This window comes from Melitaea cinxia, chromosome 15, assembly GCF_905220565.1.
Source record: "Melitaea cinxia chromosome 15, ilMelCinx1.1, whole genome shotgun sequence".
NCBI classification, from domain to species: domain Eukaryota; kingdom Metazoa; phylum Arthropoda; class Insecta; order Lepidoptera; family Nymphalidae; genus Melitaea; species Melitaea cinxia.
Window position 1 is genome coordinate 1,503,537 of NC_059408.1, and position 144,179 is coordinate 1,647,715.

The following is a 144,179-nucleotide window of genomic DNA, read 5'->3' on the forward strand; positions in this document are numbered from 1 at the left end:
TGTTGCAAAGCAACTTAAACGCAAATAATTACATTCAAGTAAGATTGATGATCCACACTCTACTACAGAGTTTAGTGAGTTAGCTAATCGACAATCGATGACCTTTATTATGTTTTTAGGGGTATGAGGAATAGAGGTAAATTTCCTTATCCCCCATAGAAAAGGGAGGATCCTCCAACCAGACGGGTGTTAAGTCTGGGGAGCTACTGCCCCAACGGTTGCTGACGGGTTCAATTGCTCTGATAACTTTGATATCGCGATGTAGGATACGTCAGTTCTTAGTTCGTAGTTCGTATGTTACGCGATAGATGTCGTCACATGTTAATCCATTTCTAAAATATTTTCCTGTACGTACTCTCATTGATAAATTTAACATAATGTCACTATTAGAAAGAAGACTATGAACGAGATGTACGTAGGTATTATTCATAGCTGTAAGAATAATCTATATTAGTTTTTCATTCACTCAACACATCTTTGACTCAACAATACTTCTAAGTATCACATTGCTTTGCTTGTTATTTTTTTTTATTAATATTTTTTTTAAACTGCGTAAAAATAACAAGAGAACACAATAACTTATCCAGTTATCACTAATAACTAACATAAATTAAGAGCAGAAGGCAAATATATAAAGGCAAAAATAGTTTCAACAAAGTAACTAACATTACTCATAAAGAAAATAAAAATTGATGTGACACAATTTTGCATATTACTCCAGCCCCCAAACTATAAATTAAGAAAGTCTAAAATACAAATGCATTTAATTGCAATCGCTTAATAATAACGTTCACACGGTTAATATTTCTACGAAAGTTTTTAAGTACTATCGCCTAACCCCACGTCCGTACCACGTAGGACGCGAATAGATTACAAATCATTTTTCATCCTACGCCCTGAAACGCAACTAATGAGGTCTTATATAACCGATCTGTGGAAACTTTATCATTTCCTAAACGAGTTAATATCTAACTTCGACAATGGCGATTCGTTAACGATATCTTCTTTGTTGGACTGATAATATTAGATTGATGAATGAAGAGAAAATAGATGCACTCTATGATTATATAAAGGTTACAATATCAATTTGAGATCTTCAAAAGCAGTTGTAAATCGCGACTGTTGATTATATTTAATTATCAAATTATTATAAACACTTAAGTTTATATTAAGTTCATATATAAGTAGACTTTTGGGTCGGCTAAGCAACCGTTTCTTATTTCCCTTTAAATTATTTTTCTTACAAATCATGTGATCGACTTTTAGTTTCATTTAAAAAAAAAAACCTGCTTAAAACGAACTTCTTAGAAACAACCTTTATCTCATGGAGTAAGCATATTTATTGAAATCACACAAGAAAATATCTTAAGATGATTTTTTTTTCTTTAGTGCAGGACAATTATTCAAAATTTTCTTAATTTCTTAATATGTCAGATAGTGCTATATAACACAAAATACTTTTCAAAATCAAACGAATTCAATTGACCGACTGAGTAAAATAATATTCCAAGAATCTCATAATGCACTAAGTCACTTCATACACTTGAACCAAACACGTTTGGTTGAAACGCTTTTCATACATAGTTCAATAAAAGAGCACCGAGACACATTTGTATATAAAGCATCCCTTAAATGTGATCTTCTTAAGAGGCTATATTGTGGGGAACAATAGCAGCGTCAGCTCGGAGGGCGCCCATTGTCGCGAGGTGTCGGCTCCGCGCTCTAGTGAAAAACGAAAAAAAGCGCAACTCGGGTTAAGGGCTGCCGCATGTCACGAGTTAAATAATAATAAAATTAATTTCAATAATTCTTATACATATCCTTATAACTCAAAACAATGTTAGTTGTTAGCTTTATAATGGTGAGTTGATCAAACAATTACTCACAATCATAATTATGCGAAGCGAAGCGAGCTAAAAAGGGAAACTCATATCAGGCATGTCCATTGCGATCCGTCGATCGAGTAATGTACCTATCTAGGAATTACATAAAATGCGCTTATGAAACATGTTTACAGACGTAAAATGTACTTTGAACGAATTTCTTGACCTTTTGGACGGTCAGTTGGTGGTCACATCAACAAACTATAGCGCTAGGATACATTAGATCCTCTCTTATTTCAGTTTATTCCTATTCACAAATTTTTGTATAGGCGATGCAGATGATCTTAGTCTAGGTTTTAGTATTAGTATTTGTATTTTATTTGTTTCCAGATCCACTATACAGAATCCCACTGGGCCCCCAGTACTGGAGTGAATGTGGGGCGTTTATTTACTAACTATTCCTAAACGTAAACGTATAACAATTCGTAAATAAAGAATTTTATTAGTCACAACACCTACGTTTTAGTTCTTTTATTACTTCACACAATAAAAACTATTTTTAAAACAATTTCAAATCTGTGACACACGACTGAAAACTTTCCAAAGCATCACGACGCCACGCAGATTATAAATATTTACTATTGAAGATAATTTTCAATTGACTTAACATTACGTTTTAGTACGAACTAGGTTTTATAACGGCTCTGTTTGAGAGGAAATTTTAATTATTTCTTTTATTTTATTAAGATACATAAATAAAAGAATATAAATTACGAAGATCAGTAAGATCCCACATAAAATCATTCGAGTTTTGCCGAATGATTTAATGTTATCTAATTTGTTATATTATCTTATAAAAGCCACGCATTTTTCCGGGATACAAAGTACGTGGTTTGGGCTCTGTGTGGGATTCTCTGGTCAGCTTGACCGAAAATCTATATGTACGTAAAATTACAGGCAAAGGCTAAATGAGGAATCCAGATAACCGGAATGTGTTGCGCGAGCTTGTGGACGCTTATTGTGACTGATTATGTGACGCGGACTGGACTGTAAAAGGCTGAAGTGAATGACAAAGAATATTATTCTCCATCACGAATCACCATCACTCAATACGAAAACTTATGACAATCCCTTGCGTACAAAAACCTATTTCAAATCCATTTCACGGGACTGAACGTTTTTATTTTCGACTAAAAAATGTTCTTGCGCTATTCTAGACCAATCAATTTGCAAAAAAATTCAACCAAATGGCGTAATTTTCTAAGAAACATCAAAACTTACAAACTTTTGTATTAATATTAGTAGTAAGATAAATATTAATGATTTTATTATCATTTGTTTATATGTTATTAAAAGGCTGTAAAACTAGCTGACGTTCGATATTAGAAGAACTGAGCAATTTATGAAGGTAAACATGGAAAATAGTTCACCTCGTGACACCACTAAACATTTAATTAACAATATTTTTATCTGAAAGAGATCGCTCTTTAGCGATAACATGGCCTTTGTATATATACATCTTGCTCTGTATCTTTTCTATATGTCTGTATTTCGGTGTACAATAAAGAATAAATAAATAAATAAATAAATTAATAAGTAATCAGCTTTACAATTGTAACAAGCCTACGACTGTACAAACCTTTATACTTATAAATAAAATTATGGGTGTAGGATATTCGTAGCAGTCAAAACTATTATTGATATCTGTCTCCCTTTGTATATTTGTATATTGATTCAAGCATTACCTAAACAATATCTGCTGCGCAAAATTGGTCGCTGTCACCGCAGTTGTGATTCTGAAAGTCTAACTTAAAATTCTGTTATAATTTTTATTTGTTTAAAAGTGGAGTTATTTCTCTATAAAATATAGTTTTTTTTTACAGTACCTAACTGAAGATTTATTTCCCGATTCTTCTCTGCAGAAGCTACATTCCGAATCGGTGGTAGCTTCACTTTTATAATTATATTACATATTATATCATATGTCGTTCAAGTAGCTATACTTATTGTCATTATCTGGGGGATTGGCGCTGCATGCCGGCATCCTAAATACTGTGTTACTGTGAAATTGGTTTGTTTTTTTAACACATTACATTTAAGTACAAATGTAAATCTTCTTTTTTTTTTTGGAAAAATAAACTATTATTATACCTTATAATTCACCTTATAATTAAATTTGTAAAATAATCATTCGAATATGCTTTTGAAGCCTATTTGAATAAAGTTATTTTTGATTTTAACAAATTGTAGTGGAATTATAACCAAGTCGTTTTGTACACACATCTATCAAAGCTGAAGCCGCGGAAAAACACTAGATAAGAATACTTCCACGCGACCGTTCCGAGACGTTATTCTCATAATTGGATTCAAAATTTACAGAATATTATGAATCACAGAATTGTGAATGAAACAATTGTTTACTTTAAGTACGATTTGTCATACTATTGTTTATTAATTATATTTACTGTTATCTGACTAACATGCCTGACCTCGACCTGTTTCGTCTGTATTTTCCGGGAAAAGAGACTTTATATAGCTTGACGTAATATAGCCTATACGTAATGAGGTAAACTGTTTAATAATTGATGCATACGTTGGTACTAAAAGAATAACTGCGGAGTTTATTGCCGATTCTTCTCTGCAGAATCTACATTCCGAATCAGTGGTAGCTTCACATTTACTATAATTAATTTATTAAAAGCAAATATAGTTTTAATTTGTAAAATTACGATTTACGATTTACGAATTACGGATACGATACACGTGGCAGCCCTGACAACCCCGCTATTGTTATTACAAAATGACCCATCTCAATGTCGAACGATTCCCCGAATCGAGTCCTCTCTCGCCTTTGAATAATATCACCATCAAATATTAAATTTTCGGATACGGTATAAAAAAATATATATTTATAAAGTTTGATAAACGATAATAATGCTTAGACGATGGTTTAGCGAAGTGACAATAGCAAATCCCAATTTGCGCTAATAATCCCTTATTAGATTTTAACACAGCTTTTTTATACAACTAGGACGGCATAAAAGCGTACGGATCCCCTGATGGTAAGTGATTACCGTAGCCTATAGACGCCTCCAACGCCGGAAGGATCACAAGCGTGTTGCCGTCCCTACCCCCAATGCTAGGAGCTCCGTTTACTGTCGTCAGGACGTTTGTGGGCGTTAATTTATATAAATCGTAATAAGCAACAACTTATCCTCTAAATCACATCTATCACAACAACAACAAGGTTTTTGCTCTCAATAGTCTCCATAGAAGACATTACTCTTTTAACATAAGGTATGTCAATATTATCAATAATTTAAACACAACATTTAACATCATCTTACATATAAGTTAAAATCGAAACTTTATAAACAGCATACAAAAATTGAAACTCAATCGAAAAAAATATCCTGTATATAAAAGTCCATGGCCACCCTCCCCGTAACATATATCTTAAACGCCTTTGAACATTCTATAAAGGCTTATTTCTGACACCACGAATGAAACATGGCGGGCAAACGCACACGAGCACCGTGTCGGCGGCCGCGAGCATCGAATCAAAATTCCCAATTGGTTACGACCATTAATATAATATAAGCTTTAGATTATAATCTTATTATAGGATACTCGTTACAGCCCGCAATTTCACCTGCATTGTATAAATACCTTCAAATAATCCCATATTCGGCACATTTTTCATAGCACTGCAGCGATGACATTCGGCGTCTACTTATAAAGAATAGGACCTGGATGACCGAGCTTAGCTCGGTATTTTTAGTAAATCGTGTTTTTTGAAAATCATATTTAAATACGAATTACATATTGATAAAATATGAATAATATTTTTCGATTTTATTTTTTTTAGAAAAAAAAAGAAAAAAAAACGATAATCGATCTGGATTACGTGAGGATTCGAACCATGATCTTTTCGGCCGAGCGCGATCGGCCGATTTCCCCTGAGCTATTACAACTTTATTGACAGATGCGAAATTTACCTTCTTATTCTAACGATATTGTAGCCATTTTTTCATTGCCTAAAAACAGGGATAAAACGACATTTTCTAAAAATGAATCCTAGCTAGATTTATTTATCTCCCCCGTAATCCCCTGTATACTAAATTTCATGAAAATCGTTGGAGCCGTTTCCGAGATTCAGATTATATATATATATATATATACAAGAATTGCTCGTTTAATAGTATAAGATATAGGCCATATATATTTGGATTTGTCTAGGGTTTTTTGTTGTATGTTTCTAAATTCCTGACACAGAATTTTTAAACCATATAAGTGATGCATAAAAAAAATATGCATTTTCGATCACAGTTGATCACAGTAATGTCTGCGCGTCGCGGTTTCGGGCGCGTTTTTACCGGTTCCCTCTGTTAATATCGGCATAAAAATTAGCCTACGACGTACTCTAAATCATCAGCTATGTACGTATTAAGATTATAGCAGACAGTTTAGTAGCTTTTTTGCGTAAAAGTAATAATAAATAGTATAATAATTTATCGTCACAAACTTTTGAATTTATAATACTTTATGGTTGTTTTTTCTTGTATTTTTTATGGTATTTTAGTGTACAAATAAGTTCTATTTCAGTTTTCTAATTACTACATTATTTCGAAGTATGAGTAAATATAACTGTATAAAGGATTATAGTCAAAATTTTGTTTCCTATAAAAATAGCCTGGTATTGGCAACATTTTGATACAATGCCACACATTAGTAAATAACATTTCTATTATAATCGACTTTTCTGAACTAGGCTCTACCCTAATGGAACAACTCTAGCCGAACTTTTTTCTAATTTTTTTAATATGAAACATTTCATAGAAAACTAGAAATTTTACAGGATACAAATATTTTTAGATTTAATTCTAATAGAAAAATTATTTTTTCCACCAACATGTAACATAAACGAAAATCATATGCAAAAAAGATCTTTTTACCTTAGCTTAATACATAATTGAAATAAATGTGTGCTATTATAATAGCTGCTGTAAATAACAAAATTTTTCATGTTTAGTTTGCGGTTTCTGTTGGTAAGTTCATCAAACAGTCATCTAAATATAAATGAAAATGTTTGCAACTGTTACATTTGCTCATAGATACAAAGCAAATGTAAATGTTACAAGTAATAAAACTTATAATCCCCATTATTATCACTTGCTCTTATGCAATATAAAGTCAAGAGAAATATTTTTAATTTATGAGAAATCTTTGGAATCTTTTTTAAATCCATTAATGAGTCAAAAAAATTTATTATCCGCATATTTCTGTACAATAGAACTTAGAAAATATGTTTATTGACTTAGTTGTATCAAAAAAAAAAAATATTAAAAAGAAAGATAAAATAGTTTTGTAGTTTCCAAAGTCAGTGTAACCTGCATTTCTCTTAAGACAAAAATAAGTTTTACTCCATATTATGATCCATACAATAAAAATCAATTTATTCCCATTCATTCACATTTATTCACATTGTTGCACAAATGAAACTTTATTGAAGTTAATTTATATGTATTACAAGGTGACCTGGCGAACTTCATACTGCCCATTTTTATTGTGAATAAGAAAAATATATTAAAACAAAATATCTCCTATATTTTACCAATCATGCAAAAAAGGCGCACTAAGACGTCGAGTTGCGGAAAACAGCCCGTGCAAAACAACAAACAACATCCTCTATTTTAAGTAGGAGAAAGTTATATATCTATTCAAAATTTCATTTAAATCAGCCCTGTAGTTTCAGAAATTAGCCTGGACAAACATTGTGGTTTGAGATTCGTATACTATTCTATTCTACTATTCGTATAACTATCTATATAGATTATAGATAATATATGTTGTTTAATTTCATTGAGTAAAATAATATTGCTGAATGAGGATTGTGGAACACCAGGATATTTAGCGCCAACTGGGGGAGGTCTATGTATAGCAGTGGACTGCGATACGCTGAAGTGATGATAAAAGTAATAGTGACTCTATATACTAAACTGACTCTATATACTAACTAAGGGGGTCTTTATCCAGCAGTTGATTGCAATAGGCTAAAGTGACTGATGATAGAACTAAGTATAGAACTAATATAATATGGATATAAGTAGTAGTAGATATTTATGTACTTAAATCCTTATTTTTTAAATTTTATCAAAATATATATTTTCAAAAGTTGCATTAGTTATTTCTAACTAAATAATTTAATAAATATAATTTTTCTTAAACCGCTAAATATTACTTTGTTTATATCATAATTTTTATCATTATACACTGATAACATATGCCATCTGTTGTCAAAAAATTAAACTATTCGGCGATTTATTTAAATGTTGGATGTAATGAAATAAAAAAAAACAATTCCTAACTTTAAAGCACAATAAAAATAAAAAGAAAGTAGTATGGAACAGAAACAAGGATTTCAAAACAAGAAAACAAACTGGATCGTAAGAAAAACTACGTAAACAAATGTAGTAGATAAATATCGCCTTACCTAAAAAAATATAGCATTAAAACGCACAGCAGACCAAACTTGCGCATGTTTCCTATAAATTTCTAGAATAAACAGCTTAAACATTTCATTATTAAACTAGTTAATTTCATGTTTTGATTGATAGACACCCAATCATCTGTTATCTCTTTTGGAATGTCAATGACTAAAAAGATGGCCCTAGGGACATATTATTTTTTAAAGCATAAAACATGTTTAGTGATATAAACTTACCCATTTTTGATGATCCTTTTTGGAAAAACACGATTTTACTCAAATTTCAACACAAACACTAAAAACATCACACAATGTCAGCCATTTTACTAACCTTGTAATCAACATTGCCATACCAATACCTAAATAAATGATTAAAATGCAATAAAGTAAATATTTTTAAATATCTTATTTAATAAATATTTAAATAACTATAATTGAGCTTATTTACCTTATAAAGTTTTTGCGCATATAAAAGAAATAACTATGTTTTGTTTCAAGTGCAAAATGTAATATTTTATCTGAAATAAGTTTAGTTAAAACAGCGTTATTTTAATGTCCATATTTATATAATTGAAATATTATTTTTCATAATTAGATATATATTTTATACAAATTAAAAACTTTCTTAATTCGATGCCTTTTTAAAATTGCAATATCTAAAAAAATAACAGAATTGTTGCCATAGAAAACTTGTTGTTATTCTTTTCTTGTTAACAGCTGTCAAAAAGGTACGGAATTTGTGCGAGTACAAAGAAATCTATTTAAATCGTGCTTTAATAATTTAAAATATCGCCGGTGCTATGGTGATTTGTTAAGCTCAGTGCCTGTTACACATAATTTGTTTTATATTTCAGCTTCAAAATGGTACAGCGCCTTACATTTAGGCGACGTTTGTCGTACAACACCAAGTCTAACCAGAGGAGAATGTGAGTTTATTAGTCAAAACTTATAAATGACTGTGCTCTTATTCATTTTGTCTATATTGTTCAGAAAATCTTTGTACAAAAATTATAAGAATGTGATATGTGCATAAACCTAACCTTAAATTATGGGCTTCATACTCTTCTTTCATCCACTTCTTTTATAAATAAAATGGGGATTTGAAAACGTTTCATGAACTTTTACTATCATCGTTACCCTCTATAAAACTAATCTGCATTGTATAAAATTGTTTTAATCTTGTATGCTGATCTTTAGTCAACAAAGTGAATCTCATGTATTCGTTTGTAAATCATCGTAAATTTTAGTATGATCTTGTTGTTGATAGTAATTTAATGATAAATACAAAAACTGACAGTATCCAATGAAAAAGGTGAAATGGTTATATGATACTGAATTTCACCTCTTAATCATAAAAATTAACATTTATATAATTATACTTAGTTATTATAATAGATTTTATAGATTTACAACCACTTTATAGGATAAGACTACATATTCATGATTTTACTTACTTCTCTAGTAAATTGCACATGATTAATGTTGGATTTATGTTAAAACTATATTTCGGTAAGGTTTTAGATTAAGAACCGTCGAATTAAGCTCAAAATTTGACCGTTTATTGACATAATTTCGACTATTTAACTTCAAAATGATGGTTCCCAAATAATGAAAGAATAACCCAAATAATGTATTCTATTGTACAGACAAATAATAAATTGGAACTGATCACTAATTTTGCTGCAATTAATGACATGCAATGCTTAACTATAAATGAATGTACATGAAGGAAAGTCTGGCTGGTCAAGTGCTTAGTAAATATAGTCGAGCATACATCATTTTGAAAAAAAAAAATTATATGTACTATAAATACTCTTAAATGATTGCAGTGTAAGGACTCCTGGAGGACGTCTGGTCTATCAGTACGTCAAGAAGCCCAAGAAGATTCCGAGATGTGGACAGTGTAAAAGCAAACTCAGAGGCATCCAGCCCGCCAGGCCCGCTGAGCGATCAAGACTTTGCTACCGGAAAAAGACCGTCAAGAGAGTGTACGGTGGAGTTCTCTGCCATAAGTGCGTTAAACAACGCATAGTCAGAGCTTTCTTAATTGAAGAACAGAAGATTGTCAAGGTTCTTAAGGCACAGCAAGCGACTGTCAAGTCTGGCAGGAAGGCCGCAAAATGAACATTAGGATGTAAATAAAAATATTAAAACCAATGGTGTTTGTTTTTAATTTTAATTTTCAATTTTATTTTTGTATATCCTTTTTCCTATTACTTATATCTTAAATAGATTCTTGGACTATCATATTTTAAATTTATTTTTTATATTGTCTTTAGGTGCACTGAACACAAATTTGTCTTTGTACCCATCCTACAGTGACATTTTAGTTTAACGAAAAATAATTTTTTAACAACATTAATTTCTAATAATTACTAACTTAAATTTTATTATTAGTTTTCTAAGATTATAAAGATTTGTCGTGTATACTTCCAACTATTTTTGTAAGAAAGTTATAATCTGTTTCATTACTCGTGTAACCATGGTCTGTATGAAGTCTTATGTAACAGATTTTTGACATTTTTTTTACCATCAAATTCCACTATATTACGAAATATTTCTATTCTCAAACGTGAATCTTAAAGTTGTAATTGAAGAGAAACAGGTTCTCTCCTGCTATTAAACTCTATTTCCAGATTAAACTATCCGCAACTGGTGCAACAGGCCCTTAGTAATATAATATACCAACTGTACCCCGCAGTTTCACACGAGATAATTTGAACTAATTGTGTTTGCTTGCTAACGAAAAAAAAAACCGACTTCAATTACATCAACGAGTAATACAACGTAGATCGACGAAAAAATAGTCAAATAACTACGCGTTATCAAAGATTACTCACAAAGTAGTTATCAGATCTCGATAAAATTTATATGTAACCACATGATAAACATCAGCTTTCGATTTAATTAAAAATTATCAAAATCGGTACACCCAGTAAAAAGTTATTACGGAATTTACAACAAAAAAAGAATTATTAAAATCGGTACATCCAGTAGATAGTTATGCGGTAGGTAGTTATACAACGTAGGTCGACGAAAAAAGCGTCAAGTAAAAACGCATTATTAGATATAACTCGAAAAGTTATTGTTAGATCTCAAATAAATTTAAATGGGACCGATTGACACACACCACCTTTCGATTAAAAAAAATTTGTCGAAATCCGTCCACCCGGTCAAAAGTACTGATTTAACATACATAAAAAAAAAATACAGTCGAATTGAAAACCTCCTCCTTTTTTGGAAGTTGTGTTGGATTTTTTATGTCACTAGGTCGGCAAACAAGCGTACGGCTCACCTGATCGTAAGCGATTACCGTAGCTTATAGACGCCTGCAACACCAGAAGCATCGTAAGCGCGTTGCCGACCCAATCCCCAATCCCCCCAGGAGCTCTGGTCACCTTACTCACCAACAGGAACACAATACTGCTTGAAAACAGTATTATTTAGCTGTGGTCTTCTGTAAGGTCGAGGTACTACCCCAGTCGGGCTGCTCCATATTTTGAGCAGGAAATTCCTGCTGTGCCCTACCTCAGTTGAAAAATAGCCCATAACCTTCCTCGATAAATGGGCTACCTAACACTGAAAGAATTTTTAAATTGGACCAATAGTTCTTGAGATTAGTGCGTTCAAACAAACTTCAGCTTTATAATATTTTAGTATAGATTTTTTTTAATAAATAGTTAATATATTTTGCTAAAGCAATCAAAATTGAAAGTTTAGAAGAACTGTTTAGACCAAAAACAAGACTTCATTAGGCACATCTTTTTCATATTTAAATGTAACTGAAGTTTCAGCCCTAAAATGTAGCCCAAACTTCGGTTTCTAGTCCCAATACTAATAAATATGTACCGGAATTATCGGAATTTATCAACGTAAAATACTCGAATCAAACCTTATCCTCAAGATCAACATCACGCTAATGACGACCACCTGTCACCGAAACAATCTACAATTCACGAAACCTGCCTCGTTTTATAAAAGTTCATAGTAGCATCTTCCATTACTCCGGATGGAAATGCTCATGTGTAAGTCACTCGCTCAACAACCGCTTTGGAGTAGCGAAGCGTGTGCCATGTACGCGCTTAAACTTTTTGCGAATTCGATTCCCGCTCGCGATGGATATTTGTATTTGTTCCCCACTATGGCTCGAAGCATATTAAGGCCATCGGTCCCGGTTGTTATCATAGACACCTGATAGCCATCGTTACTCATAAGTCATAATAGAGAAAGTATCCGCCATCCCGCAGTGCATTAGCATAATGGATTAAGCTCGATCTTTCTCCTACATGAAGCTCGATCTTTCTCCTACACGAAGCTCGATCTTTCTCCTACACGAAGCTCGATCTTTCTCCTACACGAAGCTCGATCTTTCTCCTACACGAAGCTCGATCTTTCTCCTACACGAAGCTCGATCTTTCTCCTACACGAAGCTCGATCTTTCTCCTACACGAAGCTCGATCTTTTCCTACACGAAGCTCGATCTTTCTCCTACACGAAGCTCGATCTTTCTCCTACACGAAGCTCGATCTTTCTCCTACACAAAGCTCGATCTTTCTCCTACACGAAGTTCGATCTTTCTCCTACACGGAGAAGGACGCTTATGCCAGTATACTGGCCCAATACTTAGCAGTAGGATGATACAGTCTGAATAACAATCTATTTAAGTATTAAAAAAAAAATTATAAACTAGGAGCGACAACAAATGAATTTTTATATGTTGTCTTTTGGGCTAGTTTCTCTAGAAAGGATCGAAAAAGTATCTTAAAATAGAACTGGTTTTTCCATTTAACTTTCAGTTTAAAGATATAAGTATTAGTTTGAAATTTAACTAACAAAGTAATATTTTCATACATGGTCTCTAGCTGTATGTCCTTTATAAAATCAAGCATTTGATTATATCACGATCCTCAGCAAACTGTTGTGCAAGAGTCCACAAAAGTTTATGAGTTGGTACGACCAGTTTACATATAAATTTCATTCAAATATTCAATTTCTTTTTATTTATCTGTTGTTGAACTTTTGTAAATTTAAGAAGTAGAAATGTACATGTATATAGGTAAAACCCCTAGATAGTAATTGATTGATTGATTGATTGGTTTAATGGCTTTCAGTTGTGCCAAAGTAGCACGGTTGATTCCGCCAATGTCACGTAGAGTGGAGAACACACGAAGGAGATTAATTGGTCGGTGCAGTAGAGATAGGTAACAGATTCTTATTGGACATAATATTGTCAAATTATGAAGATATCAAGATACCACCATAAATATATTAGGTATTTGATATCACATCATTCATCTTAGCTAGTTTACTGCAAAGAGTATATGTTTAATGTATAATGAAGTGTATTGTATTATCATTTATCATGTATTATCTATGATTCGTCTGTGGCACAGAAAGAGTACATACTACATTGACTATTTGACTTTATGTGGTCTGTGGGTATTATAAATAATATTGTGAAATTATTTTTTTTAATTAGACTTATTAAGATATATTTATTTTAAAAACTATTTAAAAGCTGTGATATAGTTTTAATTTACACAAAATGTCGAATCCATGGAAGAAAGTCTCAGCGTCGACAGATGTACAGAATTTATCAGAAATTATGTCGGAGGAATACGCTAAGGGACTGCAGGTTAAAGAGGAGTTAAAGTTTGCTGAACAAATATCAGTTTCCCATGTCAGCAAAGAGTCTGTGGATCTCCAACCTGAAATTCTTAAGCAGATCGATGAATCGAATGTGAAAGAATATTGCGACTCAGATGCTATTATTGCGAAAGTTTTGCAATGTCAGTTCGACAAAGAATACGATGATGAAATAAAAAGGGTCGAAAAAAAGAAAAATGGAGTTGCAAAGGTATCCGTATCTTTAGACAATTATCGCAATATCCCTGAACACCTGGTGTACGATTCTGAATCTGACGACGAGGACCCTGGCTTCTCGTCTAAAAAAGATTGGGATCGATTCGAAACAAATGAGAAAGAATTCGCAAGTCTACCTAAACGCGGGTACATTATGAAAGATGGTGAAATAGTCACCAAACACGACAGTGTTATAAATGGTAGAAGAAACGCTTGCAAAGTCATGGCATTTCCTCCTGAAGTGTGTACAGGTGACGGCGCTGGATTCGACATGAAACTTTCCAATTCAGTGTTCAATCATTTAAAGGAACATACTAGAGTTAACCAAGCTCGTAAGCACAAGATGTTGGACAGGAAAGCAAGCCAAGAGACTGCCGTGTTGGGGCTTGATGAGCCCACGAGACTTATTCTTTACAAACTTATTAATAAAGGGATGCTAGAAGACATCAATGGAGTCATATCAACTGGAAAGGAATCAGTTGTATTACACGCTAACAGTGACCAGTCCTATCCAGAGATGGTGTTACCAAAAGAATGTGCAATTAAGGTCTTTAAGACCACTCTGAATGAGTTCAAAACTCGTGATAAATATATTGAAGCTGATTACCGATTTAAAGATAGATTTTCTAAACAGAATCCTAGGAAAGTAGTACATATGTGGGCTGAGAAAGAAATGCATAACTTAATGAGATTACAAAAGATTGGATTGAACTGCCCTGAAGTAATTTGCTTGAAGAAGCATATTCTTGTTATGTCATTTATTGGGAAGGACAGTAAACGTGCTCCCAAACTAAAGGATGTCATTCTTAAGCCTGATAAATGGGAGAGTGTGTACGATGAAATTGTAGATGCTATGCACAAGTTATACAATGTGGGGCATTTAGTTCACGCTGATTTGTCCGAATATAATATTCTTTGGTGGGAAAACAAGTGTTGGTTTATTGACGTCTCCCAGTCCGTGCAACCTGATCATCCTAATGGACTAGAATTCTTACTGAAAGATTGTCAGAATATTGTCAATGTGAGTATAAAACTTTTACATATTACAGTATTGTTCGAATTAACGTGAACACATCAACATTTTTCACAATTTAACTTTTTTTCACAGTTGGCAATACTTTTATGTCAAAGGAGCGGCCATTTTGTTTTACTGTTTTGTCAGTCAGTAATTGGTCAGTAAGTAATAGCATATAACAAGGTACAGACGCGTTGCATTTGTTGTTTTTGCGAATTATTGTATTTTGAGTGAACTAAGGCTTTATTTGCTTTTTATTTGTGAAGATGGATATTACTCCCAAAAAGCGTACTAAAATTGTGACTTTGAATGAACACACCTCCATGACTCAAAGAGATATTGCCAAGGAGTGTGGTGTAAGTTTAGGAGCTGTCAACAAAATTTTGCAACAGAAAAGGGACACTGGGACGATTGAAGTAAACAGAAAAGGGAAATGTGGAAGGAAAAGAAAGACAACAGCAAGGGACGAAGTTTTTTTAATTAGAGAAAGTAAATTAAACCCTAGGAAAACCAGCCAAGACCTTCAGCAAGACTTAGCACACGCTGGAGTTATTATTCATGACTCCACCGTACGAAAACGACTCATTGAAGGGGGAAGAAAAACAATTAGACCTCAAAAAAAACAGTTACTGACTGCTGCTATGATGAAAAAACGATATGATTGGGCAAAGAAATATGTGAGCTGGACTGTTGAAGATTGGAGAAAAGTGTTGTTCTCAGATAAGAGCCATTTTTTGGTACAAGGACAGCGATCTCGTTTCGTTAGAAAAAGTGACAACGAAAAGATTACGGCAGCTCATATTGATCAAGCTGTTAAACATCCATTAAAGAAGATGTTTTGGGGCTGCTTTTCTTATAAAGGTACCGGATGCCTTGTGCCAATTGAAGGGATGATGAACTCGCAAAAATACAGAGACTTGCTAGAACAAAGATTGGAAGTTGAACTAAGAAAAGTTGATGCTAACGGTCAAGAAGTTTTTCAACAAGATTCGGCTCCATGCCACGTGTCCAAGATCATGAAGAAATATTTCAAGGACAACAATATATCATGCCTTGAATGGCCAGGGAACTCGCCGGACCTTAATCCCATTGAAAATCTGTGGGCTATTGTAAAAGCTAGACTTCGTAAAATGGATTGCACAACAAAAACAAAACTAATTGAGGCTGTAATCCATACATGGTTTCGAGACCAGCAAATAAAAGAAAACTGTAAAAAACTTGTCGATTCCATGCCAAAACGTGTTGAAGAAGTTATAAAAGCCAAAGGGGGACACATTTTCTATTAAAACAATTTAAATTGTATTCATTTCTCTATTTTTTTTGTCTTATGACTAATAAATGTTGATTTTTTCAAATTATCATTTGTGTTCACATTAATTCGAACAATACTGTACTTACAGTATGTTAGGCATTTTAAGTCTGCCTCTTGTTCAAACAGTTTATTTTTTGTAAACTATTGGTCAATAAAGAGTGAAACTAACAATAATTTAAATATGTACACCAACTTTAGATACTCAAGTTCCTATTATATTAATGAAGTTTTTTTCTATTTAAGTGTTAATTATAAATTTCACTTACAGTTCTTCGAAAAGAAAGGTGTACCAGATGTCAAAAGTGCTGAAGACCTGTTCAAATCTATAACTGGCTTTGCCGAGGTTGATATTAATATGCTTGAAGGTGTTCATACTTTCTACAACTCTTTGTCATCACGTTTCGAAATAGCCCCAGATGACAACAGGAATGTTAAATATCCATTTGAATATGTCTGGCAAAAAACCAGTGACAATAAAAAAATAAATAGTGACAGTAGTGCTGAGGAAGATGAGTTTGATGAAATGTGGACACATTCTAAACAGAATGAAATTGTTGATGTAGCTGCCGACTTTGGCAATGAGCTCAACATTGACAATAAAGTGATTGATAAGGAAGTCAATTTTGGTAACATAATCGCCGTTGCTGTGGCAACACCCACGGCTGACGTAATTAAAAATGATGCAGATATAAGTAGTATTGACATAGATAAAAATCAATCAATAAACTTTTATGTTAAATAATTATTGAACGAGATGTATTTTAATAAAAATACAAGGAAAAAAAGCCTATAAAGCAGAAAAAAAAGGTACTGGAATAAAAGGGCAAAATAAGATCTGTCTTTTATTTGGTTTCGCATTATTAAGTGACAAAAATATTTAATTATTATTTATTTAATGATTTAAAGCATACAGGTGTTATATTGAATTTCAAAATTGTTTGTCTTATTCTAATAACAATAATAATACATTTTATTGTACACCAAAAACAAATTACATATAGCAAAGAAAGAAAAATTTAATAATATATTCATTAGGTACAAAAGGCGGCCATATTGCTAAAAAGCGATCTCTTCTAGGCAACCTTAGGGCAAAGGAAATGGTAATTGAGATGATGGGGGAAATAAAAATATACCTACCTATACATTCAAGATATTTAAAAAATTATTTTGGAAGATATTCTAGTAAATACAGAAGCCAACAATGTATTTTCTTTTTGTCCATCTAAACCGCACATGACAACAAAATTACTTAATGAAAGGCCCAATAATGATAATTAATGATCAGTTTGCATTTATTTAAGTTTAAACAATATGACACTGATCAATCAATATGAACTTTTTATCCTTTTATTTGACCACTTTTCTTGTTAGAAGGGATGAAACTTAAAATGTGTAATTTACAATTAAATTGTAAATTCATTAATGTTTTCCGATAACCATTAGAGACCATCCATTAATTACGTCACGTAATTCACGATTTCGAGACCCCTCCACCGTCCTTGTCACATGGTCACATTTATGATTCCTACCACCTAGTAGAAATGTGATGTCGCAAAATTTTGAACCTTTGCCCACCCTTTTGTCACACATCGACCCCCCCCCTCCCACCTCTTAACAAAAAGTGCATAGAACCCAAACGAAGAATTAATTAATTTAACTAATTATAACTATTAATTTAAACGAAGAATTATTTAATTACTTTAACCAAGAATTTACAAAACATTAGTGTACATATTTTATCTTATAAGTGCGACTGGAAGGGACGACGATTGCAAATGAAGTCTTGGGCACAGCTAGTATAATATACAATACCAAATAATATATGAAATAAGTACAACGCAAAAAGCTTTCTTCATAAAAAAAAAAAATACTGTACTCCATAAATATATCTATAATAAATCAAAATAGAATTATCTTAATCACTCTTTTTCTCAACGATCAGCGTTTCCAGGAGATTTCTTTGTTGCATAGTAAGGAATGGTTTAGTGTCTGCCGCAATGCTAATGAGAGATTGTTGATCCATGCTGCTGCTTGAGATAATTATTGATTGAAGTTTTAATCGCAAATCTATGTTGAATGGAATTGCTGAAAAAACACAATTATATGAGTTCTAAGCATTTTAGTTAAATAAAAAGAGACAACAAACTACTTATACACACAATAGGTTTCTCATTGTGAATACGCCTAAATATAGGCTATAATACTATAGAAAAAAATACAGTTTATAATTTATATTGCAAAGTATGATCTTGTTAATTAATTTATTTTTTTATTATGTTTATTTTTGTACGATTTTTACTGTTGGCAATAGTGCAGAAATCATTGAATTTCTAAAATAAAGTATTTCAATATGAGCTTCGCCTTTAAAAGTACATTTACACTTTGTTACCTTCAGTATCTTCATCATGTAGCAAATGATCTAACAACTGTTTCAGAGATTCTGATTTTGAATCCTCATCTGGTTTAACAAGAAGGACCAATAGGACTCTGCTTACTTGTATTCTAAAAATGAGGAATGAACCAACATATAAACCTTGATAAATGAAAATGATTCTCCTGAATGTACACGCGTATATTACGAACATTTACACCAAATTTGATAATTCTTTTTTTTATCATTGTCAGAAAAAATTTGTTTTAAATAAAGCTAAAAAAAATCGCGAAAAAAATATAGGTTAAAATACTAGGCTGCTTACTTATTGTGATACAAAACTAACAAAAAAAAAAAAACAACTGTCACATTGAATTGTTTTTTAAAAGCAAATCTATAGTATATAACTTACTCGGTCAGTACACCTTCAGGTATATGGAAATTGGAATCACAAATTTTGTTAGCTGTCTCCAAAGCTATATCATATTTGCCTAGAATATAAATATATCTTTATACTGTTTTTATCATGAAAGTTCAACAACTTATTACTACTTTTATTATTATTATTATTATTAAAAATAAAATAGAATTAAAAATTAAGATTGTTTCGAAAATAATGCTGAGAGTTACAAACAAAAATTATAAGATCATAAATTGAAACTTTAAATTGAGAGATAATGAGAAAATAATACCACCTATATTAACCGGCTGCGACTTAAAAGACAGGTGCTCACTTATGTTATATATACGAACAAGACGTTTGTTGAAGATATATACTAATAATTTATTTACCACATTCAATGAGTAAGTTAACCAAGTTCTTCATTAACATCAGTTTCATAGTACTATCTTCAATTATATCCACAGCTTGCTCATAATAAGCTAAGGCTTCAAGTTTTTGATCCAATTCTACTAGTTCTTTAGCCAATTCTAATAATATGGATACACGGATAGGAGACTTCTCAGGATATTTACTAAATGCTTGCATGTAGCAACCTATCGCTGCCTGAAATTAAATTACAATTTTATTATTTTATTTATTTATGAAAATGTCTCAAGTGGTAATTTTTAAAACTAGTTAAGGCCACTTTTCCACAATTTAACATACAAAAATAAAATTACTATGTTGAAATGTAAAATTTTAATATATATATATATAAATTACACGTCATATATAATTATAAGTCTGACACGAACTTGGGGGACCCTATGTCCAGTAGACTGCGATAGGCTGAAGTGATAACAATATATTTGTAGTGTTGGCTTGCAATGGTTCCATTATAATGATTACAACATTAATAGAAAGAATTGTAACTTTTTTAAAAAATATATTTAAAGAAGATAAAAAAAATTAATATATCTTATATTATATTTGACTTTATAGCCATTTAAAAGTTAAGAAAGCAATTGTAATTGGAATGATAACAACAAGCATTAAATAGATTTCAAATTACCTCCAAGTTTTCTCTATCCGGGCTATAAAATTTTAATGCAGCTAACTTTTTTTCAGCTTTCATAAATTGCCTAGCAGCTGCAATATACTGCTCAGCCTCACCCAGAAAGTTTCCGGCTGAAGCTTCGCATTTGGCAGCTCCTATATACGTCTGCCCCGCGAATGCAGGTTGTTCAGAATTCTCGCACTGTATCGCGAGAGCTATGAACTCGTTAGTTGCTTCAGATATATTCGGCTTCCTCATGAACCTCCTGAAAATTATATCGCTATATCATTTTGGCTAAGTATTATTGTCATTATGTTTTGTCATACAAATAAAAAATATATATATATTTATTACTTTTTTAGTTTAGTGTTTATGTTGATATATTGTTCGTTGAAACTAGCACTTAAATCTGTAGCCATTGTATGAGAAAATATTTATAAAAAATACTAAAACGATACACTTAAAGAGTAGATGTCACAATACTTGCAAAGTTATTTTCTTTATTAAGTTAAGTAATTGTAATATTTATTGAATTATCTAATAAAAGTATCGTAAATAAAACAAGTGTAATCTTCTTCGATATTATTTGTTGACAATTTGATATTGAAATGAAAAATGAATCATTGACATTTGACTTGATAATAGATAGGGATGTGTGAAAGTATAATAGGTACGATGGAGCATAGAGAGAATGCTCCATGGTAGGTACTGAAAGTAGTACAACAATTGTAGAAGAATCAATTTCTTCTTGAAATCTACAAAAAAAAATTGGTAGTAGTTAACATTTACGATTTTTTTTACAAAATTAAATAAAACGTAACTTAAAGTTTGACTTTCATAATTTGATTAATGAAAACAGCATTTTCGTATTCAATTAATCGCTTGCTTGCGTATTGCTCGTTAAATGAAATGACAAATTTTCTACTGTGTTTTTTTTTCAACTATAATTATAAATTTAAGTACATTGTCATGTACTAAAATAACTAAACCTATTTGAAATTAAAGCAAATATTGATAAAGAAAGTAGAATTTTTACATACAAACAAAATCGAATATTAACAATTATCGATACATTACTATAGGCTATAGATATGTCGGATCCTACTATGGATTCTGCCATTCTAATGTCAAAAGTAAATGTCAAAGTTAGTGATTACCTGACGTGTCTTCGTATCAAATATTGTTGTAATTTTTTCGATTAAAAGCTATGATTTTCTCACAATAACATTATTGAGTGCTCTGTAAAAGTTATACGAACACTACCAAAATGGATTTCTTGAAAAGCGGACTGAAAACCGTTCTCGGAGCACCGGAACCTGGACAACAGCCGTCGGTCGCTGAAACGGTGACGGTTTCATATATTTTCAGAATAAAGAATTAATTGGCCTATTTATAAACGTACCAGTGCATGGGTTTGAAGATTTTTAGGCGTGGGTGTTGATGGTATTTGTCTGTGACATTCTGTTAATAGTATGCTAATCTAAGATAAAAGTTGTTTTGATGGAGTGATTGAATGTTAATCATATGTAAATGATCTATAGTAAACTTACCAATTTTATTTATAAATATTTACTGTGTTTAAAAGAAACATTTGCTATTTAAAACATGTGCCTTATCACATATGTAAGCTTAACTATGATTGCATTGTACTAGTTTCACTGCATTGATCAATTTGCTTAAATTATTACTCAATTAAATCTTTAATAAATATATATCATTAAGACACAGATTTCATAAAGTAATGTATTACATAACAAAGTAACAAATAATAAAATTGCATTATTTTATTATATTTTTTTAAATGAACATTATCTTGTTCATAACAATAATTTTTGGTATCATGTTTTTTTTGTGCATATTATATAAATCTCTGCATGTTCATGACTTAAAAATAATATATTTTAATATAAAAATGAAAAGTTTATTTGGGCCAAGCTAATAACAAAAATATATATATTTTTTTGTCTTAGCTAAGTTTATGAAAATCAATGATATAAAACTATAATTTACCAAAAAATAAAATAATCATTTCAAATATTTTAAGTAACCACAGCTAAAGCAGCTTAACCCACTGTTGTACTGTCAAAATCTAACCCTGTCTCCGGACTTTAATCCACTTGTCATTGGCAAAATCATCGGCGAAAAGCTGATGGAGCCATAGTCTTTAAAGAAGAAGATTTTTTTAACTAGACAGCTTGTTTTTAATGAAACACCAATTGTTGTTCTGGCCAATATCTCGTACCTTTTCTATTGGAAGAAAAATGTTGCAGCTTAGTCTTAATAATAAGCTTTGATAATATTAAAAAATTGTATGCAAAGATTCTGTTTTAGTTTCATTTATTTTTATATGCAGTAATCAATCGTTTTTAATGATAATTGCAGGAACTTTTATTTTTTAACAACTACCAATATAATTATATTATTGTATTATAATGGTTATATGCTAATTTAGACACTCTGTATAAATATTATTATATACTACGCGGGCGACATTGTAGCCAACTGCTAGTAGTATAATAGATATAGTTTATATTATTTTTATTTTTCTGAACAGGTGGAAAGACTAGTTGAACGTGCAAGTAACTCCACTTTGTTGGAAGATAGAAGAGATGCTTGCAGAGCTTTGAAGGCTATGTCAAGGAAGTACAGGCTGGAAGTTGGTGCTCAGGGTATGGACACATTGAGACAGGTATTGCATAGAATTTGCCAAATTATATGAGTTAAGTAGTTTTAAACAATTTTTTTTTTATATAATATTGATTTTTATAGATACTTTCAATATTTTCCTTAAAGGTTTGGAAGAGATCACTACTTAAAAATAATTGTGTTGTGTGCTTGCAAACGAAAAAAAAAACCGACTTCACACAATTACATCGACGAGTAATACAACGTAAGATCGACGAAAAAAGTCAAATAACTACGCGTTATCAAAGATTACTCAAAAAGTAGTTATCAGATCTCAATAAAATTTATATGTGACCACATGACAAACATCAGCTTTCGATTAAATTAAAAATTATTAAAATCGGTACACCCAGTAAAAAGGTTTTGCGGATTTTCAAGAAGTTCCCTCGATTTCTCTGGGATCCCATCATCAGATCTTGGTTTCCTTATCATGGTACTAAACTAAGGATATCTTCTTTCCAACAAAAAAAGAATTATCAAAATCGGTACACCCAGTAAAAAGTTATTGCGGATTTTCAAGAATTTCCATCAATTTCTCTGGGATCCCATCATCAGATCCTGGTTTCCTTATCATGGTACTAAACTTGGGATATCTCCTTTTCAACAAAAAAAGAATTATCAAAATCGGTACATCCAGTAGAAAGTTATGCGGTATAATACTACGTAGGTCGACGAAAAAAGCGTCAAGTAAAAACGCATTATTAGATATAGCTCGAAAAGTAGTTGTTAGACCTCAAATAAATTTAAATGGGACCAATTGGCACACACCACCTTTCGATTAAAAGAAAATTTGTCGAAATCGCTCCACCCAGTCAAAAGTTCTGATGTAACATACATAAAAAAAAAAAATACAGTCGAATTGAAAACCTCCTCCTTTTTTGGAAGTCGGTTAATAAGACTGCCCTTGTACATTAGGACTACATTACCTATATTAATATAAATATTTGATACAATTCATTTCAAAGCGGTTTGCTAATAAAGTATTTTCTAGTATCTATAATCTTAATAAATTTCGTACAATTGTCTAATAATAAGTAATTATTAATTATGCTTTATCTTGTAGTTTGACTAGGAATGATGCATGCAGTTCTTAATACTAGGGTTAAAAATATTGATAAGTATAAAAATCTATACTAATATTATAAAGCTGAAAAGTTTGTTTGTTTGAACTCGCTAATCTCAGGAACTACTGGTCCGATTGGAAAAATTCTTTCAGTGTTAGATAGCCCATTTATCGAGGAAGGCTATAGGCTATATATCATTACGCTAAGATCAATAGGAGCGGAGCACTAACGAAGAATGTTTCAAAATTGGGATTTTTTCATGTTACTATATAACACGGACGAGGAGTAGCTAGTAGACCTATAACAATAAAACAAGTGTAGCATAGAAATTTAATTATAAGATATTTATTATTAAATTTGACCAATATTTGTTCAATATAAATACTAAATATAATGTTTCTATTTTTAAATTAGATGTTTTTTCGTTTATTTTTTGTATGCATTATTTTCGTGGTCTTGTTCAATCTATATCTATGTCTACCCACTAATATGCCTTTTTAATTTTTCTAGATTTTAGAACTCGACAGAGCTGATAATGAGACAGTAAACTATGCACTCGATACTCTTAACAATATTGTATCACCGTCACAATTTGAAGAAGAAGAAGACAAACCCCACATACCAATGAACATTGGCGATCAATTCACAGAAATGTTCATAAAGGATCCGCACAACATACAGCTACTCTTAGACCTTTTAGACGAATATGACTTCAGAGTCCGGCTCTCGACTGTACAGCTTTTAATATCCCTATTAACAAATAGAACAAAGGATATACAAGAAATTATTCTCGACAAACCAATGGGAGTATCTAAAATGATGGATCTCTTATCTGATAGCAGAGAAGTGATAAGGAACGAAACGTTACTTTTATTAATTAAATTGACGAAGGGAAATGCCAATATACAGAAAATCGTGGCCTTCGAAAACGCATTTGACAGGTTGTTCGAAATAGTAAGCAGCGAGGGTTACTCGGACGGCGGAATCATTGTCGAAGACTGCCTCCTGCTGATGTTGAATCTGCTGAAGAATAACAGTAGCAATATTAACTTTTTCAAAGAAGGTAGCTACATACAGAAGATGCTGCCAATGTTTACAATTCCGGACAACGCCGAGGAGGCCGGCTGGTCGCCGCAAAAGGTTTCCAACGTGCACTGTATGCTCCAACTTGTCAGAACGTTAGTGTCACCGAGTAACTCCGCGCAAATCGTATCGAACTGCCAGAAGATCATGAACAATGTTGGTGTGCTAAACGCGCTATGTAATATTCTAATGGCGAGCGGAGTCCCAGCCGATATTTTGACGGAAACTATAAATACTGTAGGTGAAGTCGTCCGGGGAGACGCGACTAATCAGCAGTTTATTGGGACAGTTATTGCTCCTTCGTATCCGCCGCGTCCGGCTATCATCGTGCTTCTCATGTCTATGGTCAATGAGAAGCAACCTTTTTCTCTTAGGTGAGAATTCAACTCAGTTCATGTAACAAACGGTTCCAATATCAACTTTCTATTGACTCGAACACTCGAAGACTCGACTTTGTCACATCTTGATCGGTTGATTTTGTATTTAATCCTGTACTATCTTCATTATATGTTGTTTTCTTTATAGGTGCGCCGTTCTTTACTGCTTCCAATGCTACCTTTACCGTAATGAAGTTAGTCAAGCAAACCTAGTGCAGACCCTCTTACCGTCGTCCACGGACGTGTCTAGTCTGACGAGTGGCCAGATCCTTTGCGGAGGTCTGTTCTCGCCCGATCTTCTATCAAATTGGTTCTCAGCGGTGGCCCTCATGCACGCCCTCATAGATAATCCGGCACAAAAGGAACAGCTATTACGAGTGTTGCTGGCCACTAACATAGGAAGCACCCCGGTGTCGTTGCTGCATCAGTGCACGCTGCTTTTGCAGCAGACCACCAAGTTACAGTCGAAGGTTAGTCGTTGTGAATGAGTTAAATAGTATAGTTATATTTTAGAATCCTTCTATATGAAGAAAGAGGCTTATGCCTAGCAGTGGGGTGTAACAAGCTGAATTGTATCATTTCGTATTAATTAGAAAACGTATAAAGATAGATTTGACCTGTCCATGTCTATTATCTAAATGAAAATTATAATGATTTTATAAATTTTTAACTTCTTTTTTCACGATTTCATCGTCGCTCATTAGACTTTTACACACGGTTATTGACAGAGGTTCAACGGGAATTTAACGAATTGAAACATAACTAGAGACAAAGCGACAGTAGTAACATTTCAATTGTCAATAACGGGACGTCCATCGACGATTCCAACTTTCTCCTTTATTTTTTATTTTTTTTAGGATTACCAACAGAAATTACAACAATAACACAAAAATAAATATTTTACATAAAAGATTAAACAAGTTTAATTGTATTTCTTTTTAAAGGTAATCATCAAATGCAATAATCAAACGGTAAATATATAAAAAAAATGGGAAAACCTGAATTATATAATTAGATAAATTGATATACATTTTTAAAGGGAAATATAATTATTTGATTTGATAAAAATTAAAAATTAAATTAGGGTATATAGGGTATCGGACAGTAATCAGATTAAAATATATAATGTACTTAAATAAAATAAATATACTGTTTTACGATTATTTATCGAATAATAATTCAATATTTTTAATCTGTACTGAAACACTAACTACAGTGTGTGACGCCATTTGTGGGTTGCATTGGCCACGTTCCACTAAGCGTCCGCAACGCCCGCATCATGTTTTCACCATGCCGCCATATTGCGAGCATACAGGTGACACATGACTCTTGACAGCGCCTAAATATGCGTTCTACTTATAAAATTCGCCCACAACATCCGCGGCATTTTTTACGTTAGTGGAACGGCAATTTCAGCGGTTGTGATCGATGGCGTCTTGGGCCTTAGGTGGAACGCGCCCTTTTTTATTACCACAAATGACGTGATGGGCTCTCAGATGACATAACGTGGCGTTTTGGCGGGATTTTTAAACAAACAATATTAAGAGCCATTTCACAAAAATCGGTAACAATACGCGAAATTGTAATATTTGGACGTCGTTAATCTAGTCGTTAGACTAGCACAGATCATTTCGTCAATGTCACGTAGAATGGAGAAGACACGAAGGAGATTAATCGGTGCGGTTGAGAATGCGGCATCAAAATACTATTGAAGGTCGCAGTAATAGTAGGTATTTAATAGTTAGCCCGTAACCTAAAACGACACAAACATACAAAGTACAACAAACACATCCAAACATTGTTAATAATCTATGTACAGTTAAGGTCGTTAATCTCAGTGTTGGATGCAATAATGTAATTTATATTTTTGAAATATAATAGAGCAACCTTTGTTGTAGTAAGATGATGGATCAGAATTATGATTTATATCGTGTGTACAAAATTATTAACCTTTTCATCAGCCCTCTGTGTAAAAGGTTGAAATGTATAATCATCATTCCAGTCTATTGCAGTTGCTGGACATAGGCCTCCACAAGTTCGCGCCAAAAATGTGTGAACTCATGTGTGTTGCTCATAGTCACCACGCTGAGCAGGCGGGTTGGTGACCGCAGGGCTGGCTTTGTCGCACCGAAGACGCTGCTGCCCGTCTTCGGCCTGTGTGTTTCAAAGCCAGCGGTTAGATGGTTATCCCGCCATCGGTCGGCTTCTTAAGTTCCAAAGTGGTAGTGGAACCTTGTTATCCCTTAGTCGCCTCTTATGACACCCACGGGAAGAGAGGGGGTGGCTATATTCTTTGGTTCTGTAGCCTCACAGCACATTGTATACATAATTTGATGTCCTATTTTTCTATAACCTCTAACGTAAAACTGTATAAAAAATATGGTAATATGTGGAATATGTTTTTGTTGATACATAATGCAGATTTTTTCCAATTAGATCTCCATTAATCCGTAATAAAATTTTAAATTTACAAATATTTTCCAATTAAGTACCATTTAAAAGCGATATTTTTCTTAGGAAACAAAGAAATTTTAAGGAACTGTCTTTACCTAAGTAAACCCACATCATTTAGGAACAAAGCGCTTGTTGTTATAGTGTAATAAACCGCATTTGATACTTAAATAAAAATAAAAAAATATGCGAAAATTACTGTAAAATAATATAATGATAATTTATGTAAACAAATATATAATTTACTTTTTTTTCTCACATTATCAATACAAAATAGGCATTTAAATCTGTTTGTCTTGTTATTTGTTAATTAATATGTTTGTCGGTATCATATTGAGTTTATAAAAAAATTAAAACAAAACTATGCAACTCACATTCACACTCAGATTTTTTGGGCCATAATAAAATGCTATTTTATATATATCGTATATACCTATTAGATTCATTCGTAAACTCAAAAAACAAAATCAATTAAAAAAAATTGTTTCATAAAATTGATTTTTTATTTTTATTTTAAAATTGACTGTTGTTATACAACATTTGTTGAAATTGAAATTTTTAACAAATTAATTATGTAAAAAATATTTTATACCATAGTTATTAATTATTAATTTTTATTATACATTAGAAAAAGATCAATATGGTTTTTTTGATTGTCACACTTTACTAAGTAGCACAAAGATGCGACCAAATTTACCTAAACTTGCAGAGCGAAAAATTGTGGAATGGCTTTTAAAACATGATTTTGAGTGTCTAAAAGGCTATAAATAAAATTCTATTTTTTATCGAAATAAGTGTCCATAAAGATTAATTTGAAACGCTTCCTGAAAATTTGTTCAATCCCCTATTAATACAATATCAATGACTCAATAATCTGTGAAATAATTAGCAATAAAAAAAAAAATAATCTAAAGACATGCACGGTCGGTCACCAACCCGCCTGCCCAGCGTGGTGACTATGGGCAAAACACATGAATTCACGTTATTTTTGGCGTAAACTTGTGGAGGCCTATGTCCAGCAGTGGACGGTATAGGCTGTAATGATGAATCTAAAGACATGCACGATGCAAGCTGTCGAAAACAACGTCGAGGCCAGAAAGTCTAGACGCCGGATGGTTAGAATGGCGGGCCGCAGGTGGCGCTGCTGATGCTGCTGTCGGCGTGGACGGCGCACTGCGGGCCGGCGGTGGGCGCCTTCCTGCGCGCGCCGGGCGCCGTGGCCGGCCTCGTGGGGCTCACCGGCGCCGGCGAGACCGACGACAACGACTGCCTGCTGCAGGGTGCGCTGCCGCTGCTGCATCACTCCTTACTTCCAACTCCTTACTCCCAACTAGCTCGGCGAGCAGGCGAACTGCTCACCTGGTGGCTTACCGTAGCTTATAGACGCCTGCAACACCAGCAGCATCGCAAGCGCGCTGCCGACCCCATCCCCGACTCCCTCCAGGAGCTCTGGTCAGCTTAATCATCAACAGGAACATAACACTGCTTGAAAGCAATATTATTTAGCTGTGATCTTCTGTAAAGTATACCCCAATCAGGGTGCTCCATATTTTGAGCAGGAAATTTCCTGCTGTGCCCTATTTCAGTTAAACTTACTTGAGCCGTATCCTCTAACGCCAGGCACTAATCAGAAACGAAGAAACTTATTAGCAGTTATATTTAAAAATAGTCTCGAGGTATTCGGTCGATTAAAGCAATGATGTTTTTCTTAGTTACCATTTACTCAGTGGCTTTTAAGTAAAACTTCTTTACGGACGCTTGATTTGGAGAGTGAGCTGGTGAATGCGTAACGAGAGCGTTACGAAAAGTGTTATCGGGCGAGAGGAACGAAAAATGAGAGAGAGATATAAGTTAGATGGAGTTAAAGAAGCTTTACTTCAGTCATATGATCTAAAACACGCTCGTTTTTTTTTTTTTTTCTGAAACTAATCTGAATATTATAATTTCCAGGTCTATCGGCCTTCCTACTGGCGATCTGTATACACTTCAACGACGACTCAGTGCAGAACTATTCGAAGGATTCTCTCCGACAGTTGCTCGTAAAGCGGATAGGCATGGAAACGTTCACGGCGAAGCTCAGCGAAGTGTCGAGACACGAACTGTACAATAAGGCGGCCAAACACCCTCAGTTGAGGGTCAACTCGCCGGCCGAAGTGCTCATCGATTACGAGTTCTGCAAGCTATTTAAGAGTTTGGAAGGTATGATCTACTGAATACGTTAATACTTTCTGTGTTAATTTTGTGTATTGTTAGAATCTTGAAACTGTTTTTATAAAATCAGTTTGGCTATGTTGAGCTGATACAACTCCAAAGACAAATATAATTTCAAATGCTGAAATTATCTTCTGTACATTGAAAAAATAAAAAATAATATAACATAAAGTCTCGAGAGAGACTTCCTAGAAGAAGTGGGCTCGTTAATCTTAATTTCATTATATTCTTAGTACCATTATATTCTCCTGATCAGTTCTAATCACAGCTTGAATACATGTAACATTAGAAGAGCCGTAAATTCTTTGCTGGCTATTACAAAAACTCTCCAGTTATTGATTCCTTTTAGAGAGAACTCTCAATGAACACATTGTTTAATTTAGTCCATATATATTTATATATTTATTTCCGTACTTACACAATATATTCAAGTAACAAGTGACAAAAAAGGAACAATCAGTTTCTAGGTGTAATTTGAAAGCAATACTATTATGATCTCTACTTCTCCTAGCTAGCTAGCTGAGCTATCTGTATTAAGGAGAAGCGATTTTCCTCCCAAGAATTCTACAATTTTTACTTTTCATTAGTTTGCCACGAGTTGTTCAGAGTTCAAAGTTACATTATAGATTATAATTTTTACTTTCTTTTACGTGTGTGACCCTGATGTATCGTTCCAGCCGTCCTCGTCCAGAGCCTGGCGGTCCGGCAACAGAACGGCGCGGACGAGCGGCCGGCGGACGACCTGCAGCAGTACAAGCGGGTGATCCGCCTGCAGGACGCGCGCCTCAGCGAGCTGCTGCAGCAGCTGGAGGGGCTCGCCGCGCAGGCCGCCGCGCTGCAGGTGCGTGCGGCGCGGCGCAGCGGCCTGCTGCACGCGCAGCAGGCCGCCGCGCTGCAGGTGCGTGCGGCGCGGCGCAGCGGCCTGCTGCACGCGCAGCAGGCCGCCGCGCTGCAGGTGCGTGCGGCGCGGCGCAGCGGCCTGCTGCACGCGCAGCAGGCCGCCGCGCTGCAGGTGCGTGCGGCGCGGCGCAGCGGCCTGCTGCACGCGCAGCAGGCCGCCGCGCTGCAGGTGCGTGCGGCGCGGCGCAGCGGCCTGCTGCACGCGCAGCAGGCCGCCGCGCTGCAGGTGCGTGCGGCGCGGCGCAGCGGCCTGCTGCACGCGCAGCAGGCCGCCGCGCTGCAGGTGCGTGCGGCGCGGCGCAGCGGCCTGCTGCACGCGCAGCAGGCCGCCGCGCTGCAGGTGCGTGCGGCGCGGCGCAGCGGCCTGCTGCACGCGCAGCAGGCCGCCGCGCTGCAGGTGCGTGCGGCGCGGCGCAGCGGCCTGCTGCACGCGCAGCAGGCCGCCGCGCTGCAGGTGCGTGCGGCGCGGCGCAGCGGCCTGCTGCACGCGCAGCAGGCCGCCGCGCTGCAGGTGCGTGCGGCGCGGCGCAGCGGCCTGCTGCACGCGCAGCAGGCCGCCGCGCTGCAGGTGCGTGCGGCGCGGCGCAGCGGCCTGCTGCACGCGCAGCAGGCCGCCGCGCTGCAGGTGCGTGCGGCGCGGCGCAGCGGCCTGCTGCACGCGCAGCAGGCCGCCGCGCTGCAGGTGCGTGCGGCGCGGCGCAGCGGCCTGCTGCACGCGCAGCAGGCCGCCGCGCTGCAGGTGCGTGCGGCGCGGCGCAGCGGCCTGCTGCACGCGCAGCAGGCCGCCGCGCTGCAGGTGCGTGCGGCGCGGCGCAGCGGCCTGCTGCGCGTGCAGCAGGCGATTGCCCTGAAACCATGCTAACTGGACATCCACACGTGTCTGACGGAATATTCTGTGCCCTCCTGTATACTTTACATGTTTTATAATCTGCTCTAATCCAGAGTTTGGGATAAATAACCCATTATTGGCGGGTATTAGTTTGGTAGCCAATATTTGTTTTGATCTGAACTATTATATGCCGCAAATACAATGACAGTTGAGTCAATCTTCCTGTGTGTTTACAAATTGTTCCATTCTTTATCAGTTACAAAATGAAAAACTTATATAACATGTGAAATACACTTCCAAATCACTTTTCCAGAGTGCATTGAACGATTCGCTCTCAGCCAACTCTCTACTGAAAGACGAGAACACACTCCTAAAGGCCCAGGTTTCAGCCAGTTCAATTCCAACCTCACAACCAAATGTTCAATCAGAAAAAACAGCGGAATATGAGGCTAGGATACAACAATTAGCAGATGAGATTACAAGATTAAGTTCAGAATTAAATATGGCTAAAGAAAGTCAAAGGAAAGCTAATGATGACTTGGAGAAACTTAGAAAGGATCAAGACGATTTGTTGGAGTTGCTGGCTGATCAGGTGAGTGAGCGAATTTTCATTATCTATACATATAATAAAATGGTAGGAAAATCAAAACTGTATTGTATATTTTTTTAAAGAAAACGTGGGTGTGATCTACTATTAATACTGAAGCAAAAATATAGTTTTTAGAATTTTTGTCTGTTTGTCTGTATGTATGTCCGGGATAAACTCAAAAAGTACTGCATGGATTTACTTCAAATTTGGCACGAATATTATTAAGAAGTCGGGTCAACATATAGGCTACAAATTATCACGCTATCACCTACGGGGAACGAGCAGTGAACCTTTATTTCTTCAACGCATTCTATAATAACGTGTAATCTAACGACGCATATTTTAATGTTGTTGTTATTATGTTAATAACCATTTCATAAGCTAGCTTCACACTATAAATAAAGACATTCTGTAGTATATTTAGTATCAGCATTGCATCCGTGCGAAGCCGGGGCGGGTCGCTTGTTATTGATATGAGTAAAAACTGGGGTAGGACACAACAGGGAATATCCTACTCAAAAAATGGAGCAGTCTGTCTGGGGTAATACCTCGACCTTACAGAAGATCACAGCTAAATAATACTGTTTTCAGGCAGTATTGTGTTCCTGGTGGTGAGTAAAGTGACCAGAGCTCCTGGGGAGAATGGGGGAGGGTCGGCAACGCGCTTGCGATGTTTCTAGTGTTGTAGCTGTCTATAAGATACGGTAATCGCTTACCATCAGGTGTGCCGTATGTATGTTGCCGACCTAGATATATATATATTTAAAAAAAAACACCGAACATGGCTGCTGTAACGTGGTAGGGATGATAACTTATCCCAATATTTATTGGTCTTGCCTGTTTACAATCTAGCGACATCCCACTGTTGGACAATAGCCTCTCCTTTTATAAAAGATCCAATTCTTCTGTATAAGTTAAATCTGCATTTTTGCTTCAGTTTGTTTATAGATATCCATTTACCAGAATTTATTCCCAAATTATATTCTATATAATAAATATATATTCCCAAATATATAAATTACCCAAGCACAATCTATACTTAAAAAAAAGTAGTTTCAGCTCGGTTTTAAACCCCTTACAGACTGGTGGACAAATTTATCCGTTCTGTCGTAGTTATTAGAATACGCTTTTGCAAACAGTACAATTACTTGAAACTAACATTGGATAATTTCATAGATTAAATATACAAAAATATCAAAACTATCTATCTCTGACAAAATACTTGTACTTTTACGCTCTCTACTTCTCTTTTAACGTAGAACTTTTTTACGCAAGCTTGACTTGGGAAGTAAGCTGGTGAATGCGTGATGAGAGCGTTACGAAAAGTGTGATCGGGCGAGGCGTACGAAGCAAGAGAGGTGTGAGCACTCATTTTCTTTCTCTCATAGCCAGTTACGTTTCGTATATCTAAAGATTGTGTTGGCCTATTGTGCAGAAGTTTTACTTCAGTCGTGTGGTCTAAAGTATACCCGATTTTTTATTTATTTATTGATAAGTAAAAAAATAATTCTATTTATTTACTCGATAAACCCCATTAGGATGACAAATACAATACAGCAGTGTGTGTACTCTCTAACATAACCAATATATTTTCAACAGGATGTAAAAATAAACGAATATAAAATAAAACTAATGAGATTGGGTGAGAAAGTTGAAGAGGACAACGTCATCGAACCAGAAGAGAACTTGACGTAGTGTTGCCAGCTGTAATTGATTATAAATAAGATTAATGGCGTAAAGAATTAATATAATTCGCTTGGAACTATTCAATTATTCCAATCGATTTTAATTTAATTGATGTACGGAATGTTAGTAAGTTCATAAGATGTTTATTTTCTGTTGTTTTATTTCTAGTCCATATCAAATTTTTTGAATTGATAAACCAAAAATGGCGACTAAAATACAAATTTAATACACATTTACATTAATTCTAGATGATCTGAGTCTGGAATAAAATTAGCTTATTTGAAATCAATAAATTACATTTTTTAAAGGACCTCGGAGCCTAGATTTTTATACAATGTGTTATTCACAATCGTAATTTTTAAGGGACCATACGGTTGCTTAAGTTTACCAAACAACACAAATATTTTATGCAAAAATTTTGTAATTTTATTTTTAAATTATAAAAATAAATTTGTCTTTTTTACTTATTTTGGATTAATTGAGACAAAAGGTAGATAGAAATGATATTCAAGTTTAAAAATAAAATTATATGTACTTACTATGTGTTCATATGTAAAATCTACAGAGCCTCCATCGACACCTGGTATACAGAACATTGTAACTAATGAAACTGTAAGTGTTTTCTAACTATACCATGAAAATACTGAGGGGAAAAAAGATATCTATCAATCTGGGAACCGTATTTATACGACCACTAGAACGATTTTTATATGAACAAAAAATCGTTCTAATTCAAGATAATTCAGATTTTTGCTAAAAAAAAACATTGTAATTTCGGTTACGAAAGCAATAATATATATCCGTAATGAAATAAACTAATAGTAGAAGAATATACTTCATTAGGGGTGCGGCTTTATTTAACATAACTTGGCCTCTTTTTAAATGCAACAAAATTGTAAAACGCTCTCCTGGAAACAACAAAATGAGATACAATATCCTTTATATCAGGTGTCGACATTATCTTGGTTGCTTAATATTTTCAATATTGTTTTCAAATTCTAATGACAATGAGTAGTGTGGTTAAAAATAAATATTGTATATTAATATGTTCATAGTTCGTAAATAAATAAATTATAAGTGTATAATTATGTAATTATTGTAATAAATAAATTTATTATACATTTTTTGTTTTCTCTCAATATAAAATCGCCCCTTATTATGTATGCAAAAACTTTAGGTTCTCTGTGTATTACGTATATAAGAGATATACTCAATTTTGTAATAATAATTGTTGTATAATTCAAGTTGTTGACAGGCATAGTCGAATCACTATAAGCACTACCATCATTTGTTAAAGAAAAAAATTTTTAACTTCATCTACCACGATACTTCATGTTCGACTAAAGTATATTTTCCAGAAAGTTTTCCTAACCTCTGAATACAAAATGAACCTCTAAACAATTTATCACTTGAATGTTAAAGGTTTAAATCCAAGTTTAATCTACCCAGACTCTTAGACTTTTAGACTTTGTTCACTCCACTGGACTTAACTCGTAATCGTAATTTATATTAAGATTTTCTTTTTAATTTTTGAGGAAAAAAATAAAACAATAATTAATATGCTCGACATTTATTACATTATAAATAAAAAGCTTAGCGTGTTTTTATGTATCTATATATATTCTAACTGAAATACCTATATGATAGTCTCACATCAGATTTACAGATATAGCAATAACTTAACTGATTGATAAAAAAAATACAGTATACTAAAACCATTACCACATTTATTACATCTTCTAAGACGAAACTGTGGTGAAACTAAAAGTGGCACAACTATGGGTGGGCTAAGTGAGCCCTCGCCTTCGACCTTAGAGGGGGCAAAATAACGTCAGAAAAAGTGAACGTTTAGGGCCTCGTAAGGGAATTAAGTGCAACAGCGAGGACGTTGTAATCACCGCTACCCTCCGATTGATGAAATTTGAGGATTTCGGGGACTAAGGAAAGAGTGTCCTTGTCAAGGTGCTGATGTAACTTCGCACACGTTTATATCAGTCCACGCTAAACTTTTACTAAATAGTTATACACTACAACTATATTTTAAAACTGTGATGCCTCAAGCAGATACCGATAAATATATGTACCTTTTACCTTTACCTAAAGATAGCAATTTGTTTACCCAACTACAATACAGCTAAATTGCATTTTTACCCTGTTTATATATCAATGAGCCTTAGCCACTGGTCTTTATACAGCGTGCAATTTTTTTTCCATTTAATTTTAAGTATGATGAAAAGATTTACCAATTACAAGTTCTGAAACATTTTCACTGTTATTCGGTACCTGCTCTTCAGTGGCTTAAATATAATTTTTATTATAATGTACGTATAAATAATCTCACTTTACGTCTAGGCTTTTCATGTCATAAATTTGATTATATTTTATTAAATTATTTAATACATCGTTTTTTTTAAAACTAGTTCAAAAACAAGTTTAACATATAACGTCTACATTGATTCTTAGTTCCTAAATAAATAAGTTTTTTAAGAGAAACTTAAATTTTATTTTAAATAAATTAAAAAATTAAACAATCATTTTGCTATTCATAGGCATGTAAAAGTAGAATTTAACCTCGCACTAAATTGCCGATCCAATTTTATTTATTTATAAGTTTTGAGATCACTTACTGTGTATAAAATCACAAAATGCTGACAGATTCAGGTGGACCTTCAAGCACCATATAACTAATATTTAAGGGTAACAAAAGTTATTGTGACCATTATTGCAGAGAAATAAAATTACATCTTTCATTTCCTGTCAAATTTTTTGTGTATTTTGGGTTTTATTATTATTAATCCACAATGAGTGATCGGCCGAGATAGAAAACCCGGTTCATGTGCGAGATTGACCAAAAAAAAATATGACTATTTTTACTGTCCTAACGCTATTAAAGACGGAATTATAGAAGAAAGAAATAAAAGGTATATGCGAGGACGTAGTGAATATTTTAATATTACAATTTTTGAAGTCAAAGAATTTTAACCTCAAAGTTTCACAATGCCCTCTTATATTACACATAGTTATTTACTATAGAGGTTAGACCAACCTATTTAGGATACATTTATTTATCATATTAAAATGCCTAAAAAATCTCTATTAATTTTTTCTTTCTTTTTCATTAATAATAAATGAATGTGGATACTATATAATATTGTGATAAAAATAATATTAATTATTTGTATTATATAAATTGAGAATCTTACATTATTTGACTTTTAAATATTTACCATAAACAACAAGATAGTGTTACAATTTAAATAATCACAGATAAAGAATAAAACACTACAGCTGACATCAACGAACCAAATAACTTACTTATTACTAAAAATAAAAAATAAAATATATTTATAATTATTTTTATACATAATAAGGAGATCGCAAATCATCTCTAAATCTCTGAGCAAGTTATGTGATAGAATGATAATGGCGTAAATGTTATAATGCCCATGAGTTATGGTAGGGCTTTTTAATTTTAAAGAAGTCAATAAATTATGTATGCCAGCCCATGAAGTATGTCTAAATATTTTTGTGCGGGTACACTGAGCAGTTCAAATTCATGTCTGATCTACATAAAATATTCACAAGATTTTCTGGCATATTAAGAAGAAAGTATACATTATTTACAGTCCAGTCAAAATACAATAAGAAGTCACACAGATAAGTCAAATCAGAATTGACCTTAAATACAATGGTCTCAATTCTGATAGTAATAAATATTCTGATGATTCTTTAGTGTTTTAAATAAATCCTCTTTTTATATATGTGAATAGATTTTACAAAGATGTTAATTCATATTATGTCATCAGAATAACCACCAATATGACATTTTATGCTGAAGACCAATTTATGTAATGAACAGCCAACGGAAACACATCCGTTGCTCTCGATTCGGAACAACGTGCATCATTTGCTCAAAACGCCGAATCATATACAGGCAGTAAACTGCAGTCATAGTGGTGACGCAACCGGCAACCACGCAGAACACACAGAACCCGACCGGCCCTATAGTCACACGTTTGCCCTTAAGAAGCGACCTTAACAGAAACGAAACCGGTCCATATCGAAACGGAGTCGGTCCGGACCGTACCGGAACCGGAGCCGGAGCACTGAATGTTTCATGCCCGTCGGCGGATCCGAACCGGTCCGGTGCCGGGACCGGACCGGGCGGTAACCGCTAGGGTGCCAAGGCGTATATGGCGATGGAGCTCAGGACCAACATGGTCAGTAGTACGACGACAAGAACAGCGCGTTCGCGTAAGGCTCGCATTAGCATGCTGTTCATGAGCCGAGACGATCGGTTTAGATTCTCGTCCGTTTCACGCAGCTGGAGGCAAAAATAAATTAATTGATTTCTAGTTATATATCACAATCACAATTTAAGACTGTAACGTCCCACTGACCTTGTGGACAGATTTTTATTTTTTAAATTTAAATTGACAAGCGAAATTAAGCAATATAAACGGAGTCGTGACATTTAGTTCAGACCCACTTAATTTAAAGAATTTTAATAGATTGGACAATCACACCTACGTAAATCTAAATCTAAATTATAAAAATAAAAAACATGGAACAGAAGAATGTCTGCTGGGTCCACTAGTTTACCATACATCATTTAATCAGTATTTTTTTGAGGTAGGTCACGGCAGGAAACATCCTGTTCAAAATCTGCAGCAGCTCGACAGACACACATACAGAAGATGACAGCTTAATAATACTGCTTTCAGGTAATGTTGTGTCCTTGTGGTAAGTAAGATGGTCAGAGCTCGGAGAGGGGAGGGTCTAAGTTACGGTCAGCAACGCGTTTGCGATGCTTCTGGTGTTGAGGCATATATGGGCGACGGTAACCGCTTACTATCAGGTGGGCTGTATTCTTGTTTGTCATGAAAAATGTCTTCCAAGTTATATAAAAAAAAGACAAAATGTAATCCTGACGTAAATTATATAAATTTCACAAACCCGTCCACGAGCGTTCTGAATGGTCTCCCTCTGAGCGTTCAAGTCCTGCAACACCGCAGCTCCAATCTGTTCAGTCTCCAGCAACACCTTGTAACCTTCGTTGAGATTCTTGCCGGTACGTTCCAGACGTTCAGTATTGTCAAGCAGCTTACGACGCTGGTCGTTCACCACCGACCAATCGTCATACTCCTCATCTATATTATCTGAAACATTTCAGTAAAGATGTTTTTTACTTACCAGAATTTTAGTAAAAGGGGTCTCCCCTAAATAATAGACAGGTAAAGGTGGCTTTGACCGTACAGTAACCTATAAAGTGACTTAGATAAGGTGATAAATTAATCACATGCCACAAACCATTGAGAGTAACAGTGTAAACTTCCGGCTATCAATTTATACTGATTAACTCCGTGAAAAAACAACGAACGTAAAAAGTGTAGTAATGTAAGAAATAACTGAAACATATTATAATTTAGACTAGCCTGTTGGCGAAGTTTGTAGCGTGGGTTCGATTCCCGTCTGAGTCTGGATGTTATATTTGTGGAAAAAAATTACTATAGCAGTCGCCTGTTACCTATCACACAAGCACCAAGTTGCTCGCCTTAGGAACAGACGACCGTGTGTGTATGTTATATTTCTTTATATTATATTTATCTTAATAAAAAAATTTAAGAAAAAACTCGCGATTGCGTATTTCAAAACTGTAAATATCAAGAAAAACCTCAAAAATTTTAATGATCATAACCATTTGAGGCTTCTTTCAAATCACTCCCGCGACCATAAACAATTATAGACGCTTAGACAGACGGTCAACGGAAACTGCATGTTGGATTGAGGTATTGACATTCATAGTGTTGTTTGGTTTTACCAAAACAATGTTCACAATGGATAAACAAACTTTGATGCTATTTGAGAAGCTGAAGCAGGAGTTGAAAATACAAACCGAGACAATGAAAGCCATTAAACCACTCAATCAATCAAATAAATAAAAACCTAGCGGAAACATTTGACGCAAAAATAAAACCTTCAAACATTAAATTAAAAACAGAAGTAGCCCAACTAAAATTATGAATCACACAACTAGAAAGAATTTTGAACAAATTAATTTACTCTTACATGGAATATCAGAGATGGGAACCAATCAGGACCAGCTGATAGAATAACAACACATTTTTACAAATAAAGTGTGTCCTAACAAGGACTCAACGAGATACATAATTTCAGACAACAAGGCCCTAAGCCCGAAAATGAGAGAAGCGAGACTTGCAGGCAAATATGCAGTTATTAAAAACGGATCCCTAATTGTATAAGAATTTATCCTAAAAAAAAAAGAAAACTAGTACCATCGTCACCACCTTCGACAGCATAAGAGCGCTTCCGTCGTATCAATGAGTCACCTAAAAAACAACCCACGAAAATCTCGAAAGTCAATTCATATCAAGCTAAGAAAGACAATGGCAAACAGTTAAAAAACTAGATATACATATTACGAAAAAAATTACAACAAGAACCACAGCAACAATAAATAAAACAAAGCTAACAGGAACCAGCCAATCCCAGCTTATCCTCGTGGAGAATTAGACCAAAATCTTCTAAGATCATAAAACATATACATAGCAACTTTTAATACCCACACCCTTAGAAGAGATGAATCTTTGTTAGAAATCCTTGGAAGAAGCCTTGGAAGAAGCCTTGGAGAAAACGTTAATATAAAATCTATTGGGTAAAGAAATTACAGTTGCAAGTTGCGTAATTTTCCACAAAGGAGAAAGTCGGGGAAAAAATAGTCAAGTAAACAAAAAAAAAAAATAAACAAAAAAATAAATAAATAAAATACGCATTATTAGATGTAACTCGAAAAGTACTTCGATTAATTTAAAATGGGACCACATGACACGCACTACATTCCAATAAAAAAAAAAGAATCATTGAATACCTATATTAACAAAGTAGTAGACAAAAGTAAAACCAATAACAAAGATCATTAGAAAAATCATTACATAGGCCTCCACAAGTTTACGTCAAAAATAACGTGAACTCATGTGTTTTGCCCATAGTCACCACGCTGGGCAGGCGGGTTGGTGACCGCAGTACTGGCTTTGTCGCACCAAAGACGCTGCTGCCCGTCTTCGGCCTGTGTATTTCAAAGCCAGCAGTTGGATGGCTATCCCGCCATCGGTCGGCTTCTTAAGTTCCAAGATGGTTGTGGAACCTTGTTATCCCTTAGTCGCCTCTTACGACACCCACGGGAAGAGAGGGGGTGGCTAAATTCTTTAGTGCCGTAGCCACACAGCAGCATTAGAAAAATGAATAAAACTAAATATCAGCGCGTACTCACAAGTTGTATTTTCTAGTGATAAAGGCTATTTTTATCTTTAATAGTCTAAACTTTAAAATAGAAGATCCAACACACAAAAGATATAAAAAAATACAATTTCACGATGCTTGTGTAGTGCATGGGTGGGCTTATTACTAAAAGTAAGTCATACTTTAAGTATAGATTGAAAAAACATTGGCTACTTATTATCAAGTTTAAACAGAAACTGTAAGTTATTAATTTAATTGTTAAGCTTATTAATGTTTCACTTAATTTTCTATTTTTGCTAAACTAGGATAGGTATACTGTGGTAGTATTAAAAATAATTGTTTGCTCGCAAACAAAAAAAAAACCGACTTCAATTACATCGACGAGTAATACAACGAAGATCGACGAAAAAATAGTCAAGTAACTACGCGTCATCAAAGATTACTCAAAAAGGAGTTATCAGATCTTGATAAAATTTATGTGACCACATGACAAAGCTTTCGATTTAATTAAAAATTATTAAAATCGGTACACCCAGTAAAAAGTTATTGCGGATTTTCGAGAGTTTCCCTCGACTTCTCTAGGATCCCATCATCAGATCCTGGTTTTCTTATCATGGTACCAAACTAGGGATATCCTCTTTTCAACAAAAAAAGAATTATCAAAATCGGTACATCCAGTAAAAAGTTATGCGGTATAATGCAACGTAGGTCGACGAAAAAAACGTCAAGTAAAAACACATTATTAGATATAACTCGAAAAGTAGTTGTTAGATCTCAAATAAATTTAAATGGGATCAAATAACACACACCACCTTTCGATTAAAAGAAAATTTGTCGAAATCGCTCCACCCAGTCAAAAGTTCTGAAGTAACATACATAAAAAAAAAAATACAGTTGAATTGAGAATCTCCTCCTTTTTTGGAAGTCGGTTAACAAGTATACTTTAGACCACACGACTGAAATAAAACTTCTTTAGCTCCATCTAACTTATATCTCCCTCGCAACTTCCGTTCGCCTCGCCCGATCACACTTTTCGTAACGCTCTCGTCACGCATTCGCCAGCTTACTTCCCAAGTCAAGCGTGCGTAAAGAAGTATTACTTCAAAAACTGCTTCAAAAATAATAATATAGTAATACACTCAATGATTTATAAATATACTTACAAGAAGCAGAATTGCTCACAACAGAGCGGTACTCCTCTCTGACCCTCTGCAACTCAGCTCTGTACGCTGCCACCCTAGACCCAGCTCCCGCACCTCTGTACTCCAATTCCAACTGCTCTAACTGTAAGAGAAATTTAATTATTTCGTCTATATACTAGTAAAGTTGATCAGACAGACTGCCCAGTTTACTGTAACAAAGACATCTAGTGGCCATCTGTTTGTAAGACATTTCTTAAATCAGCCATGACATTACCTAATAGAAATAGGGTTTCAATTTAATTTTTATTTTCTATACATTTAATCCCCTCAAATGACTAATGATTTGTACATGCTGGAGCCTGAGTGTTTTTCCACCCCAAATACAGGATTTTTATTTTACTGGAAGTCAGTCATTGTAACCAGCTCATTAATAATTTATTGGTCAATTCAATATACAAAAATAAATAAATAAAGTCTTCACACTAATCATTAACAAAAGTCATCACAAATAATAATGAAAAATAATAAAACATAGGTCAAAGCAATTTAAGAAGAAAAAGATATTACATACCAAATCATTTGCTTCTTCAAAATTTGATTGAATTTCTATAGATAAATCTTCCCGATCGTCTGAAAATTTGTAATAATATTGAGTATCTCATTTATTATTTTATAGTTTAACTTGCTGGCATGGCTTCGTATATATAATTATAAGAAATAAAATATAGCTTATCTTTCAAGTTGGATCGAACTGCAAATGTTGTGCAATTTTGATTAAAGTTGGTTAACGTGACGTGTAATTCTGTTATGAATTTATGTGAACAGGACTATGTAAGTCCTTGTTCAATGTACATTTAATTAGGAATAAAAAGATATAATAATAATAATAAGATAAATTACATTAAACTAAAAAATATTATTAAAAGGAGTCCGTTTAGGCAAGGTTCCGAAGATACTGGCAGCGTTACCCCTTTGAATAGCTAAACTAATTCTTTGTTAAATATTATTTTTAATGTTTATATATTTACTTATTTATGCTTTATAATACATTACATTATTTAATTATACAAAATGCTCAAGCATACTCTACCAGCTAAACTCAGGGTGTAAAACAGCTGACACTTGTATGTGAATAAAATTAAACACTGAGCCAAAGGCTAAAGAAGATAATAAAATAAGCAATAAATAATAACATAAATAAATTAACTTATAGATTAGTAATAAAATGTAGGATAATTGTATTAAATATTTCATCATTCAAACTGTACCTAGAAGCAACAGGGTATAAAATATTTAAAAGAAAGAAAGAAACACATTTTTTGGGTTATCAAACAAATCAGAATTTTTAGAAACAGAGGACTAAGATTAACAGCACTTAAATACAATTCAATAAAAAGATTGCAACAATAATATATATAATAAAAAAAATCAATAGCACCAAATATAGATAACAAAAAAATCAATAAAACCAAAACACAAAAAAGTCATGAAAAATTAAAAATCTGTGTCTCACATGACATGAGAAACTGTGGTGGATGTCTAACATACAATGAAGTTACCAAAACCATTACAAAAATAAAAGATTTTCATCTAAAAATTTCTGACTATTCTATAATCTTTGAAAATAAAATTACTACAAAACACGAACCTTTCACTTAATATAAGCTGTCGATAAAAATCTGTTAAATGTTTTTAAGCTACTTGCTAAGTAAATATATATTTTTTACTAAAGGCGTTTACTCTACGCAATTGTAAGTAGTAAATTATATATAAAAGTTATAAGCTTACACGGTTAAAAGTACGATATAACTTACTTTCGTCAGCTGTTTTTAATCTTCCGATTTTTGCTGTTATATCAGCTGTTAGCACTGAGTACTGCTGTTCATATGACTGAATCAAAGTCGACATTATATTTCAATAACATTTATTAACCACATAACACTCACACCGATAATTATTCTTTTATGTTTAATTTTATAAATAGCTCAACACTATTGATAGATATTCAATGAATAATTCACAATTTTAATGTACCGAATTGCAGTGAATTCAGTGATATTGTTGATTGTTCATAAACGTCAAATTCTCGCTACAATCTACTCTTAGAAACTCTTTGCACAATATCAATAAAACCATAGATAATGTGGTTATAGAAACTTTATTCTCATAAAGAATTACAACAAATTCAATTACATGAGAAATTCAACTATATAAACAATTTGTAGTTTATAACATAGTATTACTGCGAGTCCAACACAAAAGAAAAAAAATAAAACTAAAGTGGGTAGAAATTCAACAATCAGTTTACACAGCGATCGAATGCGTGGAATATACATAGATCACACACAGACCAGAAGTGGCATGGCATTTCAGGGCACTTAAGTTATTTGTTATTTTATATATTATTATAAATATTTTATATTTATAATATTTTTATTTTATTCAGCAATTGTTTATTATATAATGTTTTAAACGTTTTTTATATGTTTGTAATGATTGTGAGTTCTTTACATCATTCGGAATTTTATTATATAATTTCACGCCTTGAAACAAGATATTTTTTGCACCGTAGGTCGTTCTTGGTGCTCGACATATAAGGTTATTCGCGCTCCTCAAGAGAATTTTTTGTACTTGCATTTTTTTAGTGAAATTTATTTGTGTATGTATATTTTTCGTTAAGATTTTTCTTATTAATAAACAAGTATTGTACGTGTATATTTGTGTAACATTCAATAATTTAGTTTTCTCGTATAATTTTTTCGTAGGCGTTAAGTAATTATAATTAAATAGTACCTTTAATAATTTATTTTGAGCTCTTTGTATTACATTTAAATTGGATTTTGCTGCTGCGCCCCAGATTTCAACCAAATAATCAATGTGGGGTTTAACAAGTGCGTTATAAATGAGGTAGCGAACTTTTTGTGGAAGACATCTTGTTACACTACGTATGAGTCCAGTTAGGGATATAAGTTAATACACTAATATATGTGTATGGTACTATAATGGTACTATATATATGGGTCACAGAGTATAGTAATACTTACAGATATGGGTGGTGAATAAAACTATGGAGTTATGGACTATGGAGAGTATGGAGTGGTATGGAGGCTAGAGGGGAGGAGAATCATCTTATATGTGAGGAAAGTTGAAAAAGTGCCCAGCTGTAAGCTATAAATAACAGTTAAAAAAAAACCTGCCACACTTGCGCTTGTAGATAAGGAGTATGGTATGAATATAGCAATTGCAGATAAATTGAAGTATCACTTCAGCCTATCGCAATCCACTGCTGGATAGGCCTCCAAAAGGTCGCGCCAAAAATGGGGTGAACTCATGTGTTGCCCATAATCACCACGCTGGGCAGACGGGTTGGTGACCGCAGGGCTAGCTTTGTGGCACCGAGGACACAGCTGCCCTTCTTCGGCCTGTGTATTTCAATGCCAGCAGTTGGATGGTTATCCCCCAATCGGTCGGCTTTATAGGTTTCAAGATGGTAGTGCAACTGTGTTATCCCTTAGTCGCCTCTTACGAGTCCAACGAGAGGAGAGGGGGTGGTTATATTCTTTATTGCCGTAACCACACAGCTTAATCAGCTTAATTGTAAATTGAAGTATACAGAGTTAAAAAATTCAATATAACTGTCGTCTAAAATCAAAGAGCAACATGCAGGAGAATAGCCATAGCGTTTTTTACCGATACAAAACTGTCTGTCATTTTTTGCGGGGAGAAATCACACACACGCACACTTTATCTAATTCCCACACAAAAATTATCCCCTGTCACTACGAAACTCACACATTGTTTAAACGCATAGTATCTAATCCTAGCTATAATTATATATAAGTATACAGTCCACTGCATCTCCAAATTTTTGAACTTCATCAATTACAAATAAATATTCAAAGAGTCCGCAAGTCGTTTTACTGTGCTTAAACTTAACAAGCAATAAACAACCCTTATACACATACTAAATTAAAAACACACAGTTTTCACACACACACATAGATACTATCTGTATCATTACAGTATGCCGCAACTACACTGACAAGTTGCTTACAGCCGTGGTTGTAACAACTGTCGACGCGTATTATCAATAAATTTTAGTACTCGGTTAGGGCAATTAGGTTTTTAAAGTGATACAAAGATAAGGTGTTATTATAAAGATAGACTTTATTTTTTTATTTTATATCACTAGTTCGGCAAACAAGCGTACGGCTCACCTAATGGTAAGAGATTACCGTAGCTTATAGACGCCTGCAACAACAGAAGCATCGCAAGCACGTTGCCGACCCAATCCCCCTGATCACCTTACTCACCACAGGAATACAATACCGCTTGAGAGCATTATTTAGCTGTGATCTTCTGTAAGGTCGAGCTACTACCCTAGTCGGGCTATTTATTATGTATTACAATAATTACCATGTCATAAATAAACTAAATGTTTATATCATTTTAAAAACCAGTGATAGTTGTATCTATTACTGGTTTTTAAAATGGATTAGTTTTCTATAAATATGATGAATACATTTCTGTGTGTTTGCTTGTGCCGGTATATTTTTCCATTATTAATCTTGCCAGTTCCTCACTTGAAAGTCAGAGGTATTGAAATGATTTCAGCAAACGACACTATTTCTAGTGGGGGTCCAGGTTAGTCTGTTATTACAAAATTTTATCCATGTAATGTCCTTAAATTTGAATATTTAGGAAACCTGCAAAAATTAATATAAAACATTATGGTCGAAGTTCACACTTAGTAATTCAAGTAAAATGTGTTAATACTCGTAAGTAGTGTGTTATATTTAATTTAATGCAATTATATTATAAAACTGTGTATATTAAAATTAAGCTTGCAATAATATATCATAAATAAATCAGAATCTCAAAAATGTCTCTCTCTTCTTTTGCCTTTGCCGTTTTTATCGATAACCATCTACAAACAAACCGGTAACAACACTATCGCTCGGCGACAGTGACTTCTCGGAAATAGACTCAGATCAGTCGCTCGACTGATCCGCATATTGTATGAGGGCGAGCGGCCTGTGTTGGTAAACAAATCGAGCCATGTTTTAGTAAATTTCATGTGGCAGATCTTTTTTTTGCAGCAAAAAAACAGAACAATTTGGCATTTTTTGAAGGACGTTGATTCAATCGCGCAACTAGATTTAGCCTAGTGATCAGTGCGATTGCAACTATTTTTATTGTATGCATATGGCTATTTGGCCATATACCTTGACAGAGGGGAACGCCTGTATATGGCTACTTCCCTCCGTGTTGGTCTTTGGCTGATTATGACATTATTGTCCAAAAATGGCAACACTGATGGTTAGAAAGTAATAAAAAAAAAAAAAAAATTTGAGCAACAAGTGAAATAAAACGAGAAAAAGCGCGGGAACTTTGAAGTGAAAAGGCGGTCTTTTTTTTTCAAAAATATTTTATTAATTTTATAATTCATTCACTGGAGTTTTTTATAAATAAATACTTATAAATTAATCAAGAGATGGGGAGAAGTAAGAAAAGGAAAAAGAAGGAGGAAGGTAACGCTGAGGACGACTCGTTGAGCTCCGACTCCGAGTCCATAAAATCTGTTGAGCTAACAGACGCCGAAAGGTATGCCCCGTTTCGGGTAGCCGATTACGTGCGGCACTACCCTGAGAACGGGGGTAATTTTGACTATATTGTATTCCTGGAGAGTACAGAGGCTGACAAGCCAATCGGAACAAGAGACATGATGACACTCGCTAATAGCATAAAAAAATATAATAAAGGCGTGAAACAACTAAAACGCATTAATAAAAGTAAAGTTGGAGTTATCTTTGATAGACCTGCTTTTGCTAACGCGGTCTTAGGCAACAAAAAATATCTTGATGGGTACAAACTTAAAGCTTCCCTTCCGGCTGCCGCTACAGAGGTCACTGGGGTAATTTCTCATGTGCCTATAGAATTATCCAATAAAGAAATATATTCAGCTCTAACTAGCACGAAAAATATTATATCTATACGTAGATTTATGCGACGTGTAAGAGAAAATGGAGAAATAAAATTAATCCCCACAAAAACAATTTCTATAACCTTTTCCTGTCCCAATTTACCAGATAGTGTGGACCTCAACAGCTGGCGGTTCGAAGTACGGCAGTACATCCCGCCAGTAAAGCAGTGTCTAAAGTGTTTAAGATATGGTCATATTGCAAAATTCTGTAAAAATTCACAAAGATGCAGCATTTGTGGCGAAGGTCACAATTTTAAAGATTGTCAGACTCCTTATACTGCAGCCAGTTGCTGTCACTGCTCTGGCAATCACATTGCCATATCCCCTGCATGCCCTGTTAAAAAAGAAAAAATCCAGCTTAACAGAGATAAATTTCAGAAAAAAAGCTTTGTTGATGTTTTAAACAGCTCTCACTTTCCATCATTAAACAAAACTGATCAGTTCTTATCTCTTTTAAATTCCGAAATAATACTCAAATCTATTACAGAAGCTGTAGTAAAACTTATAACACTAAACAAAAATAATGAAATACCTATCTCTTCCCAAAATATTAAAAATGTCCTGCAAGATACATTAAAAAAGGTTACTAATAAATAATTTGTACTTTATGGATACTTTAAATATTGTGCAATGGAATGCTCAGAGTATTCTACACAATCAACATATTTTTAATTATTTCCTTTTGGACAAAAATATTCACATTGCGTTAATTTGTGAGACTTGGTTAAAGCCTTGTCAAAAATTTAAGATACGTCATTACAATGTAATTCGTCTTGATTCAGGAAACACCCACAATGGCGTAGCCATATTAATACATAGCTCTATTTCTTATTCTAAAATTGATACTTTTTATGATGACTCCATTCAAAATGTTGTTCGTATAAAATACTCTAGCAACAAAGAACTTACTATCATAAGCTTTTACAGTCCAACTAATTGCAATCCTGCTTTTTCTAAATCTAAACTAGACAGGTTAATTAAAAGTTTACCAGAACCAATCTTCCTAGCAGGAGATTTTAATGGCCTAAACTCAGCCTGGGGCTGTTCTACTTCTAATTGTCGAGGCAAAGACATTTTAGAGTCTATCAATAACAATAATTTGGTTATACTTAATGACGGAAGTATGACCACTGTTGGTTCGCACATATGGAGACAGAATGCTCTTGACTTAACCATAGTATCACCTTCATTGGCTCTAGAGTGTGACTGGTCAGTACATGACGATCCCTTAGGCAGCTACCACTTTCCTGTAATCACAAAAATTTTACTTAATAACAATCATTACAATGCCACTCCTATTCCCAATAGTAGCTCACTACCCTGCTTCCCTAACCTGAACAACGTTGATTGGAACATTTATAATTTAAATGTCCAACTATTGCTCACTGAATTTTCTCTTGATACACAAGACCCCCTTCATAACTACACAAAATTTACAGATATTTTACACTCAGCACTGTGGAAATCATCTTCTATTTCTAAGCACTCTTTGGTTAATACAGCTTTATCTTCATGCTCTCCTTCTAACTTAAATAAAAAAAAAAAACTTCTTCCTTGGTGGAATTTCAATTGCACCAAAGCCGTATTAAATAGCAAAAACGCTTATTTGACTTTTAAATCTGATCCCACTGAGGCTAATTACATTAATTTTAAAAGACTACAAGCCACCAAAAAATATATTATCAGAAATGAGAGAAGAAACAGTTGGATAAAACTTTGTGAACAATTTAACAGATCGACTCCTATATCAGTCATTTGGACGTATATGCGAAAATTTAACAAAAGCTATTCTCCACCTTCCCATAACAACTCTGACTATTCTTGGATCTTTGATTTTCTCAAAAAATATACTCCAGATACTGTAGAGCCAGCCTTTAATCTTAATTCTTTCTGCCATATTCTTCCTAATCAAAATTTTATTATAAAATCTTTTACCATTGTCGAATTAAATTCTGCTATTTCATCCAGAAAAGACTCTACACCTGGCCTTGACTACATTTCATATAAAATGCTTAAACACCTGTCTTCTCAATCTAAACTAATTTTATTAAATATCCTGAATCTTCTTTGGGAGCATAATCTTATTCCTATGGATTGGAAGGTTGATTGTTTAGTACCTATCTTAAAACCCAACAAGGACAAGTTTAACTTTGATTCATATAGACCTATAGCATTGACTTCTTGCATGGGAAAAATATTTGAACAACTTTTAAAACAAAGATTGGAACATTTCATAGAGTCTAATCATATTTTACCTTCTAATCAGTTTGGTTTTAGAAGAGGCAGGTCTTCAAGGGAGAGCATTGCTCACTTACATCTTGATATTTATAATGCTATACAATCAAAGCAAGCTCTCGCTGGAGTTTTCTTCGATGTAGTTGGAGCCTTTAATAATGTTAACCATCATATTCTATCCACGGAATTAGCTGCGATTGGTTTACCTGTAAAAGTTATACAATGGATTTTTAATTTTTTGCACAGTAGGAAGGTATTTGTTAAGTATAATAATAGACTTATTGGTCCAAGGCTTTCTCATAAAGGTACATGTCAAGGTAGCATTTTGAGTCCATTGATTTTCACACTTTATATACATAGATTAAACTTAATTCTAGGCTCTCATATATACAATTTACAGTTTGCTGATGATTTGGTAGTCTATTGTTCTAGTAATAATATAACTACCCTAAATCTTAAGTTAAACGAAGCTTTAGTTAAATTAAATTCTTATTTTAATTATCTTGCATTGGACATTAGCTTTGAAAAGTCTAAAGTCATAGTTTTTAATAAAGTAGGGTCTGAAAGAATTAAAATAAACTATAATAATATATCTCTTCTTATCACAAATGAAGTTAAATTTTTAGGTGTTATATTCATGAATAACTTATCATGGAACAAATATGTAGACCACATAGTTGATAGAGCTCTTAAGGCTCTTAATATTTTAAAGTCTCTTGCAAAAACATATTGGGGTTCTGATCCAAAAATCCTTCTTACCCTATATAAATCTCTTGTACGCAGTCATTTTGAATATGGATTTCTATGTTTTTCTGCTAATGACAAGTTGGTTAACAAATTAAATATTATTCAAAATCACAGCCTGAGACTTATCACTGGCGCCATGAAAACAACCCCAATTAATTCGTTACAGGTCGAGTGCAACATTTCCCCTTTACACCTTAGATTTAAATATTTGAAATACTGTTTTTTGCTAAAACTGTTTTCCATTAGTAATCATCCTCTAATTAAAAAGCTTAATTACTTACATAGTAAATATCCTGTAAATGCTCCATTAACTTCTAATAACCCATTTATTCTCTTCGAATATTCATTCATGTTAAATCTAAATAACCAACACAAAATACACAGTTCTAGCAATTGGATGTGTTACGAAAAGGAGTTTGACTGTCTTATTAATCAAATCGATATTATTATTGACCATAAGCTAAAAGAGCGCCAGGAAGTTTACAACCTCATAGCACAATACTCTGATAAGTTCAAACAAGTTTACACAGATGGATCAAAAAATGATATAAATGTTTCCATGGCCTATTATGTACCTCATCTGAAGTTTGGCCAAGGCGTCAGATTGAAAAAGGAGATATCAATATTTACAGCTGAAGCTCTAGCAATTACTGCTGCCCTAGAATTCATTAAAAAACAAACTAATCAATATTGGCTGATCATTACTGACAGTATGAGCGTTCTAAAGGCTTTAGATAATTATCAATTCAGTGCTAATACAAACTTCATCATTTTAGAAATAAGACATCTCCTTTATCAACTATCCAGAAGAAACTACAACATCAAATTATTGTGGACACCTTCACATATAGGAGTAAGGGGAAATGAACATGTGGACTTTCTGGCACGTTCAATTGTTGACAGTGACAGCGGCAGCCCTGTTGATGAGAATGTTGCCGTACCATACACTGATCTATTAGTTGCTATTAAATCAAAAATCCTATCTGATTGGCGTGATCTTTGGCGACAAACCTTGTTAAGAAAAGGATCTTGGTATGCTCAGATAAATCAAGATATTGGAAAAAGTCCTTGGTTTACTAAATCGCATCAACATAGAAGCAGAAAATATTATACAATACTATGCCGCTTGAGATTTGGACATTGCAGATTTAATGCACATTTGAATCGTATGCGTATCATCTCATCGCCCGTTTGCCCACATTGCACCAACAACTCTACACAGTCTTTAGATCACATATTTTTTGAATGCTCCGCTTTTAATCTGGAACGCCTCTTATTTATAGCCAACTTGTTATCAACTTCTGGACCAAAAAATGTCCCGCACAATACACAAGATTTATTGACTAATTTGGATAACTATACTAGTATATTTGAATTTATTTGCAATACTATCAATGATATTTGAAACAGGATCAGGACCTTCATTCATCGGATGTGAAATTTTATTTTGATATTTCAGGCTTCGGCCTATTACAGACTTGGTTTCGACCTCGCCTATCACTTATAGACAAAGAAGAGTAGACGAAAATATGAAATTTCAGACTTGGTTTCGGCCTTACTCTACCAGTCATCGAATCAGAAGAACAATAAAGTTACTTCAGACTTGGCTCCGGCCTTTTGATATATCAGAACGAAACTTACAAATTCAGACTAGGCTGTATGGATTATAGTCCTTTGCCTTTCCCTATTGGGGATAAACTTTAAAACAACAACATGAAATAAAACGACAGGTTGAAGTTAGTGTTATTTACAATACTTATTGTATTCAGTTATATGTAAATATGCGTGTATTCTGTAGCATTATAATGTAAGATTTGGAGACGTAACCTATTGTGAGAATACAATTCGTGGAGTATGCGCCCTGTCACAAAGTGAGTTAAATCTACGAAAATTCGTTTTATAATTTATATACCTATTTATTTAGAATTCCTAAATAATTTATGGTGTCTAAAATGCGACTACATATACCAAGGCGAACAACTTTGAAAAGTAACGTATTAGTCATAGAAGTTTTGTTTTATTGAAAAAAAAAAAAAAGATTATATAGATTGTTTAGTTAATTACTTACCAGCTTATTGTATTCTTTTTTAATTTTTTTTTCTTTTCAGTAAAATAAAATGCCTAGAAATTGTGACGAGGACTCCGGGCGCAGTTCGTGTTCAGCGGTGTCGTTAAATATTAGCCCTGTCTTAGACATTCAACAATTTGACCAGAAAAAAATGTCTAAAGCAAAGAATCTAGCAACTGACCTTAAGGTTTCGACTCAACCTAGGAACTTCGCAAGTATACTCAAATCTCCCGATGAAAAGGACCCATTTCCCAGTTGCAGACTGAAACGAAATAACCGAAAAGCAATTTTTAGTGTCTTTGATACACCAAGACTGGGAGGCTTGAGTAATGCCCATTCCTCTATAAACATAGCCTGCAGCACACAAATTGAATCTCAAATACAAGACACGGTATCCATGACTGCTCTTAATAGAGATGAAGAAATAAGACAGAAACCGCTTAATTTAAATTCAAACTTCAGACGAGGGAAGCCTATTCAAAGGGCAGCATCAAGACTATACAAAGCTGAGAGCTTAAAAGGAAAGGAGAGCTGTATAGGGCCAGAGTTCATAGTTAGGGCTTCTCAACCTGTAAAACATTTAGATCTGACAATCTCAGCTTTATGTGAAAAGAAAAAAGTTACAGTGGTACTCCTTAACGGCCAGAGGGTTGAAGTACTCTGTGATGCTAATACAGTAACGGCTGGGCAGATATTTGAATCTCTAGTATCAAGTGAGAAGTATGAACATAATTTTATGCTTGGTATCGCTATATTGATAGGTGGAGATTTTGTGTTTTTACCTGATGATTATAAAATTAAAAAAGCCGTCCCTGATAACTGGCACAAAAGTAGCAATAAGTCTAGTAAATGTGCTGAGGACATTTCCATAATACTGTTTCTCAGAATAAAATTTTTTCTACCAATTAATATATCTAATAATATTCAGGATGGTGAATGGAGGTATAGAGTATATTTACAAATAAGACGGGCCATTGTTGAAGGACAAATGATCTCGACAATACAGAATCTCATTTTACTAGCTGGTTATGCGTTGCATATTGAATTTGGAGAATTTAGTTATAGAGAACACGGGACAGCAGATTATTTTTTATTAGAACACTACTTACCTGAATTTCTTGTAACTAATGATATGGCTGACATTAAATTTCGGATGAAAAGGGCACACGAAACACGACGTGGGTTAGACAGAAGCAAGGCAATTATAAACTATATTACTCTGGCTCAGAGCTTTAGAGATTACGGTGCTCACTTTTACTCAGCTATTTGGGCTACCAGAGATGGTTTTTGTAGAGATGTATGGCTCTCTATTGGTCCAAGGGGTGTGACAATTTATTCGAGAACAAATAATATTTCTGAAGAATCAACTTCTAATCCAAATCGTATTGTGTTACAAAGTTTACCTTGGCATCATATTCACACATTCTATTACAACAAAAAGAGCCTTTACATAATGCCTAATGCATACTCAGGTCTGTCTAAAATAGGAATCAAATATAAACTCAAAATGCAAAACAATAAGAGCTATTTTGCATTTTGGTTAGCCTCATTACATCACAGATTGTATTTAAAATTATATGCTAAAGAGGATTTCATTAATTATTTATCATATGAATTGAGTACTCCCTTGAATGTTGATAACAATCCAAATAAAATGGACTGCAGCAATTATCAAGACAGTTATAACTTGGCTGTTAGAAACCCTGTGAGAGTCAGAAAACCAGTAAGAAGAAGATTTAAAGTTGATATTTTTGGTGATAAAAAATCTCAAAATAAAGAAAATGAAAAGCCTAGCACAGAACAGTTATTACGACAAATATTATCTCCTCAGCCAAGTGATGAAACTATTGTTAACTCACCAATTAGATATGGTCAGAGTTCTTCCAATGAGGGACTATCTTCATCAGAAAGCAGCTTACCAAGAAGGCACGGTGTTAAAATGGGAACTAGAGTATTCAATGGAATGAAATCGACTTTAGACGGTAGATACCCAAGATCACCATCAAAACTCCTATCTGTAAGGTCTGACGGCGACTTGGCAACTGTTCATAGTGACTCTGATGATGTTAGTTCAGAACTAAGACAACACTGTAATATAAATAGTATGCAATTACTGCCAGAGAGATGTTACAGTCAGAACTTGACTCAAGCACCAACTGCTTATGTATTAGAATCTCCAAAAGTATACTCAGATGCTTTTAATTATGACACTGGAAATGAGTCATGTATGAACACATCCATATTTGAAAGACTAGATAACATGGAATGTGTTCAAGGAGAAAGAGTTTTTGTTACAGCTGTTTTAGAAAGAGATAAAATGAATGCTCTTGGCTTGCAAGTAGCTGAAGGATCAGATGGCAATGTGTATATAAAATCAATAACGCCAGGAAGTCCAGCAGATGTATGTGGAAAACTTTTGCCTGGTGACCAAATTATATCTGTTAACGGGCAAACTTTACTTAACTTGAAATATGACAAATCTTTAAATATGTTGCAATCAGCACCACAGAAAGTAGAACTTATTGTATTACAAAATACTACTAAAAATAGCTACATGGGTCAACATTTCGATAATACTCTTCATGCAAAAGAATCTAATATGAGGACTTCAGAAAATAATTTAAGACATAGTATCGCTAGTGCATTAGATGTAGATATAACGGATGACGAACTATTGAACGAGGAAGCGCTGAAAACAATTTACGCGCTCATAAAACTAACTAAAGAAAAAGTAATAAGTAGGATGAAAGATAAATCGACGAAACAAAATAATCTTTCGATGAACAACCTCCAGAAGTGTTACTCGGAGAATAAAATATACGAAGAGTCAGATGTAAGTATTTATTCTTCACAAGAAGACACGCCACAGAAAAAATCAGCACAGAAATTTAACACATGGCGTGGACAGCTTACTAACAGTAGACCAAAGCGACGACCTTTAAGTTTAAGCATTCCGAATAACGTTCACATTCCTGACGACTATTTAAATGAAAAAACCGAAACTGTATTGACGAAGTCTTCGATGAAATCGATTCAGTCGTCTCTGAATAGCCTTGATAATCAGTCTGTAAAAAGTTCTTCGGTAAAGAACGTAGCTTTACCGAGAAATTTTGGTCTAAGCAGGCGATGGCTAGGACCAGTCAGGTATCCGGTAACACCTTGTAAAAATAGCAATATTACTGATACTGAAAGTGCAATCGATGGCAATGTAGTAAGAAGACATTTTATTTACGGCACCGGTGATTCAGATGAAGAGCAAATATTTTTATAAATAGTATTTTTTAACACTTTTATAATACTGTAATATACGTTAAACAATTTGACTAATAATTATTGTAAAGCCTATTCGATTAATATTAACATGTACCTGTTATAAATATACATATTTTTTAAATACAATTATCTTAATATGTTGATTATTTTATTATCCTACCTGTTAGGACACAAAAACTAAGAGGTTTTAGCAATTTACATGTAATTTTAACCCGATTTCGAAAAAAGAGGACGTTATCAATTGACTGTATTTTTTTATATTAACTTTTTACTAAGGTAGACTGATTTCGATAATTCTTTTTTTTAGTCGAAAGGTGGTCTTTGTCTTATGGTCCCATTTAAATTTAGTCGAGACCTTACGAGTACTTTACGAGTTAAGTATATCTAATAATGAATATTTACCTCAATTTTTACTGGGTGTATCGATTTTGATAATTCTTTTTTTTTAGTTGATTATATCGAAATACGTAGGTGACGAAAGAACAGTCAAGTAAATACGCACTATCAAAGATTTGGTACTCAAAAAGAAGTGATCAATTCTCGATCAAATTTAAATGAGACTACAAGTACTGCAGTGAAAAGTTATCCGGTATGCAACGTAGGTCGACGAAAAATTGTAAAGTAAATACCCCGTAAAGTACTGTCAGATCAGAATTAAATTTAAATATGGGACAGCATGACACGCAACACCTTTCGATTAAAAAAAAACATCGAAATCGGTTCACCCAGTCAAATTTCTGAGGTAACATACAAAAAAAAATACAATCGAATTGAGAACCTCCTCCTTTTTTGGAAGTCAGTCAAGAAATGTATGATAAAATAATGGTCTCTTGTTATCAGAAAACTATTTGCGCTGATAAGAAAAGTTTAAATAGTGTGATATTCGCATTTTGTTGCTATGTCCGTAAATGACATAAAATGATCTTGCGACCAATAACGAGTAGTTTTTAAAGTGGGCATTGATCATCGGACTCGGAGATGCCTTTTATGTAGCAATTATTATATAAAACATAGGTATACATGTCAATGTTTCGTCCGAATTTATTAAACTGATCTCGTCTATTGTATTTTATATTAAGGATATAATCGATTTTATGATAGAATTTTTTGGCGTAGGTATTTAAACTTTTTTGCTTTATGCAATCTCAGCCTACACAATATTAGTTAAATTAGACTGAATTTGCACAGTACAAAAAAAAATTGGCAGCGATTATGTAAAAAAACGTCCTTGGTCAAACCTCCACATCTTGAAATTTATTTTGTAATTAATGTTAGTAAATTTTTACTATCTTTTAAATATTAAGACAGCCTATTGTAATGCTTTTTATTGTGTAAACCAAAATTGAATTTATAATTATACTATTTAAGAACACATCTAATTGTTTATGTAATCTAAAAGATTACATTTTTCTCGTAGATTACATAACTTATCCAAATATGCGAAGGTTAAATGCAACCCAGCTTAAAACGGCGTTCCAAATGAAAATGGTTTTTATATTGCATAAAATTTAAACAATTTCATCTTAACATTATAAATAATGTATGAAAGTTTAAACTATAATAGATATCTATACTGGTAAGTGTAAGACAATGTAGTGAGGTTACAGTTTAAATCGTTGTCTACTTATAGTCATTATCTTGGGTTGTTGACCTCACTTTCATTACATTTTCTGGAAATCATACATAAATGTACATTTGTGAATATTTGCAGATTTATCTTTATGACATATATTTAAAAAAAGTTAGTTTAGTATTTAAATTTTGTGAATTCTCTTATCTTTAACACATTTTTTTTTTTCAAGAATTGTATGCAATGAAATAAGTTTATTCTTTTAAGTAAATATTGCATGTCGCCAAGGAGGCTGCGCTTACACTTACAAATTTAAAGGAAGACAATATGTTTATACATAAAATTAAATAAAACAAATAAAATATGAACAATATTTATTTATGTTTAAAAAATAACACCTTGCTCCACTGAAGCAAACATTAAACTAAATATTTCTAAGACAGCTGTCTCTATTCTAAATCAATCAGACTCAATAGTAAAAAGAAAAATTAACATTCACTGCACAATTGTAACACATTCATCTCATTGCATTACCCATAAACAGGTGATGTAACTAATATAGTTCTGTACACCTTAAATGCATATAAGTCCTAGTTAATTTACATCATTCCCCCCATTCCTCCCATGCCGCCCATACCTCCCATACCGGCCATGGGGTTTGGCTCCTTCTCTTGTGGAATATCGCAGATTACTGCCTCCGCTGTCGTAAGAAGTGATGCAACACCGCTGGCATCTGTGAGGGCTGTTCTGACAACCTTTGTTGGGTCAATAATTCCCTTTTCGATCATGTTGACATATTCATTGTTGAGAGCGTCATATCCAAATTCAGGACCAAGGTCTTCAACTTTGGCAACAACCACTGATCCATCAATGCCAGCATTGCGAGCGATTGTCATGCAGGGCATTCTGAGGGCTTTCTTGATGATTTCAACACCTGTAGCTTGGTCAGAGTTAGATGTTTTGAGCTTTTCAAGTTCTGGAATACATCTAAGCAGAGCTGAGCCACCCCCGGGAACAATACCTTCCTCAACGGCAGCCCTTGTTGCATTCAAAGCATCATTGACACGGTCTTTCTTCTCATTGACTTCAACCTCACTGGATCCACCGACATGTAGAACAGCAACTCCTGCTGACAATCTTGCAAGACGCTCTTGTAATTTTTCTTTTTCATATTCAGAGTTTGTCTCCTGAATTTGGTCACGGATCTGCTCAGCTCTCCTGTCAATATCAGACTTTTTGCCCTTACCTTTGAGGATCAAAGTGTCATCCTTAGTGATGACAACTTCACCAACTTGACCAAGGTCAGAGAGCTGTACATCTTCTAACTTGATGAGGTTAGCCTCATCTCCAAACACAACACCACCTGTAGCGATGGCCATGTCACTGAGGGTGGCTTTTCTGTTGTCACCGAAGCCTGGAGCTTTTACTGCAGCAACCTGTAAACCAATCTTCAATCTGTTTACTACGAGAGTAGACAAAGCTTCCCCATCAACATCTTCAGCAATGATTACTAAAGGTTTTCTTTGTTGGTTGGCCAGTTCCAAAGCTGGGATAATTGTCTGTACATTACTGATTTTCTTTTCAGAGAAAAGAATCAAGGCATCCTGGAATTCGACCTTAGCACCCTTGGACGAGTTGATGAAATATGGTGAAATATAACCCCTGTCAAATTTCATACCCTCAATGACTTCTAGTTCGTCGTTAAGTGTTTTACCATCCTTGACTGTGATGACACCGTCGCGGCCGACCCTTTTCATGGCATCAGCGATAAGTTGACCAATGGCTGTGTCGCCGTTTGCAGAGATGGTGGCAACCTGAGCAATCTCCTCGGGGGTTGTGACAGGCTTAGACATATTTTTTAACTTATCTTTTACAGCGTCAACCGCTAACATCACTCCCCGACGGATTTCAATGGGATTTGCACCCTTTGAAATTTTTTCGAAACCTTCTTTCGCGATAGCTCTAGCGAGGACCGTCGCTGTGGTGGTTCCATCGCCGGCTTCTTCGTTTGTGTTGTTCGCAACATTCTGTACAAGTTTTGCGCCAATATTCTGAAACTTGTCTTTGAGTTCCACTCCTTTTGCAACTGTTACGCCGTCTTTGGTTATTTTTGGTGAACCCCAAGATTGTTCTAAAATAACATTCCTACCTTTTGGACCCATTGTGACGGCGACGGCATCGGCGAGAACATCAACGCCCTGGAGCATGAGAGCTCTTACATCAGCCCCGAACCTCACATCTTTGGCATAAAATCTTGAAAATTGGTGAGATTTCTGAAGAGCAACGGTTTGTCTCACAACACGAGGCAAGCGCAACATCTTGAGAGTTTAATGGAATGATATTTTTGATCTTCACAGAATACTCGAAGTACTCTGAGCTCGCACTTCTCGAAGATTCTTATTGGAATAGCAAAACGTGATTCTATGCGCCGGTTGTAGGTTATGTCACAGCCAACCACAGATAATATTTAAAACAAAAAATGGTGATTTTTAAATCAATCAATAACATAATAGTTATTATTATTATTGAGTATCTGGTATAAAGCGTAAAATATTATTTAGAATAGAAATAGTAATTCGAAGCCTAAAGTTAAAGAATCTTGAAATAAAAATCATTCAGTTTTGAGTTGACCAGAGACTAAATTTTTTTGACATTAAACGTCACTTTATACAATATTTTTGTTACCATTTTGTCAACCTATTCCTCGCCGAGATAGGAAAGCGTCTACACGTTTTACTAATTTAACTGAAACATGCGGTGATTTCTTGCGCGATAGTATTAATTTTGTTTGTTTCAAGTAATACAAATACGTATCATTGAAAATATATCCTGGAAAATATTAATAGCTTCCTTTGTGGTATATTTATATTACATAATGGATTCTTGGTAAGCTAGGTTTTTGCATATCAGACTTCCTTCCCCGGTATTTAATTTACATGAAGTACGTAGCGTGTTTGAATTAATCACTACGTAGCCATTTACGTCAAAATCTCAAATATTAATGTGTTCATAAATTCCTATTGTGAGAACTTTAAATATTGCAATAAGCAAGCACACACTTCAACCTTCGTTTATAAAATTTTCTTCGTTTATAAAATTTTCCTTTAATGTTTCAATATAAAATCTTTAATAATAAAATAAATAAAAATAACACATGGTCGTAAATTATTATTTTTTTTAGCTGTACATGCGGTTTGTTGGTGGGTATAGGAAACCCGTTATTAGATATATCAGCAATAGTTGACGAAGATTTGCTCAAGAAATATGATCTTCGTCCTGATGACGCTATCATGGCTGACCCTAAGCACATGCCACTTTACCGTGAACTCGTTGAAAAGTATGTATTATATTTACTAAGTAACATAGCAATTAAAATTAAATATTAGTTGATTACTTTTATTTTAGATATATAAAATTATTTTTTACATATTGCAAATAGTGATGCTGTCATTTTTATTACTATAAGTCACCTGGGAATATGAATAATAATATTATTTTGTCTTACTGGCTCATTGACATAGGCATAGAAATTGTTATTAATTTACTTATCATTTCACTGGCTTTGCACTCCAGGTTTGTTAACATGATTCCTGCCCATGTGTGTGGTCTATATATATTTAAAAATGTATATCAATCGGCTGTTACCAAAAACACAGAAGAGCTGAGGTAGGGCACAGCTGGAAATTTCTTGCTGACCATACAGAAGATCACAGCGAAATAATAATGCTTTCAAGCAGTGTTGTGTTCCTGTTGGTGAGAAAGGTGACCAGAGCTCCTGGGGGGAATTGGGGATAGGGTTGGCAATGCGCTTGCGATGCTTCTGGTGTTACAGACGTCTATAAGCTACAGTAACCGCTTACCATAAAACCAAGACGTCAAGTTGCCCATCTAGAAAAAGATGGCCAAATATATATTTATTTTACAAATACAGTTTGCAATGTAGTAAATTAATAACAATTTCAGGTATAATGCTGAGTTTATAGCTGGAGGCAGCGTTCAGAACTCCTTAAGAGTTGCTCAATGGATACTGAAGAAACCTAATGTATGCACTTACTTTGGTTGTGTCGGAAATGATGATTACGCAACAATATTAAAGGAGAGGGCCATGTAAGTTTAGTATATATTAAACAAATTATTTTTGTGTGTTTGTAATGAATTTTTTGGATATTATTACTATTTTAAATAAATAAGTAGTAACAGCAACATATATGTAAATTATATAGAGTTCAAGAAATCTAGCAAGCTAGGACTATTAAGTGGGATAATTTTTATTTATTTATTTATTGGTTTAGTAGCAGCTATTACACTAAAATATTCATTACAAAACGGAACATACATTATGCTTAATCTAAGTGCACAACTCATGTCGGTAAACACTACATGCATATAGTTAAATATATTAAAGAAAATCTGTAGATTTTTATAATTTATGTTAATTTTAAATTAATATATGTATTTTTTATCCATTATCCAAATCATACAACTACCCACTATATGACTAGCCCGTTGGCGCAGTTTGTAGTGACTGCTTTCTGAACCACAGGTTGCGGTTTCGATTCTTTATGTAGGTGGTCTTTTATTTATATAATCTATGCATGTATTTTTTCTATTTATATTTTTCAAAAAAAAAATAGCTATAATAGTCAGCTGTTACAAATAACAAGCATTAAGCAACTTACTATAGAAACAGACGACCTTGTGTGTATATATATATGAAGCATTATAATATTTCTTGTACACTGAAAATGATTATAAATATGAAAAAGCGTCAAAAAGATTTCACGTACCTTTGATATTGAAATCTCTTATCTTCAATTTCGATCAAACAAGTCTGTACCAAAAAAGATTTTAAAAATATTTGCTCTTTTTAGTGGACATAGGCAACCGAACCATCTCACTGCCATTGCCCCATCCTACCATACACCATCAATCAATCAAAAATTTCTTCATTCAAATAGGCATCAAAAGCACTTTTCATCATCATTATAAAAAAAAATATCTGTAATAAATTAATTATCTATACTATAACTAGCTGACCTGGCAAAACTCGTATCGCCTTATTTTTTTTTTAACTTAAATATAACAATTACATATATTATAAATAAAAATGAATGTTGCTAAGCCCGAATGATGATTGAATGAACGATTTTGATGCGGTAATAATGAGAATACCAGAATGTGAGGAAATATACATTGGGGGGACTTTAATGGACATGTGGGAAGGATGAATGACAGGTATGGGAGAGTGCATGGGGGCCAAGGTCACGGAGTCAGGAACCGAGACGGTGAAGCTCTACTGGAAGCAGCCTTGGCCTTTGACTTAGCAATAGCCAACACATTCTATCAGAAACGGGAACAACATCTTATCACATACCGTAGTGGTCTACACTCTACCCAAATTGACTACATTCTTTTAAGAAGAAAAAGGCTAAAATCGGCCAAGGAGTACAAGGTAATACCGAGTGAGAGCCTTGTTTCCCAGCATAGGCTACTGCTCCCTGACTTAACTCTGAAAGTTCAGCCTTTTAATAAGAGCCCGAAGCCCCCAGCTAGAACGAAATGGTACAGACTGGATGATAGGGAGATGGCTACAGAATTCAGGGAAAGAGTGGATGGCAAAATGATAGAGATGGGAGATACGACGTAGATGGAAGTAAACGAGTGCTGGAGTGAGATGGCAACGGGGGTACGAAGTATAGCAAGGGATGTTTTTGGGGAAACGAAATGGAAACGGAAGATACACAAGGATACATGGTGGTGGAATGAGGAAGTACAGACGATTTTGAAAGAAAATAAGAATGCTTTCAAAGAATGGAAAAGGGTGGAAGATGGAAATGAAAGAGAAAAGAAAATAAAAAGATCAGAATATTAAAATAGTAAAAAGAAGGCTAAGAAAACAGTCGCAATCGCAAGGGCCAAGGTTCAAGATAAGTCGTACGATTTTTAGGAGAGCCCACAAGGTCAAAAAAATCTTTTTAGAATATCAAGAGTGAGAGAGATGAATGCAAGAGATGTAAACCATATGAAATGTATAAAAGACGAAGCGGGGAAGTAATGTACGAAGTAATTTTTTTTTTTTTTTTTTTATGTCACTAGATCGGCAAACAAGCGTACGGCTCACCTGATGGTAAGCGATTACCGTAGCTTATAGACACCTGCAACACCAGAAGCATCGCAAGCGCGTTGCCGACCCGATCCCCAATCCCCCCAGGAGCTCTGGTCACCTTACTCACCAACAGGAACACAATACTGCTTGAAAACAGTATTATTTTGCTGTGATCTTCTGTAAGGTCGAGGTACTACCCCAGTTGGGCTGCTCCATATTTTGAGCAGGAAATTCCTGCTGTGCCCTACCTCAGTTAAAGTAATGTCAAATCAGTAATGAAGGAATGGTAAAAGAGGTAAGTATAGAGGAAGTGAAGATGGCAGTGCATAGTAAAAGAATGGAAAAGTAGTTGGGCCAGATGGTATACCAGCTGAAGTGTGGAAGTTTTTGAATGCGGATAGATGGAAGTGGCTGACTTTATTTTTCAATAAGAAGTTATACCTGAGGAATGGTGCAACAGTTCACTGGTGCCCATTTTTAAGAATAAAGGTGACATACAGGATTGCAGCAGCTAGCGGGGAATAAATCTCGTGTCACATAGTATGAAGATACGGGAGACAGTGATAGCGCGACGAATGAGAGAAGAATGTACTACGGACGCCATATTTGTACTCCGCCAACTCTGTGAAAAATACCGACTCGCACAAAAAGACTTGCATATGGTGTTCATAGATCTGGAAAAGGCATAGGATAGTGTCCCCCGTAAGGTTCTGTGGTGGGCTATGAAAGGGAAAAAAGTGCCACAGAAGTATGTACGACTTATTCAGGCGATGTATGATAGAGCTAGCACCCATGTCCGGTCCGAAGTCGGAGTAACGGGCAAGTTCAATGTGGCTGTAGGTTTGCACCAAGGATCGGCTTTAAGCCCGTATTTGTTCCTCTTAGTTATGGATGTTCTAACATCAGACATACAGGAGGAAGCACCCTGGTTTATGTTGTTTGCCGACGACGTTGTTCTTGTCAGAGATAATGCTCTTGAGGTAGGAGGTTTCAGCGGCTTGTCCAGTTTTTCCCATATTGCCTTAGATGGTGTATCCAGTTTGATTCCGGTACCTTGGGTCATTAATATAAAATGACGACAATGTAGCCTATCGTATAATTGCTGGATGAATGAAAAGGCGACAGGTCTCTGGAACAGCTTGTGATCCACGAATGTCCCTTAAACTTAGAGGAAAATCTATAAAACGATCATAAGACCTGTCGTAATGTATGGATCAGAATGTTCCGCAATTAAAGTGACGGATGAAAGAAGACTGTGCGTACTCTACGCAGCCTAGATGTGAATGCTAAGATGGATGTGTGGAGTGACGAGGCAAGATTGGATTAGAAATGAGTTTATAAGGAGAAGTTTGAAAGTAGCACCCGTGACGGAAAAAATGAGGAGCAATAGGTTAGCGTGGTATGGGCATGTAATGAGGGGGGATGAACGCTATATGGTAAAAGAATGTTAGGGATGAATATCGAAGGAGGAAGAGCGATCGGCAGACCAAAAAAAGCGATGGATGGATTGTGTGAGTTCAGGATATGAGAAAGAAGTAAGCGCTGAAGTGACGAATAATAGAGAGGAATGAAAGAGGATAACATGTTGTGCCGACCCTACATAAGTGGGATAAGGGCAGGAAGATGATATAAACTTTTGACAGAAGGAAGTCTGTCTGGGCAGCTAGAATCAAAATAAAATATAAACTTTCAAGTTAGATTAAACTGCACACGTTGTGTAAATTTGATTAAAATCGGTAAAGTAGTTTAGGAGTCCATCGCAGATAAGCAACGTGACGCGTAATTTATACATATATATTAAGATTATAAAACTGAAAAGTTAGTTTGTTTAGGCGCGCAACACTCAGGCACTATTGGTTCAAATTGAAAAATTCGTCTTTGTATCTAGTAGTCAATTTACCGAAGAAGGCATTTTTTCCTCAAATTAACGCGGGTAAAAAAGAATCGCGGGGCACAGCTAGGGGTTAATATGAAGGTACCGATACATAACCATCTTTTATTTCATTTTTAACCGACTTAAAAAAAGGAGGAGGTTACTTAAGTCGACCGTATATATATATTTTTAATGTATGTTCGGGGATAACTTCGTCGTTTATGAACCGATTTTGATAATTCTTTTTTGTTGTTGGAAAGGAGATATCCCAGGTGTGGTACCATGATCAGGAAACCAGGATCTGATGATGGAATCCCAGATGACCCTTGAAAATCCACATAACTTTTTACTGAGCGTACCGATTTTGATGATTTTTAATTTAATCGAAAGCCGATGTTTGTCATGTGGTCACATCTAAATTTCATCGAGTCATCGAGATCTGATTATAACTTTCCGAGTAATCTTTGATAATGCGTATTTACTTGACTATTTTTTTGTCTACCTACGTTGTATTACTTGTCGATGTAATTGAAGTCGGTTTTTTTTTCGTTTGCCAGCAAACACAATTATATATGAAAATATTATTCTCATTAGTTTCCATCTTATCTGACGTCAAAATGTCCATCAGCCATGATGATATTTATCAATATTTGAACGAAGTCTAGAAATCTATCGGCACTCTCATTGTCTCATTTACAGATAGTGATAACATTTGCCCGTTTTATCTCAACCAACTGCTGTATTTCGTTTTCATTATCGCATGAAGGTTAAATTCTTAAATAACGTAATGTCTATAATTATATCTCCACCTTATAATACTTACATACGCATTTCTCAAATTATTTGGATAATGATGATGATATTTTATTATCTGGACGAGTAATGTAGGTTTGTATCTAGAAGATTCTATTATAAAACCATCAACATGAACATTTTGTCTAACCCGTTGGTGCAGTTTGCAATGACCCTGCTATCGTCTCCGGTGATAGGGTTCCAGTACCGCCTCGAATCTGGGTGTGATATAATTATGTATTTATTTACATTGGTATTTTGTATGTATTTATGAAAAAATGTGTAGCTATATCAGTCGGTTGTTATAACAAAAGCATACTTTAGGAACAGATTATACATGTTATAGATAATAAAAAACCTATTAAGTTTTGTTTTAATTAATTTTTAAAGCCAACGAAATAAATGCCTGTGATTTCATATCTTCATACACTATCATATAAATACTACGTACACATTTATCGAATATGATAAAATGATAATTTATCTGAACTAGTTGAGAGTAGATAATTTTTTTTTTTTCATAAGTCGTAAGTAATTCCGACTTATATCAATACTTTGATAAAACATTTCGATAGAAAATTATATATGAACTGAATTAGTAGAACACCTGTTAAAACAAAAAATGAAGGCAGTTGATGATCTGAGTTATGAGAATTTGGTCTGCATTTGTCCATGTTTTTTATGGGTTTATGACATTTTTTCCATAGAAATTTAATTTTATACATGAAATAGTATTAACAGTCGCCTGTGTTTTTAGATGCGTTTTACCCTTTCTGATCTCCAAAGCCTAAATAATTATGTATGATAATAATGGAGGAAAAATTGATATCTTATTACTTATATACAAGATTATAATTAGAGAAAGGCCGTATCAAATTGAATATCCATTATAATGATAAATTTTAATAGAGTTACGGTAATTTGCAGCCTCATTGTTATCTTAATTAGCCTAGTTCTTATGCTATGTGTCATAGTAAGTAGTATTTGCATTGTGTTTTAGTTTATACTTATTACGGAATGATTATACGGCTTGATAATGAATTTTAAATCAATTATATTTTGGCGTATAATTTTTTCACTAATACGCTTATATATTTTACTCATATGTTTTGAGTCTCCAAAGCTTTTTGTTAATTGTGTCACAGTTGGGCATAGTTTTTTTCCCCTACACATAAGGGATTTGAGCGAAAATTTTGCGGATAATTTTATTACTATGACTCATGAGCAACGATAATTGCTGGTGTTTGTGTTCATAACCAGAATTAGCGATTCACATACTTTTTGAGGCACAGCGAGGAGACCAATATGACCAAATACCGAAAACAAATATACCTTCTGCGCGCAAATCGAAATCGCTACAACAACCGCCATCTATTTCGTGGTGTTCTAAATAAAATTGAAGTGAAATAGTATAATAATAATGAGTAACTAACACTAAAATAAATTACTTCTCTATATAAAACTCCTTTTATAGCTGCCTTTTTGTTAGGAAAGTTACAGCACTGACTTGTTAGGTCATGCTTGTGATTCCCGCTCGTGGCAAATAAGTATTTGTAAAAGCCAGGTATATGTTTATAGCGGTCTATGCGTTTGGGTTTGTATTATATGTTTTCGGACCCTAAATACATGAGCATATTTAATTGGGTGCTGCTAAGTTTGAGGCATTTGTTACATGCAACCCTAATCTTTAATGAAGGCTTGTTTATTTTCTCTGTCTATTGTCTTATTTTATTCTATTATCGTGTGTGTGTGACGCTATATATACTCATTCTCTACTTCTACATAAATAAAGGCATGTGGTAGCTTTATATATAGAATAATCATTATTGATTCGTTGTTTGTGTTGTTTGATTTTTGTGTCATTGTATAATTTGTGTTTGCGCGCAAACTAAAAAAAAAACGACTTCGATTACTTCGAAAAGTAATACAATGTAAGTAGACGAAAAATAGTCAAGTAAATGCGCGTTATCAAAGATTACACAAAAAGTAGGCATCAGACAAGACAAGCATCAGCTTTCGATTAAAATAAGAATCCTCAAAATCGGTATACTCAGTAAAAAGTTCTGCGTTATAATACAACGTAAGCTGTCGAAAAAATAGTGAAGTAAATACGCATTATTAGATATAACTCGAAAAGTAGTTGTAAGATCTCAATAAATTTAAATGCGACCACATGAAACGCACACGCACCTTCTTTCGTTTAAAAAAAAGTCATCAAAATCGGTCCTCCAAGTCAAAAGTTCTGAGAACCTCCTTTTTTGGAAGTTGGTTAGAAATGAAATAAATAGCGCTTTTTGCGCACCAGTTTATTCATAAAGACGATTCTTTTTAATAGACTACATTAACATGATTGGCGAGGTTAAATGTTTAGATAAACATCGTTCATAGATCTTGTTGTAATGAGGAAAATGACGCTATGCCAAAAAATTCATATTACAATGATTTAAATCAATATATATATACACATATATATTATTCCGCATGAACTTAAGAACTTAGTTCGGAGAGCTACAAAATAAATTAATTTCTCAAATAAAAGTAGCCTATTGTACTTCTTATTACATCAGCTATCTGCCAGTAAAAGTCCCGTCAAAATTGGTCTAGCCGTTTCAGAGATTAGCCGAAACAAACAGACAGAGAGACAGACAAAAATTGTAAAAATGTTATCTTGGTATATGTACCGTATATACATCCATATTATGCATTTAATTTGGCGTGAACTCATGTGTCTTGCCCATAGTCACCACGCTGGGCAGGCGGGTTGGTGACCGCAGGGCTGGCTTTGTCGCACAGAAGACGCTGCTGCCTGTCTTCGGCCTGTGTATTTTAAAGCCAGCAGTTGGATGGTTATCCCGCCATCGGTCGGCCTTTTAAGTTCCAAGGTGGTAGTGAAACTGTGTTATCCCTTAGTTGCCTCTTACGGCACCCACGGGAAGAGAGGAGGTGGCTGTATTCTTAACTGCTGATCACATAGCAAAAGTTTGTTTTTTTTTTTGTTCTTCTGTACCCCGTGGTTACACCACTATTCACTCCTATAGATAAACTGGTAGAGTTCTCTTTTAGAGATAAGTTCGACCTTTTTGTATGTTTTAAGTGTAATAAAGAATATATATTAAATTTTAAGTGCGGACGGTGTAACAGTCCGGTATCAAGTGACGGAGGAAGCACCGACTGGCACTTGTGCCGTATTGGTGACGGGCACGCATCGCTCGCTGTGCGCCAATCTGGCCGCAGCACAGAAGTTCACTCCCGACCATTTGGCTAAGGACGAGTGCCAGAAGAGCATCGAGAGTGCGAAGTTCTTTTACGCCTCTGTAAGTTTAAGAGTTTTTTTAAGTTTTTTTATACTTTAAGTATTCTGTAAGTTTTTATATACGTATAACCGACAAACGTTTGTTTTGCCGCTAAACGCTATTAAAAAATAGGGGTTGGTGGTAGAACAGTGAAAATTCAGGGTTGTGTGTATTTTTAAATACAAAATGATAATATAAAAAAAAAATCACTCTTATAACTTAGGGGTTTAAAAAATAGCTTAAGAAAATAGTAAAGTACAGGAAACACTAATGTGGATCATGGGTATATATTGGCGCAGTTTGTAGAATATGTGTTTCTTTCTATTCATTAGAAAAATTAACAAATCGGTTACCATCGTGTTACCTATAGCGCTAGGCTATACCAGTCGGCTGTTTCCTGTAACAACAATTAAGTTGCTTACCATAGGAACAGATGACCGTGCGTGTATGTTATATTTATCTTCACCAGTCTTTTTTTTAAAGTTAATATACCACTACATATTGGCAACCATTAGCATTTTAAGATTATGGGAGCATCTACAACTTAAGTGATTTGGTACGAAGTAGAGAGTTTCAGAGTTGACGATAGGTCAGAGAGCCTTTTTTTTTACGTGGGGAAAATCCATCATGGATACCCTCCAGCGCGGGGGCGCCAGAGGGTTATGTCAGACTCCTACTGACTAAAAACCACCACGTGTTAGCAGTCATCCGCCTGGGTGGGGCGAGATGGGGTCGCGCTAGCATTCGCCATCTAGTCAGTCAGAGAGCCTGCATCTACTACTATTAATAGTTTACAAAAAAAAAATATTCCAGGGTTTCTTCGTTGCTGTGTCACCTGAATCTATAATGTTACTAGCGAAGCACGCCCACGACAAAGGACATACGTTTATTATGAACTTGAGTGCGCCTTTCGTGTCGCAGTTCTACAAGGAGCCCTTGGAAGAGATGATGCCCTACGTTGACGTATTGTTTGGAAACGAATCGGTGAGATGTGAAATTTAATTTTCCAACAAAATTTTTCAGATGCTTTACTGAAAATTGGAACCGAATTTAATTAATTTCTTTTAAACCAAATCTTATGGAACATAAGTGTCTTAAGTTTGTTTTTATTTTGATTTAAAAAATCGTCCAATGTTGTCACATGTAAAATTTTGAAAAATTGGATTCGACTCGTTTCGAATATCTCTTCCTGAAATATTGTATATAAATTGACAAAATATTAATAATTTATATTACAGGAAGCTGATGCATTTGCGAAGGCATTCAACATAACAGAAGCCAATCTTCAAGAAGTCGCTTTAAAAATAGCGGCGCTACCAAAAGTAAACTCAGCCAGGCAAAGAGTGGTTGTTATAACCCAGGGGAAGGACCCGGTTATCCTCGTAGAAGGGACAAAGGTCACTCTTGTTCCGGTGGAAAAGTTATCCAGGGAACAAATTGTGGATACAAACGGTGCAGGAGATGCGTTCACAGGAGGTTTCCTAAGTCAAATGGTTCTAGGAAAGTCATGGGAGACTTGTGTCAAGTGCGGTATTTACTCCGCAACTCATATAATACAGCATTCTGGCTGTACATTCAGCGGCGACAGTGATTTTAGAGAAAGCTAGTACTGTAGGTTTGGTGGGTTATACATATCATAATGCAATAAATAGTAATAAGTGACTATGCAATTCAACTTTTATAAGATTTATTTCTCTGATCAGTTGCTTAATTTTTTTGTTTATTGTAGACAATCAAAACGTGTAATTAGGTGTACATTGTTTTGAACAATAATACTAAAAGATAAAGTTTAATATGAAATTATTATGTTATATAAGAGACCATTTTTATATTGGAAGAGTATTGAAGCTAAAATACTCGAAAATTAACTTTGTACAATGTGTACTATAAATGCATATACTTAATTTAGAAGTAAAATATACAATAAGCCACATTTTAGCGTATTTACATAGCTCAGATGGTTTATAATAACGGTATATAGTTGTGATAATCCATACTTAAAAGACTACATGTTACCTATATGTAAAGATTCAATTAAAAATGTCATCAAGATCTCAGATAATATTTTATTGCATATTGCATAACTTAAAACTTTTATTCATTGAATCCAACTTTAGAGGTCATATCCATAATTGAAAGTGTCTATCTACCAGTGGTCATCAACAGCCCGCTATAAACCTATAAAACTATACATATCTTCAATTCTTGTCTTGTAACAAAATTGTGCCTACAGACTGTAGACTGTTACACTAACTTTCATAATTTCTGTTGGTTAGTATTTTGGGCATAAGAATATTAAAAACAATAAGTTTTCTTAAATATAGAAATGAACTAGCGGATCCGGCAGACGTCCTGCTCGGAATACAGCTACCGAATTTGATTGCTGACATACCGATAGCAGCAACACCTACACCACCTCCAATTGTGTTTGCAAACCATTCATGAACCCAAAATATACATACAAAATTTTAACCAAATCAGTTCAGCTGTTTAGGAGTTCAGTGACAAATACACACACAGAAAGAAAATTAAGATATAGATATTAAATAAAATTCTTCAGTTTCAATTTTTATTGTCCGATAAAACAAAAATGTTGAACTATCTATTTCTCATTAGGAATTATAGTTGTGTAAAAGAATTAATAAAATGATGTTTTACTGACAAGTATTTAAATATCCCATTTGTAAAAAATAAAACTAGATTTCTCCAAATGAGTGCATCCACATATGCTTATATGGGTCATAGCTTTCCTCTATGATCAGATGTAATCCTAAAAAATTTAACTTGTAAGTTGTGTTGTAGTAAATAAAAGTTGATTTAGCAATTATGAGATTAGAATGTTGAAAACAACTTATGTTTGTGGGTTTTATTTAGTATAGATAATAACAAAAGCAATATGAAGGAGCATTAAAAATACATCAATCTTAAACAGTTATAAAAAAGTTTTATTGTTATAATATTTACATTACAAAAAAAAAAAAACAAGTCACTTCGGTAACAAAACATACAAAAAATAATCATTAATCAAGAATAACATTTGAATGAAAATGTCTTAATATAATTTTTATATATAAAATATTAATTTCTAATAACAAAAAGAATATAAAAATAATCAACAAAGTAACTAAATTATGAAATGATAAAGCAAATCCAAGTCATTACTTTTTAATTAAACTACACAAAAAGTGTATTTTTTTTTAACAATATCTACAATTGGTTTACTATCTATATAATACTGTTTTTTTTTTAATGGTAATGTTAATGTCAATTTTAAGAAATATCAGAGGTAGTTGTAATAATAGTTAATTAATAAAAACAAAAATGAGAAAGGAATTTTTCAAAACTAGTCCAAGTTCACTTTACATTTAACGCAAATAAGGACACTAAAATTTTTATTTTAGTACTTTACATTATATTAGAAATAGTTTCAACTCAATACTACGACTCTCCATATTTAAAAAATTTAGCTTCAAAAATTTAAATTTCTTTGAAAAAAAAACAAAAACCCAATTTTGAAAATTACCTCTGAAATTATAATAATACATCTCAAATGTCAAGTTTTTATATCTCTATGTTATAAAATTGTCTTAAAAATAAATCAATTTTCCACGTCTTTAAACACTATCGAATATTTAATTAAATGGACTTGCCAATTTGGTATTTTCTCTTCATCCCCCAGAAGAGGCATACATCTGTACACCTCAATAATATTAAAATTGTTTATTGAGTTCATAATTTTACTTATCCTACGAGTGACACGAATGGAATATTTATCCGGATTAATCCTGCAGATGTAGTTTGGTACTGCATTAATATCTTTAGCTTTCGGTATGTTTCTCTTCCTGTAATGTAATAGCAATAATTATGTGATTTTTATTTAGCTAAGCTAGCTAAAGTATCAGTGAGTACTTGTTACCACATATAAGTAAATATTGTTGTACTTATGTTTGTATTTGATGTGAATAAAACATTTTCTAATATTTATTTTTATTTTATTGTGTCCAAAATGTCTTATTAATAAAATTTGATGTTGGTTTACGTTTGAGTTAATCTTATTTTATTTTACGTAAAATTTACTTTTCCTCTTACGACAATATAGTTAAAATAATCACTACAATAATTCAATAACATTTTTTTTTTTTTCATTTTAAGCAAATGCATTATCATAAATATTATCAAGAAAAATTTTAATTGAAATTAAAAAATAAATATCTGGTAGTTAAAATTAATATTCTTTTTATATAATATTATTTTTATTCGGCATCGTTTAGTGAGTATGGTATGATGGTATGGGCGTATATTTCAAGAAACTTACCCCATGACGAAATTAATTTTGCAATAAAAGCAATTTAATGATTTCACAACTGTCTTAGCGAAAATAATTTAAAACACGTCTCAGGTTCTGTTAAATACGTTAATTTTACTATAAGAAGCACATTTATTATAAATAAAGACAAAATAAAAATGCGGTTGACGTTGTTTACAAAATAAACTTTTCTAAAAAGCGCGCTAATGTCGCTGACAACGCAATCTTAGTTTGATCTTTGATTTTGAACGTTTTTCTTAGTAAGTAATTTTATTTTAAATGTAAATTCTTTTTGTTAATCACAAAAAAAAATTGTGTTTATGCTAATAATTTAAGTGATTAAATCATTTAAAAGAGTTTTACTAAGTTAAATAATCTATACATATATAAAAGCGAAAGGTCACTCATCACGAAATCTCCAAAACTATAACACATACAAACTTGAAATTTGGCAGGTAGGCTCCTTATGAGACATAGGCATCCGCTAAGAACGGATTTTACGAAACTCGACCCCTAAGGGGGTAGAACGGGTTTGGAAGTTTGTATGAAAGTCCTATGTTTTTGAAGTAAGAGACGTAAAATTTAAAATGTATGCTCTATAAATGATAAGAAGGTGTCCAAATAATGTATCTTTAGAAATCAACTCCCTTTTGGGGTTAAAACGGTGGATGGTAGGTTGAATCACTCATCACGAAACCTCCGAAACTATAACAGCTACAAACTTGAAATTTGGCAGGTAGGTTCCTTATAGGGCGTAAACATCCGCTAAGAACTGATTTTACGAAAATCAACCAATAAGGGGATAAAACGGGGGTCGAAAGTTTGTATGAAAGTCCTATATTTTTGAAGTAAGAGACTTGAATTTTAAAATGTATGCCTTATAAATGATGATAAGGTGTCCAAATAATGTATCTTTAGAAATCAACTCCCTTTTGGGGTTAAAACGGGGGATGGTAGGTTTACTCACTCATCACAAAATCTCCGAAACTATAACAGCTACAAATTTGAAATTTGGCAGGTAGGTTTTTTATAGGGCGTAGACATTTGCTAAGAACGGATTTTATGAAACTCGACCCCTAAGGGGATAAAACGGGGGTCGGAAGTTTGTAGAAAGTAATATGTGTTTGAAGTAAGAGACTTGAAATTTAAAATGTATGCTCTATAGATGGTGAGAAGATGTCCAAATGATGCATCTTAATCTGTATGTATATATATATATAAAAGTGAAAGGTCACTGACTCTCTCATCACGAGAACTCAAAAACCGCTGGATGGTCCATCCATCCAGGATGGACAAAGATGAAATTTGGCAGGGAGTAGATATAGTAAGTAGACGTCCTCTAAGAACGGATTTTGCGATATTCCACCGCTAAGGGGTTTTAATTGGGGTTGATAGTTGGTATGAAACATATACAGCCTGAAAATAAAACTAAAAATGTGGTGTATAGAGAGGTTTTATAAAAATAACTATTAAATTATACTAAATTGTGCCTTTTAAAAAGTTACTCACAGTGTGATAAGCATTTCAAGTGACTGAAATAAAATAAAAAATTTGCTTTAAACATCTTAATAGTACTGCATATCTTTATAACCACGCGGACGTAGTCGCGGGCAACGGTTAGTGTATTATAAAACAAAGTCCCCAAAAGTGTATGTGATCGATTCGCTTAGAGTCTACAGAACGGATTTTCATGCGGTTTCAACGATGGAGGCGGGGCTTCACGAAGAAGGTTTACGGAACGGCTACGCCAATTTTGATGAGACTTTCACTGGAAGTTTGCCGGGAAAGCTTTGTGACACACTGATTTCAACGCGGGCGAAGCCGCGGGCACAGCTAGTTATAATGCATTTACACGTTAAACATTATGATAATATATAAGTAATTAACACTAGTTAAAACATTTTTTTTAGGAACTGATCAAACTAATTTCTATGGATGGATTTGTGATGTGATAACGTCTTATAAATCGATGCACACCGGCTTCATGCACGAAAAAGTGTCTCGTTCCGCCTGAGTCTGAGTGTGCAAGCGAGAGCGCGGAACAAGCGATAGAGAGGCACGATCGGCCCAAGCGTTGGCTTATGACAGACCTTTGTGACAGACACATAATAAATTTGTTAATTAACTCCTTTGTATTATACATAATAATGATAATTCAGTGATAATAATTCAATTCATAAAAGTATGCAATTTTTTATCAATGTTTCCTTATGACGTTATCACGTAAAATTATCGTCCTATTGACTTTACTATTTTCATTAAAATGTTATTTTGATATGTAAAGCGTTAATATAATGATTTTCTCGTTTATTTTAATTTTGGTCTAAAAATTATAAATCACTAGTGCGTAAACTGAAATTCACATCGTTGTTAGCGACCTCATCGTTATTGTTATAAATAAAAAACAAATATAGCTCTAGATTAAACCTTTTTAAATTTCATACTTTATTTCTTTGAAATATAAAATATGCCAATTTAAAGTATTTTTTATATACATGAACACTCAATAAGTAATTTATCGTTATAAATATATTATTAAATACTTGTTTCGATTTGGAACAGACATGTATAAAAATTATTATTTTTTAATACGTGATTGTCATTCAAAATGTAATTAACCTCATCTCTTCACCTTTACTTAACCATAGACAATGATATGATTAATTATGAAGTAAATTTCAATTAAAAATGGCAATACAAATGTGACGGACAGGATATCAAAATTATTTTTTCTTATAGCAATGAAACTGATTGATAGCCATTTTGAAGAGCCTTTTGTTAGTGTTTTGTGAATGTTTTCAACAAAATTTTGATAAAAATTAAATCACATGAATATTATTATGCGTCCTTATGATGCATCCATGTGATGCAATATAAAAATAAAATATTACTCTCATAGAAACTACGTTACAGTGTTGTTTGTTTGGTGAAGGCGCATTGTGAAAAAATAACCGGAACGAACTGTGCCGTATTTTAGTTTTATTTTCATATTTGTGTATCTCAGGACGCTAACTGTGATAGTGGATGGTTTTATTTAATCGTAATAGTGAACTAATTAGGTGAAAGAACCTTATTTACGTCGCGTGTATTTGTTCGCTACGTAAATTGAGATCGCCACAAGATGGCCGCCATCGGATGCCCGCTCCGCCAAAACCCGCTCGTGAGGCCCGATGTGTCATCCATTGACGATCTTTGGTGCATGTTGTAAACTGGCGTCTCTCACCGTGGCCGATTTTACCGGTCGCTTCCGGCGAAGTTCCATTTTGTAAAATGGAATTTCGCTCGAGGCGCCAAAATACGATGGGTGTTGACACATCTCTAGCTGCAATACCGTACCGTTACTTTGACGGCCGAACAAAATAATTGTTGATAAAAATGAGCGACCCAGACGACGTTGGAAAAGAAGTGTGGAAGCGATGGATTCTTGAGGCGATACATAAAATAAGGTCACAAAAACAGAGACCGAGTGTGGAGAGGATATGTCATGCAATAAGACAGCACCACAACTACCACGAAGATGTTGTTTCGGAGCGGTTGGAGTGCGCAGTGCGCGAGGGTGTAGTACTGAAGGTATATAACAAGGGACAGAGTTCGTACAAGGATCCAGGGGGGTTGCAGAGCAAGGTTTTGCGAATAGCTGCCGATGTGGACGTATCGCGCGCGGTCGCTAAAGCAGTGCGCGAGTTAGGGGAACGAGACGGTTCCAACTTAAAAACAATTGAGAAACATTTGCGGCAAGCGTACCAGGTGTCAGTGGAGGATAACACAGACGTGCGTAGTATCTTACGGGCCGCTGCCAAGCGAGCTGTGGCCAGAGGACTGCTGCTTCACCACGCGGGGAACTATAAGGCGACCGAACGACCGCTGGCAGCGACTGATAGAATTGCCAAACAAAGAAAGTTGCAGGAGAGTCCGGAGGATGTAAGTTGTATATTAACAAAATTTACTTAACTCAGCTTTAAATTAAAATAGTATTAAATCGTTACAATGAAACAAAAATTATTAACATTGTTTTTTTTTTTGTATTGTAAATTTCAACAACAATAAACATACTTCCATTCATAAACATTCTTATCTATAAATAAAAATAAACATCACTACAACCCATTCATATCTAACACTGAATGAATTGTTATGATTTAATTTATTGCATAATATTACAATGCACTGGTGTTTGAATAAAAATGAAATATTTATGTTAATGTGAAAAATTAAGTGATACAATTTAAACATCAAAGCAATAGATATAAGATGGTCTTTATCTAATGTCCAGTGCACTGAAATATGATTCATATAATGGAGATTTTTATGAATCAGTTATGAATCATGTAATAAAAAAAAGTTGATGCGTAAAATTCAAGGAAGTAAAAAGTTGCTTAATTTTATCACTTAACTATTGTAGTAATTTTCCATTTATCTAAATGCCGTGTTTGAAGTATGGGTTTGTTGATTTATTGATGTGAACAAATTATAACTATTGTTTAGATTTTTAAATAATTGTAATCTTATTAAATACTAGCTGTGCCTGCGAGTTTGTCCACATAAAATTTAACAAAAAAGTTATTTTCAGTCAAATAAAAGTAGCCTAAGCTACTCCTTACTATATCAGCTATCTGCCAGGAAAGCCCCTTTCAAAATCGGTCCAGCCATTTTAGAGATTAGCCGGACAAACAGACAGATATTAATTCTAAAAAATGTTATTTTGGTATATGTACCGTGTATACATACATCCATATGCATTTAGTAAAAAGTGGTTATTTTAATATTATAACAGATACTCTATTTTTTTTATTTTCTTATTAAATATAGCTTAAGATATTATATAATATAAAATCGTGTATTTCGATAAAAAGATTTGACAATAATAAAAATTGACAATAAATTTCACTGTAGTGGGATGCTTTTTTGCAATAAAATTCTTTGATTATGAAACTTTATTATTAAGAAATGAGTGTAACATTAGCTTCACTTTAAAGTATAACTTAATTGATTAAAACAAGTATAATATTTATTTGTAAAATGGCATCAATTGCCAAAAAAGTGCTTTTGTGATCAAAGTGCTTTTGAAGCCTACTTGGATAAAGTCATTTAGTAGTATAACTACTCAACTAATTAAAGAACTAATACACTTCATTAGAAAAGTATAAATGCTAAATAAAATAGAAATAATGATAATTTTCAGAAGCAAGCAAGTCCAGCAGGTGTGCCGGTGTGTGCGGAGTGCCTTGGTACCGATGCTAAGAACCGTCTCGGAGCGAGCGAGAGCCTCATCTGTTGTGTACAGTGCAAGTCGTATGCTCACCCCACGTGTCTCAACCTCCTTGAGTACATTAATTTATCAACACTAAAGGTAAAAAAAATTGATAAAAAAATCTTTATATTAGGTAACTAATGAAGGACCCACAATTTGTTTTTTCTTTGTTTTTTAATAAGTAATCTAATAAAATTTTCGTGTCGCGGTGTTTGTAGTTGAACTCCTCCAAAACGGCTTGACCAATTCTCATGAAATTTTGTGTGCATATTGAGTAGGTCTGAGAATCGAACAACATCAATTTTTTATCTCCCTAAATGTTATGGGTGACTACCCTTAACATTTAGGGAGATGAAAAATAGATGTTGGCCGATTCTCATAGATACCGGGTAAGCACAAAAAATTTCATCAAAATCGGTCAAGCCACCCCTAAATTTTTTTTTAAATTTTAGATAATTTTTTTATGTTTTTTTTATGATTTGGCATTGAAAAATACACACAACCCTAAATTTTCACCCTTCTACCACCAAACACTATTTTTAAATAGCGTTTAGCAGCAAGACAACGTTTGCCGAGTCAGCTAGTATATTATATAATACTTTACAATACTATATTTTAAGGGCTTGTTTCACAGTTGTGGATAACGCTATTTGACAATGACAGTGTCTGACACACAGATTATATCTATAATCTATATAGGATGATCAGTTTGAACTCAAATTTTTTTAAAATGTTTATTTTAAATAAAGCTATTCTTATTATTTATAATACTATAGGATAAGTGTTTACACTGATCATTCAGGGTCATAGCAATGATTATCTACAATGAAATATCTAGTACTCAGTTGTTGTTATAATTTAAACATATAACAATTTGTGTTTGTGAATCTATACACCTGGTCTATGTTACACATGTTGAACCTTTTTCATTTACATATGTAATAAAAGAATTAGCAGTCGGCTATATAGGTTGTATTTATCTTATGCTCGTTTTTAAGAGATCTTAAACTTCATGAAAAAGATCAAGCGCATTGTTAGTTAAAGATAATGTCTCATTGTGAACACAACATGGTGTAAACAACATATATATATATATATATATATATCTTATATATAAAATTCTTGTGTCACTATGTTAGTTACAATACTCCTCGGAAACGACTGGACTGATTTTGGATATATATATATAAGTTTTTAAGAGTATTCACAGGGCTGTAGTACATTTTAGTTGTCAATATATTTGTATTATTACTATGATTTTTCTTTTAATAAGATTGATTGATTGATTTCCTTTGATTAATTTAAAAGTACAGCATTAAAACTTTTATCAATGTTATTAAACTTTTATAAATTAATATCTCAGTTTAATTTTTTATTTTTTATTTAATTAGGAAACAACATTAGCTTATGATTCTTTCAAATTGTTTGACATTTTTGGTAATTCTGTTCATTTCTGACTGTTGCAGTTGTAACAAAGTCAATAGTCAGATTATATTCATACAGAAAGAAATAATAAAACTTGTTTCACTCATTCCTAAGATTTGCACACTCATACAATCCAAGTGACTTAACTGTTTGTAATATTACTATAGATTTTATTACATAAATTTTAATAAGTGCTAGCCTCAGACGTAGTATGTACATTGTGCAAGCTCTCAATGAACCTGTTTGCATTGTCCTGTATAAACACCAGTTTGTCGACAATTTGCTAAGCGGTAATTATATTGTTTTTGTTGATAGTTAAATTAGCTGTTTGTGTTTCTTTTAATGAAGTTTTATTTTACTGATTTTTTTTTTCACAGTAATATAAAAATTGATATAGGAAATTTTTTGGGCAACTGTATTGATTTGATTACAGTGGTATGAAAAAAAATTTAGGGTAACATTGGTCATTGTGATAATTTGATTTAAATTAAAAAAATAAATAAATGATGCTTATTTAACATTTAAACATTTTTATGGGATAATTTTAATATATAGAATACGGTTTTCTGTTATCTTAAAAAGAAATATATGAAAATACAAACATAATATTGTCAGAAACTAAGAGACTGAGTTATTATTAAATACTTTTACTAACTGAGGTAGGACACTAAAAATATGGAGTAGCCTGACTAGGGTAGTACACCCCGGCCTGACTGTTTGTGTTTCTGTTGGTGAGTATGGTGACCTCCTGGAGAGAATTGGGGATAGGGTCGGCAACGCGCTTGCGATGCTTTTGGTGTTGCAGGCGTCTATAAGTTATGGCAATCGCTTACCCTCAGGTGAGTGATTGTTTTCCGACCTAGTTAAAGTATAAATGATAGAAGTATAAATATAGAAAAAAAAACAACTAATAGAGATATAATAAAAATAATAGACAGTCAAAGTAAACATGTAAACATACAAAATTTGAATAGATTTATTGTCTGAGAAGTTCGTATTATAGTGTCAAAGCGTAGAGCCTCGTTTGCAGCATGCAAGTCAGTTGGGCGAGTAGAGGGTGACTATGTGAGTGAATTGGCTTACTAGAGATATTATTTTGACTTAGCTCTATACAAATTATGTTAAAAATCTATCACTAGTAAGCAAAACAAAAGATAGATTATTGAAATCGCCTATAAATCTTTTTATAAACGTGAAGTTTTCGCTGCATAACCACGACTAACGAATTGTCAAAGCATAATGGTTCATTCGCAGCAGGCGAGTTAGTAGAGTCAGTAGTGAGTGATAATGTAGTGAAGATAGAGAGAGAGTTACGTTTCGTAAACTTTACTTCAGTCGTGTGGTCTAAAGCACATTCGTTTTTCTTTTCTTCCCCACTGTCGCCTTCTGAAGTCGGTACATTTTATTTTCTCGTGAAAATTAAAATTCTTAGTAAGTGTAATTTTTTTTCCGTTTGCCTCGCCTGATCACACTTTTCGTAACACTCTCGTCGTGCATTCAACAGGTTACTTCCCAAGTCAGGCTTGCGTAAAGAAGTTTTACTTCAAAAATTTGGCGAGCTAGTAGAGTTACAAGAATAGTGTTTATATGTAGATGAAAAAAAATTAATGAACACGCTAGTCGCTACTACGATTTTTATCATAGATACCACTAATTTCTCTATTATGGTACCAAATTGGAGTTGCCTTCTCAACTAAACAAGAATCATCCAAATTGGTTCATAAACGGCGAAGTTATCTGCGAACACACACACACACACATATATATATATATATATATATATATATATATATATATATATACAGTCGAATTGAGAGAGCTTGTTTTTTAACCGACTTCCAAAAAAGCAGGAGGTTCTCAATTCGACTGTATTTTTTTTTTAAATGTATACATACATCACACTACATCAGAACTTTTGACCGGGTGGACCGATTTCGACAATTTTTTTTTTTAATCGAAAGATGGTGAGTGTCGTTGAATTGGGTAAAAGTGTCGCTAATGAGTGGGTCGCGGTGTTGCAGGGCGCGCGCTGGTGCTGCGGCGAGTGCGCGCGCTGCAGCGCGTGCGGCCTGAGCGGCGAGTGGGCCTCGCGCTGCGCCGCCTGCGCGCGCGCCGCGCACCCGCGCTGCCGCCGCCCGCCCTGGCGCTGCGACCGCCACGCGCCCAGGTGACCGCGAGCTGCTTCCGTTTGCTTGCGTTACGAGGGGCCCGTGCCCGCCGGTGGGACATTACGGGCTGAATCGTTTTGGCTGAACATTTTTTATTTAGCTAATATCCATGTAAAAAATATAAATCGAAATGATAAATGTTAAATATTAATTGTTGACTGACCAAAATTATTTCTAGTAAAAATATTATAATGAGGTTTGATATAAACTTCAAAGAGGAATATTTCATGCATACGTGGGTACGCGACATATTTTTTACATTTTTTTTCTCGTCTGTAACGCCTAAAATCGAAAATATCTCGTTTCAGGACGACGATGGGGGGGACACCGAAGAAGCGGAAGCCGAAGACGCCGGCGCGACGCATCGAAACGGACGACGAGCCCTCCGACGGTAATGACTCGCCGTACGCGCGCCTCCCGTCCGAACAGAGAATGTCGAAGGAGAAGCAAAAGTTTTTCAGATTCTCAGCATTCAATCTAGTGAAACGGCGCCGGTGTAGGGAGTCGTCGAGCGAGTGGGAGGACTGGGAGGGGTCGCAGTGGGGCGGCGTGCGAGTCACGCGCGTGCAGCGCCTCGAGCTGCGTCTGGAGCGCCGCCCGCCCTCCCACCACTCTTCGTCCGACGCGGAGCCCGCGCCCTCCGTGCCTCAGCCCACCATCTTCGAGCGCCTAGCCTCGGACGCGGACGGCGGCGGAGCTTGGGGGTTCGCCGCCGAGGCGCAGAAGCAGCGATTGGTAGACGCTCGCGTCGACGAACCCGTAAAGCGTACGCTCGAAAAGAAACGAACGCCAGACACGCGGTGGTCGCCCGACGATCGGCGCTCACTCGACGAGCGGAGGGCGTCAGATAGGAGGAGATCACCCGCCGTCCGACGATCGCCCGACGGGCCCGAAACGCTCGTAAAACACCGATCGCCATTCAAGCGCGCCTCGTCAGTCAAGCGACTTTCGCCCGACGACCGACTTACGCCGGAAACACGTATCTCGTCAGAAACTTTACGCATCCGCGGTGAGCGGAGATCGCCCGAGACGCAGAGGTCGTTCGACGAGCGGCGGTCGCCCGAGATCCGAAAGACGGTAACCGCCGAGAGCGCGAGGCGCCGGCGCAGGAGCCGATGCGGCGACAGGCTGCTCACCACGCTGTTCGACGGGCTGTCGGAGTTCTACTCGGTGAGCGCGGCGTCGCGGTCTGCGTCGCGCGCGCGTGTATCGGAGCCGGGGCGCGGCCCGGCACAGGCGCAGGCGCAGGCTCGGGCGCAGGTTCAAGTTCAAGCTCAGGTGCCGGTGCTGAAGGAGACGCGCAGCACGTTCAAGCGCTACCAGGCCGCGCTGTCGGAGACGCGGGCGGGCGCGGGGCGGGGGGTAGGGCTGCGCTTGAGCGCGTCGGCGCTGGTGGTGCGCGCGGCGGAGGGCAAGCGCGGCGGGGGCGGCGACGCGCAGGCGCACAAGCTGGCGCGCGCGCCGGGCCCGGCCACCAATCAGACGGGTAAGATGGGTTCGGGAGGCGCGGTGAAAGTGTCGTGGTGGATCTGACCGTCGCTCGCTCTGATTGATGGCCGGCGCTCCGTCTCTATCGCGCTCGCTTTCCTATCGATATCTCTGTTCGGACTCGGTGAGTGCTGTCGGCTTCGCTCCGTTCGGTCGCCGGCGCGGCGGAACGGTTGTCGTTCGGGTGTCGGCAGTATCCACACGTGCACTTTCGCTCGCGCTTCTTGCCGTCGGAGCCAATGTAGAAACGATAAACTCGCTCGGTGTGCGCCCGTCTCCAAGTCCCCTCCTGTTTGTGTATTTTTTAAATTTTGTTTCGCTTTATTTGACATGACTATCGTTCCGTCGACCGAAATGTTGCGTTGAATATTTGTTTAATGTTGTCTTATCTTTTATTTGCTTTGATTCTGTTGACCTCTTCTAACTGTCGTTTCGTCCGAGCCAACGCACCGTGGCCTGTGTCAGTGACCCAGTGGTGACCGTTCTCTCTGTCCGTAGAGGGCAAGCGCCTGCCCCCCGGTGCCACAGAGGCGGACGCGGAGCTGTTCGCGCAGGCGCGCGCGGCGTCGGGGGCGGAGGCCGAGGGCGCCGCGCCGGCGGCGGGCCCGGGCACCGGCCCGCCCCCGCCCCGGAGCCCCTCCGCTATCGAGTTCGGGCAGTGGGAGATCGAAACTTGGTATTCGAGTCCCTTCCCACAGGAATATGCCAGGTGATTATAAATGCGTAAATAATATAAGAGTATTTTTATTAAATATATTTTACGTTAAATTTGATTTAAGAAAAATATAATACTTTTGTTCCATTCGTCTTTCAGGTTGCCAAAGTTATTCCTCTGCGAGTTTTGTCTAAAGTACGCGAAAAGTCGAGCTGTATTGATGCGGCATTTGGATAAGTGCCTGTGGCGACACCCGCCCGCCACTGAAATATATCGTTGCGGGGACATTTCCGTGTTCGAAGTCGATGGGAATGCTAACAAGATATACTGTCAGAACCTCTGCTTACTCGCCAAGCTATTTCTGGACCATAAAACACTGTATTATGACGTTGAGCCATTTTTATTTTATGTATTGACGAAGAATGATAGCAAAGGATGTCATTTGGTCGGTTATTTTTCAAAAGAAAAGCATTGTCAGCAGAAATATAATGTGTCCTGTATTATGACCATGCCACAGTATCAAAGGCAGGGATATGGAAGATTCCTCATCCATTTTAGTGAGTGGTGGAATTATTTTTATATATTTTTGTAGCATACAAGTTTTATTTTGTGTCACCTACATAGACGTTAAATATTAATAAAAACATGTTCTTGCAGGTTACTTGTTATCAAAAGAAGAAGGGCAACCAGGTACTCCCGAAAAACCTCTCTCTGACCTTGGAAGGGTTTCATATCATGCCTATTGGAAATCAGTTATATTAGAATTTCTACATGACCACAGAGACACTCCGTTTACGTTTGAAGACATAGCATTAACGACGGGAATGCACATGAATGATATTGCTGTTACGTTTCAACTCCTAGGCTTTATGAGATATGTTCCTAGCAATGAGTCTGTGAAGTTAGGAATCTGTGTTGATTGGAATAGGGTTGAAAATCATATGAAAAAATTGAAAAGCAAGCCGCGCCTAGAAATCGATCCTGAATGTCTTAGGTGGACACCTTTATTGGCACCGACAGTCAATCCGTTCAGATCGCCAGAAGAAGGATCTGGAGATCAGGATACCGAAAACGACGACGCTGAAATGAAAACGGAGAGTGAAAACACTGAAACTGAACCAGAAACTGTAGCAACTAAGGCTGAGACTAAATCTAAAGTTGAGAATGAGGCTGAGGAAACTCCAGTTGAGGTTACGTCATCGGGTAGGAGACGGACGCGGCCGCTTAAGTATAGCGAAACTACTTATCAAACAACACCGACACTGAGTGACGGTAATCGTAAAAGGAAACGTGAAACCAATAGAAAAATATCTGAAAGCCTGGAGGAGGAAAAGAAAGAGCCAGAAGCAACTTCAAGGAGACAAAGGAGTAAAAGCGTTGCAAGATCGAAAGTTGGGCAAGATGAAAATAACGAGGAAATTTTACCAAGAAATAGAAGGAAAAATCTCAAGGAACCAGCATATGTGTCCGATAGTCAGGAAAGTCAAGAGAGCAATGACATTCAGACTGAAACTCCTGATACACCATCTAATGCCTCGAAATCAAAAACTAAGAAACAGCTCCGTTGGAAGGGACGAAAACGACAAAAAGCTAGCAATAAACCTGCTCGAAGAAGTAGTGGACCCTCAGTCGCAAAGAAACCTAAAATTGACGAAGATAAGCAGGACCAAAATGATTATAAAACTAATGACTCCGTCGACGAATCAGCTAAAAACGTTCCTGCGAGTGTACAAAATCATGTCGCTAAGAATCAAAAGGAAAGTAAACCAGAGAAAGATAAAAATTCGGGTGAAAGTTCCGAAGATTCTTCAGGAGAGGCTGATGATGAGATGGACGTTGAAGAAGGAGATGACAGAACCAGTGTCCCGAGCAAACCTGCGACACCTCGTCCAGTGGAAGAAAATAGCACTGACCATCACACTAGCGACATGGAACTCGATAGCATACACATGGACTCCCCAAAATCTGTAGCCGAAAAAGATCAAGTCATAAGTGAGACAAATAAAGATAAAACTGAAGAAGAAATTAATGTAATCGAAAATGGACCAATTACAACTCTAACTGAAGAAAATATGGAATCAAAAATCAGTCAAAATAACATTGAAAGTGTGAAAACACCTGAAACAAGAAATGGAGAAATTAAGTCACCTGATAAAACACTTGAGGATAAAGATACTATAGTAATATCAGAATCTGATGACAATAACAGCCAAAGCTGTCCTCTACCGTCGCCGAAACCTAGTAACTTAGTTCCCGCACAAAGTGATGAGTTCAAATCTAAAGATGTTTTGGAAAAAGATAGTCCTCAAAGTTCAAAAATACTACCAGTGGTCTCAACGGAAAATTCTCATATAGTTTTGGATGCGAAAGGGCCAGGTGACTCTTCAATATCTAGACCGCCAGTCGATCTTATCGTCCCGCGTATGCATCAGATCGAGACTATAGTCGTCGAGGGAGAGTCCGATGCTGCTATATCTCCACAGACCGGTGTATCTCCTAAAAAACCTGACAAGTCCGTGATAAGTGAATCTCCTAAACAAAAGAAATCACCAGAGAAAGTAAACTCGGAAATGATGTGTGAACAGAAAAAGACTGAAATGCGTAAAGAGACGGTAATTCAGCATCAGACAAATGAAGAAGCCAAAGTGCCTGAAAAGAAGTCACCTACTAAAATCGAAACTATTATACAGAATTTGGATCTCCACAGAGATCTATCAAATAGTTTGAAGAAGCCTGACACAGCACCTAAAGTAGACTCCTATAACGAGATAGATACTCGAAAATTACAAATACCTATTACCAGTAAAGAAAGCGAGATATCGTTTAGAAACGATATGTTAATTACTAGAAAAGATGAAATAGTTGTTTCGCGGAGTATCATAGAAAACGCCATGCCAAATTATCATAACTCCGTTAGTAATTCTATGACAATACAACCAATTAACACGTTGCAAATGCAACATCCTTACTTGAATCATAGAAATAGTGTGAGTAAAGAGTCTCAAGCAATTCAAACTGACAAAGTACTTATCAAAACTAGTGACCCTACTAGGACAATTAATAATATGTCTGATTCTCTGCCTGTGATAAGCAAAAGTACGACTAAGTTAGAAGTTCCTCATCCAATAACGTCTCCTATTGTAAATCCTGTTATACCGAAAGTGCCCAATGTAACTGACATTAGTTTTTTACCAAGATGCCAAAGTGCTAATGCAGCTGTTAATTTAGGAATGGAAAGAACTGATTTAGATTCTAATTTCACCACTAATGCCTTGCAAAACACCTTGAGCAGTTCAATGAGTATAGTTCAGACAAATTCTCAAGATAATAAAAATGATCTTAATCAAAAACCAAGAGAAAAGAGTAAACTGCGGGATGTAAGAGTTAATTCAGCTCACAGTAAATTGGAAAAATCGGATAAGAAATCGGCAAAAAACGAAACGCTTAGGAGCACGCCGGAGCCTAAATTGTTTTTTCCGGAACAAAATACAAATGTGAGGAAACCCGAAACATCTGTCCCTATAAATGTAATCAACACTGTCTCAGTCACTAGTAAATTGGAAGCGAAGACTAGTGACGCACCAAAGAAACAAGACTATTTTAAGAAAGAAAAGTCCAATGCAGCCAAATGCGAATCGAAGAATGCGTCTGTTAAACACGATAAAAGTTGTTCAACTCAACTCAACTTAAAGGCAGCCGAGCAGAACGATTTGAATAAGATGATTCCAAAGTTTAAGTACGACAATGAATTAGTTCCGAAAGCCGACTACGCCATGAATCAAATCCCCAACTATCACACTACGCCCGCGCAATATCCTATGTCACAGTGGCCTCCGTGGGACCCCACTAGGACATGGGACCACAACCGATTTCTCGAAATGAAAAATAATGATAAGAACTACTTAGACAAATTTCAAGGTTTCAATCTACCTCACCTAGATCAGATGCAAAAGTCGCCACAAAAGTTGCATACTAAGTACGATCAAAAAGACTTCCACAATATCGCCTACGGAGCTCTTTCGAGCGGAATATACGCAACAACGGGTCTCCCGCACTTTAAGGAAACGAAAGCACCAACGTCGAAAGCTTCCGATTGCACGCAAAAAAACGAATGCAAACCGACGAAGCAGTCGAAAACGACGACCGCCTGTCAAACTCAATGCGAGAGTAAAAAATCTCAGTCTCATAACACAACTGAGGCACAAATGAAGCAAATGATGCAACGGCAGGTTAACAAACAACAAGATGTCGTTACAAGTTGTGCCGAATTTCGGCAACAGAGCTCGCAAGTGATGACGTCTCCGGGCTGCAAGAGTTTCAATCAGAATGGACCGTGTCAAGAGAAGTCTGAAATAGAGAAAAAGTCGCGGCAGCAGAAGAAAGACGAATCATTAAAGGATACAAGTAAAGAAGAAATGTGCGAGGCTGTCAGTCCAGCTTTACAATCGATGGGGGTGTACACTCCCGACTCAACAAGTAACTCGGTACACTCGGTTCAATATCCGGCCTGCGAGCTAGACGTGAGCCAGCTGGGGCTGGAGTCCCCGACCAGTATAGGCTCGGATCTGGCGTCCCCCTGCTCCATCATGCACATGCACCCGGCCCCGAGCCCGCAGTACCCGCACTCCTCCATACACATCCCCTCCATCATGAGCCAGCCCAACCAGCCGGCGAAGCAGCAGAAGATTAACAGCAGGAATAGGTGAGTTTGTGTTTCACCTTGTTTGAAATTGGCAATTTTTGAACATTTACACAAAATGAATAAATTTTTATAATGAACACTTAAAAGTATTTAAATTTTATTAAATCTTTTTTTTGTATTAATTTATTTTTATTTTGCAATTGCCAACTAACAAAAACTGTGTAGGGATTGGTTTACAGAACAATCAAATAAAGAGTGTGTATCGAAATAGACATCGACAATCGACACAGTAACAGTAAGACAATGTGCAGGAATACAGCGAGCAGCTCGGGCGGCGACAACAAGGCGGGCCGCGGCGCGGCCACGCCCCCCGCGCGCCACCGCGCCACGCCACCCCACCCCGCGCTCCCCGCGCACGCCGCGCACCCCGCCACGCACGGTCAGTGCCACGCGCACCACACACAGCATTGTATATGCTTGACTGCTTTTTAACCGACTTCCAAAAAAGGAGGATGTTCTCAATTCGACTGTATTCTTTTTTTTTATGTATGTTACATCAGAACTTTTGACCAGGTAGACCGATTTCGACAAATTTTGTTTTAATCGAAAGGTGGTGTGTGCCAATTGGTCCCATTTAAATTTATTTGAGATCTAACAACTACTTTTCGAGTTATATCTAATAATGCGTTTTTACTTGACGCTTTTTTCGTCGACCTACGTTGTATTATACCGCATAACTTTCTACTGGATGTACCGATTTTGATAATTCTTTTTTTGTTGGAAAGGGGATATCCCTAGTTTGGTACCATGATAAGGAAACCAGGATCTGATGATGAGATCCCAGAGAAATCGAGGGAAACTCTCGAAAATCCACAATAACTTTTTTCTGGGTGTACCGATTTTGATAATTTTTAATTTAATCGAAAGCTGATGTTTATCATGTAGTCACATATAAATTTTATCGAGATTTGATAACTACTTTTTGAGTAATCTTTGATAACGCGTAGTTGCTTGACTATTTTTTCGTCGATCTACGTTGTATTACTTGTCGATGTAATTGAAGTCGGTTTTTTTTTTTTTCGTTTGCGAGCAAACACAATTTTGTTGGGCAGTTGTCTACCCCTTCATATAGAACTTGTGCCAAAATTATATATTGTATCAAAGTCGGCTGATCATCCTCAACACAGATTATACTAATAATAATCCATATAGAATGTTCAGTCTGAACACAATTTCTTTTTTGTAATTAAACCCTTTGCACAAGTAAATTATTCAATTGATACCAATTATTAGAAATGTTTATGGCAATAAAGCTTATTATGCATTATAGTTTCCAATATGCTCGCTGCAGGCGGCGCGGTGATGCAGGGCGGCTCGGGCTACCAGGGCGGCTACCTGTCGTTCCAGCAGCAGCAGCAGTACCACGCGGGCTGGGCGCCGTCCTGCTCGCTGGCCAAGCTGCAGCAGATGGCGGACGCGCCGCAGCACCCGCCGCACACGCCGCCCGCCCCGCCGCAGGTACCACCTTTTTTTTTATATCACTAGTTCGGCAAACAAGCGTACGGCTCACCTGATGGTAAGAGATTACCGTAGCTTATAGACGCCTGCAACACCAGAAGCATCGCAAGCGCGTTGCCGACCCAATCCCCAATCCCCCAGGAGCTCTGGTCACCTTACTCATCAACAGGAACACAATACTGCTTGAAAGCTGTATTATTTAGCTGTGATCTTCTGTAAGGTCGAGGTACTACCCCAGTCGGGCTGCTCCATATTTTGAGCAGAAAATTCCTGCTGTGCCCTACCTCAGTTAAACCACCTGTCACATTACATCAATAAATAAACGCTGTGTCCGCTGGTGATGTGCATTCTGCGTTTGTCATTTGTATTATATGCCATTGTTTGTCATGCACCCTACGGTCGAATCCTCCCGATTTTAAAATTAGCAGCAGAGATAGAAAGGCAGACATATAAAAGAGAAAGTCAAAGAACAGAAGATGACATATTGTACATTTGTTTTTATATGTATACTTACTAAGGACGCTAGCACATTTTGAACTCTGAAGTTTAGTTATCTAAAACGCAACACAGTATAACATTAAGCGTACGCACACATTGAAACCGCTGTCTACTAGATTTTATACCGACGTAACTAATTTTGGTACTTGAAATTATTAATTTTTAATTTTACTGGTATTGGTTAAGTAAAGTTGTAAGTTTACAGTCAAACTTGCTAACTGTTACTAAATACCTACTATCTGCGTGTCCTTTCACGGCACCTCTCTTACTCTGTATAAGAGGATGTCTAAAGGCGTCAGGGTACCTACTACTTGTTCGCCCCACTATATAATAAAACATGATAGATAATAATACGCTTTATTTTATAATTAAAAATCGCATACGATTAAATGTTATATTTAACATTTTATACTTTACGTAGACAATTGGTAATAACGGAGTAACAAAGAATGTTGCGAAGTTGAGGATTGCATAATAAAATATACTCTCTAATACTCTAAAACAATAGATTATAATATAATAGATACAGTACAATAGAAGACAAAAGCATACATTCGGTTATCTATTTAGATTTGATATTTAACTTTGTACAATAGTAATTGTCTATAAAATAAATATAAAAAAAAAAAAAACAAATGCAGTGTAAAGACAACAGATGGCGCAGATTGTTGTGTTGTTCTTTTTATTTTTTTAAATATAAACCAAATGCATTGAAAAGACAATAGATTGGGAAGAAAGTTATGAATTGCCTGGGAATTTGCGCGTCACGTAAAAAGACAATACATAAAAGCTTACAATAAAGGAGCAGAGATGAGCTTGATGTTTTAAGTATGTATGAATGTGTGTGTATTTAGTATGATAATGTGTTTGTGGTTAACAATAATCTGATAAAAAAATATTGATGTTTACATACATCTTGTTTATATATCATTTTGTTTCCGTTAGTATGTTTGGGCGTATGTGTGAGCTATGATGTCTAAGATTCATAGACCTCGTGTATCGCGGATCAACTAGTTCTGGTAGTAAACAGTTATTGTAGAATTTTACTAAAGGTCCTTCCATGTTTTCCTTCCAGAACTAATCGTCTCTTTTTACGAATTCATATTTCATTTTTCCATCTCCTGTCCACTGCAAATATACAAATGTTTTTACCAGTTATTCGTAAACTTCGTAACGCGTTTGATTTATAAAAGCAAAAGTCAATTTTCTTTTGTTTTATTGCTTCGTCGGGTTCCATATTAAAAGCAGATGATGGACACTTCACTTCTACAATACCGTTATCGTATTTGCCGTTCGGAGTAGTACCCAGAAATGAAAACTCATGGTCTATGAACAATCCACATTCTTGGATGTTCAAAGGAGACGGTCCAAAAATGTATGAAGCTCTGGAGTGGTCCTTGTGCACTACTAAGAATTAATTAACATGTAAATGTAAACCGTTTTTGAGTGATAAAATTCACTATTTTATCCTCATTTTATTGTACAATAATATTTTATATTCTGACGAAAGAAACACTAGATAGGTGTCGCTTGATAATGGCTGCTTGCAGTTTGCAAGTCAATTTTGACGTTTTGTGTCAAGACTTGTCATCAAGTTAGTTTTGCAATCAGTAAACAGTAAATTACAAAAATGTCAGTTAAATGTCCATTAAAAAAGTGAATTAAAATACAATAATTAGAACACTACTGAATTTACAAAAATATTATAATAAGAATTTATAGTAGGTTTTATATCACTGTTAAATACACCCTAAGCCTTCTTGGTGATAAGTAGAACTATTCTTACACTGTAGAATTGTTTTATCGAAAAATAAGTGCTCGATTATCTATTCTACATGGAAACCTATAGCAAATAGCATTGTCTGTATTGTCTCTTGTATTGACTGTTTGGTCTGTATTCCATGTATTCCAAGGTGATTTTCTTTGCTTGAAAGGACGCCACCTTGTTGCCATATTGATTTTTTTAAATATAGCCTTTTTTAAAATTATTTGTACAACTTATTTACAATAAAATATTGAACTATTTTATTTTTAATAGAATTCACTATTTTTCTGCGTTTTTTTAATATATTGTACTATGATTCATCCAAAAATGGACCGTCTTATTTAGCACTTTTTAATTCTTGAAGCACTGTATGTTAATTGTTCCTGCCATGTTTTATAGAAGGGACGTTGCTGAGATCCTTGCCATACAGTATTTGTTTAACAAGAGGGGCACAGTTGGTATTTGGACGCCTCTTGCAAACTCTGGCAAACCAGGATGCTGTCAAAAGTTTCCTCCTAGTTTCTAGCCAAATGGGGCTTGCACTCTGTTATACTGTGCTTCTTTCAACCATTTGCTTACCTTCTGCAGACATTGTACTCACGTTCATCCATGTCGGGCTTCTGGCCAATTTCGCCATAATTGAGAGTCTTGTACCGTAGTTTTTAAAAGACTTTCTTTTTAACATTCCTTTTTTAATAATTTATTTTCCTACGTCTATCTTCTAACTAAATTATTCGTGCATTTGCATCAGTCCCAAAAATAAATCTGTGCATATATGTCTGTAATATGCCGCTGGTATTGAATGTTACTACTGCAGCTCATCGTCCGCTATATGACCTTTTTAATGCATTATTAACTCTTTTTCCGCCTACATATTTTGCGATTCTGGCATTGAAGCTTTCAACTAAATTATTTCTTTACATTATTTGCAAAATTGTATGCATGAAGAGATAATCTATGCGCCAAATCTATAATTTTTTGAAACAATCCAAAACCTGTCATTTCGGGAACAAAAAAGTTTTCGCTATTGGGTTTTTTTTGTAAAAATATGGTTTACAATTACTTTGATCACCGAATATATGGTAGGGCCCACTTTGGATATCCATTTTTATATTGGTTACTTTTTCTGTGAATGGTATATCTCGTCCAGACCAGTATTTAATGGCCGAATCGACTCTCTAACGTAATTTTAAATACTTTTCTTTCAATAGTTTTCTGCTTCTAATGTGGTAAAAAGTGTTGGTGGAGAATGCTAGAAGTGCATTGCAATAATTCTGCAAAAGGTGGTTTTTACATTCTACTTTAGCTACTGTTAAATTTTCGTATGGTCGGGCATTCCTAATGCAAGCATAGGTACTGGCGTCTCCATCTGCAATTAAGTGGGAATAAATAAGTCCATGGTCAGATAAGGAACTTTTGGAACCTTCCGTTATAATTGCAGCTTCCATTGCAGTTGAAGGACCACTAAAAGTTTTACAGTATGCGTGTTCTGGAGGCTCCATTTCTTTATTTGTTGAACGAGAACATGTCACGCAATATTTATTTTTCATTCCACTGTAAAGCACTTTTTTGATGTGCTGTCCAAAAATTGCAGCAGTGCCAGAAGAAGCATTATAATTTGTTCTGTATGATCGCTTACACCAACATGCATCCGCAATTACAGCTATCATTCGCACCCCTTGAGGTGTCACAATCCCGATACGTTTAGCATGCTCGACTTCTTTCCCTGCCTCAATCATGCAATGGTTTGTCGTTTGTTCCCACCATTGGCAAACTTGATCGTGTGTGAGTTCATACAACCGCAGAGATATCGGTGGGATGTCGGCATGGTCAAGGACAGCAGTTATCTGAGCATAATCAGTACCAGTGGACATAAATCCAGCTACAACTTCCTGATTGATGTCCATTTTATTATCGTCTTTGCGCACTGTTTCAAGCGTAAACTTTTCACTACACATTTTGCAAAGAAGTTCAAAATTTGAATTAAGGCCATCTTTTTTTTCTTTAATTATGCTTAGATACTCCATCTTGCAATTAAAAAGAGAAGTGTGGCTACTTATTTGGAGTAGCTGCTCAAACAGGTAACCAAACTCGACTATTCTTCTGCCTTTTGGCTTATATTCTTTGCTTGCGCAATCCTGCTCCTGAAAATAAATAACGTTATTATTAGGTACCTACCTAAGGTAAATCAAATAAAACAAATTACTAATAGACGTTGTTACAACTTACAATTGAAATTTCATTTTGTTCATCATCACCTGCGGAGACATCGAAGTTGCTCTCCCTGTCAATAAAAAAAAGCATATATTTTCTAATACAAGTCATATTAAAACGCTGAAATAGATTTGTGATTTCTGAATAAAAATACTTACAAAGTCTCATTACTTTTGTTTAGTGCTACGTGTGTAGTTTTTTTGTCTTTTATCCAAATCTCCGAATTCGTAGCATCTACGAATACAAATGTTTAAGCATTTATTTATATACAAATATTGAAGCAGTTTGATTTTCAAACGCTGTATCTAGTTTCTACCATTCTGAAGTATAAATTGACAACTAAATCGATTTATCACAAAAAAAAAGCAACCAACACGAACCCCTCCTTAGTCTCCACCGAGAAGGGTTTAGGGTGGAAATCTGTTAAATAAGCTGCGCGTAGGCGCGCAATTAATTTGACAGGTTTTCCCCGCTGATAACTATGTCTATTTATTATATAAAAAATTCTTAATGCAGTGTATTTAGCTATACTGGTGATTATTCAGACCCGTCTTTTTTAATTTTTTGAGATTACTGTGATGGTTAAAAAGTAATTGTGTGAAAAATTTGTATGGGGTTATAGAATTTTTATGGTGTTACTCTGGAGATGAATATATTATCTTTCATTTGAAACCAAGATATCCTTGCAGTGTGACTTCAAATTAATTAAAATTGTACCCGAAAATCACTGGCATTTGTGGAAAAATGTGATAGCGTCCTTAAGCCAATAACGTCCCATTGCTGATCATAGGCCTCTTTCTCTATGTAAGAGAAGAATTGGGGCTTAATTCACCACTTTGTTTCACTGCGGGTTGGCGTATATGTTCCCCTACTATAACGATCGCTATCAGTTGTTTATGATAACAACCGGGACCGATGGCTTGACGTGTTCTCCGAGGCATGATGGGAAGAACAGTCAAATATCCAAATTTTTAATTTTAGGCGATCACGTGGCGTATATTTTAGTTCGAGGTTTCGAGAAAGTTGTACCAGTTGAGGTTAGAATTTGACATAAATATCAAATTAGAATTTAGATACAGTTATCTCATATGCTTAGTTTGAAAACCTATTACTGCTATTTATCGTCTGTTTATAACTTCTCAATATGGAAACTTTCTAATAGTAAAAATTAGTAAATTGGTCTTGATCTAACGATATAACTGGATCACACCCAGAGGGACACGTGACCAGAGCTCCTGGGGGGGGGGGGGGGGATTGTAGGGTCGCGATGCTCTCGCACTTGCAGGTGCCGGTAACAGTAGTAATTACATGTTAATAGTACAACATGTTCCAGTACACCCAGCAGGCGGGCACGCCGCCGGCCGGCCACTACCACGCGCCCAAGTACTACGCGCCCGCGCACAACCAACTGGAGTCGCCGAGGAACACGCGGAACACCACCAGTGAGTTACTTGCCACCAGTGAGTTACTTGCCACCAGTGAGTTACTTGCCACCAGTGAGTTACCACAACGACCGCTCTAGTGTAGTGGTGCGTGTAGTCGCCTAAGCTCCAATCCTTTGCTTACGTGGAGAAAGACAGCAGTGGGATGATACAGGCTGAATGAACGAACGATTGCTTACAATATCCTGTCTACGGTACAGATCAATGAACAACAATATGCATAAATACATATTTACACATTGCCTTCGTGTATTGTATCGAACTGGTATCATTCGTACGGTGTAGCGCTGTACCTACTGATCCTTCTTTCTGTTTCGTGGGATGCGGGCTCGATACCCATTTAAGTCTGGGTGTAATATTTATATTCATATATGTATTATTTCTATGGATATTTATTTAAAAAAAAATTCACCAATAAGAAAGCTGTTACCTATAACACACATTAAGTTGCTTACATTAGAAACAGATGACTTATGTTAAAAAAATACTAATAAAATAAAATTAAATATCAGTATCGGACGTACATGTTGCTGATAATATTCTATTAATTGAAGTTTTGTTCTCAACAACACTAAATAAAAAATTAGTGAAATAATTGTACGTTGAACAGACATTGTTGTCTTACAACAGAGAGTTGACTTGTGACTTCACTGTTTATCTGTTTAGTCACAAAACTTTATTTTAGTAACTGTAATAAGCACTTGAATTTTTTCTAATATGTATTTCAAAGGCAAGGCTGTAACTTGAGCAATACATGACATTAACACATGAGTCTACACTGGGATATGTCAGCTTTTGACTAAAAGGCGAAAGATTTATGCGTTTTGAAGGGAAACCAGAAATGCTTTTGACTAACTGTAACCCCTAACTACAATTGTAATGACATTTCCAGGTAATCTAAGTCCAATGCAACATGTCCAAATGGGTCCCGGATCAAGAATGTCACCGAATCTAAACACTCACATCATTAGCCAGTATGGACTCAATGGTTACCGGGTTCCACCTCAGCAGCAGTTCAATAACCTACCCGTCCAGATGATGAATGTCCAACCAGGGGTCCAATACCCTGGACCAGATCCGAGGGCCCAGCAACCCAACGTTTACGCTTATGCGGGTTACATCAACCCTCCTCCGACCCTGGCCATGCAAACACTTAACTCTACTATGCGTCGGTAGCCTCGACCGAAAACCCAGTGTCGAAAACAGTGATAGTTTTCAGTGATCGAAAATAAGACGGTTTACACCGACGTTACAGTGAACTCTCAGCATACTTATATTTTGGTATTTCTATCGTTTTATGAACTATCTTGAATAGACAATTTTAAAACCCTGACCAAAAAGGATTGTATGATATATTATGTATAAGGCATAGTACAAATAACATAAAGCTTTTAAGACCTTGTTTGTATATAACGTTTATGTATTATTGTAATTACGATTGACTTTTAACACCACTTCGGTTGCCTTATCCTCTGCACTGTCGGACCTCGTTCTTCTGTTTTATCAGTAAAGTAACATCGTCTTTTTATATTTTTTGTAAATTGTAAATGATTTATCGTACATAGTGCCCGGTATTAAAGCTGAATAAAGTACAAAATTGCTGATAAATGTATTTAGAAACTGTTATATAATAATGAGAACTATGTCAGGGAAATGTAGCATAATAAAATAGTGCAATAAGTGTAGAATTTTTTAAAAAAAATTGCATGTTTTATATCGTCCAGCAATAAAGTATTGTTTAAGCTCGGCTAAATCAGCACTAGCACTGTGATAATCATTTGATTGTCATCGATGTTACAGCTCGTTCTGACGTCATCATAAATTATTAATATTTATTTGTTATTTTCCAAAGAATCATCTATTTAAGAACGTCAGAATAAGGGTGCAATTGATTTCAAGGCAAAGAAAATTTTATGTTTAACCATGTTAAAACTCTACCTTGTATGTATATCATGTAATACTATTTTTATTTTAAAATGTGTACAGTTTGTATGTAATTATGATTTAGATTATCTTATTTTAATCTCTTCTCAGAAGTGCCTCTTTCTCGTCTCTTATGCTTAATTTCCGTGTAAGATATTGTAAATGTACTGCTTCTACTTAACACAAGGCTGTATAAATAGTACCGTAACACTAGGATATTTGTATTAAAATAACATTTTTTTTTTAAATTTTATCAATGTGATAGTATTAAAATGATATGGAAAAAGAATGGATTATTTTTCCCTTGGATAAGTTGCATAGGAAAGCCTAAATGATAGTGATTTTTTTTATATTTAGTATGTAGTAAAGTATAATTTCTTTTTTACGCTTCGCACTTAAGAATTATTTTCGTGTTATCGTCGTTAATTTATTGCCAAATGTTAACACTTATCTTTAAGTTAGTTGAGTTGAACATCGGTCTTATAGATAGGCTCATACGTTACAAAGCAAGCGCGGCGCCGCCCGTATCCGTTAGATTAGTAATTTATTTTTTAAGATCTGCTCCTTTAAGGTTATAAATGTTATTTGTTACTAATGTGTAGTATATAAAATATTGTAAATATATAATATTAAGACTTGTAGCAGGTGTTATGACACAAAATATAATTTTGTGAATAAATCTGCAATGTGTTTGATTTTTCCCTTTTGTGTTTTATTTATTTATATGTAATGTGTATGTATGTATATGTTTAATTATTTGAATATTTATTATAAATTTATTGTAACTTGTACACCTATGCTGACGCTAGATTTCCTTTGCCCTAAGGTTGCCTGAAAGAGATCGCTTTTTAGCGATAAGGCCGCCATTTGTACCTAATGAATATATTGTTAAAAAAATTTTTTCTTTGCTCATCATCATCATTATCATCATTTCAGTCTATTGCAGTCCACTGCTGGACATAGGCCTCCACAAGTGCGCGCCAAAAATGGCGTGAACTCATGTGTTGCCCATAGTCACTACGCTGGGCTGGCGGGTTGGTGACCGCAGGGTTAGCTTTGTCGCACCGAAGACGCTGCTGCCCGTCTTCGACCTGTTTATTTCAAAGCCAGCAGTTGGATGGTTATCTCGCCATCGGTCGGCTTTATAAGTTTCAAGGTGGTAGTGGAACTGTGTTATCCCTTTGTCGCCTCTTACGACACCCAAGGGAAGAGTGGGGGTGGCTATATTCTTTAATATCGTAGCCACAGCTTTCTTTGCTATGTACGTATTATGTATGTTTTTGATGTACAATAAAGTGAATTATTATTATTGTTACTTTGATTTTTTAAATATCATCAGGTGTCTACTCAAATTTTCTTGTAATTTTTAATAAAAGGTGTTTATGATTTTCATTCTTTACACGTAGCACACACGCACTTAGTTTCCGTAACAGCAGGATTTTCGTTTTCTTAAATTTTCAATAGGTTGCAAAATAAATAACTATATACTCTTTTATAAAACTTTATTAAAAATAATTAATTTAAAATATATAACAAAATACATTTGTTTATGATTTCTTAGTAATTTGAGATCACAATGTTATGCCGGGTTCTCAATCACTGGCCAATATCAAGCCTGTATAAACGTTCAATTAAATTTTACTAATGATTATTGTATGTTACAATCGCTTGCGAGTACTCTTACGGCCTGTAGAAGAAAGCCTAACAGACTGATGGCGTTGTCCTTAAGTTACTTTGCCAAGTAAAACGCACTATATTCGTTTTTTGACATAGTTTTTTAAACGTATGAACCCGGCTACTAATGTTACAATTGTTACAGCAGTGTTGAGCATCTAAGGGGCAATCAAGTAACAAACTAAAATCTACACGTTAAAATACAGTGACTAGCTCTAATCTAGGCGAAGACACGAAAAAGTAGAGAAACATCAAGCTTTATGATACAAAACTATAACAGTTACATACAACACAACTTGGTCACTTATATACTTAAAAAAATCCAATCTTTTCCATTCATTCATTGTATATTTGTTGAGAAAGTAAAATTGTTTTTGATTTACCCTGTAACATGCCTGTGCCACTGCCGGGATTAGGCCTTTTTCTCCATGTAAGAGACGGATTGGGGCTTACTTCGCACCACTGCTCCATTGCAGGTTGGCGTATATGTTCACTTACTATGAGTATAACGATCGCTATCAGGTATTTATGTAGGAGGCACGGTGGGGAGACCAACAAGGATAGACGTCCAAAGCGGAAAAAATTTTTTTGTAATAATTGTGTTTGCAGGCAAACGAAGAAAACCCGACTTCAATTATATCGACAAGTAATACAACGTAGGTAGACAAAAAAAATAGTCAAGTAAATACGCATTATCAAAGATTACTCCAAAAGTTGTAATCAGATCTCGATGAAATTTAAATGTGACCAGATGATAAACGTCGGCTTTCGATTAAATTAAAAATCATTAAAATCGGTACACCCAGTAAAAAGTTATGCGGATTTTCGAGAGTTTCCCTCGATTTTTCTGGGATCCCATCATCAGATCCTGGTTTCCTTAGGACCAAACTAGGAATATTCCCTTTCCAACAAATAAGATTTATCAAAATCGGTTCATAAACGACGGAGTTATCCCCGAACATATATATATCAAAAAAAATATGTATACGGTCGAATTGAGTAACCTCCTCTTTTTTGAAGTCGGTTAAAAATACAAATATCCATACCGAGCGGGAATTGAACCCGCAAACCACTAAAGCGGTTGTTCAGTTTGTTGTTTTTATAATGCTAAATTTTAAAGTTAAGTTGCCGTCATATTTGTGGAAGTCATGACTGACGTCACATATTTGGCTATTTGAATTTCAAAAAAATTATTTGAATAACATCTTTATATTTTTTAAATGCTTGCGCGTAATGTTTTATTTACAAAACTTCTTTGTAACGCATTTGTCAGCAATAGCACTGTCGTACGCAATTATTCGATAGTCAACTACCCTCACTTATTATATTATTCAAGCTATTCTGACGTGTATAAAATGAGCAGTGCAACTGCCGCTAAGGCAGTCTTGGCTCTGGCTTGGCACGATACACTTGTTGTATCCTGCTAGTAGCTTAACCTAGACTCATTCAATAATTAATTTGTGCAATCGAATTAATTATTACCTATTACGATTAATTTGGCTAGGCGGGACGTATAACTCGAGCAGTGAAGGTGAGCGTTGATGCGCATTGCAAAGGGGGCCTCCTTAAACCTACACCTGGGTCGCAAGTCCTAGGCACTGCTCTGAGTTACCTCCCTCTGCCACACGATAGACACGTGTTCGGTGGACGTTACAATTTTGTTATAATCATTTTAAGTACTACCTACATAGTATTGTAAAGAGTGCGAGTATAACCTACGCCCGTGCCTTGCAAATATAGAAAAGGAGCTTCCAAAAAGTCGAAAGACTACATCAGAAGCGGGATAAGATCCACCCCCACTTTCAAAATTTAACTAATTCAGTTAGTTACATTGAACGAAGAAATGTCTCTCTTCGCTTCCGGTATGGAAGCTATTTCAGAAAATAGCTGAAACTATAGGCCCTCCTACGACCTCCTGACGATACATCTGTTTTTAGCGAGTGTGCAAGTTAGTTGCAATATTTGGTGGTGATTAGTGGGTACATCGATCATCATTTTATTTTCTTTTATTAGTGGGTACATCGGTATTTTAGTTCTTTCCGTTCGTTCTGTTGGATTCTCATCGGTTAGTAAGCTGGTTAAAGGGGCCACGTACGCCCGGGGCACGTTATGTTAGGAAGGGATGAAGGGGCCTAGCACGCCCGACCCACGGTTAGTAAGCTGGTTGAAGGGGCCACGTACGCCCGGGCCATGCTATGTTAGGAAGGGATGAAGGGGCCCGGTACGCCCGACCCGCTAGTGAATTACGGTCTTAGCGTTTTGGTCAGGAATAGCCGAACAGTTATTAATGTCACCCGTTACTGTTGTATAGGTCGAGAGTAGTAACGCCGAGTTGGCGGATGCACGACATGGACGCACGAGGTCGTGCGATTGTCAGGGTTGGCCGTGTCAGCAATAGCACTGTCGTACGCAATTATTCGATAGTCAACTACCCTCACTTATTATATTATTCAAGCTATTCTGACGTGTATAAAATGAGCAGTGCAACTGCCGCTAAGGCAGTCTTGGCTCTGGCTTGGCACGATACACTTGTTGTATCCTGCTAGTAGCTTAACCTAGACTCATTCAATAATTAATTTGTGCAATCGAATTAATTATTACCTATTACGATTAATTTGGCTAGGCGGGACGTATAACTCGAGCAGTGAAGGTGAGCGTTGATGCGCATTGCAAAGGGGGCCTCCTTAAACCTACACCTGGGTCGCAAGTCCTAGGCACTGCTCTGAGTTACCTCCCTCTGCCACACGATAGACACGTGTTCGGTGGACGTTACAATTTTGTTATAATCATTTTAAGTACTACCTACATAGTATTGTAAAGAGTGCGAGTATAACCTACGCCCGTGCCTTGCAAATATAGAATAGGAGCTTCCAAAAAGTCGAAAGACTACACATTTTATTTACTTTTTTTCTCCAAAAATAATACAACAACAATAACACACTATATAATTAATACAATTGTCAACAACAATATTTACACTTATTACGAAAATTCATAATTGAGTAATATTATTCTTAATGTAAGTACACAGCACTACTTAATTTGAATACAATTGCAGTTAGGTATATTATAAAAATTATTTAGCCACGACATCAATTTATTTTTGTACTACAAATTTATTTTTGTATGAAGAGTGTAAATTGCAAATTTTAAAGACGTGAACCGTAACGCTTTTGATGTAAAACTGCTTTACGCACGTTTGACTTGTGGAGTAAGCTGGTGAATGCGTGACGAGAACGTTACGAAAAGTGTGATCAGACAAGGCGAACGGAGTGAGAGAGAGAGAGAGAGAGAGGTGCGAGCACACATTTCTTTCTCTCTTTTGCTCATACCCAGAACGTTTCGTATATCTAAGTCATTTCGTACATCACATAGTGCAGGCCTATTGTGCAGAAGTTTTACTTCAGTCGTGTGGTCAACCCAAACTTTTTTTTAATTTGTTATTGTTTTAATAAACATTTGCTTAAGTTACAATCGAGAAATTTCTAACAAGGGATATGGGGAAATCTTAGGATCGTTATATACGTTATATGTATATTAAAATAAAAAGCTAAGGAACGCATTTTTTACCCGCGCTTGTATGCATCGTAACTTTTTATAAGAATGCCTAAAATTACGTTACGTAATACCTAAACGCCCCTTATTCTCGTTTTTATTTTTGGTAATAATTTATTTATATTTTACTAAAATAAACTTTTAAAACAGTAACACCTATACAAAGATATTTACAAAATGTATAATTATCATTACATAATGTATATAGATTTACAAAAAGTATCCATTACAATTTTTTCGTCTTACCATTGTTAACCGTCTAAAAATATTTCTTCTTAAATGTTATAAAAAATATAGTATTGTCACAGTCCTTAAATCATCACATCATGTCTCTCTAAACAAGAAAAAAAAAAAAAATACGCTAATACTATTTAATGCATATATGAAAAATATTTAAAACAAATTTTAAACCAAAATAAAATCTTCGCTATATTAAAATTTGTATTCTAAACATTGAAATAAAAATTCAAATTTAAATTAAATCTATAAAAATTCTAATCTATACATATAATAAAATGGTAGAAAAGTCAAAACTGTACATTGAATATTTTTTTAAAAGAATACTTGGGGTGTTATCTACAATCGATACCGAAGCTAAAAATATAGTTTTTAGAATTTTTGTCTGTTTGTCTGTATGTATGTCCGGGATAAACTCAAAAAGTACTGCATGGATTTATTTCAAATTTGGCACGAATATTATTAAGAAGTCGGGTCAACATATAGGCTACATATTATCACGCTATCACCTACGGGGAACGAGCAGTGAATCTTTATTTCTTCAACGCATTCTGTAACAACGTGTAATCTAACGACGCATATTTGAATATTGTTATTATGTTAGTAACCATGCTATAAGCTAGCTTCATACTATAAATAAAGATATTCTGTAGTATATTTAGTATCAGCATTGCACCCGTGCGAAGCCGGGGCGGGTCGCTAGTCAATATATATTTTTAGATGTTATGTTACAAAGTTGATGAAGGATGTACATAATTACAAAAAAAGTCATTTACGAGTTGTAGCCATAGACATTAATGTTGTGTCATTGTGTAGACCATCTTGTCACATTACTAATATATTTGAAAAAAAAAATTAAAATGGCACGCTACTACGCTGTATGGCTACGGTAGTAAAGAATATAGCCACCCCTCTCTTCCCGTGGTTTCGTAAGAAGCGACAAAGGGATACCACATTTCCACTACCACCTTGGAATTTAAAAAGCCGACCGATGGCGGGATAACCATCTAACTGCTAGCTTTGAAATACACAGGCCGAAGACGGGCAGCAGCATCTTCGGTGCGACAAAGCCAGCCCCGCGGTCACCAACCCGCCTGCCCAGCGTGGTGACTATGGGCAATACACATGAGTTCACGCCATTTTGGCGTGTACTTGTGGAGACCTTTGTCCACCAGTGGACTGTGGTAGGCTGAAATGATGATGATGATGAAAATGGCACAACCTTTAAATTGGCAGATTTATAGGTACAGGTGGCGTCTCTGCTGGTCTTCTGTCTAAATGTACTCTATTTCTCATTAGTCGCAGACTATTCTCTGTCACCTTAGTACATCCTCTTATGAGAAGACCTTCGAGATTGTGGCAGTGTAACGCCAAAGCCCTGAAAATTACATGAATAACAGATTTATATGATATACAATAATTGTGTTTTGCTGGAAAACGAAAAAAAACCGACTTCAATTACATTGACAATTAATACAACGTAGGTAGATGAAAAAATAGTCAAGTAAATACGCATTATCAAAGATTACTCCAAAAGTTGTAATCAGATCTCGATGAAATTTAAATGTGACCACATGATAAACATCGGCTTTTGATTATATTAAAAATCATTAAAATCGGTACACCCAGTAAAAAGTTATGCGAATTTTCGTGGGATTCCCACGATTTCTCTGGGATCCCATCATCAGATCCTGGTTCCCGTATTATTGTACCACACTTAGGATATCTCCTTGCCAACAAAAAAAGAATTATCTAAATCGGTTCATAAACGATGAAGTTATCCCCGAACATACATAAAAAAAATTATATATATACGGTCGAATTGAGCAACCTCCTCCTTTTTTGAAGTTGGTTAAAAAATTGATGGTAAATTTTTTTTTGTTAGTATAAATAATTATTGTTTTTAACATTTAAGCTTAATATGACTATTATTATATATATTTTGCATTGTGTGAATATTTACTTACATAATACCCTTGTCTGAAATTTCCAGGCATCCTCCTAAGTTGAGTAGCTTCAGAGAATTACTATACTTAGACATAGTGAACAGACACCTATCTGTTATCTGTACATTGCCTTCCAAATTTAAAGTCTTCAATAGTCTAAATTTTTTTATGAATACAAGGATACAACTCTCCGAAATTGACACACAGAATGACAAGTCTACGTCTTCTAACTGGTTCTGATGAAGTGCGAGAGCCTCCATAGCACCCGTCGTAAGCCAGGGACACTTAGAAAGCTTCAAAACTCGCAGATTATTACAATATAATATAACTGGCTGTAGACACTTGGCAGTCAAATTTTTACATTGACTTAGGTTTAAATTTATGAGTTCTGGATTCTGTCCTAGCATGGGCATTATATCTTTATCGGTGATAGTCATGCATCGGCTCAAATTCAAAAGTCTTAATCTTCTGCATGTTAATGTGAATACCTAAGACAATTATTTTAATAAAAGATAAGATAAATAATTAATAATAATATAAGTATTATATTATAATAATAAGCAAACTCACTTGGAATGTATGCGGCGAAAATCCTTTATTCATCAGTTTCAATGATTTTAATTTCGCAAAATACATATCTATTATTTGGACACAAGTTTTGGAAACACAGCGAAAATTAAAACATTCTCTGATTGTTAAGTATGGCATGATATTCGACACTAATATATCTTCCCAGTACAAATCGAAAATTTGCGTATTTCTTTTTACATTCATATTTCTAAATGTAAATATTATTATGCCAAAATACAACAATCGTTTTTTTTTCTTTGCTGACGTTGACTTGTTGACACTCAACAAATATTGCCATTTGTTACACTTTTAGCCATCTTTTAGCATTAGATATTAGTAGAATTTAATTTAAATTATAATAAATTTTCGTTTCTACTATTAAGACTGTCAGTTTAGTTTACTTGAACTTTGAATATATCAGCCAATTTTTAATATATTATGAATAAATTACAACTACTAAAATTTCTTGATTGATGGGTTGATTGATGGATTGGAGCACGGTTGAAGAAATTGTAAATTGTTGTAATGTATTGACTACACTATTTTAGTTCCTCTTTGTTAATATTACCAATTTCTCTCCCTCTATATATATATATATATATATATATATATATATATATATATATATATATATATATATATATATATATATATATATATATATATATATATGTCAGATATTAAGAAAGAAAGAAGGTATACTTTTCGGCTTGAAGGTATATTTCTCTTTCTCATCGTCTCGGAGTACTCACTCAGTCTACTGTGGGCATAAGTGGGTAATGTTGACACAAGTAAACACAATTAATGATATCACCAAATTATTATAACACAGGAATCGGTTAACAGAAAGGTAACGTAGTACGGAAGGCGGGTAGTTATTAGTTAAGGGGGCGAAGACTAACTTCTTAGCATTCGATGGATTCACGGTTCACCGTGCGGGTACCGAGTCCATCGTGTGGCAGAGGGAGTAACTCAGAGCAGTGCCTAGGACTTGCGACCCAGGTGTAGGTTTAAGGAGATCTCCTTTGGGATACGTATCAACGCTCACCTTCACTGCTCGAGTTATCCGCCATAATATGTAACAATTAATTCGTATGCACAAATTAATTATCGAATGAGTCTAGGTTAAGCTACTAGCAGGATACAACTAGGGTATCGTGCCAAGCCAGAGCCAAGACTACCTTAGCCGAGGTGACACCGTTCGTTTTATACACGTCAGAACAATTCGAGTAATATAATAACTGAGGGTAGGTGACTATCGAACGATGTGCTAGGTGGCGCGTCGATCACCCCACTACTCTAACAGCTAATAATTGACAACTGACATTATCTGAATACACCCAAGTCAAACACTTGACGTTCCGTATTCATACCCTGCGACACGGCCATCTTGACAAGTCACACGTCCTCGTGTGATGCTGTAAAAAGGAAAAGGTACTGCGGTATCAAAGTCTCATCTCGGCCTATCCTGATTCACACTTAATCAAGGATAAAGTGATAGTACAACCACTTTTGATAACACACCATACAACCATACGCGAAACTATCATTAAATCAAAATTAACCAATCCCGATTGGTATGAACAGGACTCCATTATTAGTTCTACATAAAGTCGCTACAGACTGATTTCAGTGGGAGATAGAAAAATATCTAACTTGAGGTATGCCGATGATACTACTCTTCTCACTCAAACAAAAGAGGACATGGAACACCTGCTGACACTTCTAGAGACAACAAGCCTCTCCTTCGGACTTACGATCAACAGAGATAAGACCAAAATGATGATAGTGGATCGAGCGAACTAAACCATCCTGACATCTCTATGATTGGCAACTGTGAGGTTGTCCAATCTTATGTGTACCTTGGTTTCACTATTGCAAACAACGGAGGATGCGAAGACGAGATTCGAAGGAGATGTGCTATTACAAGATCTGCCGTTGGCAAGTTAAAAGAGTCTGGTGCAACCGTAATATCACCAGAGCCACGAAAGTCCGCCTAATGAGAAGCTTAACCTTCCCGATATTCCTTTATGGCGCAGAAACGTGGACGGTTAGACTCAAAGACCGACGCAAAATCGACGCACTCGAGATGTGGTGCTGGCGGCGACTGCTGCGGATCCCTTGGGGCAGCGTTTAGGACCAATATTTCGATCCTACAGGAATTAAAAATCAAGGAGAGATTGTCGTCGACTGTGCAAACTCGAATCCTGAAATATTTCAGACACATTGTTCGAAACGAACAATCTATAGAACGACTCGTTATCCAAGGGCAGGTAGAAGGCAAGCGGTCACGCGGTCGATCACCTACGCGCTGGACAGACCTTATCAAAGCTGCGACACAGACCTCCATAGTCCAGAGTTCTCGAGACGCCGAAAACCGCATCAAGTGGAGACGTATAGCGGGGGCTACTTTAGCCAATGAATCGTCGTCAACCATGACCACTCTGTCAAGAGTGAACGACTAAGAAGAAAGTCGCCACTGTCACCTAAATCGAGCGACAGCAGCTCATGCCACTCAGAGAGTGACGATAACCTTAATTAAAAGAGTCGTTACTGTCACCTAAATCGAGCGACAGTAACTCATGCCACTCAGAGAGTGACGATAACCGTAATTGAAAGAGTCGCTACTGTCACCTAAATCGAGCGACAGTTGCTCATGCCACTCAGAGAGTGACGATAACCGTAAAGAGTCGTTACTGTCACCTAAATCGAGCGACAGTAACTCATGCCACTCAGAGAGTGACGATAACCGTAAAGAGTCGCTACTGTCACCTAAATCGAGCGACAGTAGCTCATGCCACTCAGCGAGTGACGATAACCGTAAAGAGTCGCTACTGTCACCTAAATCGAGCGACAGTAGCTCATGCCACTCAGCGAGTGACGATAACCTTGCCACCTCCATCGAGTGACGATAACCGTAATCAAGAGTCGCCACTGTCACCTAAATCGAGCGACAGCAGCTCATACCACTCAGCGAGTGACGATAACCTTGCCACCTCCATCGAGTGACGATAACCGTAATCAAGAGTCGCTATACTGTCACCTAAATCGAGCGACAGCAGCTCATGCTACTCAGTCAAACTCTACGTAAAAGGGGAAAGTAAACAAACTACGCTCTAAACTTACGATATTTGAAGAACTTTACAATAATCTCAGTCATAACTAATCACTACACATAAATACCACAGCCATGTACCATCGACGTTATCACAACCAAAACTATAGACGTACTCTATTTCCACAACAAGTTACAACCAAGCTTTCAGAAATCTCCGAGTGAATACCTCTAACACCACGGCTCTCTAGCCGAAGAGCAAACACATTACTCTCTCACAACGGTCTCCATAGACCACGACCTCCGCCAGAGTTAAACGCACATCGCACACCCACGGACTAAGACTACGAAATAACTACTGGTACGGTCAAACACATTACGGTCGATAAAGTCATTCACTCAAGTTTCTTAAGCTTCATTATCAACAAGATTTTAAATTACATCAATTTCGCTTGGTACATGACCTACTGGTATTTTCCCTAACCTATCGTGAGTAAATTTGTAGGTACGTTCTAATTTTGTCTGATTTACCTCTTCGTTTTGAATTAAGACCAAGTCACCAATGTCAAACTTTAAAATTTTAGCCTTAATTTTATTAAATCTAAATTTGTCGTAACTCGCACTCGTTTCTATGTTCCTAGCCACTTACTCTGCTATAAAAAGCAAAGAGAACCTATCTGGCACCGCGTTAGAGTTCATATCTTCACAAGTAGTATAGGACTCACAAACAGAAACCGACTGGGGCAAATGATGTTAGCTCCTATTAGCTCTCTAATCTTAGAACGCACTATCTACCTTTCATCTGGACTGAGCCTGTAAGACGTTAAACAGTACGAAAAACAGTATGATTCGCATCATGAAATCTAATTATTAGTTCACTAGATGTGACACGCGTGTGGGGTAAACAATCAATAAAAGCGTGAACAAATTCCTTAAGCAAGGACAGCAGAGATTCATTACTCAGAATACCTATGTCGATATCGTCAAGATTGTACAAGAGTCCCGGTTCGTAAGTACAGGTAGCAACAGATTTTTATTTTGCGATATTAAAAAAACGACTCAGTAATGCTAATTGTACACCTTGTTTTGATATTTCTCGACCAATGATTACGTCATATTTGAAACAATCATCGGGCAATCACATGAAGTAGAATCGATAAACGACTACCACTAATCAACACGTCACAAAGGACTTGTTCAGTACAATCTTCATTAGCATAACCTACAGCCTGTAAATGAATAATCGCCCTATGAAGTTACGACCAACATTTGTCTAACAAGATAACATTCGGCACTGGAATAAAGATAAAAATAGTACGACTCACAAGATTGTTGTATTTTTCCACAAACGCCTGCCACTGTACAGACATCCACGCGTCGCTCTGCTACAGCGCCGCCGGGATTGCCGCGACGCTGAAACTCATCTCGACTCATGACCGTTGTGACAACCACGGCTATTGCGGCGACACTCACGACTGGGGTTGCGACTACAACGGGGGCTCGATACTACGATCACGCTCACAATCTGACATTGTAACTGAATCGAAACAAAAACAGAATCGCAAAATCAATCGCTACACAATTACCTACGTATCACGTATTAAAACAAAACTAAATTCAACAAATAACCGGTAAATCGAATAACGTAATCGAACACTGAACAAAAACCACTTACACACCGATAAGAATACAACAGAACGACCGAAAAGAACTAAAATATCGATGTACCCACCAATCACCACAAAATATTGCAACTAACTCGCACACTTGCTAAAAACAGATGTATTGTCAGGGGGTAGGCCTATAACTTCACATATTTTCTGAATAATAGCTTCCATACCGGAAGCGAAGAGAGACATTTGTTCGTTCAATGTAACTAACTAAATTAATTAAATTTTGAAAGTGGGTTTGCATCTGATCCCGCTTCTGATGTCAGATATTAAGAAAGAAAGAAGGTATACTTTTCGGCTTGAAGGTATATTTCTCTTTCTCATCGTCTCGGAGTACTCACTCAGTCTACTGTGGGCATAAGTGGGTAATGTTGACACAAGTAAACACAATTAATGATATCACCAAATTATTATAACACAGGAATCGGTTAACAGAAAGGTACGTAGTACGGAAGGCGGGTAGTTATTAGTTAAGGGGGCGAAGACTAACTTCTTAGCATTCGATGGATTCACGGTTCACCGTGCGGGTACCGAGTCCATCGTGTGGCAGAGGGAGTAACTCAGAGCAGTGCCTAGGACTTGCGACCCAGGTGTAGGTTTAAGGAGATCTCCTTTGGGATACGTATCAACGCTCACCTTCACTGCTCGAGTTATCCGCCATAATATGTAACAATTAATTCGTATGCACAAATTAATTATCGAATGAGTCTAGGTTAAGCTACTAGCAGGATACAACTAGGGTATCGTGCCAAGCCAGAGCCAAGACTACCTTAGCCGAGGTGACACCGTTCGTTTTATACACGTCAGAACAATTCGAGTAATATAATAACTGAGGGTAGGTGACTATCGAACGATGTGCTAGGTGGCGCGTCGATCACCCCACTACTCTAACAGCTAATAATTGACAACTGACATTATCTGAATACACCCAAGTCAAACACTTGACGTTCCGTATTCATACCCTGCGACATATATATATATATATATATATATATATGTATATATATATATATGTATATCATTACAGCCTATATAGTCCACTGCTGGACATAGGCCTCCACAAGTTTACGCCAAAAATAACGTGAACTTATGTGTTTTGTCCATAGTCACCACGCTGGGCAGGCGGGTTGGTGACCGCAGTACTGGCTTTGTCGCACCGAAGACGCTGCTGCCCGTTTTCGGCCTGTGTATTTCAAAGCCAGCAGTTGGATGGTTATCCCGCCACCGGTCGGCTTTTTAAGTTCCAAGGTGGTAGTGAAACTGTGATATCCCTTAGTCGCCTCTTACGACACCCACGGGAAGAGAGGGGGTGGCTAAATTCTTTAGTACCGTAGCCACACAGTACGTATATGTATATATATATATATATATATATATATATATATATATATATATTTGGTATACCTATAGGCCTCTTCCAGCTTACTGGGAGGGTCCGTAGTTACTAAGTAAGCCGTTAGCCGATGCAGGCGGGGAGCCGGTTTACTTCCTCGCCATCAGATATGTTGGAGCGTTATAAAGCAATCATATATGGTAAACTGTCAAATATGTCAAGAAAAATGATGAGCTCCAGCTTACTCCGCATTTCCCTATTCTTTGTTTTACACCGTCTCTCGTCCGTCTCTAGTTTTAGTCTCGGTACTATTTGTTTTTAGGTTCTGGATTCAAGTTTAATGTGTTTCCAGTTGCTTGACAGCTTTTTTTGAACTTCTAAATTTCTGTAGGTTGATTCTATTGTTTTGTATTATAGTTTTTTTAACCATTTTCCATAGCTTTGCTTGTTGTTTTGTATAGAGCACTTAATACTTTTTCATTTCTTATCTTTTTGGTTTTACTAATAAAAATATTAGTTATTATTAGTATGCTTTTTTTTTTAGCTAAGAAGCCCACTCCTTTCAAACTTGGAGCTTCTCCTTCGTGGCAGAAGATATAGTCTTCATGTTCTTCTAATTTGCATTCCATTTTTCGAATTTCAGCTAAACCTACTATGTCAATTTCTTTCTTTTGTAATGAGTAGTTATACCAGCTCAATGAATTTTTTTTTCTGATCCAAGGGACCTAATATTAATCCAACTTAATAAAATCTTCCAATTTTGAGCATTCTTTCTTTTAACTCTGGAGGATTATGGTCTTTTGTCTTCACGACGACCAGTCGGCTTGGAGGTTGTGATGGTGACATTTTGCAAGCTGTTTTTAGTTTTATTTGTTTTCTGGTTGTTGGTGTTTTATGATTGCTAATAATTTCTAATAAGGCATTCTTTGCAGTCAATTTTTTGGATTCTGTTGTATCTGGGAGATGTTTCTCTGTATTTGACTCCAAGTTGGAGGAGGAAGAATCATGAAACTTAAAGAAGTTGAAGTTGAAGATATAACAAAAGTGTTGTAAAACGAAAATGAACATTAAAAAAATCTATACCAGTCTAATTTTTTTTTGTTTTTAAACCAAAAGCTTGAAATCTCTGATCCAGAAATTATAAACACGATAGTAAAAAATCTATCAAATCGGTTGAATGGTTCCTAACGATTGCATCCGCCGTAAGTTATTTATATTCACATATTCATAGATATTTTTACCTCTCTGATGTATTTTAAATATTTATAAAGTCGGAAAATAAGAAAATGCGCTTTCAACATGCTATTAAGCGACAACTCTGCTATTAACGTCGATCAACTTGTCATGAATTCTTAACTTGATATATGCTATGAATATTTCAAGGATTTTTTTTTGGATTTTTATGAGGCACCACGAATAATAACTAAGTCCTATACTTTTCGTACATATGAAAACGATAAAGATATTTTCTACATTATTTAAGGTAAATAAGAACAATTTATTTCTAATTTTAATGTGATGTATACAAAGAACATAAAATTGTATCTACATTACAATTGAAATGTTGAAATTATTTATTTATTCCTAAAAAAAAAAGAATGAATGAATGAATTTAGAATTAATGGCTTTCACTAGTGCCGAATAGCACAGATGATTTCGCCAATGTCACGTAAGATGGAGAAGACACGACGGAGATTGGTCGGTGAATTAGAGGTAGCAACCTCAGTAGAATTTTGAAGTCTGCCAAAATAGTAGGTATTATATATCAAACTATGAACCTAAAACAACACAAGCACTAAAATATACTATATACATAAACAAGAATATTATTAATAATTTATTTACATCTACACTATAAACAATTAAATAATAGACCAATCACCTAATTTATTTACAATTTAAGTCTATTACGTTTGATATATCTACACAAGAATGTACAATGAGGACTAAATACAAGCATCAATAAGCAAACAATATTTACAGGACGGGGGATTTCAGGGGGAAGGACATCGTAAATAGGGTAAAGGAGTTTGGGACAGTTGAAAAGGATATGGGATGCTGAACCTTCGTCGAGGCCACATTCGCACAGTGAGTGATCACGCACCCTAATTTTTGCTAAATGCACTGGAGTACATGAGTGACCAAGGCGCAAGCGACAAATTGTTGATGTTACCCAGCGGTCGGCATGTCTATGAAGAAAAAACCAAGGGCGCCTTGGAATATTAGGCTGAATGACAGAGTAGTGTTTTCCCTTAACCGATGTTGACTCAACCCATGATGAAGTCCAGGATTTGTCCAGATGAGTTTTCGCCAACGATCGCAGGTCTTGACTTGAGTTAAAAAAATGTTCTAATGAACCAAGTTGAACCGCTGACTTGGCACAAGAGTCTGCAGTCTCATTACCTGGAATACCAGAATGGCCAGGGATCCATACCAGTAAAACTTCTAAGCCTTTATGATAGCATGAGAGTAAAGCCTCCCTTATCTTTAAAACGATAGAAATTCTTAATTTACTACGAAACGGGTTAGCTTTAATCGCTAACAGGCAACTTAGTGAGTCACTAAAAATTACAGATTTTGGAATATTATGAGAAAGTGTAAATAAAATTGCCTCCAACAGTGCCACAGCTTCTCCTGTGAATACTGACGAATGAGGAGGACATTTGAATTGTAGGACAATTTTATATTTGGAAATCCAGCAGGCAGCACCAACACAACTATCTGGGGAGAGCTTTGATGCATCTGTATAGATGTGAAGATAGTCTGACCAATTTTGATAAGTCTTTTCTTGAAACTTTGTTTTTGTATCGGATGCACCTTTAACTAGACCAAGATCTGTGATGACGGGAGAGGGATATACTAAAGCTTGATAGGAAGTATTAAAAATAGGGTTAGCGGGATATGATGCTAGAGGATGGGGTAATCTGGTGAATTTAAGAAAGCTGTCTAATAGGCAGGATGGGAGGGTTCTCATACTATTGGAGCAAAGAAGGGAAAGCTCGTTTAGTCGAGACCATAAGGGATGGGAAGAAATTTGGAGAGTTTTAATGACATAACGATCGCACAGATATTTCCTTCTGAGATGTAAAGGAGGGTCAACGCACTCTACTTGTAAGGCATTTGTTGGTGTAGATTTCATTGCACCAACAATAATTCTTAGGCATTTATACTGAATTCTATTTAACTTTTCTGAGTCACTCTTGTTAAAGGGGTCTAAGATAAATGTTCCATAATCTAGATGACTTCGTACTATTGCATTGTAAATTAATTTTAAAGTGTAAGGGTGGGCACCCCACCAAACACCTGATACTGCTCTAAGGGTATTAATGTTTCTTTCGCACTTTTTAATAATGTAGTCTACATGAGAAAATCCGCTCAGTCTGAAATCGAGAACAATGCCTAAGAATTTGACCTTATCTGTGAAGTGAATGCTTTGACCCCTAATATACAAATCAAAGGACGGGATATTCCTCTTTTTTGTGAACACAACTCCGTGGCTTTTAGGGACGGAAAGGGATAAGCCATGGTTTGAAAGCCACTGGTCAAGATAGTGCAAAGCAAAATTTAGCCGAAAAGTAGTATCATCCTGGGAATTTGATCTACGATACAGGACAATATCGTCCGCGTATTGAAGGATATTACAAAAGCTATTAACAGACAGTTCAAGATCGTGAGTGTAAATGCTGTACAGCAGAGGACTAAGGACTGAGCCCTGGGGTAGACCTTTCCAGACAAGTCTGGGGAGAAAAGAGTGGTTTTGGTGTTTAACCACTATGGTTCTGCAAGACAACAGGTTGTAAATGAAATGCACTATCCTCGGAGGAATACTCAGTTGTAGCATTTTCTGCCTGAGCACCGGAAGAAGTACATTGTCATATGCAGAAGTGATGTCAAGAAAAATACCTACCAGGAACTCACTTTTTGCAAAAGCAGTTCGAATGTCTGTTGATAGAATACTCAAACTATCTATGGTGCTCGAACCCTTTCTAAAGCCAAATTGAAAGGGCGAGAGAATTTTTCTGCTTTCCACTATCCATTCCAGTCGATTTTTGATAAGATGTTCAGTAATTTTGCACAAAGTGGATGATAAAGCAATGGGTCTATATGAATTAGAATTTAGTGGGTCTTTGCCTGGTTTCAGAATTGGAATAATTATTTGTGACTTCCAAGGTTGCGGGACGATTCCTGTCGTGAAACAAGCATTAATTATATTCAGAAAATTTTGTTTAGCTTTATCATTTAAATTTATTACGAATGAATAGGGTACACCATCTTCCCCGGGAGTAGAGTCTTTAAGGCCGTTCAGTGCGCATTCTAATTCAGCGAAAGAAAATGGTGCGTCCATAGTATTAGAAACAGACGGAATTATGGGAGTTGGAAAGCTGTCCTTGAAAGGAACATAAGGAGGGGCGAGTTTGTCTGTGAAATCGTTAAGCCATGCCACTGGATCATTGGATGTGGTATTAGCGCAATTAATGGATCGACGAAATTTCTTAAGATTCAACCAAACTATATGTGCGGGATATCTGGGGGAAAGGGACTCACAGAACTTAATCCAGCTACTTTTTTTCTTCTTACGGAAAAGCTTTTTACACTTTGCCTCGATATGACGATATTTGATGAAATTTTCAACAGTCATAGATAGTGTGTACGCTTGTTCTGCTTCTGTTCTTTCCCTTATCAACAAGCTACATTCCTCATCCCACCAGGGAGTGGAAGCGTAGTAAATTTTTTTATTAAAATTAATTTTAATACCGCCAACTGCTTAGACCTATTTTTAACAACTGATCCAGACAGGTACTCAATAACAGTTTCTGCACCACTGGGTACTTCTGACCACTGTCTGGTAAAATCAATATCCGTCTGTTCCCCACCCGAAGAATCCCCATGTGGCCCAAGACGGGTGTGGCGATATAAGGCAGCGGATTGGGATGAGATGCGTCACTTTTTCTCGTCCTATCCTTGGCGAGAGGTATGCTTTTCTTCTGATGATCCGTCGAGCTGCGCTGAAGCCATTACCGCGGTAATACGTCAGGGTATGGAATATTTTATACCATACTCCGACGTAGCGACGAATGGAAAAGCTCGCCCATGGTTTGATGCGGAATGCTATCGTGCAGAAGCCAAAAAGCGGTCGGCATACACTGCATGGGCTGAAGCTCGAGCGCGCAAGTCTCCAAATTCTCGGAATTTGAAGAAAGCTTTTAACCAAGCCGCCAAGGCATGTAAAAGGACGTTACGCAGGACTAGATTCAACCATATCAGCCGCATTGGGGCCAAACTAGCTTCTTACCCTTCTGGGAGCAAAGCGTTTTGGTCCCTGGCAAAAGCCGTTGAATCTAACTTTTGTCGGCCGTCACTTCCACCATTGCTGAGGACTGATGGATCACTGGCCCACTCTGCAAAAGAGAAAGCGGATTTGTTTGCATCTCTTTTTGCTGAGAACTCGCGTCTGGTTGTTGCAGGAAAAGCACCACCAATCTCAACTCGTGCTGACTGCATTATGGCAGAAGTACGCATACGCCAAAAAGAGATCCTTAAAATCCTGCAAACTCTAGACGTAAACAAGGCCAGCGGACCGGATGGTATACCAGCGATAGTCCTGCGTACCTGTGCCCCTGAGTTGTCTCCACCTCTTACACGCCTGTACCGCCTGTCACTTAAGACTGGCAAAGTGCCGAAGTCTTGGAAGCTTGCCAACGTGCAGCCTGTGCCCAAAAAAGGTAGTCGTGCAGACCCTGTCAATTACCGTCCCATCTCGGTCACATCCATACTCTGTAAGACTATGGAACGTGAACTAAACAACAAACTCTTGGCCCACTTGGAAGGTAACGATCTCCTCAGCGACCGGCAGTACGGTTTCCGCCAGCACCGTTCGACTGGGGACCTTCTAGTGTATGCCACACATATTTGGAGTGAGGCCATTGACAAACACGGCGAAGCACTTGCCGTGTCTCTCGATATCTCGAAGGCCTTTGACGGGGTTTGGCACGCGAGCCTTATAAGCAAGCTTCCTTCATATGGTATTCCACCTGGCCTTTGCACTTGGATTTCTGACTTCCTGAGCGAACGTTCAATACAAGTTGTCCTTGACGGGTACTCGTCGGACCAAAAGGCTATCGACGCTGGTGTTCCTCAGGGATCAGTCTTGTCCGCTACCCTCTTCCTGCTGCATATTAACGATCTGCTCGTCCCCGGTACCTTTGGGTACGCTGACGACTGCACAGTGACGGACAGATACTTTTCGGGTGCGAGGGCTAGTAAGGATGTTATCCAGTCTTGTCGAGAGGATATGGTCAGCCGCTTGAACGTCGCCCTCCAGGCAGTCTCCGAATGGGGCGATGCCAATCTGGTCACGTTCAACGCTACAAAAACTCAGGCGTGTGTGTTCTCCTCTAAACGGAGCCCTTTACACCTGGCTCCGACTTTCCGGGATGTTTCTGTGGAAATTACCGACTCCCTACAGCTCCTCGGTGTAGAGCTATCGTCCAATCTGAACTTTGGGCAACACATCGAGTCCAAAGCAAAAACTGCAGCAAAAAAACTAGGTATTCTCTCTAAGGTCAGGCGATACTTCACTCCAGAACAGCTGCTTCAACTATACCAAGCACAAGTTCGGTCTTGTATGGAGTATTGCTGCCATCTTTGGGATGGATCCGCCAAATACCAACTGGCAACTTTGGACTCGGTGGAAAAACGAGCTAAGAGACTCATAGGTGACCCTACTCTGACAGACACCAAGTTGCAGAGTCTCGATCATCGGCGTAGGGTAGCTCGTCTGTCGGTGTTCTACAAAATATATTTCGGTGAGTGTGCGAAGGAATTACACGATCTAATTCCCCCAACAACCTTCCGCCATCGGGACACTAGGCGCGGTCGATCGTTCCATCCTTATGTCGTCGATATGCCACCTACGCGCACAAAACGCTTTGGCTCTACTTTTCTGATGCGCACAGCTAAGGAATGGAACTCGTTGCCCGCGTCTGTGTTTCCCGAACGATACAATCTGGGTGCCTTCAAGGCCAGAGTGAATAGGCTGTTATTAGGCAGGCATGCTCCACCTTCGACCGCATCGTCACTTAACATCAGGTGAGATAGTGGTCAAATGCCTGCCTAATTGTCATAAAAAAAAAAAAAAAAAAAAAAAAAAATTGTTAAAATATTTGTCAGCTGAAGAAATGAGAGCACTATAGAAATGGTTGTAATAAAAAAAGATATTTTTATCATCTACAAAATCCGGAAGACAATCTAACATGCTATCAACAGATGCGGCATAAGAATGCCAGTCTGGATTGTGGAGTTTATACTTTTTAAGGGAAGGGACTGTAGTGGAAAGTGGTGGGGAACTTTGAATGAGAGAGAGAAGGATAGGATAATGATCGCTGCCGTAGGTAGATGATAGAGTCTTCCAGGAAATTCGGGAAGAAAGAGCAGTAGAGGATAGGGACAGATCAACAGCAGACATGGCATTCTGATTAGGGCAAACCCTGCGCGTCGGCGATCCATCATTGAGTATGCAAAGGTTTACATCGTCAACAATGTCCAACAACACTTGGGCAAACCCATCACAAGAATGGCAACCCCACAAAGTGTGGTGAGTGTTGAAATCTCCCATGATAATGATAGGACTAGGGAGGGAAGAGAATATGGATCGTAATTCCGGGCCAAGAGAAGAGCGAGGATGAGGGATATACAGAGATAGGAAAGAAATGTTGAAGGCTCTAATGGCAACGGCATTTAAATTAGGACTGAGGGAGGGAAGAGGGATTTGGAAGAAGGGAGTGGAGTGCCGGACAAGAATGGCACTACCCGCATACCCATCATTCCTGTCATCCCTCAAACAGGTGAAACCTGGAACCCGGAACCGGGAACCTGGAACCAACTACGTTTCAGCGATGGCAATAATGATGGGTTTATAAAGATTAATTAATAAAAGGAGTTCATGTAGTTTAGGACGTAGGTTTTGGCTGTTCCATTGAAGGAAGTTGATTTGAGCCATTGGTAAAGGGAATCTAAAATATAGGATAAATGAGAGGCAACGTTGGTCGGTAGTGTCGAGTCAGTATACTTAGTGGCAATGGAAATGAAAATTTGGGTGAGACTTTGTAAAAGATTGAGATTAAAGTAAGTAAGTGGGGCAATTAGAAATAATAGAATCATGAGCCTGTTTGTTGAACCCTTTTCCCAAAGCAGGTCGGGGACGAGGAGTTCGGGAATCTGTTTTTCTATATGAATGGTAAGGTGAAGAGGTAGGTACAATAGGTGGAGTAGAACTGGTCCTTTGGGGGATAGAGGGGGAGTATTTGATTTGAGAAAAAATTTCTTTGGCTACTTCTGCATAGGATTTAGTGGAAGGGGGGATACGGGAGGATGCTTCCAAGTATGAAATGCTCTCCTGAGCCATAATGACCTTGATGGATTGCTGACGAGAAAACTCTGGACAGGACTTATTGATAGTAAAATGTTTGCCTGAACAGTGTAAACATGTCGCATTATCTTCAGAAACCTCACATGACTCACCAGTATGAGGCTGCGCACATTTATAGCATCTAGGCTTTGACCTACACTGAGTTTTTATGTGACCATAACGACAGCAGCTGAGACATTGGATTGTCAGAAACTTATAAATTTCTACGGGAAGGGATGTATGGTAGGAATATATTTTTTCTGGGAGCATTTGCCCCCTGAAAGTCAGGACAACAGATTGAGTAGGTACCCAAGTAACAGTACCTTCGCTTATTGTTTTTCTATTTAGACGTCGAGCCTTCATGACCTGTCCACAACCGGAGGGAAGCTCCAAGGACTCAACTAGTTCCTGCATAGACCAGTCTACTGGTACGCCTTTAACCAAGCCGATTCTAGTGATGTTGTATGTCGGTACCGTAGTTTTATATTTACACAAGTCGAGAACCGGATTAGATAAAAAAGAGTTGGCTGCTTCTGCAGAAGTAAATTGTACAGAAATTTTATTTCGTCCAACGTTCTTAACGCCGTCATTAACAACGGATTTAATTTTATTAGTATGTAAGAACTGACCAAATTTAATGGCTCGGATCGTAGTTCCTGAGGCTGGGTCTGAGACTTCTCGTGAGACATGGACTATGAAAGGACCTTTGTCGTCCTCTGCGTAGCTCTTAGGAGCTTCGGAAAAAGAGGGGTGAACATAAACGGTCTGTATAGAGGGAATAGCGGCTGTAGGATCGCTTATAGTAATTTTTGGAGAGGGATTAGTGGACAGATCATCGGCTGCTAGACGTTTTCGAGAACTCTGAGGATCACCAGGGTCCGGTGGATCCGGAGGTCTGTCTAGGTCCATTATAATTAAAAGAAAGAGAAGAAGAAAAAAAAAAAATTTAGTTAGAAAAAAATTATTTGATTATTCTAGTTAAAATACAAAAAAAAAGCACTTACCAGGACTTACAAATGTTACTAGAAACTAATACAACTAATTACCCACTATTTTAACTAAAAAAATTACAATAAATCCTAATAAAAATAAATTAAGCGACAACAATCTCTCTAATACGTGTGTCAACCATCAATTCGCGCCAAAAAACCCTAATTCAAAAAAAAAGAGTGTACGTTATTTACGTACGTAAGAAGTTATACTTCATTGGCTAGCTAACTTCACGTTGCTAACTTCTTCGTTGAATAGCTAACTTCAGGGTGTCAGTTTTTTTTTCGTGAGGGTGTGCGCGCGCATTGTAAAAATTTCTTCTCATCATTTTTCCTTAACGCGTCAAAAAAGTGTAACTTCAAAAAATACAATTTATGGGATAAACAGTGCAGCAAAAACAATTAACAGTTTAACAGTGCACTGTCTTTCTAAAGTAATAATACTAAAGGATTAAATATATTATAAACCATTATAAAATATGCTATTAAACTACACAAATATAATTGGCTGCACATGTGGATATTATTGAAAAAATGAACATAAAATAGTTAAGGATAATAATAATTATAGATAGTGTAAGTTATAATAAAATAATAAATAATATTTATTTCTATATATTGTTTTTAAATTATTCACATGCGGCCATATATTTATTATTTGTTTGAGGAACATCCCGCTAGGATCATTATTTTGGAGTTTACCCAATGCAAGTTATAGATGTAAAATAATTTAAGTGTACAAGTATATTTATCACATCATTTTAGCACTTAATAATTGTAAAAAAAGATACAACTCAAAAGCAGTTTTTCGTAAATTACTTTTAAAATTAAATGTTTACAAAGAAAAAACTAAATATATACTCGTATATTGAAAGATAATTTTTTACGCTACAAAAGAAGATACTTCAATCAAACCTAGTTTAATTACTTCACGAACGAGAATTTTTGAAACCTTGCTTATGTTCTCCTGTAAAATGATCATTTTCGACTCGTATCAGTTATCTCAGGAACCACAGACATTATGTTTGATGTTAATTTCATTTAATTACAGTCATTAGGAATGGTGTTTTTTATGTGAATTTTCCAATTTTCTGAGCTAGTGAATATTGTAACACGTATTATTTCCTTGGGTTCTATAGCTGTGTATGTTTTTTCCTTTCGTTGCAATCTGTGCTTGATTACTTATACATAAGTTAATAATATGCTTGGGTATTAAATTAAATATTTACTCATTAATTGTTATACTAAAAAATTTAAGCTCGCGTCAATATTTTAAGCTTTACATATTTACTAGCTGACCTCGCAAACGTTGTTTTGCCATTACACAAAATTTCAAATATTTTTCTCAATTTGATCGCAGCACCAACTGTCGGGACAAACTAAAATTAAAATAGAAGAATATTTAATATTTGATGCTGCGATGGTAGCGAAGTCTACCGGATCCAATGTAAAACATTCCAAAATTACCAACTACTTATAAATGAAAAATTAGTTAAATAAACATTTTCCAGTGGACCAAATTGTGAATTTAAACCATCCTCGAATCCCCTTGAACTCACACAAAAAATTTCGTCAGAATCCATCCAGCCGTCTAGGAGGAGTTCAGTGACATACACACGCACACAAGAAATATATATATAAAGATTACGACAGATGATATATAATCTATACGCACAAAATCAATATATAATAATACAAGGATTATAAATAGATTGTGTAAACTATGGGTAACTTTTTTACATATTGCAATAAAAACTTTTGGTTACAATAATAAAATTAATCAGCTTAAAATTATTCAAGATAACGCGCTATAAAACCGCCCCCTTTATCGGAATCAATTACAAATTTCAAGATTACGACGTTACACAGAAAGTATCCTTAACAGCTATGAAATTATCATAGTTATTTCTTTAATTTACAAATCGTTATTTTTATGATATAAAGTTTCTCTGTAAAATCGGGAACTTTTATCATCAGAGTCTAGAATTAACGACAGTTTCTGTTACGTTTTGCTTAATATTAACTTTAATTTTTGAAGAAAACTTCTTTACGCAAGCTGGACTTGTGGAGTAAGCTGATGAATGCGAGACGAGAGCCTTACGAAAAGTGTGATCGGGTGAAGCGAACGGAAGTTGAGAGGGAGATATAAGTTAGTGAAGATAGAAAGAGAGAGAGTTACGTTTCGTAAGTTTTACTTCAGTCGTGTGGTTTAAAGCACACTGGTTATTTTATTAAATCTTTAATTTACCTTGAGCTACTACTACCGGCCATCGATTCGGCCGGCCGGCGATCGAGCTTTCTAGAAATTGGTGAATATTAAATTGACTTTACGAATAAGATATGGGAATATTTTGAGGTTTTTTTTAAGATCTTTATTTAACAAAATATGTTTTGTGAGTGCTTACAAATAATTTATTACAAAAATCAAATGGTCAGTGAATAGAACAAGTGAATGAACAGACGATTGGTCCGCAATGGCATCGTTTCTTTTCTATCCTTCTTTTCCTCCTAAAGTTTATTTTCTGTTTGATAGTAAAAGTAAGCCTCGTGAATAAATCTGCAGGTTTCGAAATAAAGCACGATGAAGTCGCTTGTCCAAAGATTTCAAACTTTTGTCTTCGTAACATTTTAATCGTAATGTAAAAACATTTGTCTACCTATCCATTACATTTACATAAATATGAACAGTTGAAATATGAAAAGTTTCAACTGTTTATATTTTTACTTCAAATTATTATTAAAATATCTTTGTTTTCAGATGTAATAAGCCTAAAAGGTCGAAGAGAGAGAGAAATTTACGAGAGTACTCAAATATTTTATTTGGCAACGATAAATTCAACATGACCGAAAGACAACACTGATTCTAAGCCGTATCAAATTACGGTGACTTGAAGAAATATTGGTGTGTATTACTCTAAATGGCATTTATGTAATATGCCGGCGACTTCATCCGCGTGGAATAACAAAACATTGTTCAGTTCACAGAGTTGCCAAATAAATAAATTTCTAAAATAAAAGTGAAAAGTCTAAGGTACTCCTTATTACATGAGCTATCTGCCAGTGAAAGTTTCGTCAAAAATTGGTCTAGCCGTTTCAGAGATTCGCCGGAACAAACAGACAGACAGAGACAGACAAAAATTGTAAAAAATGTTATTTTGGTATATGTACCGTGTATACATCCATATGCATTTAGTAAAAAGCAGTTATTGTGATATTACAAATATACACTCCGATTTTATTTATTTGTATAGATATATAGATGTTGCCATTTACCGCCAAATAAAATATGAAATTTAAACATTAGTTATGGAGTTTAAATATAGTATATTAACAGAGACATTATAATTTCAATTTATGAGTGTTCAGAAGAAATAAATGTTAAGGGTATTTTTGGTCCGAACAGAAACTTAGAAATATTTTGAAATTTGCTATTTTTCCATATTTTCCTCAGAGCAGAGAGAATTTATGTAACTATATGTTTTAAAAGAGATCTCTTATATCGGACTTATTTGGAGGAGGTACTTTTGAGGTGTAAAGTTTTAAAACAAGAAACAACACATAACAAAAAAGAAACAAACATGGTTGAAATAATTGTGTTTGCTCGCAAACGAAAAAAAAAAACCGACTTCAGTTACATAGACGAGTAATACAACGTAGATCGACGAAAAAATAGTCAAGTGACAACGCATTATCAAAGATTACTCAAAAAGTAGTTATCAGATCTCGATGAAATTTAAATGTGACCACATGATAAACTTCGGCTTTCGATTAAATTAAAAATCATTAAAATCGGTACACCTAATAAAAAGTTATTGCGGATTTTCAAGAAGTTCCCTCGATTTCTCTGGGATCCCATAATCAGATCCTGGTTTCCTTATCATGGTACTAAACTTGGAATATCTTCTTTCCAACAAAAAAAGAATTATCAAAATCGGTACATCCAGTAGAAAGTTATGCGGTATAATACAACGTAGGTCGACGAAAAAAGCGTCAAGTAAAAACACATTATTAGATATAGCTCGAAAAGTAGTTGTTAGATCTCAAATAAATTTAAATGGGACCAATTGGCACACACCACCTTTCGATTAAAAGAAAATTTGTCGAAATCGCTCCACCGAGTCAAAAGTTCTGATGTAACATACATAAAAAAAAAAAAAAAAAAAAAAAAAAAAAAACAGTCGAATTGAGAACCTCCTCCTTTTTTGGAAGTCGGTTAAAAAGTAACATTTCATAATTGTGAATAATTTTTTATAGTAGTTTATTATCTACTAGCCGACCCGTGCCAACTTCGTTGGGCATTAATTATTATTATACATACAAACAATGTTATAAACTTTACCTCTTTATAATATTTTATTATCTATTTAAATTTATAACTATGATATAAGGTATATCGTGTAATTGAAAAAAAAACTCATAAATAATAATTAGAAACGTATTGATAAAATCAAAAATACTTAATTCAAATAGGCTTCAACAGCACCTTTCGTCATCTTACAAATTACAATTTTAAAAATAATTATTATTCTTACAAGTGAAGCTACTATTGATTCGGAATGTAGATTCTGCAGAGACGAAAGGGCAAGAAATTTCGCAGTTAACTCTTTTAAAAATAATATGGGAACTGTGTTTTAGTACAAAATTAGTAATAACTTGCATGAAATACAGTCACTAAGTCTACACATCTTATCGTCTATGAAATCCTGCACCGAATAATAAGCTTTAACTGTTAAAATTTTTAAATAAATGCTATAAATATTATTCCCAATACACTTTAATTTACAGTTGATCTCAAAGTCGTATAAGTAGAGTAACTTGTTTTTAGGATGGCCATCAAGAATTGATAATTTAGTGTAGCAAATCCACCAGCTGACAGTATTAGAGTTTTCTGAGACATCATCAGCATCAAAAACACAGTTTTCTGATTCATTACATTAAAATTTTCCCACTGACAACAGTACACTGATCTCTCAAAGTCGTCGCTTGCGTCTATCATTCGCTGACCAGCAAGACAGTCCATCAGCATTTGAACAATTGTATATGGCAGCGCAAGATAAGTGTGTTCTAGACCACCAAGTAATTCAGATATTATTGCCACCACCAATAGTGTATACTCAAGAGCTAGCAATGGTCGTAATTCTCGGTTCAATTCACGTAAAAGATTAATATTTGTAATATGAAACCTTACGATGTCCTTCAGACGGATCCTTATAAATTCATTCATTATTTGTTCCTTCATGACTATGGCTTGTCGCTTATCACTTATAATATGTTTGTTACGATTATAAAACTTTCGACTGTCATTCCATACATTTTTCAATTCTTCGCTAAGAGTATACATCAGTGCTTCATTGTAACCGACCATGAGTAAAACGTAAACTGCTATACCCACCATAGAGTAGACGGCAAAACCAGAGCTAATAGTGAAAATAACGGTAGCTATTTCGTAATTAGGTGATTCGAACATCGGATCAAGACCTGGAAATTGTACGAAAAGTTATTCACTCATTTTTGGAATGTAATTGTTTCAAATTGTTAGTATACAATAATTATTAAATACATAACACAATTGAAGTGTCTTCAAATAATATTCTTACCGTAGAGTATGAACAATTCAATGGTAAAATGTCTACCAGGAGTGGCCAGTGGCAGAATAAGGTAAATTAAGCCATTGGTCGCGAAAGTGATCCAGATAAGTGAGGCTCGTTTTTTTACCACCCTTAAGTTTTTGCGTAGATTTTTAGCAAACCTCGAGTGAGGTATTACTCGAGAATCACATTTTAAAAAATCATTTACGGTATCCTTGATTTCGTTCCTGAATTTTTTAAAGAATATTATTGTAATATACAATAAATAAGAAATGATTTCTATACAAAGTGTAATTTATAACAATTTATTGCAGATGTAAAGACATAGAGAAAACATAAAGAAATGAATTTCTAATATGAACATGTCACATCAGAAGATTCTTTTCGTTTCGATAAAATTTACTTTTGCTTATTATAGCTTTTGGTTGGTTGTTTGAAAAATTTGGGTCCATAGAAGTTTGTAACCATTTTAATTTGTGAAAAGTCAGTGAATATGTTGATGTGTACTAAATCATTGTGTTATAAATATTGTTTTTTTTTTAAATGTGTTTCTTTGATTATATTATAGTACAATCAATTAAAATTCAGAATGTTTTCGCTTTTTTGCTCTCTCCTTTCTTATTAAAAATGTTTTCACTTACGCATAAATTTTCATGAAAAGGAACTTAGTTGCAGAGATAATACTGTTCAAGCCAATTGCGAGAATCACAGACGTCGCTGCTATATCGTTTTTACCGTAATGAAAGCATACCAACCAGATGGCGGAAAAAAAATACACATATAAATAAGTGAAAAATGCTATAGGGGTCGTTAAGTAGAATATCAAGTGAGCTCCTGCAAAACAAGATGAAAAAGAGAAGCGTTAGTACCTATATGTAGCAAGTTTTATAAGAAATTGGAGAAAATCAGAAACAATCCAAGTGAAATGGAAAAAGATTAATTGTTTGGACAATAAAAGAAGCAATCGTATTAAAAAAAAAGTAACTCCAAAGTAATGAATACGAAATGCGATTTTTCAGAAGGAGCGATGCAACTTTTTTAAAGTTTTTAGATCTTAATCAGTTCTAAATACCATACTTACTTTGAGTCCATTTTTTTTGAATATTAATAGTCAAAACCCATAATAGAAGGCCAACATTTTCCACTATGGACGGAAAATCGTCGTAGTCGAGACCAAACTTTTTAAGTTGCGCCCACATTTGTTAATTTGGTTTTGAGAGTTTTGTTAAATTACTTGTAAGTTCTATACTTTAAAAACAAAAAATAAAAATAAAAATAAAAGATTTTTTTTTATTCTGACGTGATTGTTAACGTGTTTAAGAATAAATATAAAAGAATCCTTAAAAAAAGATGATTAATGTTTTTTCTAAATTGATTTTTTTTTTCTAAGATTTTTTTGTAAAATTGAAAAGTTATCCTTCTAAGAATGCTTCCTTTATTAAATTAAATTTCAAAATGATTGCTTACAAAATGAAAATTATGAATAAAATTTACTTCACTATAGAACACATTGTTTGATTGACGTTGATCTCATTTAATTACAGTAATAAGGAATGGTGTTTTTACGTGAATTTTCCAGTATTCTGAGCTAATGAATATTTAATCTGTTAATTTTTTTTGTTTTCTTTACAACTAGGGTTTTGTTTGTTATTTATTCGTTTTTAATAAATGCGTTTTATAGTAATTTTAATATTTACTTATTAACTTGGTATTCTACACAAATTAAATTCGCTACAATTTTTTAAGGTTTATTTATTACATTGGATATACATATGTACCATACTTTTTGCATAAATAATCGAAATTTTTTATTACCAGAATCTAGAATAAGCAACAGTTTCTGTTACTTCTATTTCGTTATTGAATCTTTTACTTATTTTGTCAAATCAGTACAGTAAGGTGTATTAAAACGAATTTATAAACAATTTATTCAAGGTAAACAGGCAGAAAATAAAATAAATAAATTTTAACATTTAGTGAACAGATAATTATGCGTCGTTTTTAAGAAAAGTTGAAAAGCGTTGGTAAAAGTTTGGCGCTATGTTTACAAATATAATAATTTATTTACAATAACCTATACATAAAATTTGACTAGCCCGTTGGCACAGTTTGTAGTGCTTTCTGTTCCGCGTGTTGCGGGTTCGATTTCCGCCTGAGTCTGGGTGTAATATTTGTATTTATATATTTATATATGTATTATATTCTATGTATATTAAAAAATATACAGTTATAACAGTCGAGTGTTACCTGTAACACAAGCATTAAGTTGTTTATCATAGGAACAGACGACCGTGTGTGTACGTTAAAAGATATTTATTTATTTACTAGCTGTTTCGGCAAACGTTGTCTTGCCACTAAACGCTATTTAAAAATAGGGGTTGGTGGTATAAGGGTGAAAATTTAGGGTTGTATGTATTTTTCAACGCCAAATCATATTAAAATAAAAAATAAATAATTTATCTAAAAATTAAAAAAAGAAATTTAGGGGTGGACTACCCTTAACATTTAGGGGGATGAAAAAAAAATGTTGTTCGATTCTCAGACCTATCCAATATGCCACAAAATTTCATAAGAATCGGTCAAGCCGTTTCGGAGAAGTTTAATTTCAAACACCGCGACACGAGAATTTTATATATTAGACTTACAATAACCACACATGATATGAATTTTTTTCAATGCAAACAAAGTTAAAATTTAAAATTAGCACCCGGCACAATGTAAACAAATTGTATCATCCCACGACATATTATGAAAAGACAATTAAAAAGAGCAGAAGGTATGAAGAATTTAATTTATTTCAAATAATAATAATCGATTTTAATTCGAGGAAAATAAATGTCTAGAGCTATAGATAACGTTTATGTTATGGTTACCAAATTAGCGACATCTATATTAAAGGCAAGATAATCATATTTTTTAACCGACTTCAAAAAAGGAGGAGGTTACTCAATTCGACCGTATATATATTTTATTTTTACTTTTATGTATGTTCGGGGATAACTCCGTCATTTATGAACCGATTTTGATAATTCTTTTTTTGTTGGAAAGGAGATATCTCTAGTTTGGTACCATGGTACTTCATGGTGATCCCATCACCAGATCCTAGTTTCCTTATCATGATACATGATCACCATGATCTGGTGATGGGATCCTAGAGAAATCGAGGGAAACTCTCGAAAATCCGCATAACTTTTTACTGGGTGTACTGATTTTAATGATTTTTGATTTAATCGAAAGCTGATGTTTATCATGTGGTCACATTTAAATTTCATCGAGATCTGATTACAAATTTTGGAGTAATCTTTGATAATGCGTATTTACTTGAATATTTTTTCGTCTACCTACGTTGTATTAATTGTCGATCTAATTGAAGTCGGTTTTTCTTCGTTTGCCTGCAAACACAATTATCATTCGTATTATTAATGTTATTACTAACTATTCGTGATATTGTTCTATTCCATAGAAAGTAAATATTATCCGGTAAAAGAAAGTAGAGTTGGTATGTAATCCTCTGATACCTAGACTCAGGGGGTAGAGGGAGCAGGGTAGAGAGTTTTTCGTGCAAAGTTGCTGACGATCTCTTGCTATATGAAAGGCAAAAAATCAATCTAATAAAAACCATATTTTTTTCTGGAATAATAAAGTAATTTTGTATTATTTCAAACCAGCTACGAGTATAGTATGGTTCTTAACTGAGTACCAAACATCCATCTACTCTTTCGCAAACAAGTGTACGGCTAGCTCACCTACTAATAACCGATTACAGTAGTTTATAGATGAAGCATCGATCTCAGAAGCACTGATCACCTTACTCATCACAGGAACACAGCACTGTTTGAAAGCAGTATTATTTAGCTGTGCTCTTCTGTTAGGTCGTAATTACTACCCCCGTCAGGTTGCTCCAGATTTTGAGCAGGATTACACTGTGTCCTGCCTCAGTTGCACATTTATAGCAATAAGATTTAACTATAAATTCGTCTCTCTCGATGCGAGTGGTGCGTGCGGCGATTGTAGGTTCGATTTCCACTCTTTATGGATATTTGTGTATTCGACAAATGTTTTTTTCCGATCTGGTCGTTTGTCCTCGTGGGTCTTCCCGTCGTTCCTGGGTAAGCACCTTAAGCCCAGCAGTGGAATGTTACAGACTAAGTCGTATCGTAATTGTAACTATAAAGTATCATTGAATCCATGTAAAAAAATATGAAATAATAAAACTACAAATTAGTTTATTCAGAGACATAAATCAAAATTAGAAAGCAAATTTATAATTAACAATTCTTAATACTAAGCGTTTTTCTTCATAGTTGATTTCAATGTGGTATATGTAGAGTAACTTGTTTTTAGTATGACCATCAAGCAATTGAAATTCAATTTTGTGACGCCACCAGCTGATAGCATCAGAGTTTTCTGCGACATCATCAGCATCAATAGTACTGTCCTTTGGTTGCTAACGTTAAAATTTTCCCACTGACAGGAGTATAATGATCTTTCCAATTCATCGCACGCATCTATCAGCCTCTGTCCAGCAAGACAGTCTATTGTTATTTGGACGACTGTATACGGTACCGTAAGATACGTGTGTTCTAGACCACCAAGTAACTCAGTAGTAATAGCACATGCCAAAATAGAATATTCAAGAGCCAATGTAGGCCTTAGCTCAGCGTCTAAATGACGTAAGAGATTAATATTGGCAACATGAAATTTTGCGATATCTCTTAGTCGTATTCTAATAAACTCATTCATTGTCTCTTGTTTTATGTATACTGCCCGTCTCTTATCACTTATTCTATGTTTGATATGATTGTAGAAGTTGCGACTATCATCCCATACATGTTTCAGTTCATCACTGAGGGCATACATCTGAGCCTCGTTGTAACCTACAGTAATCAAAACGTATACAGCAATACCGACTAAAGCGTAGACGCCAAACCCAATGCCGGTGGTTAAGATGAATGTACATATTTCATAATTAGGCGATTCGAACATTGGTTCTAGTCCTGGGAAAAAAATTAATCATTAAAAAATGTCAAAATATTAATGGTTTTTTGTTGAAAATGTAACATAGTATATAATAATAAAAAGTAATGCAAAGTTAACAAAAAAAATTGATGAAAATCAATCGATAGAGCAGGCTGGTTTCATGAAAAATTACTCCACAATAGATCACATACTTACTCTGAAACTAATATTGGAAAAATACACAGAATATAACTTACCTCTTTATATCGCATTTGTTGACTATTCAAAAGCATTCGACTCTATATCACACAACTCTATCTGGAACGCATTAAACGAGCAAGGAATTGAAGGCGAATACATAGAACTTATAAAAAAGATCTACATGAAAAGTATGGCACGGGTACGGTTAGAAAAACCGGGACCTAAATTTCGAATAGAGCGAGGAGTAAAGCAAGGTGACCCGCTATCTCCAAAACTATTTATATCTGTTTTAGAATCTGTTTTTAGAAATCTCAACTGGGACAACCTTGGCATCAACATAAATGGTAGGTTCCTGTCACACCTTAGATTCGCAGATGACATCGTTCTACTTTCAGAAAACTCAACACAGCTAGAGTATATGCTAGAATCTCTTAACTACTACAGCGAAAAGGTCGGATTACAAATAAACAGAGAAAAAACTAAGGTCATGACAAATAGAAACGAAAACCCCATATTGATGCAAACAGTTAAAATTGATTATGTAGAAGAATATGTGTACCTGGGACATCTCATAGCGTTCAAGTCATGTGAGGACAAGGAAGTCGACCGAAGAATAAAATGCACGTGGAATAAATACTGGTCTATGAAAGAGATATTTAAAGGTTCCTTACCCATCAATTTAAAAACAAAAGCTATGAACATCTGCCTAGCCCCTACCTTAACATACGGATGTCAAACCTGGACACTGAAAAAAACCCACTTACATAAAATTAGAACATGTCAAAGAGCATTAGAAAGAAGTAACATGAATATAAAATTAAAAGATCGAATAAATAACACAATAATCAGGAAAAAATCTAAAGCCATGGACATCGTAAGGCGGATTATGACACTGAAATGGAGGTGGGCTGGTCACATTCTGAGAGTAACTGAAACGAGATGGTTACAAAGTATAATAGATTGGTACCCACGAGATAAGAAAAGAAGACGAGGTAGACCATACAAGCGATGGAGTGATGACTTGGTCGAAGCGGCTGGAACGCTGTGGACCAGACTGGCGCGGGACAGAGCTTACTGGAGTGGTTTGGAGGAGGCTTTTACCGCCATCGGCGGCCCTTACGACTAATCTTACACTAATATAGGAATTAAGATATTATACTAACCGTACTAATAAATATAATTATTTTAAGTAATTATTATGTAAAAATATGTAAAACTTAAGGGATAATAAAGCTTTATTATTATTATTATTATAATGCAAAGTTATAAGCTTATATTTTTACCATAGAGTAGCATCAATTCGACAGAAAAATGTCTTCCAGGAGTGATTAATGGTCTAGCAAGGTATGCAAAGGCGTTTGTCACGAGAGAAATCCAAATAATTAAGGATCGTTTCTTCACGGCTCTAAGGTTCTTGCGGAGATTTTTGGCAAATCTTGTATCAGGTATTACTTGAGAGTCGCATTTTAAATATCTTTGAATTGTAATCTTGATTTCTTTCCTGTAATAATAATAATTATAATATTGTACACCTAATATAAACAAACAGTAGCGACAAAAAAAAGATGTACAAAGGCGATTCTTTATTGTACACCAAAATATAAACAAACAGTAGTGACAATAATTGTGTTTGCTCGCAAACGAAAAAAAAAAACCGACTTCAATTACATCGACGAGTAATACAACGTATATCGACGAAAAAAAAGTCAATTAACTACGCGTTATCAAAGATTACTCAAAAAGTAGTTATCAGATCGCAATAAATATTTTATGTGACCACATGACAAACATCAGCTTTCGATTAAATTAAAAATTATTAAAATCGGTACACCCAGTAAAAAGTTATTGCGGATTTTTAAGAGTTTCCCTCGATTTCTCTGGGATTCCATCATCAGATCCTGGTTTCCTTATCATGGTATTAAAATAGGGATATCTTCTTTCAAACAAAAAAAGAATTATCAAAATCGGTACACCCAGTAAAAAGTTATTCCGGATTTTCAAGAGTTTCCCTCGATTTCTCTGGGATTCCATCATCAGATCCTGGTTTCCTTATCATAGTACTAAACTAGAGATATCTTCTTTCCAACAAAAAAGAATTATCAAAATCGGTACATCCAGTAGAAAGTTATGCGGTATAATACAACGTAGGTCGATAAAAAAAGCGTCAAGTAAAAACGCATTATTAGATATAACTCGAAAAGTAGTTGTTAGATCTCAAATAAATTTAAATGGGACCAATTGGCACACACCACCTTTCGATTAAAACAAAATTTGTCGAAATCGGTCTACCCGGTCAAAAGTTCTGATGTAACATACATAAAACAAAAAAAAAAAAAAAAATACAGTCGAATTGAGAACCTCCTCCTTTTTTGGAAGTCGGTTAAAAAAAAGTGTACAAAGGCTATCTTATCGCTGAAGAGCGATTTCTTTCAGATAACCTTTGGCACACGACACGATATAGTAGTGACGGATAGGCAGTGTACAATATTAAAAATAGCGTATGATTTAATAATACATATAATATAGTATCCATACATAATTAATCAAGATAGTATAATATACGCGTATAAATGTAAAATATATATTGATATAAAATATGTATGTTTAAATTCTGACTATTATTATATGTTAAGGGATATATAATACTTCTTTAGATGTTGCTTAAAACAGGCTGGAGTAGAAGCACGTCTTATTGGAAGCGGAAGAGAAAGCCTGTATTTATTAAAGATGTGAAAGAAATTAAATTTTAATTAATACTCCCAATGCTTAAGCGTTAAATAAAATAAAAAGCTGAAACTATGCTATGCTATTGTTAAGGACACACAAAGAAACTAGCGCCATCTAGCGGTAACCATTGAAACCACGGAAAGATAGAGACCGCATGAAACTCTCTACTCAATACTAGATGTCGTTAGGGACCAAGCTCCGCCCACCGTGGTCCAAGCTCCGCCCACCGTGGACCAAGCCCCGCCCACTGACCCCGCCTATCATGCCCCGCCCACTGACCACGCCCCCAGGCCCCGCCCATAGATAAAAGAATTTAGCCACCCCCTCTCTTCCCGTGGGTGTCGTAAGAGGCGACTAGGGGATAACAAGGTTCCACAACCACCTTGGAACTTAAGAAGCCGACCGATGGCGGGATAACCATCCAACTGCTGGCTTTGAAATGGTGGCACAGGCCGAAGACGGGCAGCAGCGTCTTCGGTGCGACAAAGCCAGTACTGCGGTCACCAACCCGCCTGCCCAGCGTGGTGACTATGGGCAAAACACATGAGTTCACGTTATTTTTGGCGTAAACTTGTGGAGGCCTATGTCCAGCAGTGGACTGTATAGGCTGTAATGATGATGTAATGATGAACAAAAAGAGCTCCAAGAAAAAACGCTTTGGGCTATAAAAGATGTTAGCGACGCGGTGACTAAGCTTCGAAAAGATGTCGACGTAGTGGAAGAACGAGTTACCAGGTTAGGATTAGATGTGGAAAATGTGAAAACCGTCTTCGCTGAACTACAAAAGAAAGTAGTGCGCCTTGAAACCATGGGAGTCGCGATGTCTAGTGGAAGTACCGGAGTGGCGCAAGGACCAAGAGTGAAAGTGCCTCCCTACGACGGCACTACTTCGTGGAACGCTTATCGTCGACAATTCCAGACTGTTGCTACTGCCAACGGATGGACGGAAGAGCAATGCCTGACCGCTCTTACTGTTGCGCTCAGAGGGCAAGCTTTGTCGGTTCTGGAAACACTGCCACATACAGGAAACGGGTTCCAAGACTTGATGGAGGCACTTGAATCCCGATACGGGGAGCGACACCTGGAGTACGTGTTCCGTGCCCAATTGCGTGACAGAGTCCAACACTCAGGAGAAGGACTACGACAATGGGCGTTGGAAATTGAGAAACTCGTCAGGAAGGCACACCCAGGAGCAGACACCAAGATGGTTGACACGAATATTGTTCAAGCATTTGTCGACGGAATCAAAGACCTGGAAGTCAGAGCTGCAGTGAGGCTTCGTCACCACACCTCGTTAAAGGAAGCATTGGCGCATGCTTTGGAGGTCGAGGCTGTTCGCCTTGACATAAGGCAGACCCCTAAGATCCGCGAGGTCTCTGAGGAAGCTAAGGTAGTTAAGGCTCCTACGAAGAAAAGTTCTGGAGTCATGTGCTACAAGTGCGGCGAGAGGGGCCATCTTCAGCTCAACTGTCCGCAAAAGAAGACCCAGATAGTGAAATACATGATGGCGTATCAGGAGGTCATCTAGGTGTCAAGAGGACGTTAACAAAAGTGCGAGAACGATTTTACTGGTTGCATTGTCGAGATGATGTACAGGATTGGTGCCGCAAATGTACTACTTGCGCTGCTGTAAAAGGACCACAGACCAGGAGTCGTGGGAACCTGCGGTTGTATAACGTCGGTGCACCGTGGGAGCGAATTGCGGTTGACATAGCGGGGCCTTTCCTGTAACGGAATCGGGAAACAAGTATTTTATGGTCGTCATGGACTACTTCACCAAATGGCCCGAAGTGTTCGCCATACCAAACCAAGAAGCTACAACAGTCGCTTCTAAGTTAGTCGAAGAAGTGATATGTCGCTTTGGTGTGCCTCTAGAAATCCATTCTGATCAGGGCAGGAACTTCGAATCGCAAGTATTCCAAGAAGTGTGCAGAATTTTGGGTATGCATAAGACGAGTACCACCGCGTACCATCCATAGTCTGATGGAATGGTTGAGAGATTTAACCAGACCCTTTAGAGGCATTTGGCGAAATTGGTAGACGACAAACAAAAGGATTGGGACAAGTATATAGCACTCTTCCTTCTGTCGTACCGAACCGCCGAGCATGAGAGCATAAAAGCTACCCCGGCGTATGTCAATTACGGTAGAGAATTGCGAATACCAGTAGACCTATTAACTGGAGTCGCACCGGAGGGACCAAATACCGTACAAGACTATGTCAGCGATTTAAGGGAAAAATTGCGCTATATACACGCCTTGATTCGGGAAAATGGGTTACACTCAAGCGAGAACATGAAAACCAGATACGACCGGAAATCGAACACGAGCGGCTTCAAGGAAGCGTCACTGGTCTGGCTGCATAACCCAACCCGCCGGAAAGGGAAATCGCCAAAGTCGCAGACCAAGTGGGACGGTCCATACAAAGTGGTTACCCGACTGAATGATGTGACTTACAGGATTCAAAAGCAACCAAGAGGGACATTCAAAGTGGTACACATAGACCGTCTGGCGCGTTACCATGGCAGTAACGACGATGCTCGGGACGAGCATCTCTAAGAGGGGAGTAGTGTTAAGGACACACAAAGAAACTAGTGCCATCTAGCGGTAACCATTGAAACCACGCAAAGACAGAGACCGCATGAAACTCTCTACTCAATACTACACTCGCGTGCAACTGAATCGACTCAAGCCGTATATTGGTATATAAGTTTGATTTTTCGGAAAATGGCTTATCCGATTTTTGTAAAAGATTGTTTTATTCCAAAGACACATATTTTTTTTCATAAATATAGCCATTTTCAAATAAACAATGAAAAAACTTTTTAAATAAATACGGTCAAACATGAGCGTTACAGAAATTACCCGTTGCGGTACCCATGAGTTGCGAGACTAAATCATGTATAAGAGCTCACGTGACCCATATTTCTTATCAATCACTCGTCAGACGTTGACAGGTACACATCTCCTTAAGCACCCAGTATTTTAATCGCGATCCAATGGACACTACCTCAGAAGCAGCGGTCCAAGTTGTAGGTTTGTTGCAAGCGGGCCATAATCAAAGGCAAGTCGCTCGTAAACTTAACATGAGCCAATCAGCTGTTTCATGAGTATACAGAAGGTTTCAAGAGACCAGTGGCTTCGTTCGGAGACCATAAACCAATAGACACCGGAGCACATCTGAGACAGACGACCGCTTCATTGTCTCAACTTCGTTGAGAAATCGTTATCTCACGGGCGTTGATGTGCAACAGGAGCTCAGAAGGGTTCGAGGAGTGGCTGTCAGTCAGTGGCCAATTAGAAGACGGCTGAAGAAATCCAATTTTAACTCCTAAACGGCCAGCCAGAGGCCCGAAACTGACCGCAGGTCACCGTCAAGCCCGACTTTAATTTGCTCGTGAACAACTCAATTGGACTATTGAGCAATGGAGCTCCATCCTGTTCACTGATGAGAGCAGAATGTGTCTCCATGGCAATGACAGAAGAGACCGAGTATACAAGCGTCCAGTGGAACAGTTCTCGCAATGCTGTTTCGCTGAAACAGTATCATATGGCGGTGGTTTAGTCACGATGTGGGCTGGAATATCATATGAAGGGAAGACCGAGCTTGTTTTCATGCCTGGTGGTGGTCGGAGTGGTGGTCTAACACCTCAAAAGTACGTGGAAAACATTCTCCTCGATCATGTTGTACCTTATGCAGGGTACATAGGAGAAGATTTTCTATTGATGCATGATAATGCTCGGTGTCATACAGCAAGTGTTACTCGCCAGTTTCTTTAAGAGGTGCATATTGAGACGATGATGTGGCCAGCCCTCAGTCCTGATCTGAATTGCATTGAGCATTTATGGGATGAGCTCAAACGGAGGGTGTGAGCTAGAGATACGGCTCCATCAATAATCGTCGAGCTCAAAACTACGCTAGAGGAAGAATGGAATACGATACCTCAACATTTTATCAAAAAAGTGATAAAATCAATGAAAAATCGCATGCAAGCCGTTATAAAAGCTAGGGGAGGCAATACAAAGTATTGAAAATTTTAATTTTCCTTACTTCTATCAAAAATAATTTTTTATTCATTATGTTGTTGTTTTCATTTTCTTCAATTTTTATGCATTTCTGTCAAATTAAATTTTATCAATAAATACTCAACCGATTTTTCTCATTAGGATAGCATTTTTAAGAGAAAAGATTAGGCTTTCAAACAAAAAAAAAGAACAAGAAAATCGGATAAGCCATTTTTCTAAAAATCGAAGTTTTATACCAATATACGGCTTGAGTCGATTCAGTTGCACGCGAGTGTAGATGGCGTTAGAGGAACTACTGTGGAACTATATAGAAGTATAGTCTCGAAAACCGGGTACATGCGCGAACTTTCCAGAATGGTCTGGGCCTCGTGTCGGCCGATATAAATAGCCGCAGGTAGGCGAGCGAGTTCAGTTCAGTTTGAGCGATCTTCAAGGCGATTTCAAGAGTGAAAACTAGTGATCAAGAGTGGTACCAGCGAAACCTACGACATTGGCTACGACTTAGGACATTGTTAGTGCTTAGTGTTTGAACCTAGTGCTTTGTGTTGGACCTAGTGCTTGTGAATAAAGTCTTGAAAAGAGTCAGCAGGTTTTTCTCTCCAAATCCTTCGAACCCTAACATGTAACACTATGTTATGAGATTATAATTCATAGAACAAAACATTGAACACCGCGTCTTGGCAAACGCAGTGTGGGACGTCCTCCGGCCCGTTGGACGATCTACGTAAGATTGCCGGTGTAGGCTGGATGAGAAGTGCGAAAACCGGGATATCTGGCGCGAACTTGGGGAGGCCTATGTCCAACAGTGGAGTGCAATACGCTGAACTGACTGACTGACTGAACAAAACCTTAAGAATTGAGTTGGTTTTTGAAGTGTTAAGCAAATTTGCTAAAATTTAATTAAATAAAGATAAAGTTGTGAAACGAGAACAAGAAATCACAAACGTTTTTTAATAATTATTGAAAATGTACCCGGGCAAAAGTTTTGTCACGACACATTGAAAATAATTAAAATATTTTATTCTAATAAATGTAGTCTGTTCATTTTTAAACAGTACACGAAATATAAGTGTTTCTTTAACTATATAAATACTTACGCATATAATTTCATGAAAGCCAACTTTGTGACACTAGTGATACTGCAAGCACTCAAAGCAAGGACGACACACGTCGCCTCTATTTCCTTTTTACCATAACGGAAGCATACCAGCCAAATCATAGAGAAACCATGCACATATAAATAGGTAATAACGCCTATTGTAGATAAAATGTAGAATATAATATGTACACCTGCAACGTCAAAAATAAAAATACTTAAATGACACCCAGACGCAAATCGTACTTATACTTTAAAACAAACTAACAATAAACCTAACGACTCCAGGAATACATCAATGTATTTCCTTATCCGGCTCGAAGGACTAAATTACTGTATGGTATAGTCTACAGTTGAATGTGAGACGACATTTAAGAGAAGGTCTTGAAGTAAACCAAACCTAATAAAAGTCGCTCTAACACTAAGGTTATTAAGATTATTTTGAGTTGTTGTTGATATAAAAAAGTATTGACGTAATCCGCATCAGGCAAACAACTATTTCTTAAGAAACCACCTTAATTAAAGGAGGTTATTAGATTGCAAAGAAAATTAAATTGCTGAACGTGCGGTATCCCATACAAGCATAAAAAAATTCAAAAATACTTGAAAACTGTGTAAAATTTATCTTCAATTGGCAGTTTAGATTAGACAAAACTAAAACGCAGTCTATCTATTGTTTAAAAAGAATTGTCTAATAAAGTCTTTTTTGAATTTTTCTTGGAAACAGATGAATACTAAATACTTAAATGCAATACTTACTTTGAGTCCATTTTTTTTGGATGTTTATTGTCAAAAGCCATAACAAAAGACCAAGATTGTCCACCATGGTCGGAAAGTCATCGTAGTCGAGACCAAATTTTTTTAATTGCACCCATGCATTCCTCAAAATATTGGGTTTCATGTTGTATTCCAAAATAAATATTGAAAGCTGTGGCTTGTAAGTATTTTAGATAGAACCAATAAATTCTAGTCACACATGTATTTGTCTTAGTCTAGGCTCATCTATTTTATTTTTTCAATTTAGACTAAAACTGAAAACGTTCTAATTATACAGATTTTTTTCCACTAGATTGACCACTAGAGAACCTTTTAACGTCTCAGTGTTTTTACAAATTTATTACATTTCCTTTTCATTGCGTACATTTACTACTACTATTCGTATCGAGTCAGCCATTATTATTTACAGTTTGTTCAATCGATTCCCTATGCACATTAGTTACAATTTTATCTTTGGTAAAATCAGTTTAGTTCAATATAACAAAGAAAAGAATTATTTGCTTGGCTCGTGGTTGGAATGTCGACTGAAAAGTTGGATTTTAATTCAACGACTATGTTTGCATATTCATCGATGTTTATTTAGCTTACAGTTAGATTAGAATCGATTTTGACTTTTATAGTGTACGAAATTTTAATACAAGTCTAAACAATGGAAACATTTTAAACAAATTCATTCTTATTGTTAGATTATCAAAACTTCTGAATGTTTAAATGTAAGACCATTCTATATATGGATTTACTCGTAATAAAAATTTGTGTAACCCATGATTTTATGTAACCTAAATAGTTATATTGTAACCGCTCTGGTGTAGTGGTGCGTGTGCCTTATATACCGGCGGTCGGGGGTTCGATATCCGCTAGGGATGGATTCATGGATATTTGAATTTGTACGAATATTTGTTTCCGATCTGGGTGTCTGTCCTTGTGGGTCTCCCTACAGTGCCTCAGAGAGCACGTTAAGTTATCGGTCCCGTTTTTTTATCATACCTAATAGCGATCGTTACTTGTAGTAAGGAGTTTATCCGCCATCTCACAGTGGAGCAGCGTGCTGAATTAGGCAAGCTAAGATTCTTCTCCTACATAGAAAACGCTGCCGTGGGATTTTACAGGCTGAATGAATAAATCAAACATTTATAGGGTAAAAATTTTAATAAATTTGACTATAAAACAAAGAAATTAAAAATAAGTTTTTTTTTTACAAATTTTACGAAATGTCGTGAACGTAGAAAAGGCCCTCAAATCACTAATTGTATAATCATCTTAAGTACGAAGTACGTGTAAGCTATTTTTAGCTATTCAAATATATTAATTATAACTAGGTATACACCCTGAATACATTTTTAAATTTATTTTTTAAAATAATATATGCGAAAACTCTAATTGTACTTATGCGTGTTATTGCGAACCTTTATTGAGGTACCCTTTATTTATAAATAGGAGGAAGAAGAGAAGGAAAATCAAAACTTTATTACTTAAATAAATGTTTATATTAATTTTGCTAACCTTAAATCTTATGCTAACTGTTGTCAATATTAACATGGGTTAAATA

At 35.7% G+C, this 144,179-nt stretch overlaps 13 protein-coding genes and 1 long non-coding RNA gene across 14 annotated transcripts in view; 6 read left to right on the forward strand and 8 right to left on the reverse strand.

Annotated features, from left to right (window-relative positions):
* The first annotated feature begins 9,164 nt into the window (after window positions 1–9,164).
* LOC123660542 (60S ribosomal protein L34-like) lies at window positions 9,165–10,467 on the forward strand. The gene is made up of 2 exons (XM_045595599.1): window positions 9,165–9,236; window positions 10,140–10,467. Exons 1-2 carry the CDS (start codon window positions 9,172–9,174, stop codon window positions 10,432–10,434), a joined length of 360 nt encoding a protein of 119 aa, XP_045451555.1. The 5' UTR covers window positions 9,165–9,171; the 3' UTR covers window positions 10,435–10,467.
* Window positions 10,468–13,775: 3,308 nt separating this feature from the next.
* LOC123660541 (serine/threonine-protein kinase RIO3) lies at window positions 13,776–17,425 on the forward strand. Its single transcript, XM_045595598.1, has 2 exons — window positions 13,776–15,193; window positions 16,768–17,425. The coding sequence occupies exons 1-2, from the start codon at window positions 13,856–13,858 to the stop codon at window positions 17,239–17,241; spliced, it is 1,812 nt and encodes a 603-aa protein (XP_045451554.1). The 5' UTR covers window positions 13,776–13,855; the 3' UTR covers window positions 17,242–17,425.
* Window positions 17,426–18,375: 950 nt separating this feature from the next.
* Window positions 18,376–20,764, reverse strand: LOC123660344 (40-kDa huntingtin-associated protein). Its single transcript, XM_045595444.1, has 6 exons — window positions 20,664–20,764; window positions 20,325–20,574; window positions 19,663–19,876; window positions 19,283–19,361; window positions 18,889–19,001; window positions 18,376–18,584 (listed from the first exon to the last, which is right to left on the reverse strand). The coding sequence occupies exons 1-6, from the start codon at window positions 20,726–20,728 to the stop codon at window positions 18,415–18,417; spliced, it is 891 nt and encodes a 296-aa protein (XP_045451400.1). The 5' UTR covers window positions 20,729–20,764; the 3' UTR covers window positions 18,376–18,414.
* Window positions 20,765–21,450: 686 nt separating this feature from the next.
* Window positions 21,451–35,744, forward strand: LOC123660252 (general vesicular transport factor p115). Its single transcript, XM_045595348.1, has 9 exons — window positions 21,451–21,654; window positions 22,864–22,998; window positions 24,569–25,515; window positions 25,667–25,988; window positions 29,105–29,249; window positions 29,920–30,168; window positions 30,858–31,021; window positions 32,223–32,501; window positions 34,098–35,744. Exons 1-9 carry the CDS (start codon window positions 21,577–21,579, stop codon window positions 34,191–34,193), a joined length of 2,415 nt encoding a protein of 804 aa, XP_045451304.1. The 5' UTR covers window positions 21,451–21,576; the 3' UTR covers window positions 34,194–35,744.
* Window positions 35,745–38,358: 2,614 nt separating this feature from the next.
* Window positions 38,359–44,723, reverse strand: LOC123660564 (vesicle transport through interaction with t-SNAREs homolog 1A). The gene is made up of 5 exons (XM_045595620.1): window positions 44,401–44,723; window positions 43,158–43,216; window positions 42,608–42,728; window positions 39,141–39,343; window positions 38,359–38,508 (listed from the first exon to the last, which is right to left on the reverse strand). Exons 1-5 carry the CDS (start codon window positions 44,492–44,494, stop codon window positions 38,359–38,361), a joined length of 627 nt encoding a protein of 208 aa, XP_045451576.1. The 5' UTR covers window positions 44,495–44,723.
* Window positions 44,724–53,285: 8,562 nt separating this feature from the next.
* Window positions 53,286–57,029, forward strand: LOC123660356 (tyrosine-protein phosphatase non-receptor type 13-like). The gene is made up of 2 exons (XM_045595452.1): window positions 53,286–53,422; window positions 53,660–57,029. The coding sequence occupies exon 2, from the start codon at window positions 53,669–53,671 to the stop codon at window positions 56,888–56,890; it is 3,222 nt and encodes a 1,073-aa protein (XP_045451408.1). The 5' UTR covers window positions 53,286–53,422; window positions 53,660–53,668; the 3' UTR covers window positions 56,891–57,029.
* A 1,795-nt stretch (window positions 57,030–58,824) lies between these two features.
* LOC123660381 (heat shock protein 60A-like) lies at window positions 58,825–60,884 on the reverse strand. The gene has a single exon (XM_045595473.1). The coding sequence runs from the start codon at window positions 60,778–60,780 to the stop codon at window positions 59,062–59,064; it is 1,719 nt and encodes a 572-aa protein (XP_045451429.1). The 5' UTR covers window positions 60,781–60,884; the 3' UTR covers window positions 58,825–59,061.
* Window positions 60,885–61,317: 433 nt separating this feature from the next.
* Window positions 61,318–72,583, forward strand: LOC123660726 (adenosine kinase). The gene is made up of 6 exons (XM_045595775.1): window positions 61,318–61,348; window positions 61,644–61,799; window positions 62,426–62,569; window positions 70,358–70,547; window positions 71,340–71,510; window positions 71,765–72,583. The coding sequence occupies exons 1-6, from the start codon at window positions 61,338–61,340 to the stop codon at window positions 72,131–72,133; spliced, it is 1,041 nt and encodes a 346-aa protein (XP_045451731.1). The 5' UTR covers window positions 61,318–61,337; the 3' UTR covers window positions 72,134–72,583.
* Window positions 72,584–77,808: 5,225 nt separating this feature from the next.
* Window positions 77,809–100,500, forward strand: LOC123660565 (histone acetyltransferase KAT6A). Its single transcript, XM_045595621.1, has 11 exons — window positions 77,809–78,753; window positions 80,015–80,216; window positions 83,530–83,662; window positions 83,985–85,162; window positions 85,663–85,873; window positions 85,979–86,376; window positions 86,477–90,521; window positions 90,785–90,878; window positions 91,830–91,979; window positions 97,790–97,898; window positions 98,791–100,500. Exons 1-11 carry the CDS (start codon window positions 78,208–78,210, stop codon window positions 99,072–99,074), a joined length of 7,350 nt encoding a protein of 2,449 aa, XP_045451577.1. The 5' UTR covers window positions 77,809–78,207; the 3' UTR covers window positions 99,075–100,500.
* A 6,011-nt stretch (window positions 100,501–106,511) lies between these two features.
* Window positions 106,512–108,013, reverse strand: LOC123660077 (F-box/LRR-repeat protein 15). Its single transcript, XM_045595186.1, has 3 exons — window positions 107,804–108,013; window positions 107,255–107,721; window positions 106,512–106,665 (listed from the first exon to the last, which is right to left on the reverse strand). Exons 1-3 carry the CDS (start codon window positions 108,005–108,007, stop codon window positions 106,512–106,514), a joined length of 825 nt encoding a protein of 274 aa, XP_045451142.1. The 5' UTR covers window positions 108,008–108,013.
* Window positions 108,014–110,686: 2,673 nt separating this feature from the next.
* On the reverse strand, window positions 110,687–110,896 carry LOC123660440. The gene is made up of 2 exons (XR_006744190.1): window positions 110,847–110,896; window positions 110,687–110,744 (listed from the first exon to the last, which is right to left on the reverse strand). It is a non-coding gene; the product is annotated as an uncharacterized LOC123660440 (long non-coding RNA).
* A 17,135-nt stretch (window positions 110,897–128,031) lies between these two features.
* Window positions 128,032–129,937, reverse strand: LOC123660566 (odorant receptor 67b). The gene is made up of 3 exons (XM_045595622.1): window positions 129,927–129,937; window positions 128,855–129,072; window positions 128,032–128,735 (listed from the first exon to the last, which is right to left on the reverse strand). Exons 1-3 carry the CDS (start codon window positions 129,935–129,937, stop codon window positions 128,032–128,034), a joined length of 933 nt encoding a protein of 310 aa, XP_045451578.1.
* A 3,117-nt stretch (window positions 129,938–133,054) lies between these two features.
* Window positions 133,055–142,754, reverse strand: LOC123660567. The gene is made up of 4 exons (XM_045595624.1): window positions 142,613–142,754; window positions 141,855–142,047; window positions 135,289–135,506; window positions 133,055–133,842 (listed from the first exon to the last, which is right to left on the reverse strand). Exons 1-4 carry the CDS (start codon window positions 142,752–142,754, stop codon window positions 133,130–133,132), a joined length of 1,266 nt encoding a protein of 421 aa, XP_045451580.1. The 3' UTR covers window positions 133,055–133,129.
* Window positions 142,755–144,094: 1,340 nt separating this feature from the next.
* LOC123660568 overlaps window positions 144,095–144,179 on the reverse strand; it is a 4,917-nt gene continuing 4,832 nt past the window's right edge. Inside the window, exon 3 of the mRNA XM_045595625.1 lies at window positions 144,095–144,179. This exon is cut by the window's right edge and continues 884 nt beyond it. The gene's annotated coding sequence lies outside the window, so the exon portion shown is untranslated.

Bases quoted from the DNA above. Each gene is read 5' to 3' on its own strand.
- LOC123660567 (XM_045595624.1), bottom strand. From the start codon at position 142,754: ATGAAACCCAATATTTTGAGGAATGCATGGGTGCAATTAAAAAAATTT. The intron at 142,048-142,612 runs GTAAGTATTGCA...TTGACGTTGCAG, and splicing joins CCAAAAAAAATGGACTCAAA to GTGTACATATTATATTCTAC. The intron at 135,507-141,854 runs GTAAGTATTTAT...TTATTATTACAG, and splicing joins GCTTTCATGAAATTATATGC to GAAAGAAATCAAGATTACAA.
- LOC123660381 (XM_045595473.1), bottom strand. From the start codon at position 60,780: ATGTTGCGCTTGCCTCGTGTTGTGAGACAAACCGTTGCTCTTCAGAAA.
- LOC123660252 (XM_045595348.1), top strand. From the start codon at position 21,577: ATGGATTTCTTGAAAAGCGGACTGAAAACCGTTCTCGGAGCACCGGAA. The intron at 22,999-24,568 runs GTATTGCATAGA...TAATTTTTCTAG, and splicing joins GTATGGACACATTGAGACAG to ATTTTAGAACTCGACAGAGC. The intron at 31,022-32,222 runs GTGCGTGCGGCG...TCACTTTTCCAG, and splicing joins CGCAGGCCGCCGCGCTGCAG to AGTGCATTGAACGATTCGCT.
- LOC123660356 (XM_045595452.1), top strand. From the start codon at position 53,669: ATGCCTAGAAATTGTGACGAGGACTCCGGGCGCAGTTCGTGTTCAGCG.
- LOC123660344 (XM_045595444.1), bottom strand. From the start codon at position 20,728: ATGGCTACAGATTTAAGTGCTAGTTTCAACGAACAATATATCAACATA. The intron at 20,575-20,663 runs GTAATAAATATA...TATAATTTTCAG, and splicing joins ATAAACACTAAACTAAAAAA to GAGGTTCATGAGGAAGCCGA. The intron at 19,002-19,282 runs GTAAGTTATATA...CCTCATTTTTAG, and splicing joins CCTGAAGGTGTACTGACCGA to AATACAAGTAAGCAGAGTCC.
- LOC123660541 (XM_045595598.1), top strand. From the start codon at position 13,856: ATGTCGAATCCATGGAAGAAAGTCTCAGCGTCGACAGATGTACAGAAT. The intron at 15,194-16,767 runs GTGAGTATAAAA...TTTCACTTACAG, and splicing joins ATTGTCAGAATATTGTCAAT to TTCTTCGAAAAGAAAGGTGT.
- LOC123660566 (XM_045595622.1), bottom strand. The intron at 128,736-128,854 runs GTAAGAATATTA...TACAATTTCCAG, and splicing joins TGAATTGTTCATACTCTACG to GTCTTGATCCGATGTTCGAA.
- LOC123660565 (XM_045595621.1), top strand. From the start codon at position 78,208: ATGAGCGACCCAGACGACGTTGGAAAAGAAGTGTGGAAGCGATGGATT. The intron at 85,163-85,662 runs GTAAGATGGGTT...CTCTGTCCGTAG, and splicing joins CCCGGCCACCAATCAGACGG to AGGGCAAGCGCCTGCCCCCC. The intron at 85,874-85,978 runs GTGATTATAAAT...TTCGTCTTTCAG, and splicing joins TTCCCACAGGAATATGCCAG to GTTGCCAAAGTTATTCCTCT.
- LOC123660564 (XM_045595620.1), bottom strand. From the start codon at position 44,494: ATGTCGACTTTGATTCAGTCATATGAACAGCAGTACTCAGTGCTAACA. The intron at 43,217-44,400 runs GTAAGTTATATC...ACAAATTTTCAG, and splicing joins ATTAAAAACAGCTGACGAAA to ACGATCGGGAAGATTTATCT. The intron at 39,344-42,607 runs GTAAGTATATTT...GAAATGTTTCAG, and splicing joins TGTGAGCAATTCTGCTTCTT to ATAATATAGATGAGGAGTAT.
- LOC123660542 (XM_045595599.1), top strand. From the start codon at position 9,172: ATGGTACAGCGCCTTACATTTAGGCGACGTTTGTCGTACAACACCAAG. The intron at 9,237-10,139 runs GTGAGTTTATTA...AAATGATTGCAG, and splicing joins AAGTCTAACCAGAGGAGAAT to TGTAAGGACTCCTGGAGGAC.
- LOC123660726 (XM_045595775.1), top strand. The intron at 70,548-71,339 runs GTAAGTTTAAGA...AAAATATTCCAG, and splicing joins CGAAGTTCTTTTACGCCTCT to GGTTTCTTCGTTGCTGTGTC. The intron at 71,511-71,764 runs GTGAGATGTGAA...TTTATATTACAG, and splicing joins TATTGTTTGGAAACGAATCG to GAAGCTGATGCATTTGCGAA.
- LOC123660077 (XM_045595186.1), bottom strand. From the start codon at position 108,007: ATGAATGTAAAAAGAAATACGCAAATTTTCGATTTGTACTGGGAAGAT. The intron at 107,722-107,803 runs GTGAGTTTGCTT...TAATTGTCTTAG, and splicing joins TTTCGCCGCATACATTCCAA to GTATTCACATTAACATGCAG. The intron at 106,666-107,254 runs GTAAGTAAATAT...TGTAATTTTCAG, and splicing joins ATTTCAGACAAGGGTATTAT to GGCTTTGGCGTTACACTGCC.